A 121,896-nucleotide genomic window follows, 5' to 3' on the forward strand; every position below is an offset into this window, starting at 1 on the left:
CTATATAGCAAGACTTTGTCTCAAAAAAAAAAGTACTACCTTGGATTTTTGTTTTGTTTTGTTTTGTTTTGCGGACTAGGGATTGGACTTGCAAGCTCATACTTACCAGGCAAGCACTTGAGCCACTGAACTAAATCCCTGGCTCCACTGGATGAATTTTTTTTTTTTTGTCTTTTTCCTTTTTATTGGTACCAGGGATCAAACTCATGACTGCCTGCTTGCAAGGCAGGCACTTATGCCGCTGAGCTAAATCCCCAGCCCCAACTGGATGAATTTTTTAATTTTGGGTTTTAATTTACTTAGGTATTGTGTGGCAGTAATGAAGCCTGAATCAAAAGGATATTGGGACAAACAAAAGAGACAATATGTTGAGAGCATTTTATAAAGTATTTTATAAAAGTTAGGCATTATTAATTTTTAAAAAATGGCAACAGAATGTATAAATGAAAGGGTATGTTAAAATTCCATGTTAGGATTTATACTGAAGTGTTATACCATGAAATTATTAGCACTGTCAGAACCAAAACTAAGATTTATGTAAAAAGTGTTAATTATGTATTTTTTTCTTCTCTTCCTCTTTCTTTTTTTTTGGTGCCAGGAATCAAACTCACAACCTCACACTTGCTAGGCAGGTGCTGTGCCTGCTAAGCTATATCCCCAGCCCTAATTATATTTCTTACACATAGGAACAAATTCACTAAAAATCAAAATGAAGTATAATGAATTTGCAAGTCATTCATGTGGAACTGAATGCTTGAGATCTGTTTTGGTTCTGATATTGACTATAATTTTATAACACTTGAACTTTTGATAATCTAAGGCTGTTTCTATCTCTTAACATCTGATACATAAGCCAAGTCCAAGTCTTTTTTTTTTTTTTTTTTGTGAGACAGGGTCTTGAAATAAGTTTAGGCTGGTCTGGAACTTGCTTTGTAGCTCAAGTTGTTGTCAAACTGTCGCAGTGATCCTCCTGCCTCAGCCCACTGAGTGCTGGGATTACAAGAATATACCAATCACATTTGGCAAGTCCATGTCTTTGGATATCAGGGTTTTTTGTTGCTGTTATTGTTACATTTTCAGTGTTTTTGAGACAGACACCAAGCCTGGCTTCTTGTTGTTTTTTAGACTGGGTCTTGCTATGTAATCTAACTAGTTTTGAGCTCACTATGTAACCTAGTGTGACTTCCTGCCTCAATCTTCCAAATGCTAGAAATAGAAGCATGTACCACGTCACTTGGGTTGGTTTTCAGCTTTGTTGTCTGTAAAATGGTAACTGCTAATCTAATCAAACTGCTTAATTACTGACTGGATGTTTAAAAAAATTTAATCTTACAAAAAAAGAAAAAGCCTGGGTGGGAGGCTTCCCTGGCGTTGTACACTGTTTAGCCTGTTCCCTTGGATGTGAACAAAGCACAGTATATTACCATTTTAAGAAAGAAGAAAAATCAAGAAACCAGTTTAACTTGATTTTAATCAATGTTTCCCAAATTTACTGGACTTGTAATAGTTTTCTCAGAAAATATCTGTTTAACATGCAATGAAACAAAATAGGTCTCCTTGAGACAGTGTCTCATTATTGTAATTCAGGCTGGCCTCCAACTCACAGGGACCCTCCCTACCTGCTTCCCAAGTGCTGGGACTATAGGCATGCACCACCATGCCTGGCTACAAGTAATTTTCTGAGACACAGTTTGAATTGACAAAGTGAATAGTCTTGGATATTGGATAATATAAGCAAAAGGAGAAATAGAATCCTATAGGTAAAATAGTCCTTGCTCTTGGGACCTGGTAATGTATACCTGTGACCTTCCTACACAGGTATATGCTACCAGGATATACATACAGGGTGGCTGGGGTAGGAGACTGAATGTTCAGGCCCAGCCTGAGTAATTTATTTTTATTTTTAAACAGGGAAAGGTTTATTTAGCTCACTGTTTTTAGAGGTTTCAGTCCATAATCAGGTGGCTTCAAGGCAGGATGGCACATGGCAGGGGACAACAGTTCATGGTGGCTGAAGGTAGCAAAAGCAACAAGAGAGGCAGCCTGGGCAATTTAGCAGTTTTAGTGAAACCCTGTTTCAAAAATTTAAAAAGGATTGGGGCTATAGTCAGTGGCCCCAGATTTAATCTCCAGTACTACCCAAAACCCCCACAAAATAAACAAGCCAAAAAGCAACACAAAACCTGGTAATCATTTAAAACATAAAATATTAAAAAAAATATATATCGAAACAAAAGAACAGAGAATGGTGATACACACCTGTAACCCTAGCTATTTAGGAGGCTGACACAGGAAAATTACAAGTCTGAGGCCAGCCTATGTAATTTAGTGATTTAGTGAGAATCTGTCTCAAAATTTAAAACAAACAAGCAAATAAAAGGAGAAAGGGCTGGGATAAGCCAGTGGCACACACACCTTTAAACCCAGCACTCTGGGAGACTGAGGCAGAAGGGTTTCAAATTGGAGCCGTTTGTGCAATTTAGCAAGTGATATCCTGTCTCAAAATAATAATAAAAATAAATAAAAGGCTGAGGATATGGCTCCATTTGGAGGCCCTGGTTCAATCCTGAAACAGCCAACAACCAACCAATCAACCGACTGAAAAAGCATTCAAGGATCTATCTGAAAACATCAAATTAGGTTAAAACCTGCAGATTTTATCTTTCAAAGTAAAAATTGTATCATAATTTTTTTTTGAGACAGGGTCTTGCTATGCAGTGTAGGCTGGCCTTGAATTTATAGTGATCTTCTTGTCTCAGCCTCCTAAATACTGAGATTACAGTCATGCATTACCATGCCCAACATGGTTTCTTTTTAGTTCTAGTTCTGATACTTGGTTAGTAGAAAAATTAATTCCCTAAAAGCTGAACTGCGATAAAGGGATGCTATTTTTTACTATTTATGTTTTGTGGTGCTTGGGGTCAAACACACTAGGCAAGCACTCTCCCAATGAGCTACACACCCAGATATTTTAAAATGACTTTTTTTTTTTCAAAACCAAAAAAGACCTTTGTTACATTGACTATAAGATTCTTAAGGTTACAATAATCAAAATGGTATGGCATTGGTAGTTACAAATAATGTAGCACGACAGCCCAGAACACCTACTCATATATGGTCAGTTAATTTTTTGCCAACATTGAAAAGCAATTCAGTGGAGAAAAGTCTTTTTAATAAATGATTCTATAACAATTGGACATCCATGTATGAAAAAAATGAACCTCCCACCTTATACAGTAAAAAAGTATAAAACTTGTAGAAGAAAACACTAGGAAGGATCTTTGGGTCCTTTATAAGACAAAATTATTTTCCTTTTTAAATATGTAATAGGCACTCTAGTAACTTTACAAATTTGGTTAATTTTGTGTTTTTTTTTTTTTTTAAATTTTGTGTTCTCTTCAGAGTACATCACAAATATATGTTGTACTTTCTTCCAATATAATTTATAGGTAGACTTTCAACAATTCATAATTATCTTTTTTTTTTTTTTTGTCTTTTTCGTTTTTACCGGTACTGGGGATTGAACTCACGACTGCCTGCTTGCAAGGCAGGCACTTATGCCGCTGAACTAAATCCCCAGCCTAATTCATAATTATTTCAACACAGGCAATGATCAATTCATTTTATTATGAAGTAAAATATACACAATAGGAAATGTACATGTAATATAAAGAACAATAGCAAGCTGGATATGGGGCACAAGACTGTGATCTTAGTGTTCTGGGAGGCTGGGGATAAGAAGTTTCAGTCTAGCTTAGTGATTTAGTATGAACTTTTCTCAAAACAAAAAATTCAAAAAGGGATATGGCTTAGTGCAAAGCCTAGAGTTCAACCCCCAGTATCAAGCTCCTCTAAAAAAAGAAAAAACAATGACAAAGGCAGAAAGAAAAAATTTTTTAATCAGACAGGGTCTCACTCTGTAGTTTAGGCTGGCCTCAAATTTGTGGCAATCCTGAGTCTCAGATTCTGGAGTGCTGGAGTTACACGTGTGCCACCAGACCCACCAAAAAAAGTATTTCTGAAACATTTGTTTAATGTCCTTTCAGAAAGGTTGAGCAGTACATGGAAAAACAGCGAAAATGAACCATGAATTACAGTATCCCTCTAGCCAACTCTGCTGGGCGAGACATCCTTTATGTGACCTTCCTCTTTGAAGAACAGATATCTTTGAGAAGGCTCCCCCTACTGCCACTTCAAGTCAAGGATTTAGCAAAATGTTCCTCCCATTTACACTTAGAATTCTCTTTTGGAGGAAATACATTAAATACAATTTTTCCAATCTCATTAATTTCCAGTTATTTGTTTATCTGCTAAGCTTTCCTACTGGAACACATCAGCTGTCCAGAGTGTGTTGTGTGAAAGGCTTTCCTTTACTGGCTTTAAAATATAATCATAAAGCACATATTCATTTTAAATACTGTAATACTTTAGATATTTAGCCATATTTTACTAGTGATCATAGATTAATCTACTTTCTTCCTCTTTTACTTTTTTTTTTGAGACAGGGTTTTGCTATATAGTTCAGACTGACCTTGAACTCCTAGGGATCCTCCTACCTCCACCTTCTGAGCACTGAGATTGTAGGCATGCACCACCAAGCATGGCTTCTTTTATTTGACTTCTCTTTGAATCAGAATATTTCTCCTGTTAGACCAACATCTCAGGAGAGGCATTGAGAGTTCCCTAACACACTGGAGTTGTCAAGAATGGGAACTTTACTTGGCATCCAAAGAACTTGTATTGGTTTTGCAGTAGGTTCCATAATGAACGCATTTCCTGAGTGACTTTACGTGTGAGAAAACTGTCATGAAACAGAATTTCTATTAAGAAGGTCATATTATTCTGCTCATATTCTGCATTGCCAGAAAAGGGAATTGTGGAAAAATTAGTCACTCATTCCTTTGTACTTTTTTTTGGTACCACAGATCAAACTTACAACCTCACTTGCCAAGTAGGTGCTTCTGCCATTGTGCTAAATCCCCAGCCCTCCTTTCAACTCTTGTATTCCATCGCTTTGTATTTTTTTTTGCATAAGAACTTGTCACATTATTGTAACTGATTGCTTATAATTACTTAGTAGCTAGTTATCTTATTAAGTGACCTAATGCCTACAGCAATACCTATCATTAGGTACTTACATCAATTTAGTGAATAAAAACATAGCAGGTATTTCAGTTGATGGCTTTTGAGTTTTTGAAAGAAAAGCCACTTGTGAGCAGACCTCTGGTCAACTGCTTTCACTAGCTGGCTGGCTAATGACCACCTCTTTTGTTTTTGCTTCCGTTTTTCTCTTTCCCTTATCCCCTCCTTTCCTTTACAAGTACTGAGAATTGAACTCAGGGACACTTTATCACTGAGATGTATCTCAAGTCCCCCCCCCCCTTTTTTTTGTCTTTTTCCTTTTTATGGGTACCAGGGATCGAACTCAGGACTGCCTGCTTGCAAGGCAGGCGCTTATGCCGCTGAGCTAAATCCCCAGCCCTCTCTCAAGTCCTTTTTGAGACGTCACCAAATCCAAGCTAGTATTGAATTTATGGTCCTCCTACTTCAGCCGCCTAAGTATTGAGATTACAGGTATAAGCCATCATGTGCTGCCCTTATTTTTTCAGATCTTTAAATGGCATTATTGGAGCTAGCTGTGCTGACACTTGCTGAGGCACGTGGCTCGCTGTGAATTCAAGGCCAGCCTGAACTAACTGTAGTTTTGGCTTAAAAAAATTGTTGGCACAGGACCAGGTCAGTGGGCTTCAGTTTTGATCTCCTTCCTTTTCCATGTAAAGAGCCACAAAGATGAACCTGGTTGGTGGGTACCTACTGTACTACTCTATTGCATGCACTGTGAGTGAAATAACAAAACGTGTGAAAACTAAAACACTGTTTGTCGTGTCCACCCTTTTCTACACACTCCCAGGCTTCTTGTTGGTGTCTGTTCAGGGTCCCGTGGCTTGGCCTCAAGAGGTCAGGTAGTGTCAGTTTCTAATAAATTTTTCAATGCAGACACTTTGAATCCCAGCCGTCAGCGCCTCTCAAGGAACCCCCTACTAGCAGGCTGTGAGGCGAGTGCCTCCTACGTGCACAGTTGAGATGATTCCGATTCTGGGGGGATGGTGGAGGCTGGAATCTACGGAGACTGAGGGATCAGCAGCATAGTGGGAAGACGACAGCTGGGGAATAAGAAGTCCTTCACTGAGTCGCTGGCTTTGGGCAGTGCGTCTGGCGAACCCGGAAGGGGCAGAGAACCCTCGGCTTGTCCACGAGGCAAGCTTATTCTGGGTCTGGCGGGCGCACCCTCTTCGTCGGCCACCCGCCCGCCTCATGCACTACCCGGAGGTCCCGCGTTTCCCGCAGCCGGCGACTTTGAAAAGTCTTTTGGAGCAAAACTTGGGTCTGGATGGTAACGAGGGAGAAAGGGGCATAAAGTCTTCGGGGCGACGTTCTGGGCAGTTCAACGGAGGGCTGCTCGAGTGAGCCCTGAACGGGGATTTGGCTCTGAAGCGGCGTGCTAGTTCCCTACGGCGCTCACCTTCGGCCGCCTCCGGCAGAGTTTCGTCTCTTTCCGTCAGTTGCAGCTCGGCCCTCGGCTCCCGGCAGGCGTTATTCCCCCAGCCCGCCCAACCCTGGCCTTGGGCGGCTCGGTACTTCGACCAGAGAGCGTGTCCTCCCAGTACCCGCCTTCCATCTAGTGTGTCCCATTTTTCGAGACCCTAGGTAATTTTCAATTCTCGCCTACTCCAGGGCTTCCACAACGCAGGAGCACGAGCCGAGCGCCAGAGAAGAGCGGTAACTGGACCGGCTGCAACCAGCCTCCAGCCTCCCGCCTGGCGCCTTCCACGCGAAAGTGCCTGACGCGCGGGCAGCCTCAGGATTGATCCTCGCTCGCGCGCCGGTTGGCTGCAACCGCCTCGAGCTCGGCGCGCCAGGTTCGCGCCGGCGCGAGCACGCGCCCTGCGCTCTGGCTGGCTGGCGCGCACGCGCCCGGGAGGGCTCGGGGGCGGAGCGAGCAGTTCAAGCCGGGCGAGGGTCGGTGTGGGTCGGCTGGCTCTCTGGCCCTCAGCCGCGGCTGATTCCTAGTCCCCGGCCCTACAGACTAGGAAAGAGGGGGAAGAGGCTGTGGGGGCGGGGCGACGTGCGGCTCTGAGAGAGGTGGGGGAGGAGCGCGGCGGCGGCGGCGGCGGCGGCGGCGGCGGCGGCGGCTCCTGAAGCTGAGGAGAAGGAGGCGGAAGGTTTCCCTTTCCTCTTAGAGCCGGGAGCGTCTGGGAGTCAGAGCCCGGAACTGAGAGGACGCGGCGATTGCGGCCCCGGGCTAGGTGAGGCTGGGGGTGCTGGGCGAAAGGGTTGGCGGCGTCGAGAGGGGCATGGAGGTGAAGGCGGGCTCGAGCGGGGAAAATGGGGAGGGAGCTGTTGTTGGGGGTTGGGGAACAGAAGGAGTCTTTTGGGACGGGAGCGCCTTGAGGGTCGAGGGTTTCTGGGGTTAGTGAGGCGGTCGCGCACTCGGTCCCGAGTTGGGGAGTTTCCAGAAGGAATAGGCCAGGGAAACAATGGAGTAAGTGGGGACTCTGGTGTGAGCTTGTGTGGGGTATTGTATTTTAGGAAAGGAGCAGGATCGAAAGATTGAGTTCATTTGCGGTGTGAAGTACAATGAAATGGGGATGCGTGAGGTCATCTGTGTGGGTGTCCCAGGTCCCTAGGATTTGAGAAGGGCATTCTTATTGATAGAGAGAAGTGGGGTAGAAAACAACGCTGAGAGGCAGAGAAATAAAATAGATAGGGTTTGGGCTTGAATTAAAGCAGATGATAGAGCCAGAGTGTGTAGGTTAGGTACACACTCTAATTCATCCAAGATTGGGTTTTTTTCAGAAAGTGGGTCTTAGGATGGACGTATAATTATTTCCTCCCTGTTTAGCAAGTTAACTGTATTTAATTTTTCTCTATAAATGAAACGAGAGGACAATTCACCAAAGTATCTTGCTTTGAGTTAAATCAGTGATGATACAGAGATTGGGGTGTTTGGGGAAGAACCCAGAGCTTATTTTCTGCTGGATCTAAAAGTGATGAATAGCTTTGATAAAATCTGAGTTATCTATACTTTGTTCGAGTTGCATTTTCTCCCTAGAAATGTCTAGGTACATTTTTACTAGTTTTATGTTTGAGGGAGAGTTGGAATTCTGTCTTAAGAAATTGATTGTTGATGACTGTTCTAAATTATCAGGGTGCCCCGTGCCTGCCAGTTTGTCCTAGGTGATTTGGGAATATTGTGGTAAAGTACTTCTATAGGTTCTGATCTTTGCATATTTTAATACCTGCATATTCGGTCTAAATTTGGGATAGTACTAAATAGAATACTGCTGATTTTGAAACTGCAGTTACCATTATGTGGTTATAAATAGTCTATGTTAAGCTTTTTATATATTGGGCATAAGTTTTGCTGACTCATCTTAAGATTTGTGTACATTCATCAGTATGTGTTTCAGTTATGTCTCTGGTGGTAGCTTTAGGCTACTTTATAAAGGTTCAAAAATAATGATCTAGATATTACTTATAAGAACTGAACAAAGAATGAATGCAATGTCCTTATTTAGTGATGTATTTATTTATTGAGGCAGAGTCTCTCCCTGTATCTCCCACTGTCCTTGAACTCACTGTGTACACCTAGCTGGCCTGGATGACTTGGGGGCTCTCCTCCTGCCTCAGCCTGTGGAGTGCTGGGATTACAGGGAGTGGGCCACCAGGACTGGATGTGACGTGGTTCTTTATTGACTCTTTTCAGTGGGTTAGGCAAGGTGCTAAGATTTTTTTTGTGTGGATTACCTCATTTAATTTAATCCTCACAATTGTTCCCTTGTCATAAACAATGAAGGGCACAGAACTAGTGAATAACAGCTGTACGCAGACTGAGCTCTGCTGAAAGCCCTAGGTCTTCACTATCTGATTTTCTATTCCATTCCCACCTTAGTTGTAGTAAATCAGCATGAACTATTTGAACCTTGGATCTGATATATCAGTGATTGTGATAAAGATTGGATTAGTAGGCTATACTTGTAGAGTTTATAGAAAGTTATTGTTCTGGTAATTTAGCAAAGCTTTTGGGACCTGATTAAAAAAAGGCTTAAAAACATCTTGTTCACGGTGATCACACTTGATTTTCTATTTTGTGTACTGTTGAAGCACTATGCATATGTGGCACTTTTACTTGTAGATGTCAAGACAGCTGATTGAGAAGCCAAAACCAGTTAATTAACTGGAAAACAATTGAAAACTGCTCAGTGTTCAAGTGCTCTCCAAGCACCTGTTGAGTCCACAGTTGATACTGGTGTTACCTCTAAACATAGACCTGATCCTCTTAGAAACCCTTAATGAAATAACTAGAAGGAGGAGAAACAGCTGGGCCCTGAGGAGCCAAAACATCAGCCTCTGGGAATTGCTTAGGCTGCAGATACTAGTGAATGGTGGACAGGAAGGAAATTTTGTTTTGAGATTTTCTATATCTAGGGACTGAATTCTGTGTGAGATATATATATACATATATATATATATATATGTATATATATATATATATATATATATATATATATTATGTTAGCAGATAGCTATATTATCCCTATTTCTCAGATGAGACTCAGGCTAGATAACTTGGACAAAGCCACTTAATAACAATGGAGAAAGACTGAATGTACAGCTATTTTAAAAATTGTTCAAAAGTTTCCCACTATAGAGCCTCTATATTAAAGCTGGAAATTAAATGTCACTCTTTTGGATCCACTTTGCTTTTCTTTTAGAAGTAAAACATATTAGTCCAGCAGTCTGGTTGTCTTTTTTTTTTTTTTTTTTTTGTGGTACCAGGGATCGAACTCACAACCTCGAGCTTGCCAGGCAGGCCCTTAAGCCACTGAGCTAAATCCCCAGCCCTGAGTGCCTTTTTTTTATGCAGCTGAGCTAAATCACAGGACCCCTTTTTTTAAAAAAAAACTTTTTTTTTTTTTTTTGGTACCAGGAATTAAACTCATGACCTCATGTTTTTTTTTAAATTTAATGTAAGGTATCACTCTTTTGCCCAGGCTGGGTTCAAACTGTTAAGATCAAATGATCCTCCTGCTTCAGGCTACATGTACACTCAACTGGGCCAGGCTTTACATTTTGTTTATCTATATGTTCTCAGTGTACAGTTAGGTTGCTTTCCACCTTTTGACTACTGTGAATAATGCTGCTTTGAACTTTGGTGTACAAAATCTGTTGGAGTTCTTGCTTTCAGTTTTTAGAGTATATACATGGAATTTTATGGTAATTCTGTGTTTAATTTTTTGAGGCAGCACAGTTACTTTTAAAATGGTCATTTCATCACATGTTCACCTGAAGGTAGCACTTGATCTTATAGGAGACAGTCTACTGACTTCCTTTACTGACTTTTTGTATTATTAGCATGACACTGGTAGTGGAAAGGGTTCAAAAGGGATTGTTGGGCTGAGGATTTTGCTCAGTGGTATAGCGCCAGCGACAAGACTGAGATCCTGAGTTGATTCCTGGTACCAAAAATACAGGAAATGTTTTATTCACTTTTCATGTATCCTGTGTGGAAGGTACCATTTGTAATATAGATCTTTCCATTCAGGTGCAAAATGTAGATTATTGTTTTCAAAGTGTGTCTATAAAAATGTCAGTTGTGTAACTCTTTGCTGCCTTTTGTTGGAATTCAGGTGTTAATTGTTTTTTGTCTTTTTGAAACAGGGTCTTGTTATGCAATTCAGGCTGGTCTTGAGCTCGCTTTGTGACCCAGGCTGGTCTCAAATTTGCCACAATCCTCCTGCCTCAGCGTCCCGATTGCTGGGATTACAGGCATGCACCACCAGGAATTCAGGGTTTTTAATTTTTTGGGTCTTTTGCTATGCTTGAAAATCAAACTGAGGGCCTTATCCATGCTAGGCAAGCACTTTAGAACTGAGCTATTTCCCCAGTCCTGCTTTTTTGTTTGTTTCGAGACAGGGTCTCACTATGTGATGCTGGCTGACCTTGAACTGGCTAATGTGGCCCAGGCTGACTTTTAACTCATGGACATCCTCCTGTCTCTGTTTTCCCAGTGCTGGGATTACAGGTATGTGCTATCGCAGTTGCCAGTCCTGCTTTTTCAATTGAAAATATTTTGTGTATTGGTTACTGCTTTTTCTCCATTTACTTAAAGTTTTAAGTGCCTTTTGTGTGCTTTTTTTTTTTTCCCTTTCAGTGTTTTGACACAGAGTAGTGCTGTAGTTTAGGCCTTAAACTCACAATGTAAGTCAGGCTGGACTTGAGCTTGCAGCAATCTTCTTGCCTCAGCAATCCTCCTGTCTCAGCCTCTGAGTGCTGGGATTATAGCCCTGCCATCACATCTGGCCTTGTAGTCTATAAATATTTATAACAGGTACCTGCAATACATACACAGATTGAGCAAACTGATCAAAGTCATTTCTTTTTTTCTTTTTTTTTTTTTGAGCAGGGTCTCTCTATGCAGTTCAGGCTGACCTTGAGCTCACTTGGTAGTTCATGCTGGTCTTGAACTCAACAATCCTCCTGCCTTAGCCTCCCAAATGCTGAGATTACTTACAGGTGTGAGCCACCTTCCCCGGCTGAAGTCATTTCTTTGTTTTTTGTTTTGTCTTTTTCCTTTTTATCGGTACCGGGAATTGAACTCACGACTGCCTGCTTGCAAGGCAGGCACTTATGCCGCTGAGCTAAATCCCCAGCCCCTGAAGTCATTTCTTTGAATCTATTTTTTTTCTTCCATATATAAGTTGTCACATAATGTCAAATATAGTAGGTTAATGTAGGTATAATGAACTGTCCCTTAGAATGGGTTTCATTTCCCATTTTATTTTTCCGAAATATCACATAGAGGTTAGTTATCCCAGCACTTTGCCTTATAAAATTAATGGTCTTCATTGTGATTTCAGGCTATTACGCCATTTTTTGTGGGCCTTATAGAAGACTTAATGAGCCCATACTTACCTTGGAAATTGTTTCTCTGAAACTCAGGCCAACTGGTAGACAATTGAATTGGCTCTGAATTTTTTGTTCATTTTTTGAGATAGAGTCTTGTTGTATATAACTCACAGCAATCCTCCTGGCTCAGCTTCCTGATTGTTGGGATTACAGGTATATGCCACCTTGTCTAGCTCTGGTTTTGTTTCGTTTTTTGGGATAGGGTATTACTGTGTAGTTCGGGCTGGTCTTGAATTCATGGCATAGCCCAGGCTGGCCATGAACTGAGTGACTTTTTGTCTCAGTCTCCTGATTGCTGGGTTTACAGGTATGTGCTGCCTCAGTCACTATATCTAAAATGTTTTTTAAAAATTTGAAAATACTTTTATCTTTAGGTGCTAGATGGTAAGGATAGGGCAGATGCCACCATTTACTCTCCTTGTTCACATCCACGATGGCAGCCTTCTGTGTGGGTTCCTGAAAATACGCATCATCTTTTCCATACTGCAAGGGCTTTAGGCCCTTAAAACATTTTGCTGGTCTGATGATAATAGTCAGCAAACAGCTGTTAGCTTAGCGGCAGCTTCTACAGCCATTATCCTATGACCAATTTGTGGTTAGGCACAAGTTGTTGGGAGGTTTGGGGGACTTCCAGATGTAATATGAAGTTTTTTACTTAACTAAACTCTAAAGAACAACCCTAGCTTGCTAGTAAGGAGAATTGTTACTTAATTAGCAGGACCACATGATAACTAATTGTGGAGTATAAGTTCCTGTTTGAAATAGGCTAAACAGTATTGAAATAGAGGAAGAGGATTTTGAGTTTTTGAGAAAGAGTCTTGCTACGTAGCTTAGTCTGTTCTCCAACTCAGTGATCCTCTTGCCTGAGCCTCTTGAATGATGGGATTACAGGTTTATAGTCAATTCCAACCATGTATGACCCTTCAGGAAGATTGCCATGAATTTGGGCCCAGCCTAGGCTACATAGTGAGTTGAAGACTAACTTGAACTATATAGCAAGACCCTGTCTCCAAAAAAACAAAAAACCCAAATTTCTCAGGCTGGCTTCAAACTTGAGATTCTCCTGCCTCAGTTTCCCAGAGTGTTAGAATTACAGTGTGCTATCTCGCTGGGCTACAGCTGCACTATTTTATATTGGCTTTTTTTTTTTTTTTTTGGTGGTACTAGGGATAAGAGCAGTCTATCACTGAATTATATTTCAAGCTCTTTTGAAATTTTTAAATTTTGAGATAGGGTCTTGCTAAATTACCCAGGCTGACCTTGACCTTATAGTCCTGCCTCAGCCTTCTGGGTGGCTGAGATTACAGATGTGTATCACTGCTCAATTATTGTTAGTGTTTAATTCAGTTCTAAGAATTAGTTGTACTATCTAGTTATAGCTGAGATTTGCATTATCTTTCTTCATTCAAAAGTCAAAAGAAGACTTTTGTTTCTAAGTGCCGTAATATGCATTTAAAAAAAATGTCTGTGGCCATACCACTGTGAAATGTGCCTGATCTTATCTGAAAACTGAATTAGGAAAGTCTGCTTTTTGTTATTTATGATATGTAGTTGATGTATTGTTTTTATGTTTATTGCAAGTTGGATTTATGGTGTGGTCAAAGGAAGACAGATGAGGACAGGAGAATATGTAATTATTAATTTAGAATTTTACCTTGAACTGATGAATATATTGTCAGGTTTTACATAGGTACACATGCTTATTTCATCATGTCATGATTTGGAGTGGGATACTAGTTTTAAAAAGAACATTCAGAAAGTTGTATGCAAATCTAAATTTGGTTATTTTCATGGAATTAGTAATGAGAAGTACATTCATGTGTATTTTGGAACTGATGATATTCAAATCCCTCTTGAAGGCCCTTTGCTCTGTACACTAGCATTCTCTGGAACTCTGCTGCCTTTTAGGGCACCCCTTCCCCTGTGCCTGTCCCTAATCCATGAACCCTGCCCTGCAGTACCTTCTAAGCTGGTGGGAGTCTCTTCCTGATGCAAATCCTGCTTGTTTTGGTTTATGCATTTGTTACACACTTTCATAATGGTACTTACCTAAGAGTACTTTTAAAAGAGTACAAATTTGAACTAGGTTGAAGTAAACAATGAAGTGTCCCTAGTTCTTTCTCAAAGGTGGTCACTGATAGCACTTTGTTATGTTTCAGATATATTCTCTGCTGAAACTAGAATCAAATTACTCATTTTTTCTGTGCAGCTCTGGGGATTAAGTGACTGCGTGCTGGACAAGCACTCTACCATTAATCTATAGCCCCAGACTCCAGAGTTTCTATACTGTGTAAAATGTAAATCCAGGTAGTCCCAGCACTTGGGAGGCTAAGGCTGGAAGGTTGGTGGAGGCCAGCCTGAATTGCAAAGTAAGACTCTGTCTCAAAAAAAGAAACAAAAAGACTCTAAAGAACAAAATAAAAGAAAAAAAATGCAATGTTTGTCTCCCTAGGTTTTTAATAAACTAACTTAAGAATATTGAAAAAAGTTAAAGCATTGCAGAAATACATAAAATGAAAAGCAGAAGTTTCCTTTAACTTGATCTCTTTCTAGTCCTTCTCAAATAAGACCTTCTTCCCCAGTAACAGTCCTCTCTTCCTTTGGTTGAGTTGGTACGTCTCCACTCAAGAGGCTGAGACAGGAGGATCAGAATTCCAAGGCCAATCTCAGCAATTTTAGTGAGACCTTGTATCAAATAAAAAGTAGTAGGGATGTAATTCAGTGGTTGAGTGCCCCTGAGTTCAGTTTTCTGTACGGTGAACAGAACAAAATAGTCCTCTTTCCAGAGGTCACCTTGTATAAACCTAGTGTATACATTTTCATTTTGTTCCACTTACATATATATGCCTATGTAGATGTTGCATATATATATGTATATATATATATTTATATATCACACTTAATATGCTTATGCTGTTTTATTTTTTTATTTCTTTTGGTGCCAGCAATTGAACTCATGACCTTGCATTTGTCAGACAGGCATGCCACTGAGCTATATCTTCAGCCATTTTATTTATTATTGTTTTTGAGACGGGTCTCACTTTGTAATTCAGGCCAACCTTGAACTATGTAGCCCAGGCTGGTCTTGAATTTGTGGCAGTGCTCTTGCCTCAGCCTCCCGAGTGCTGGGATTACAAGTGTGGTACCTGGCTATTTATTCAACCATTATCCAAGTAATGGATGTTGTGTGTGTATGTGCACATGCATGTTTTTTGTGTGGTTTGTTTCTAACTATGTTACATTGAACACATTTTTATATACTTTCTCTTGGATATGTATGAATATTTCCCTAGGTTGGTGGATATGAAGGTATGTTCTAAAAATTTTCTTGAGTACTGCTCACATGATTTTTTTTCAAATGATTTTTTAAAAAATCCTTTTGAAATAATTTTAGAGTTACAGAAGGATTAACATAGCACAGAGATCTTTCACATACTCTTCCCCAAGTTTTTCCTAATATTAATGTCTTTCATAATTATAAAGCACTTAGTAAAATTAAGAAATTACAACTGGCATAACACTGTTAAAGATTTTATTTGGATTTCCCATTTTCCCACAAATATTCTAAAAAGTTCCTAGACACAATCCAGGATTCTGTCCTTCAGGGATCGGGTCTCTTTAATCTTTTGTAGTCTGTGATAGTTTCTGAGTCTTATCCTTTTTACTACTTGAAAATTTTTTGACAGTACAGTACTGGGACTGAATCTAGGGCCTGTGCATTGAGCTATGTCCCTAGACCTTTATTTTTTATTTTTGGTGCCAGGGATCAAACTCACAACCTCATGCTAGTCAGGTAGGCGCTTATGCAGCTGAGCCAAATATCCGACCCTTTAGTTTTTATGGAAATTTTTTCTTTTTTTCTCATGTAACCCTTTTTATTCAAATATAAAAAGCCTGCCTACTCTGCTCCCTCTCTCCCTCCCTCCCTTTCTCTCTCTGTTCTTTTTTTCTTCCTTGGTTTTTTTGAGACAAGATTTTACTCTGTAGCTTAATCTGTCTCAAATTGTTCCTCCTGCCTCAGCCTTCTAAGTGCTGGCATCACAGGTATGTGTCACCATGCCCAGCTCTAGCTCCTTCCCATTGGTTTAGAAAATGATTTCAGGGGGCTGGGGATTTAGCTCGGCTGCATAAGCACCTGCCTTGCAAGTGTGCAGTCATGAGTTCCATCCCTGGTACCGATAAAAACGAAAAAGACAAAAAAAAAAAAAAAAAGATTTCAGACAGGTAGTACATTTTAGTAAGGATATGTTCATTTTGAATGGAGATGGACATTATGTAACTCAGCTAAAAACAAAACAAAACAAAACAAACCTCCCCCCCCCTTTTTTTTGAGACAGGGTCTTACTGTGAAGTTCAGGCTGGCCTTGAACTCGCTATGTATCCCAGACTGGCCTTAAATTTGCAGAGATCTTTCTACATCAGTCTCTTAAGTACTGGGATTACAGGCATGTGCCACCACTCTCAGCCCATGAAAGACAACCTGACAATTCAGACTTTTTCCTCTTAGGCTGTTTTAAATTGCTCTGTCTTTAGTTCTCTAAGGTTGTCCTACAGTTTTCTTCTCTCTTTTTTTTTTTGTGCTTTTTATTTTGCCTCTACATAGTCAATGACTTTGACCTTTGTATTTTCCCCAAGTCCACATGCATATTTCTTTTCTTTTCTTTCTTTCTTTTGTTTTTTTTTTTTAAAGCCTGCAGTATCCAGTATTCCCAGGTGGTCTCCCATCCAAGTACTAACCAGGCCCTACCCTGCTAGCTTCCGAGATCAGACGAGATCGGGCGCGTTCAGGGTGGTATGGCTGTAGACTTATTTCTTTTGTTTTAGTACTGGGGATTGAATTCACGACCTCTCACTTACTGGACAGGTGCTTATGCCACTGAGCTAAATCTACAGCCCCATGTGCATATTTCTCTGCTGTTCTCTTGTCTTTTCTCAAGAGATATCTTGAATGAATGATCCCTGTGTAAGTCAAATTGATTGTCACTGCTTTGCTCAGAAGCTTCCAGTGTTTGTACCCTTTTAGTGGTACTAGGGAGCCAGTCGAGGGCCTGCATGTGCTAGGTATGCACTCTTATCACTGAGCTATACCCCAGCCTACACCTTCTCCCCTCTTTCTTTTCCTCTTCCTCCCCCTCCTCCTGAGAAATGGGGTCTTGCTAGGATGCAGGTGACCCTAAACTGCTGAGCTTGAGGGTCCCTTTTGTGATAGCTTTCCAAGAGGCTTGAACTGTAGGCATGCATCATCTCAAAGGGATCACTAGTTTTTTAGGCTGCCAGGTTGTCCCTTCTTCAGAGCTGTTGTGCTTGCTGTTGCCTCTCCTTGAAATACTTTTCCTGTACAAGTAACATGGCTTTTGCTCTTCCTTATGTTAGCAGCTGGGATCAAATGTCACCATGGCAGTGCCGTGTTGGCTCTCCTTATCCACTTTACACCTGCTTTATTTTTCTCCATAGCACTCCATAGCATTTGATAGGGCACATGCATATTTTATTAGTTTATATATTTTATTTTTTATTTTTTGAAGCAGGGTCTTGTGTAGTCCAGGCTGGCCTAGAACTCACAGTGATCATCCTGCCATAGCAGTAGTGCTGGGATTACAGTCGTGTGCCCACCTTTGTATATTTTAATTTTAATATAGAAATTTGTTTCACTGTTGTCTACTCGTATTCTAGAACAGTAGTTGGCAAGCCAAAAACAGCCCGCTGCTCTTTGTAAATAAAGTTTAATTTTAAACAGCTGTGCAACAGCAGAGCTGAGTATTGTGACAGATTGTATAGCCAGAAAGTCCTAAAATATTTGCCATGTGACCTTTAACAGAAAAATTTATGGCCCCTTGGATTAGCAGTGTTTGGCCTATGGCTGATCACTGAGTGAATATAAAATGAGTACAGAATATAAAGTGCTGGTGTACATACAAGTGGGTTGTTTTTGTTTTTGTTTTTGTTTTTGGTACTGGGAATTGAAATAAGGACATTGCACTTGCCAGGCAGATGGTTATGCCGTAGAGCTATATCCCAGACAGCCTCATATAGGTTGAGATGGGTTAAAATTTCAAAAATTACTGGTTGTTACACCTCTTTTGTTTTGTCTGTGTGTTTGTGAGACAAGATCTTGCTATGTAGCTGAGTTGCCCTCAGACATGCCACCCTCCTTCCTCAGCCTCCTGAGCCCTGGCATTACAGGTGTGTGCCACTACACCCAGATTAATGTTAGTTTTTCAAAAGCCATACCTAATTGGGAGATGATAATATTCCAGAGTTCCATTATCCTTTTAAATATTAGTTGTATGTATGTGTGTATATTATATCACTGGAGGATTGAACACAGCACATGTGACATGTTAGTTTTAACTGTAGCACCACAGGTTTCTGAACAATAAACAGTGATAGATGGGTGTAGTGACATACACCTGTGATTCTAGCACTTGGGAGGCTGAGGCAGGAGGAACACTGTGAATTCAGGCTAATCTGGACTACATAGTAAGTTCAGGGCTATCCTGAACAACATAGAGAATAAATAAATAAATGGTAGTAGCGTAGTTACTAGTTACATCGTATGAAATACATGAACCTAAGTATATGTATGCAGCTTTTAATTAATTATGCTAATTGAAATGTGGAATGATTACTATATTTATTATTTAAAATATAAATAGTAATTTGACTTTGCAATACATTTTGCAAATGCATTAACCCAGTATTCTAGCTACATTTAATAGTGTTTTAAGCAGGTTAGAAACAAACTGCAAAAATACAGCTCAGAAGAATCTGGAAAATGGCACTACTTCTGGGATTCTTTTTTTCTTTTTTTTATTTAGAGAAAAAAGCAAAACAAAAAAGGGTAGAAATAATACAGAATTTCAAAAAATAGCAGTAAGAAACCACTAGTTGATAAATTACATATTGTTATCTTAGAAGTAGTTGTTCAAATTAAAAATCAAAGCATAAAAGGTGGATAGTCAAATAATGACAGTACAAACTATTCTATTTGATAAATTAACAGAAAGTTAATAGTATGGTTATTTATCCTGCACACTTATACATACAGTTATATTCTTTTTTTTCTTTTAATTTAAGGAGAAAAAGAAAAAAACAAAAAGGGTACAAGTAATACCAAATTTAAAAAATAAACAGTAAGAAATCACTAGTTAATAGATTACATATTCTCATCTTAGAAATAGTTGTTCAAGTTACAAAATTGAAGCATATAAAGCGGACTTTCAAACAGTGAGACTGCAAACAGTTTTGTTCAATGATCAAAAAAACTCAGTAATATGGTTGTCTGTCTTATACACTTAAACATATATGCAGTTATAACCTTTAGAGCACTTCCTTTTCTTTTCTTTTGTACAATGACAATTAAACATTTTGGGTTTTATTACTCCCACAGTTCTTACTACGTTTTTTGAAGAGAGTAAAACCAAATGCGACATACCAGAACAGAGTCAGTCAAATCAAAAGGATGGACATAATAGATAATGTAAAAACAAAATACAAGGTAATCAACAATGGTTACCATACTGCCTCTTGCTATTTTAAGAATTGCCAGTTACAATAAAATTGAACAAAACACTAAAGAATAAAACCAGAGCACTGGAGACATTACAGAACTTTAAAAGAAGATAATAGTCAACCGGGATGGGTGTCATAATGAATCTTATTGTCTTCACAGTTTTGCCTATACTTTCGAACTTGGTACTATCAAGCAAAGCAGAATAGAGGAAAATCAGTCAAAACAAGATGGTGAGGGCTATACAGGGTTTCAAATCAAGTTAATAGGGAATCAAAGTAGGTTACTATAATGTATCCTGCTATTTTTTATTTATTTTTCCTTTAATTAAAAAGATAAAAAGAAAAAAGTAAATAATTAAAAAAAAGGGGGGGTGTTGAGATAAAAGAGGGCATAACAACAGAACAGCGCAGGTCAAAACATACCCATTTAAGCAAAATAGTGTTTCACCACAAGATATCCTGACATAAAAATATTTACCATAGTGTCTCTTTCCTTGAAATCTTTGAGCATAATTTCGTACACCAAACATATTAAGACACTATAAAACCATTCAAGAGAATGACATTATTACAGGGTATTTAGAACCAATTGACAGAAAATGAACAATGGTTTCTGTATAATCTCCTTGTCTATAAAAGTTTTTACTTATATTATCATATATAATAAAATCCAATAAGATACAACCTTTTAAGACCGATGGAGACAGAAGGATACAAGTTTGATGGGACTTCAAAACAAGATACTAAATCACCACTAGCTATTATGATGTCTTGTTTTCTCCAAAATAGCTGCTCTTACCATCCGATCTTCTCTGCCATTTCTGTTGAGCTCTTTTTCTGTCGTTTGTTATCAGTTTGTCTTCTTCATTTCATTTTCTGCTCCATTCATTGTGGCCTCTTTGCCACTATTTCTGGAATCTTGGTATTTTCCTTTTTTAGAATATCCTGCAGTATTCTCTGTAGAGTTGAATTGGTGGTTGCAAATTCTCCTAGTTCCTCTTTATCCTGGAAGCACCTTGTTTTTCCATCAATTTCTAGGGACAGTTGTGCAGGATAGATCAGTCTTGGCTGGAGGTTTTTATCTTTCAAAGCTTGAATTATTTCCCCCCCATGCTCTTCGTGATTTGAGGGTTTGTGCCGAGAAGTCTGCTGTAATTCTGATAGGTGTTCCCTTGTAAGTGATCTGTTTCTTGTCTCTGATGGCTTTTAATATTCTGTTCTTATATTGGATTTCTGGAATTTTGATTATTATATGCCTGGGTGTAGCTCTGTTTGGGTTGTAGGTGGATGGGGGACCTGTATGCCTCATACATCTGAGTATCTTTACCATTTGCTAAATTAGGGAAATTCTCTTGGATTATTTCTGTGAATAGCTTTTGTAGTCCATTTGTTTGTGTCCCTACTTCTTTTATGTTCTTAATTCTTAAGTTATAGATCCTCTTATCATCTTCTAGCCTTTGTATTGTTGCTGTTTGTTTTTTTGTTATTTTTAAGAAGTTTTTCATTTCATGCTCCCATATTACAAATCTGCCCTCCAGTTCAGATAATCTATCTTTAGTTTCTTTTAAGCTGTTATGCCAGTTTTCGATAGAGTTTTTAGTTTCCTGATAATCTCTTTGAACCTGCTTCACGTATTCTGTTTTCTCTATTTTCTCCATCAAACAATCTCCCTTTTTTTCCTGTTCTTCCGTTCCACCATCTGTTTTTTCTTGGGCAGTGCTTAGCATTTCTCTAACTATTCTACTTTATCTTGCTTCAGGTCATTAAATAACTTCATTCCTGAACTCGCCTATGAGGCTTTGGAGATAGCGTTTTATGTCTATTGGTGCCGTGTCTGCTATTGCATGTTTCTCAGGATTGGGGGCCGAGGACCCTTTCTTGTTGCTCCCTCTTCCCTTATTTTTTGTTCCTTTAATACAAGCATATATAGGAGGCCCAGTTTCTTTTTTTGTCTGTTACAGTTTGTTTGAATTGGGCCGGCTAGGTGTTCCCGCCCACTGCACTGTACTGGGGAGACACAGACCTGGGCAGCGTATGCTGGGCCCGCTCCTCCAGCTACCTCTTCCAACCTACTGAAGGCGTCACTGCTAGGGTGCACCTCCAGGCACTGGGACCTGATTTGGGCTAGCCTACTGGGCCTTAGCGGCATCACGCAAGCCAGGCACTCCCCACCAATCCTGCTTGAGAGGGGAATATGTGACTGAAGTCACTGCAGCATCCTGCTTCGGCCAGTCTGCCCGGTCCCAGTATGTCCTTTGCTGAAGCCTCCTACTCTATGGAAGGGTCCCCGATCCGCTCACTCACTGCAGCTCAATGCAGGGCTCCTGGCCAGTCCCGCTCTCAACTCCATTCACCGCTCCCCCCTCTCAGAGCTTTTGTGCCTCTCTTCTTGCCGTGCCGATTGGGACGCAGCAGTGGCTGCAGGAAATTCAAATCGCAGCTTCCAGTGGCAGCTTCCGCGCTGAGACCTTATCTGTTCCTGTTATATCACTGGGATTGCATTTCCAGTTGGTTTCTCTTAGTTTAGTTAGTTCCTGTGTCGGCAAAGTATATCTCCCCTTGCTTAGGTTTTTTTGCCAGGCACCATTTCTGGATTTTAGGTGTGGTTTCTCAGAGAGCCTCGGAAGCTGCTGCTATTTATCTACCATGTTCTCCTGGAAGTCCTACAGTTACATTCTTTAGAGCACTTTCTTTCCCTTTCATTATTATAGTATCTATACTTTTTTTTTTTGGTACTGGAGATTGAAATCATGCTTGCCAGGCAGGTGCTTGTTCCACTGAGCTAAATTGCCAGCCCCCCCTTTTTTGTATGTTTTTGTTACAGGGTTTCACTATGCAGTTCACGCTGGCCTTGAACACACTATGTAGTCTGGTCATCTTCGAACTCACAGCAGTCTGCTTGCCTCAGCTTCCTGAGTGCTGGGATTACAGGTGTGTGTCACCATGCCTGACTGGGATCCTTTCTTTTTTCTTTCTTTTTATCGGTACCGGGGATCGAACTCACGACCACCTGCTTGCAAGGCAAGTGCTTATGCCACTGAGCTAAATCCCCAGCCCCAACTGGGATCCTTTCTGTGTCTAAATTTTACCTTAAAAAAAAAAATTTGAGGCCAGATGTGTCGGCATGTGACTGTAATCCCAGTACTTGGGAGGCTGAAGCAGGAGAATTGCTATAGTTTTGAGGCCAGCCTGAGCTACATAATGAGTCTCTGTCTCAAAGAAACAAAGGCAACAAAAACTTTAGGTGAGAATGGTGGTATACATTTGTAATTCTAGTACTTTGAGAGGTTGAGGTTGGAAGACGGGATGTTCAAGCCTAGCCTGGGCAGTGTAATGATTTGGCAACACTGTGTCAAGAGCAAAAAACCCAGGCAGGTGTAGTGGTGCTTGCTTATAATCCCAGCACTCAGAAGGCTGAGGCAGGAGAATTTGCGAGTTCAAGACCAACCTGGGCTGAGTAGTGCCCTCAAGGCCAACTCAAAACTGCATAGTGAGACTCTGTCTCAAAAACAAAACAAATCCTCTACTAAAACTCAACAACAACAATAAAAAACAGTATTCCAGGCAAGTAGCTCAACCTGCAGACCCTGGATTCAATCTTTACTATTGGAGAAAAAACACCTATATTTAGAGGTATATATTTAGGGAACTACGTACATGAAAAGCAGTGTGCAAAGGTGGAGATGATTTTAGAAGTATTTTAATTTGAAAAGCTCTTTATTAGCAGATCAGTATAGAGGACTCTTTAATCTTCTGTCTGCTTAGAAAACAAGTAATTTAAGCAGATGGTGAAGAATTATAGAATCAGGGCTGACATGAGCTTTGTTCAGTAGATACCTGAGTGTACCATAACCACTGTTCAACCTTGTGCTACAGGGGTGAGTAAAACAAGGTGCTTTGTGTTCATGAGCCTTACTAGCAAATCTTGCAATCCCCACCTGTTCTCACTTTATGTTGTATCATAGCAATTAAAGCTTAAGTGATCAGTAACTGCCCAAGGCTAAGTAGCTAGTTTTTTTTCTCTCCTTCTTTGTTTGGTACTGGGGATCAAACTCATAACCTCACGCTTGCCAGGCAGGCGCTTGTGCTTCTGAGCTAAACTGTGGCCTTAAGTAGCGTTTCTGATGAAATAGAACTAGAATACAAGTTGCTGACACAGGAGATAAAGGCAAATCTTTATGGAAAATTTTGAGTGTTCATTAAGGTGCATATCTCTCTATCAGGTGCTGGTGAATACTAGCTGTAAGTAAAATACCTGTATTTCTTTAGTGTAGAACTCAAAAAGATTTTTGTGAATCCAACATTTCTTTCTACTATACTGTTTTATAGTTAGTTTATAATCTTTTTTTCTCGTGGGAGGGTTTAGCCCTATCAAATTTTTTTTGGTCAATGTGGGTGTCTTTGACACCAATTCAGACTGGAGAGGTTCACTTGAGATTCAGGCAAGATGCAAGACTGAATTAAGCATCTTTATTCTTAGGTGCCCAGCCACATGCCACGTGTAGTGGTGTGGCAGTCTTCAGAGCCCTAGCCCCACACTTCTAACAGCAGTCCTTGGCTCCTTAGTCTCCCTCTAGCCTACATGGCAGTCTACATTTTGGTTCAGAATACATAATAGTGACCACGTGCCAGTAACGATTGTGGTTTTATAAGTTATTTACACTAACTAGAATTGACCTTGGCAATATGTTCTTTATATTTTGGGGAAATGAGAGATAGTCTTGTACTGGAACTCTCTCAACACAGAACCTGTTTCTCCACAGATCCTTTTCTTTTGCAGCCTGAACCAAAACACTACCATCTTGTGCTTTCGAATTTCTCTACAGTGGGGTTCTGGGGGTATAATCAATAATCTTTGTAGGTCCTTGTACCTACAAAACATGTGCTCGCTCTATCATTGAGATACATTTAATGTGTATATGGCACTTGAATGTGTATCTGCACTTGAAGTTAGCTTTATTGAAAGACTAAGGAATAATTAGGTGGTTGGGGGTTTTGATATTGACTTACTTTAGAATTTGTGTATGGCCTAACCTTTTGTTTCATGAATAAAGAGAACCCTCCTTCTTGGATTGGAAGATTTTCTGTTATCAAGATCTAGAGCTTAAATTGTCATTTAAAATCAGCTAGATGATGGGTTAAACAGTCGTTTGCACACTGACCTTCTATTTATTTTTAGTTATGAACCTAAATTTTTTTTTGTCTTTTTCGTTTTTATCGGTACCAGGGATCGAACTTTCGACTGCCTGCTTGCAAGGCAGACGCTTGTTTTGTTTTGTTTGAGACATGGTCTTGCTTTGTAGTGTAGACTGACCTTGAACTCACTATGTATTCTGGGCTGGCCTTTGAATTTGGGGAGATCTTCTTGCCTCAACCTCATAAATGGTAGGATTACAGGTGATTGCCAACATCCCTGACGATAATATAAAATCTTTTAAAAAATTTTCTTTAAAGATAGACTTGGCTATCTGTATTCTTAATATTTTTTTTTTTTTGTGTGTGTGTCTTTTTCAGTTTTTATCGGTACCGGGGATCGAACTCATGACCGCCTGCTTGCAAGGCAGGCGCTTATGCCACTGAGCTAAATCCCCAGCCCTGTATTCTTAATATTTAAAGAATCATACATAAGACAATATATATTTTATTTAAAGTGTCCTTGAACTAATTATTATTGTATTTGATTTTTTCCTCTTGGTACTTGCTAAAATAATCGAACATTTGATAGTCTAGGAAAAAGTGAAAAAAAGTTAATTAAACCACTGCTAACTAATGTAGGCTATTTTATTCACTTGGTGGCTTAGAGGATTAAGGCCTTTTCCCTTAAAAAATTTCTAGTTAAAAGTGCTTACACTCTGGAGAAAGTAATTACTCTTCCAGAAGTAAGTTATCTCAACCTTAGGCCTTCTTACTATTTTTCTTCCAGAGGACCTTCTGCTACTCTGTTTGGGCCAATTAATTTTTGGTTCAGCTGTTTTACTCCTGAGAATTTTTTTTTTATTGGTACCAGGGATTGAACTCATGACCATGTGCTTGCAAGGCAGGTACTTATGCCGCTGAGCTAAATTCCCAGCCTCTGTTTTAATTTCTCTACTGAAGTTGGGCTTAACTATGTTTGTAATTTGTGAAAATCAAATTGCTTATTTTTCTTTAAAGCAAGCTAGAACATTAAATCTCCTGCCAATGATCTAACTTAAAAATAATAGTTACTGTATATTAACTATGATTATTTTAGTTCTACCACATTTTAAAACACTGTATATTCACATAGGGTTGGTAGCATGACTGGTGGAGGTAGCGGGACTGCCAGCCTCAAGTTATTACATAATTTGTATGTACGTATGTACTTTTTTTCAAATATTTTTTATTTCAAGGATAAAAAGAAAAAAAAACTACCACAAGATTTTAAAACATGTCATTCAGGGAGCAACAGTGGTACTGTATGGATGTGGTTTTAGACAATATTTCCTTTTGGTAATGCAGGCTGGCCTTCAACTCATGGCGATCCTCCTGCCTCAGCCTTTCAAATGCTGGGATTGCAGCATATGCTACTACGCCTGGTGTTATTTCATAATTTAAAAAAATTGAAAGTAAATGGAAAGATAGGCTAGTAAGCATGTAATCGAGACTGTGTGTAAATAATGGAGGTAACTTCAAACAGATTGGCATAAATTTTGAAACTGATAGTTTTCACAGTGTAAGTGAATAAATGTTAAATCATAAAAGTATTTTTTACTGTGGTCAAGACATTCAGCTGGAGGAAAAGAAGGTAGGTAAGCATGGAGCTATTGTTTGATGTTGGTTGGAGATACAGAAAGGTAGGTTATGTTTAATCTCCATATCCCAGCATGAGATCTTCCAGACATGTTGTTGGCAGTTTTCTGTTACTAAGTGTGTGACTGTTTGTTATTGTGATAAAATACCTGAGAAAAGCAACTTAAAGGAAGAAAGATTAGTTTTGGCTCATGGTTTTAGAAGTTTCAGTCCATTGTAAATTGCTCCATTGTAGGCTTTTTTGTTTTGTTTTTGAGATAGGGTTTTCCTAGGCAGTTCAGGTAGGTCTTAAGCCTTGAAATTATGGTGATCCCTTTTGCCTCAGCCTCCCAAGTGCTGGGATTATAGGCATGTCCTACCATGCTCAGCTTAGCTCAATTGCTTTTATGTTTGTGATGAGATAGAAACATGGTGAAGAGGTTAGGTAGATTACATTTTTTTTTTTAGTGCCAGGGATCAAACTCACGACCTCAAGTTTGCCAAGCAGGCACTTACACCACTGAGGTAAACCCCCAGCCGGAAGGGGTTAGGTAGAAATAGTCTCAGTTTGTTTTTATATTAATCACTTTCTCATCACCAGGAAGAAATATTCAGCATCCATAACTTGAAAGAGAAGAGATTTATTTTGGCTTACAGTTTCAATGAATTCCTTCCATGGTTGTCAGGCTCTAAGGCAGAAACAGCATGGTGAATGGGCATGGTGGGGAACAGCTGCTTACTTCATGGCAGCTAGGAATCAGAGAGAGGAAGGGATGGGAGAGAGACAGGAAGCAGGGGAGACAGAAAGAAAGGAAAAAAAAAGAGAGACACAGACAGACAACTGAGGACGAGAATGCACGCTTCCAGAACACATGCAGCTGCCTGGAGAGAGGGATATGGTGTCTTATGTTAGAGCCACTGCCACCCAGGACTAGGCCCTTAGGGAGGAGGAAGCGAGAAGATAGTGGACGACCCTAGTGCTGCGGAGACAGGAATGTGGAGATTTGGAAGATCAAGAAGCTCATTGGGGCTGGGGATTTAGCTCAGCAGCATAAGCGCCTGCCTTGCAAGCAGGCAGTCGTGAGTTTGATTCCTGGTACCGATAAAAAGGAAAAAGACCAAAAAAAAGAAGCTCATTAAGAGCTTGGAGGCCGCCCGCGAGCCCCTCCTCCGCCGTGCCCTCTTGGATCCAGGACCCTTCAGGGTGGCTGTCCCCACGCCACATTGTCAGATGAGAACCAGGCACTAGCCAACTCCCCCCTTCTGGACGTCTGGGTAGTGGCCCTTACCTTGGTGTGAAGATTGGTGCAGTTGGTCGGAGAATCAGCTTGGGACTGTGGCACCAGCATGATATCATTGATTATTCCTCCCAAAGACCAGATTTCACAAGTGGCAAAAATGTTAGCAGATGAGTACTTTTAGAACTTCCTTTATTAAGTAGCCTTTGTCCCCAGCAAATTTGTGAAATGTAAACATGGTTTCTATGGCTTGTTCCATTTGGGAGGGCACGCTGGTGAGGTCTGTAGAAACCTTGGCACTGAGGCACTGTACACTAGGGATGTGTGGACACTGAGGAGTGTACCCTGTTCTGTTTTGTTTTTTTAAGATACTGGAATTTGAATCTGGTGCCTTTCCAGTAAGCAGCATCCCTAGCACATTTTTCAATGCAGCCTTGGTAAGTTGCTGAGTTGCCCAGCTAGGTTCAAACTTTGTGATTCTCCATAGAATTGGGCCATCATGCCCGACTTCCTGTTAACTTATTTTAAATGACTCAGATATTCTTTTAAGAATTTTAAATTTGGAAGATGGTTTGGAATTTGAAAAATACTTTTATTAAATTTTGATGTAATTCTTTTGAACACATGCTAATTGGTGGTGGTATAAAGACCATGACAAGAGTCAGAACTTTTTGTTGTTGTTATTGTTGGTGACATTAATGGAAATTGAATCCAAGGAGTGCTGAGCTACATTCTCATCCCTTTTTATTTTGTTTTGAGACATGGTCTCAAGTTGCCCAAGCTAGTTTGAAATCTACTATCCTGCCTCAGAATCAAGTGGTTGTCTGTAGGTATATGTCATTGATATTCCAGAAAAGAGAGTTTTGCAATAAATTATATCCTCAGAAAGAAATACTATAGATATCTTTCTTTAATTGTTTTTGTGGTTTTTGAGATGAAGTTTCTCTAGTTCAGGCTGGCCTTGAACTTGGCTATGTAGTCTAGGCTGACCTCAGAATAATCCTCCTGCCACAGCCTCCCGAGTGCTGGGATTATAGGCAAATGCCACCACACCTGGTTTAGATACCTTTCTTGAATTAGTAAACATGAGTGAAGACCTTTTGTTAATTATTAACTTCAGTTAAATTTGGAGGATGTTTTGGAAGTAGCATGCTATGTATTTCAATCTTATCTGCAATCTTCTTTCTTTCTAACTGACAAAGCTTACCACCAGAAAGGTTCTTGAGTGGTTTGAGTGGTATAGAGATAGGGAGGATAAAGAGGCAACTTTTCATGTTTTTAAATGTGCTAGTATTATTTAAATAATTTCAGTTAAGTGAAAACTTATCTTCTAGGATACGCATGATACGCGGCTTGCATTATGCATTTTAAGAATTAGAGTAGCATGGATTTATGAATGATATGGGCAACAAATTACTTCCCATCTAAAATTCTCTGTCCATTTTTAGACAAAATAATTACTGGAAGAATATTTTTCTGACATTTTCTGAGAAGGATCTCAATGAATGTTGAGTGTAAAGATTTTTGGTACAACTTGATTTTTCATCCTTTCTTCCTGAGAGTGTCTGGGGATTAGTTTGATCCTGCATGAAGAAAAAAGCTGCCTTCTGAAAGTAGTAATTCCAAAAAAAAAAGAGAAAATAGAATTCTATAGAGACCAGTGGTAATAGAGATACTTTTTTTTTGTACTATGAATTGAACTCACGACCTTGTGCTTGCCAGGCAGGTGCTTATGCCACTGAGCTAAATTCCTGGCCCCTAGAGATACTTTTAATTTGGACCTTAGAAAGCCCAAAGGTCCTAGCATTGATTTGCCCTTTCCTTTCTATATAATGAATTTAAAGTATGTTGTTGATTTAATGTTTAGTTCATGTATAGATTTCTGGTTTGGGCTTCTTTAACCTGTGTATACATGTTTTAATTAAGTTTGCTTAAAAGTATTTTTTTTTTTTTTTTGTCTTTTTTTTTGTTTTTACTGGTACCAGGGATCGAACTCACGACTGCCTGCTTGAAGGCAGGCACTTATGCCGCTGAGCTAAATCCCCAGCCCCAAGTTTGCTTAAAAGTATTTATTCATTCTGACCTTTCATCTGATGTATACAACTATTATTTGAAAAAGTATATTTAATATTTTTGTAATTGTACAGATGTGGAATGGCAAAAATCTTTTGAAATAGAGCATGTATTTGTTGAATGTGGATTTTTAGTCTAATATGAAAATGTACCATCTATTTTATTGATGATTCAGACAAAAGATTCAGAGCATTTCTTTTTTTTTTTTCTTTCCTCTTTTTTGAGACAGGGTCTTGCTATGCAGTTTAGGCTGGCCTTGAGCTCAGCTTTGTAGCCTAGGTGGTGTGGAATTTGCAAAGATCCTTATTAGATCCTCAGCCTCCGGAGTGCAGGGATTACAGGCAAGCACCACCACCCGGCCTTTTTTTTTTTTTTTTTTTGGTCAAAGCATTTCTGAAATTATGGTTTGTGTTCAGCAGTGTTTTATATATACTATACATCAAGGAAAAAAGCAACTAGATATACAAACCCATTTCAAAAAATGGTTTTGTAAGTTATAGTTGGTCTTTCATGAGTGACCAGCTTTAACAACTACTATCAGGGACCTGGCCAAGATCCCCAACTACCTGTATGAGGGGCATGGCAAAGAATAAAGTAAGAAACCAGACACAAATTTAGTAATGCATGATGAGGGGCTTGGAGGTCAATGCCTCAGGATGGCCAAAGACCCTAATACTCTAAACCAGTCGCTATTGTGTACAATGCAATGGGTGTTATATAGTGATAGGAGGGGGCTAGTGGAATATCGGTCCTGTCCTAGATCCCTGATCTCCCAAACGAGTATATGGTGGGGGTTTAAATAAATTGAGACAAGTTATATGATTTTAGGGCCCCAGGAGGGTCAAAACCCTTTAGCTGAGCTTGAGACTCCCAGGGCTATGACTTCTCTGAACCAGCCCACTTTTATTAGGATCAACAACATAAGTTGGGGAAACTGAGGGAAGCGTGGGAAATGAGCAGAACCTTGGGAGTTCAAAGATGTCTCCAAGTAGTATGCCAATTTAGGAGAACCATCTTATCTCCAAAATGACATTTATGGATTGAGACTGCAGGAGTGAAATTTCTTCAGATGTAATCTTTATTTATTTTAATTGATGTTTAAGCCAAGTGTCTGCAGCTGTGGCCTTATCGTGCCCTTTGAGGTATCTCTGGCCTCACAGGCCCCTACAGGCCTCAGCCAAGACCAGGGTTTCGTAGAAGCTCACTTACAATGAATTAGCACCTGTCACTAGGCAAGGGGCCTAGGCCTAGGACAGACTCAAAACAGATAAACATAGAAAGCCAATTAGTGAAATTTAAATACTGCTCAGAGCCACTTTGTAGTGATCTCCAACAGTGGAAGACTCAGAAGTGTATGACACTGCAGGCAATGGATAGTTCTGAGATGACTCAAGAGGGTGGAAATGATTTTATGCTAAGAAGGATCTTACTCTGGAGTGTTCTTTCTCATTTTAATAGTCTTAGTTGTCTTAGTGAATAGGAGAGGATGGCCCATCCCAAGAGTTAATGGGAAGTCTCAAAAGGGTGATACCATAATCCCAAGTTTCCATTTGTCCCTTAGGGAAGGGAAGTATACAAAATTAGCCATTGTGAATTTGTGGTCCCCAATACTTTGTTTCCTAATGTCCTTACATTTTGGAACTGGGTGGGAAGAGACAAGGTGTAAATTTTGGTTTTCCTTAAATAGATGGAAAAGAACATTTCTTTCTCTTGAGCTTTTGCATTAAAGTTTTTCACTTTTATGATATCTACCTCATATTACACAATATTATTTATTAAAGGGTAGAAAATAGGCAAAAACCATGATATTTTTTTTTTTTTTTTGTACTGAGGATCAAACTCATGATCTTGTACACACCATGCAGGCGCTTATAGTGCTGAGCTAAATCCCTGGCCCCTTTCTTTTTTTTTTTTTTTTTTTTTTTAGCCGGGAATCAAATTCAGGACCTTGCACTTGCCAGGCAAGCACCATGCCACTGAGCTATATCCCTGGCTCTTTGTTTTTTTCTTTTTTCTTTTGAGACAGGGTCTTGCTGTGCTGAGACCCTAAGGACAGTTCAGGCTGTCCTTGAACCCACTATGTAGCTCAAGCAATCTTCCTGTCTCAGCCTCCCCAAGTGCTGGGAGTACAGGCATACACCATTGTGCCCACCTCCAAAACTTTATTTATTTATATTTTTTGTGGTGCTAGGGATTAAGCCCAGGGGCTTGTGCATGGAAGGCAAGCACTCTACCATATCCTTAGCCCCAAAATCATGATTTTCATATAAATATGAACACATAAAAGCTGTTATTTCACTCGTTAGTGAGAGAATAGTAAGATGTTAAAGGAGAATTCAAAGTACCACACATTAGAATGATACTTGAAGTTAATTTACTAATTGATGTAATACTAGCTGCTTGACAGGGAAAATCATTGCTTTCTTCATGCTTTTCCTTGTACAGCATTTATTTGCTTGAATATGAATAAAAATTCTTGCTACTAATTTTACCTACAGTATACAGTTAGAAAATAGCTCACTCAATTACCTGATTCTGTAGAATACAAATTCCATAGAACCAGATAACTAGGAGTGGTACCTTAGCACACAGTGCCTATATTTCTATTGAAGATGGCGATAATCTTTCTGGTCCATTTAAAAGTCTTTCACACTTTCCCTATGTCATAAAAGGGCAGAATATAAATGGATCTCTTCTGATTTTTTACAGTAATCTGACATGTGTTTGTTTCAGGTCCTATTAGTCCTTATAAATAAAACCAGTTTTGAAAATCCAGAGTGGAGCATGACTGTAATTCCAGTACTTGAGAGACTGAGGTAGCAGGATTGCAAATTCAAGGCTAGTCTGAGCTACTTTGCAAGGTGTTGTCCAAAATGGGGGTGGTGGTGGTGGTGGTAAAAATAATAAAGTGGATATTTTCTGATACTTTAATCAACAATAGACTATTCCTCAGGCTAGTGTTGAAGTTTGATTTTTTTTTTTTTTCTTTTGAGACGGGTCTTGCTTGGAACTCATTTACTCACTTAGGATGACTTGGAACTCACTATGTAGCCCACACTGGCCCCAAACTCTTGGCAATCCTCTTGCCTCAACTTCCTGAGTACTGTGATTACAAGCATGTGCCAACACACCTGGCCAGAAAGTTTTGCAGTTGCCTAAACTAGCTTTAAATGGTAAAGAACAATAAAAATTTGAAGGGAGGTAAATTCTCATCCTTGTTGAGCTACATTTCAGTACTCCTACCATTTCTTACTCCTTAAATGTGCTTATTAATTTGCTGTAACTGCTAGGTGTGGTGGCACATGCCTAAATCACAGTGCTTGGGAGGTGGAGGCAGGAGGATTGCTGCAAGTTTGAGGCCATCTAAGAATACATATAATGAGTTCAAGACTAGCCTGAACTACATGGCAAGACCTCGTCTCAAAAACAAAAACAAAAACCCAACAAAAACAAAAATATGTTGGAACTTTAGTTAACTTGACAGCATTAAAATGCTTTTTCTCTGAATGGTTGAATGCAGAGACGGCAGAGTTGCCATTACCTATTCCAGTTCCATTGTTACTTTAACTGGGTCTTTGCTGCTTCATAATCTTGTTATTGCTGATGTTGAAGCAGTGTGTTACAGTCGGAAGGAAAGGAATAGAATTTGTAGTCTCATAGATCTAGGTGTGAATCATTACTAAGAGTTGTTTGATCTTGAAAACTTCCACAATCTCAAGTTTTTCCATTAAGTTAACAGTAAATGCTTCACAGAATCATGGAACTTCATGTAGAGAATATTGTTGGCAGCCAGTAAACACTTGTTTCTTGCTGATTTCTCTCAAGCCCTTAAGCCCTCCTGCTTTTCCAGGATTGAAGCATTTGGAGTCATTTAGTATGGCTTCTATTTCTTTTTTTGTTTGTTTCAAAACTGTAAGGTTGTGAGGAACAGATAATTGACTCAGAAAGTGAGAGTAATTTTTATTTATTGTTCTGTTTTCTTCCTTATTTTCTGCTTCCAGAAGTATTAGTTATTCTTCTCAGCTGCACATACCTGTAAGTGCAGCACTGTGGGAGACAGAGGAAAGAAGATCACAAGTCTGAGTACTGCTTGTGCAGTTTAGCCATTTAGACCCTGTCTGAAAATTGAAAGACAACCAGACAGCCAAAAAAGCAGGCAGGTAGGTTGAAAGGTAGCTCATTCCCTTGGGTTCAAACCCTAGTACCAGTGTCTTCTCCCCTACAAAAAAAATAAAACAAAAAAGTCTTCTCTGTAGTATGGATACTCTTTCTTCCCTTTCTTCAATGAATCTTCTGTATTTAATAGGGAAGACCTTTTAAAATATTCAACTTTGCCAGCATTCTGGCTAATTCTGTATTTCTTTGATTCTTTTATTGTCAAACTTCCCACTTTAATAGTTGAGAGGCCTGGTGTCTTACCACCTGCTTTCATGTTTAACCTGACCTGTTTTCTGATAATATTGTCATTCTCCCCTGAAACTGAAAGAGGTGTAGAATGTTACATGCATTCAGTGGATATCAGTTGAAAAGTGAATGAAATGAGAGGCTTGGAAGTACTTTACAGTACTGTCACTGAGAACCTTCTCATGTTTTCTATCAGTGGATTTTTAAATTTAATTTTTTTTTACTATAGTAAAGTTTTATTAAAGATAGGAAAAGAAACAGATCAGCAGAAAGATTTTGGGTCAAGTAAAAAGTATGAAAAGAAGTACATTCTGCAGTGTGAGGATGGGCCACCGAGCAAGAGAAAAGACAGTGGCCTCTATCAGGTCATTTTAAGAAACCTTTTGAGAAACTGTCATACTTCAACTTACATGGATGCGTTAGTATAGCATGCATTTTGTTGTGCTTTTGAGAAACTCAGATTTGTATCAGATTCTCTGAAGAAATATTAAATAGTATATTTTAGAGAAAGCATTTTCTCTATATTCAGATCTGTGTTCTTGAGCCTCATGTAGTTCAGCAACTGTTGTCTTTAAGGCTTCTGTTACACTAGCTAGACCCTCTTGGGGTGCCACCTTGTCCTTTGGATTAATGAGAAAAGCCTATATAGCCCTGGAGACATAGCTGGTGAACTCTAGGGCTTAACTGATCCTCTTGCCTCAGCTTCCCTGGTACTGTTTCTTTTTATTGGAGACAAGATCTCATTTTGTAGTTTAGGCTGTTTTTGAACTATGTAGCCTCGGCTGGCCTTGAACTCCTGGTGTACCTTCTGCCTCAGCCTCCCAAGTTTTGTTATTATAGATAAGTGCCACCACACCTGGTTCTAAAATGTTTATCTTGATAGTAACTCTGTGTCTGCCTCTCTAATGTCCTCTTGTTTTTTAAGGCAAACACTACTCCAAGTTTTTTTTTTACTCTAAAAACATTTTTATTAGATATATGTGTGTGTGTTTCTAAATAACATTGTCTATCACTAGTTGTATTTGAATTATATAAAAAGGGTATTATGCTGTATATAATCCTGAATTTTATTTTTGAAAACTAATTTTTTTGGGGGGGAGGTACTGGGGATTGAACCCAGAGCTTTTTATTTTGAGGCAGGTTCTTGCTAAATTGCCAAGGCTGGGCACAGTTTTATAATCTTTCTGCCTCAGCCTCCCAGACTGCTGGAATTACAGGTATGTACCATCATACCCGGCTGTTTTTTCAAATACTTAACATTTTATTGCTAAGACTCATTCATATTGTTTGGTTTTTGCCTTTTTGAGACAAGATTTCACTGTGTAGGTCAGGCTGACCTCGAATTTGCAGTGATTCTGCTGCCTCAGCCTCCTAGTGCTGGTATAAAAAGTTGTGCCTACTCATCCATATGATTGTATATGGTCATAATTATTTTTTCTCCAGTATAATACTTTTTTAGAGACTACATCATATTAATTTACTGTCCTATCAATGACATTTTTCGTGTTTTTATTTACTTTTGTGACTACTACATGTTTTGTGATGTACCATGAACAAAAAATTTCTCTTGGTACTTAGGAATACATATAATTTCTTGGTCATAGTATGGGTGAATGTTCTGCTTTGTAAGGTAGTGCTGTATTCCAAAGCATTTGTACCAGTTTATATTCCTACCAGCAATAGCTCAGATGATTTTTTTTTTTAAATTGATACCAGGGATCTAACTCACGACCATGAGCTTGCAAGGCAAGTGCTTATGCCACTGAGCTAAATACCCAGCCCCAGAGATGAGATCTTTTTAATTATAAGATTAATTTTAAATTATTCTTACAGAGTTAGAGGACTATTTAGATTTTCTATTTCTTATTTCTAGGTGTTTCTTCCTGGGTGAAGTAATCAACTATTCCTCCATGAAGTTTTTGTTTTAATTTTTTTTTAAAGGAAGTAATGATTTATTTTATTTCACAATTTCAGCAGTTGCGGTTCACAGTTGGCTGGCTATAAGGTAGCAACATCATGGTGGAAGGGCCTGGTAGAGCAAAGCTGCTCAACTCATGTTTCCAGGAAGCAGAGAGAAGGGGAACAGCACAGAAAGTAAGGGGGCAGAGACCTAATGTCCCCAAAGTTGTGCCCTCATGACCCATAAGGACATATGCAGAAGCTTCACTAATCTCCTTGGTATCTTTCAAGCTTATCAAGTTGACAAATAAGATTAACTATCACATCGTCCTTTTCATCATCCCTTGAGATTTAGTTTGCTGATATTTCTTGAGGTCTTTTACCCCTATACTCTTAAGGAATATTGATCTGTAGTTTTCTTATAATTTCTTCGTCTGGTTTTGATTCAGAGTAACTCATGATTTGAATCAGGATGTGTTTCCTTGTCTGTATTATTGGAAGAGTTAGAAGGTAGATTTCATATTTTAAGTATTTGGTAGATTCACTAGTGAAGTGGTTTGGTCTTGTGTTTTCTTTCTTCTTGTTGTACCTGTATGTGATATAACTTGTTCCCGCCCTCCCGCCCATTTCCATTACCCTCGCTTCAACCCCTTCTCCTCTCCCCATTTACAAAGCTTTGATTCCATGTTTTCTTTTCTCATTCTCCCCCACCCCCCCATTCCTCTCCCCATTTGAACATTTTCTTCCTATTTCACAATACCTGTTATACATTTTGGTACTTACGCTTTTTGGTTTCTCCTAACACAGAAACAATGGTATTTACATATGTGTCCAATTTATTTCACTTAAAAGTGTGGTCTCAAGTTGCATCTAGAAATGTTGCAAACTTAATTCTTTATATCTGAGTAGTACTCCATTGTATAAAAAACACATCTTTATTCCTGAATGAATTTTTATTGCCAACTGTTAAAAATTATAGTAGAAACCAGATGTGATGGCACACTTCTGTAATCCCAATACTCAGGAGGCTGAGGCAAAAGGATCACCATGAGTTCAAGGCCAGCCTGGGCTACAAAGTGAGTTCAAGGCCAGTCTGAACTGCCTGGTGAAACACTGTCTCAAAAAAGAAAAAAAAATTATAGTAGAATATATACAACATGAAATTTACTCCTCCCCTCTCTTGGTGTTATTCTGGGAATTTAACTTAGAGCCTTATGGTTGTTAGATAAATGCTCAACTGCTGAGTTGTATCACCAATCCTATCAATTATTGATTGATTGATTGATTTGTCTTTGGTGAAGAGATTGGTCTTGTTCGTTAGTTTGTTTTAATTTTTTCGTTAGTTCCTTCCTTCCTTCATTAGTTCTTTCTTGTACCTGTACATGAGCTAACTTGTTTCTTTTTCTCCCATTTCCCATCCTCCCTTCAACACCATCTCTCCCCATTTACAAAAGCTTTGTTTCTATTTTTTGGGGGAAAGCTCTGCCTAAGTTCACACTCTGGTTTCTCTTCAGGGTGTATAAATTTGTTGCCTTTTTAAAAAGTGTACAATGCTTTAAGTATGTTCATACTGTTAGGCAGTGAACACCACTTTGGATCTCCATACCTTTTCTCATCTCCAAAACTAAACTCGTGAAAATAATCCCCATTCTGTCTTCCTCTCAGCAACTGGCAGGTACCATTGTGTTGTCTGGCTAGGTGCCTCACATAACAAGAATCATACTTATTTATGTGACTGGCTTGTTTCATTGAATAGAGTGTCTTCAGGATTCATCTCTGTTCTAGCGTGCATCAGAATTTCTTTTCTTTTTAAACCTGAATAATGTGTTTTATAAATTTTTCCTGCGTCAGCTCATATTCATGTTCAATATTTAGTATTTGATCAGTTAATTTTTTAAATTAAGGTGGATGACAAGTTACTTTTTCTGTGGGAAACCTCCCTGTATGGATTAGAATCAGTGAATAAAATTACTCTTGTTTACTGCCTTGTTTGTAGGTAGTAGGCACTTCCATTCCCTTGAGCAGCTTGATCATCTGCCCTTCAGAAGATACAAGGAATGATACACACACACACACACACACACACAAATATATACGTACATACTGTGTGATGAGGATGAAGTGATCAGCATTGTTAAACTCCATTACTAAAGAATAATACAGTTAAAAAAAAAGAGTAATACAGTTGACATAATTTGACTTGTTGGGTTTGGGTTACAGCTGCCTGCATGAGAAGGCTACAAACAATCTACATCTGAGCAAGCTGTGAAACAGGAGACAAACGGAATTATATTCCTGTTCTGCTTTGTTTAAGCTCCCCTTATTCCCACACTTAGAACTGCTGCTGCTGACTAATGCTAAGTTGAGGAACCTTCAATCTATTAATGGGTCTAAAGAGGAATTATGGCATCATATGGCTTGTTTTTTTTTTTTTTTTTTTTTCTGTCCGGTATTGGACTCATGACCTTGTGCATGCCATGCAGGAGCTTGTGCCTCTGAGCTAAATCCCCAAGCCTATCATATGGCTTCTCATTTTCTTCTTATTATGTATTGTTTGTTTGTTTGAGATAGGGTCTCACTATGTAGTTCAGGCTGACCTCGAACTCACAGTGATTCTCTTCAGCCTTGTGTGTTTTGGGGTTATAAATGTGTGTGCACTGCCACGTCTGACAGAATATACATATATTTAAAAATTTTTTGCAAGTGTGAGGTATTTTTGTCAATATGAGTTGATAAAAATATGATGTGCTTAAATAAAAACATTTATAACAGCAAAAGACATATTGCCATTAATCTCATTCAGAATACTTTCCTTAGCTCTGAGCACACTTATTTCATTGATCTTACCACTTTTTGAAGCAGTTCTGGAAGTATGCTTTTGTATTGTTATAAAGTGTGATAAAAATTACACAAGACTGCTGCCATGTGTTGTCCAACAAAAAGTCAGACTTATAAAAACATTGTAGTATATTTTTTTCCACTTTAATTCACCAGATCTAATACCACTGACTTTTGGCTGTTCCCAAAAGTTAAGACCATGAAAGATAAATGTTTTGAACTGATTCAGAACATTGAGGCAGACAGGACAGTGCAACTAAAGAAGACTTCCAGAACTGATTCAGAAAGTGGCAAGAATGTGTGTTTGAAGCAAGGGAGATTCATAGCAATGTGTCTTTTGCTGATTTTTAAAAAAGAATCACTGTGTTTTCTGGTCACACTGTGTATCTGAGAAACTGTTACTTAATCCAAGATTACAAAGATTTATGCCATTGCTTTCTTCCAAGAGGTGTACGTAATGTTAGCCATTTCACTTTTAGGTTTTTGATTAATTTTAAATGAATTAAGATTTTATTTTTTAGAGACAAGATCTCACTGTGCATGTGGGTCCAGCCTTGAACTCCTTACATACCCAGAGCTGGCCCGGAACTTGGGGCAGTCCTCCTACCCCAGCTTTCTGAGTAGTGAGATTACAGGTGTTAGATGTCATGCCCTGCTGACATTTTAAAATAGTGTTCTAATATTTACCACAAAATTTGCCATTTTACTGTTAGTTACTTTTCTCTTACTGCTGAGACAAAATATCCAATACCCAAAGTTAAAAGGGAAAAGGTTTATTTAGCTCAGTTTGAAGAGATTTCAGTTCATAATCTGCTGGCTCCAAAGCAGGACAGCACATGGTGGAGGGGTAATAGTTCATGGCGTTGGAAAACAACAAAAGCAACAAGGAAGAAGGGAGGCAAGCCTCTTTTTGCCCCTTATATTGTGTGTAGTCTACCAGGATAAGAGTGGTGCCAGTCCAATCACCCACTGCTAATCCCAACACCCTTAATCCCCGCATTGCACTAGGAATCAGCCATATATTCTAGATTCAGCCATTTCCAAAAAGCTTTGGTGGAGCATCTAGGCAGAAACCATAACATTCCACCCCTGGAATGTATATCCCATTATGCAAGAGGCATTTAGTCCATCTCTAAGAGTTAACCAAAGTTCTATCAGTTTTAGCATTGCTGAAAAGTCCAAGTCCCAAGTCTCCTCTGAGATTTAGGGCAAACTCTTAGCTGTGAGCCTCTGTACAAATGAAAAGAAAGTTGAATAGCACAAAAAAGTGCTATAGCACAATGAAGTTAATAGCAGAAAATAGACACTTCTATTTCAAAAGTTACAATGGGAATACAAAAGAATAGACTAAAGCAAGTCCAAAATCAGCAGGGCCAACATTAAGCCCTGTAGTTCCATAGGCAGCACCAAAGGCAATCTGTGGCAAGACAGGAACTCTAAAGGGCTTGAGTGGCTCCACTTCTATGGCACTTCCAGTGATTGTAGCTCCCATAACTTTTCTTTTGGGCCTGCTCTGCTCCCTTCTCTATTTCTGGAGTCTCACTGCACCTTTGCATATGTATACCTTCACACACTGCCCTTTCAGGAGGACATTGCTTGACCTCCCAAGCTTTCTGAAATCTAGGTGGAAGCCTTCCTGCCCCCACATCTCTTGTATTCTGCATGTGTCTAAAACCAGCACCACATGGATGATGCCAAGATCTGCTGTCAGCTATAGTTGTAGCCAGGCTTCTCTCTCTGTTGGTTGTGGGAATTTAAGTGCCTGAATCTGCTGGTACTCTTGAGTTCAATTCTGAGGGACAAGTTTTCTAGGCTGCTGCCTTCTGGAGCATGGTGCTCTGTGGCTTTCTTTTCAAAGCAAAGTCTTTCATTTTTGCAATTTTGAGGCTACAAAGGGTGGAGGACCAGCTGCTTTTTTGTGATACCCTCAGGCTATCTTTTTTATTCTCCTCTTCTCTGCTATCAAGATCTCCTCTGCTGTATCTGTAGCTTTATTAGGGCTTCCTTTCTGGCCATACTTATGATGTTTTAAATTGTTCTGCTGGGCTCTTTGCTGACATTTTGTTTGTTTGTTTGTTTTTGAGACAGGGTCTTGTTGTAGGTCAGGCTGGCCTTGAACACTGTATGTATCCCAGGCTGACCTCGAATTCATCACAGTCCTTCTGTCCCAGCCTCCTGAGTGCTGAGATTGCAGGTGTCAGTTACCATGGCTGGCTTCTTTGCTCTTGATTCTCAACATAAATCTGGCTAACGCTCCCAATAGTAACCATGTCACTACCTCAACCTTGAAGTTTCTGCCAGATTAATTAGTCCATCACGCTTAACTTAGTCTTAGGCAGAGTCTCTGGACATGAGCAAAATGCAAACAAACTTTTGTCAAGTCTGAAGTCCAACAGCCAGTGCAGAAACCTCCAAAGCCTGGTCTTTTCTGGCAGAATTTTTATCAGTCTTCTGAGCTCTGACCAGACTCCAGTATAGAGCAGCGTAAGGCATTCCAACTCTAATTTTTTTAGCCAGCATTTCCAAACTTTTCTAACTCTTCCCACAAGCCGTTTCCAAAGGCTTCTGAACCATGTGATAAGGTTCAGTCACAGCAGCATATAGTCACAGCAGCTACTCTACTTCTGGCACTAACTTCTTTTACTTTTGTTACCACGTAAGACAAAATACCCAGTACCCAAAGTTAAAAGGGGAAAGATTTATCTCACAGTTTGTAAATTTTTAGTCAATAATCTAAAACAGAGTGGCACATGGCAGAGGGGTCAACAGTTCATTGTGGTAGAAGACAGCAAAAGCAACAACAGAGGAGGGAGGCAAGCCTCTTTCTGTCCCATATATTTTATCCAGTCTATGAGGATGAAGGTGGTACCAAACCAATAAGTGGACTGATCCAGCAATCACCCATCCCTTATCCCAGCACCCTTAATCCCCACACTGCACTAGAAATCAGTCATATACTCCAGACCCGGCTAACTCCAAAAACAAAACAAAAAACACCTATGACCACATGAGGCATTGGGTGGACATCTAGACACTAATCATAACACTATGCATCTCAGTAAGTAGCTGAGACTACAGGCATACATGTTGCTGGACTGTCATTGATCAAAATGCCTGTCCTTTCACCATAGTACATACTACACTAACTAAATGATTATGGCTTTATAGTAAGTTTTGACATAGTATACTGTGGTATCGTTTTGGCTATTCTAGTTTCTTTGCCTTTCCATTTAAAGGCACAGGATAGAGTCAGTTTCTCCAAAAATGCTTGCTGGAATTTTAGTAGAGTTTGCATGAGTAGTTTATAGATTAGATTGGAAAGAACATGAATCTTTAATTTCTCAGCAGTGTTTTATAGTTTTTAGTGTATGAGACTTTCATGTCTGTTATATATATTCCTCAGGTTTTTTTTTAGACAAAGTCTCACTGTGTAGTGCAGCCTGGCATGTAGCCCAGGCTGATCTTAAGCTTTTAAAGAGCCTCTTATCTGTTACTGACATTGGGTTTACAGGTATGTTCTACTATTCCCATCCTATTCCTAGGTACTGTGAATGCTTTTTGTTGATTTTATTTTTTGATTGTTTATTGCTAATGAATGGAAATACAATTGAACATTGATTTTTATAAACTGGTCTTATTCTTTGACTTTGCTGAACTAGTTTTTTCATCCTAATAGGTTTTTTTTTTTTAGAGAAAGAGACAGAAAGAGAGAGAGAAAGTGAGTATGTCTTTGGATTTACTAGCATTTGCTGTACATGGATCCTGACATCTTTGAATAAGGACATTTTTTTCTTTTATAATATAGGTGTTTTTTTTTTTTTTTTTTTTTTTTTTTTTTTTTTTTTTTTTGCTACTAGCAAACTCAGGATCGCTGTGCCACTGATTTATATCCCCAGCCCTTTCCATTTGGGTCTTTTTTTTGGTACTGGGGATTGAACTCATGACCTTGTGCTGAGCTAAATCCCCAGCCTTCTTTTCAGTCTTAATGACTTAAGTTTTTCCTTACTGCATTGCCAAGATCATACAGTATATTGTTGAAAACAAGTAGTGAAGGTGGGCATTCTGGCTTTTTCCTGATACATGGAAGAGACTATTTAGTTTTTCATTATTAAGTATGGTATCTAATGTAGGTTTGTCATTCATGGTGGCCTTTATAAAAATCTAAGACCATTTTCCTCCTATTATTAGTTTGAGAGTTGTTATCATGAATGGTGATAGAGGTTTGTCATTTTATTTTATGGATATGGTATGTTACAGTAAGTGCTTTTTGGATGTTAAGCCAAGCTTGTATTTCTGGGATAAGTTACACTATGTCAGAATATAATATTTTCTGTGTTGCTGAATTTGACTCACTAGTGTTTTATTAGTGAATTTTGCATTTATGTTTTTATGAGGAATATTGTCATTTTCTTGTGATGCTTTTGTTTTCAGAATCAGGATAATGGGGCTGTATTAATTTTTTGTTGCTGCTGTAACAAATTATTACAGACTTAATGACTTAAGGGAACACCATTTATTATTTCACAGTTTTGGTAGATCAGATTTGATATGACTTGGTTCAGCTGATTATTTCTCTGGTTGATCTCACAAGACTGAAATCAAGTTGTTAGTAGCATTGTGTTCCTTTTAGGAGGCTCTGAAGGAAAATTCACTTTCAGGCTTAGTCAAGCTGTTGGCTAAATTCACTTCCATGCAGTTGTGGGACTGAGGTTCCTATTTCATTACTGGCTACTGGCCTGGGGTTATTTGCAACTTCTACAGCTGTTTCCATTTGTTGGCCTTGTGGCTCCCTTGAAAGCAAATAGCAGATTAGATTTTTCTCCAGTTACAACTTTCCCTGGCTTTCTCTTCTTCCATATTTCTGATACATCTTTTTAAATTCCAGACTCACGTAATTAGATTGAGCCCACCTGGATACTCTATGCTAATCTCATTAAGGAATGTGACCTGAATTAATTGCATCTGTTAAATCCCTGAACAGTAGTACATAGATTATGTTTGAATGAATAACTTAAGGGACAGGAACCTTAAAGAGATAACTTTAGAATTCTGACTACTACACAATCCCACAGTTCTCATGGAATTAATCAGTGTTTCTTCTGTTTTCTGTGAGTTTAGGAAAGTTAATATTATATATTGTCTTTAAATATTGAATACATGCTACCTGAATTTGTGCTTGTCTTTGTGTAAAAGGAATTTATTATTATTATTTTACTTTATTTTTTGGTCTTTTTGAGACAAGGTCTTGCTATGCAGTTCAAGTGGCCTTGAGCACACTTTATAGCATGGACTGATCTCGAACTGGCAACAGTCCTCTTGTCTCAGCCTCCCTTACAAGCGTATGCCATCATGCCTTTTTTGGGGGGGGTACAGGAGATTGAACCTAGGTCTTAGACACATGCTAGGTTAGTATTCTTACCACTTAGCTACAGACTCAGCCCTTTTTGTTTTATTTCGAGACAGGGTCTGTCTAATATGTCCAGGCTGATGTGGAGCTTCTTGATCCTTTTACCGCAGCTTCTTGAGTAACTGGGATTACAGTGTGTGCCACCATACCCAACTCCTTAAACTAGTTCAGACTACAGATTTAAAATCTTCCTTCTTTTCTGCTAAAGTATTTAAAACGCTACTTTAACTTCATCTCATACATTTTAATGTGTTGTATTTTCTTTCATTTCAAGCTATTTTCTTTGCTCTGTGAGGTTTTTATTTTTATTTTTATTTTTATTTATTTATTTATTTATTTATTTATTTATTTATTTATTTATTTTTGGTACCAGGGATTGAATTCACAACTTTGCACTTGCCAGGCAGCTAAATCCTCAGCCCTTTGTGAGTTGTTTTGAAGCAAGTTTTTAATTTTGAGATATACTTGAAGGTTTTCATACTTCTTCCCTGCTTTGGAGTTTACTACTTTGTCATCGGAGAGCCTACTTTCTATGATTTTAATCATTTTAAATTATTGATGGTTTTGGAGGCTGGGGATTTAGCTCAGCAGCATAAGCACCTGCCTTGCAAGCAGGCAGTCGTGAGTTCGATCCCCGGTACCGATAAAAAGGAAAAAGACAAAAAAACCAAATTTATTGATGGTTTCTTATTACATATCACACAGTTTGATGAACTTTTTCTGGAAAGGGCCATATAGAAAATACTTTAGGTTTTCTGGTTCATGTGGTCTTTGTTGCAGTTGCTTATTTTTACTGTCATAGGTGCAAAAACAGCCATAAACCATACCACACACAATCTTTGTTAGAATAAAACTTTGTTAGGATAAAACAAAGCATGACTGGATTTCAACCCTGGCCATAATTTACTGACTTTTAACTTATTTTCCATTGGGCCGACTCATATTTTTTCTGTCTCTGTATACAAGCTATGGTCAGCCAGGTATGTCTGTCTTTAGTGTCTCCATCCTGGTATGTAGAACATTTACCAAGATCCCCTGGAGTCTTGTTTCCAGATTTGCCCTTTAGATTTTTGTCTCATCTCCTGGTCCATTGCTTACACTAGGATAGCAACCTCAGACAGGTGGAACCTTGATCTTGTTACCAAAAAATGCAAACTCTTACTGACACTGCAGTGAATGTGGGAGTTTTCTGTGCTTTGCTTCATGTCAAGTCAGTTCCCTCTGTGACGGAAGCTGCTGGTTTTCATAGTTTTCCCACCTCAGTGGAACTACCTTTTCCACTAACTTAGAGTATGTGAGGGAAACAGCTCCAGGTAATAATGCCATATACTCCCACTGTTCTAACCCCCAAGTTCAATAGATTCTAGTGAATAGTGACAGAGATGGTAACATTTGAAAAAAATCTGAAGGAGATGAGGAAATTCCATGTCAGTATCTACAAGAAGAACATTCCTGGCAGAGGGGGCACTTTGAGGATATTTTATACATATCAACAATAGAAAAGGGATAATAAAGAGGCTGACATGTATCCAGTGGAGTATCCGAGGGAAGAGTGATAGGACATGAGGTGAGTGAGGTAAAACGAGAAACGAACACTTGAATAGTAAGATCAGGAAGGCTACTAATAAGAACTTTGGCTTTTCTTTTTAGTGAAATGGACTTGAAGCAGTAGTGTTGGACATAACCAGTCTTACAATTTTTAAAAATTGCCATCGTGAAATAGAAGCCACAGGTAGCAGATAGAAGACTGGTGATGCCAGTTAAAGGCTATTATCATCCTGATTACATGTGAGAGATTTTTGTGACTTAGACAGGGGTGGTAGCAGTGGAGATGAGAAGTGTTCTCATTCTCAGTGTTGTTGGGGTTTGTTGTTGTTTAGTCTTTTGAGACAGGGAATTGCAATGCGGTGCAGGCTGGCTTTGAGCTCACTTTGTAGCCCAGGCTGGTCTCAAATTTACAACTATTCTCCTGCCTCAGCCTCCCAAGTGTTGGGATTACAGGCATGTACCACCATGCCTGGCTTCTGGGTATATTTTATTTTATTTTTTATTTATTTATTTTTTTTATTTAATAGGAAAAAGAGAAAAACACAAAACAAAACAAAGCGGTGTAAGGGTACACGTAATACAGAACTACAAAAAAAAAAAATAACAGTAAGAAATCACCTGTTAGTAGATTACATATTATCATCTTGAAAATAGTTGCTCAAATCACAGTATCAAAGAATACAAGGTGGACATTCAAACAGGGAGACTGCAAACAGCTGTGTTCAATGATCCAAAAACATTGATATAGTCAGCTATTCAACACCCCTAAACACACTTGCTGTTATATCTGTTAGAGCTCTTTTTCTTTTTTTTTTTCTTTTTTTTCCCTCTCTTTTTTACAACAAAATTTACACATTTTGGATTTTATTACTCCTTAGTGCTTATTACTTTTTTGGGGGGGGGGAGAATACAGTCAAATATGGCAAAACAAAGCTGTCAGTCAAAACCAAGGATAGACATAGCAAATGGTGTAGAACAGAGTACAAGGTTATCAACAATGGTTATCAACGTTGTCTCTTGTTTCCTTAAAAAGAATTGTCTATCTCATTAGATATTATAAAGTTGGACAAAACAGTAGAGAACAAGACCAATAAAACTTAGGCATTGTAAACATTACAGGACTTCCAAAGAAGACAATAGTCAAACCAGAATGGGTATCTTAGTGAATCTTATTGCCTTCAAAGTAGTTGCCTATGCCTTCAAACTTGATACTATCATATAGAATGGAACAGAGTCTAATCGATCAAAACAAGATCGTGGGAGTATTACAGGACTTCAAAACAAGTTAATAGGAAATCAAAAAGAGTTACTATTTATATATCCTAATTTTTTAAATTTTTTCTTTAATTAAGACAAACATAAGAAATGACTAAATAATTTTTTTTAAAAGAATAAGGGGGAGATTGAGATAAAACAGGACATAACAATATAACAATAGAGGTCAAAGCATGACTGTTTCAGCAACCTAGTACTTCACCACCACATAACCCGACTTAATAGTAGTTACCATAGTGTCTGTCTTTTTCCTTGAAATATTTGGATAAAACTTCATATACTCTAGCTTCAAATATTTCCATATCAAGAAGCCCAGAATAAAGCCTTTCTAATTAATGAGTGAAAACCTTATAAGGCTTCAAGGCCACCTAATGGGGAATCATGATTACCACATATTTTTATATATTTGAATCATTACTTACATTAGGGAAACTATTCGGTATTCACACATGCGAGATTGATTTATTTCACTTATGAGTATGGTCTCAAGCTGCGCCCATTTATTGATAAATATCTCAATGTGATCCTTCTTTATAGCTGAATAATACTCCATTGTATAGAAATACCACAACTTTTTTATCCATTCCTCAGTTGATGGACACTTGGGTTGTTTCCAAGATCTGGCGATTACAAATTGTGCTGCTATAAACATAGGTGCACATATATCACTGTGGTATGATGCTTTCAGTTCTTCTGGGAATATGCCTAGAAGTGGAATAGCTGGAATAAATGGGATTTCCAGTCATAGGTATATTTTAAACATAAAACAGTTTTTCTGGTAGGTTGGAGTTGGTAGGGAGTGATAGAAGTTTCAAGGGAATTTTCATCTGTGTGTATGTGTGAATCCTTTTTATCTTTTTTATTCAGTTTTTTTATATCTGAGTCCCAATATTAATTTGAGCTATTCACCACTTTTTTGTGTTCCAGTATTATCTCCTTTAATCTCTTTTTTTTTCCTCCTGAAGGCTTTTCTTCATTCATTCTATTTTCATCAATGTTTATCCATTTCTTGCTATTTCTGACTTTTTACTGGCTGATGTTTTCAGCTTTTCTTTAATTTTACAGTCTGCTATAATTTTTTATTATGTTTATTGGTACAACTTAAATATATCTAATGATCACATTCATCAAAGAGAATTTGTGTCTGTACCTTTTATATCTTAATTCCTCCTTTTTCCCCATTGCTCTTCAGTCTCTTCAACCCTTCTTTCCCTCCTTATTTACAAAGCTTTGTTTCCATTTTATCTTTTTCTCTTTTCTTCGCTTCCTCTCCTCTCGGGTTCTCCTTTCCTTTTGAACAATTTCTTTGTATTTCACACTATCTATTATACATTTTGGTTTTTATTTATACTTTTTAGTTTTTCACATCAGAGAGACTGTGATATTTACATATGTGTCAGATTTATTTCACTTAAGAGTGTGGTCTTAAGGTCCATCTGTTTAGTTATAAATGTTCAAGTTTATCCTATTTTATGTTTGAATAGTACTTTATTGTATTAAAAAAGCACATGATTTTTATACATTCATTGGTTAATGGGCATTTGGATTGTTTCCAAGGTTAAACTGTACCTCTATAAACATGGATGTGCATGTATGAAACTTTAAATTTTGAGGGGAAGTACCAGGAAGGGAACTATCTCTAATATTTATAGTTCTAGTTTTTTGAGGACTTGCCATATTGATATCCACAGTGTACAGTCTGTTTTATATTTATTTCCTAACTTCTGAAAGTTATAATCATATCAGGCCTTTTCTACCCAGAATCCCTGGGCATGTAGCTTTAGAATGTTTAATGATACGGAGAAAACTAGGGCAAGAATGGGGATATCTTTCTGTAATCCCAGCTACTTTAGATGGTAAGGCAAGATGACTACAAATTCAAGACCATCTTGGTCCTTACCTTAAAAAAAAGAATGAGTGCCTGGCAAGTGTGAGGTTGTGAATTTGATCCTCGGTACCCGGGGATGTAGCTCAATAATAGAGCTCTTACCTAGCTTGTGTAAGGCACTGGCTTCAGTACTTAGTACCACAAAGAAAAAACCCAGCATTTGTATCTTTAGAATTTAAGAAAGCCGCCTTGAGCCAGGAATGATCTGTAATACCAGCAGTTTGGAGGCTGAGGCAGGGGGACTGTGAGCTCAAGGCCAGACATATAGTGAGTTCCAGGCCAGACTGAACTGCAAAGCAAGGCCCTGTCTTGAAAGAAAAAAACAAAAAACCTCCCCAGCAAACAAGCAGCCAGCAGTATCACATATTGATGTTTTGATTTTCCACATTAAATTTCCTTTGTACTCCCTCCACTTGGACTTCCCAAATTTTGAGAAGCCTGAGAGGCTAAATTCTAGAAGAAGAGAAAGACTCTTGATTTGGATAGAAAGATCAGATGGTAAGAAAGATGTTAGGGATAAAAATAGTATTTGTGAAGCAGAAATGGGGATGAAATATTTGAAATAGGTACAAAACAATTTGACTAAGAAAACATGCTTTCAGGGCTGGGGATTTAGCTCAATGGCATAAGCACCTGCCTTGCAAGCAGGCGGTCGTGAGTTCGATCCCCGGTACCAATAAAAAAGAAAAAGACAAAAAAAATTAAAAAAAAAAGAAAGAAAAAACATGCTTTCTAAACTGAAGGGATTAACTTTAAATTTCCTTAAGAATATAACTCTTGTCAGATATGCTGGTGCATGTCTGTATGAAATCCCAGCATTTGGGAGCCTGAGGCAGAATGATTGCCATGAGTTCCAGGCTAACCTGGGCTACATAGTGAGTTCAAGGCCAGCCTGAACGATATAGCAAGAACCTGTCTCAAACAAACAAATATAGCTCTTTTCAGCAGCTTTATTCTTTCCACAATATTTTTAAAACTAGTTTTGTATAGAAAAATTCAAAGTGAATCATGGATGTTAGAAATTTCATACATATAGTAATAGTACATGCAAAAGTGAATGTGTGTATTTGTGTTTTTCCCTCCAGGTTCTCCCAGGAAAAAGAGACATGTCTGTCTGCAATGATACTTCCTGATAAGAAGTTGACAAAAGCAAAGGAACAGAGATTAACAGCTAGTGAGCAGAATTTCAAACCACCAGGATACTACATTTGTTGCTTCCAGCTACAGATTTCTGTTACCAGCTTTTAAATCAGATATACTCTCAGAACCCAGAAAAAACAAAAGATACTTTTCTCCTATCTTTGTTTTTAGGTCAGAGAAACAGCAATGTCTAGGAAACAAAGCCAGAAGGGTAAGATTATATATGTAGGCATAAATTGATAAAAGAATAGTTGTAATGTGCCTGGAATGTAAATCTTTGCTATATATTTATTAGTATTCTATGTGTGTATGTGTGCGCGCGTGTACGCATGTGTGTGAGACAGAGTCTCACTGTGTAGTCCAGACTGACCCCAAACTCAAAGTGATTCTACTGCCTTGTCTGCTGGGATTATAGGCATGAACCACTAATCCATTTTGCTTTTCTCTTAGTACAAACTTAATGAATTGTAGTAACTTATGGAAAAGCCAAATGCAATCTGATGCTGCATTTTTGGAGAGTGAACACATGTTGGGGAGGTGTGGTTGAAAATGACTTCAGGATGTTCTGTACCCCTAGAAAAAGGAAATGAAGTATGAGTAAATGTTTCTAGTTGTGTTTTCTTCTTTAGTTTTCCTTCCAAGATTGTTACTCTTACTTCTTGTCTGAAGTATAATATGAGATACAAGGAGTCTGGAAATATCAAGAGTAGTTACAATGAGGGGAAGTTCAACAGGCTCTGTAAAATCTTTTTCAAGTTTCCTAGAACAGCTGCAAAAATTTAAAAGGACATATTTAACAATAACACCAGAACTGTTGCACATAGTAGAATATATTAAAGAATGACTAAGTATCCCGGTTTTGTCACCTTAAAATCAGTGTCCTTATAATCAAAATAAACACGTTCAGTCCAGATGTTGGATATTATATATGAGGAAATGTTTTCAATTTTGATTTGGCAATTCAAAAATTTCACTCTGCTGGGGCATGGTGGCACACCCCAGTAATCCCAGAACTTAGAGGCTAAGGCAGGGGAGTACAATGAGTTTGATGCTGGTGTGTGCTACATAGTGGTTCAAGGCCAGTCTGAACTACACAGCTAGACTCTGTTTCCAAAAGACTAAAAAACAGTCATAACAACAACAACAAAAAAAAACAAAAAATTAAGGGGAAAAAACCCCAAAACAATTTATTATAAGAAAATAATATATTGGAGATGTTTATGGTTTTGAAAACTGTAGCTTCATTGTGTACTAAATCTTCCTAAAAAAAATATGAGCTCTGAGGAATGATTTGATTGCTAAAGAAACTGAATTATTCAGTGGAATAAGATAAGCTGAAAAAAAAAATTTAAAACCAAATTTGCTTTCAGTCAGTATGGTTCAGTTTTTTTCACCCAATTATGCTTGAAACATACACTGTCTGTTTTCCTTCTTCAAGTGGGAAATACTGTGATAAAAATAAGATTCTGGACTTGAAAATCAAATAGTTTTTTTTTTTTTGAACAAAAGTATATATAGTTTTTTTCAGTAATTTTTGTTTTAAGAGAATAAAACCAAGCAATAAAAAAAAGAATAAAGCCAATCAAAACAAAATGGTATAAGTGACATAGGACTTCAAAATAAAATAATAGGAAATCAGCAGTGGCTACAATAATGCCTGTTGTCTTCAGAATAGCTGCCCAAACCTTCATTGTAAAAATTCAACAAAACAGAGCAGAATAGAACAGTAAAAACAAAACAATAAATGTAGAAAAGGACTTCAAAACAACATAACAGTAAATCCAAAATGGCTGCATGATATATTTTGTTATCTTTGACATAGCTGCCTATGCCATCAGATATAATAAAATTCAAACCAGACAAAACAGAATAAAACCCAATCAAACAAAACAATGAAAATGATACAGGACTTCAAAACAAGATAATAGGGATTAATGGTGGCTACTACGTTCAGGAGGTCCCTCATAAATGCTACATTACATATTGTTATCCTCTGAGTAGATAGAAAATAAAAGTTTAGTACTGAATTTTTCCTGAAAAAATGAACCCCAGAAGCTTCTAAAAACTAGTAATTTATTTCATGTGTATGTTTTGCCAGAATTAGGAGAAAGTATCATTGCTTTTTGTAATTGGTACCTGCTATGAATTTAAACTTCAGACCACATTTTAGGCATTAAGTGCTTACCAATTCATTGTCAAGTGTATCCTGGATTTATATGTATTTAAAAACAATGTAACAGCTTGTATATGATAGGGCTTTCTCTAAAACAAATCTGTACATATAACTGATTTGGGTATCTGATATTTGAACTAAGAAAGTAAAAAATAATAATTTTCCCACTTATTCATTTATGCATTTACATTTTCATTGCTTTGGAGTTATTTTTAGTCTGAATAATACAAAATTATACTTACATTATTACCTTAGATGCATAATACTACATTTAAGAGAGGTGCACTGGCATGGTTGTACATGCCTGTAATCTCAGCAATTGGGAGGTTGAAACAGGAGAGGAGAATTGCTGCTAGTGGAGGCCAGCCTGAGGAACATAGTGAGTTCAATGCCAGCCTGAATATGTAACAAGATCCTGACTCAAGAAAGCCAGAAAAAAAAAGAGACAGAAATAAAAGCAAATGAAGAGAGAAGTGCCGTAGACATACTAGTGCAGGCCTATGGTCTCATTACTCTTAGAGGCTTCGGTAGGAGCCCAGCCTGGACAGCTTAGTAATTAATTGAACTCGGTCTTAAAGTAAAAATATGAAGGCATAAGCTAAATTAAAATTTTCCTTTAAATGAGATTATATTCTGGATGACAGGATTGGCTGGAAGACTGTGATCCGGGTTTCTACATGCATTTCCAGAGGACAGGCCAGCTGAAAGAGTGTAAGACCAACAGGAACCCCAAAACCCAGGACAGCCACCCAGCATACAGATGCACACACATCTCTGGAGGGTAACAGTCACGCAAGGCCAGTGATGTGGATATGTCTGAGGAATCAGCAGTGAGGAGACAGCAGTTACACCTTGGAGAACTCAGTCCTAGTCCCCACATCCAGAGGCCAAGATTGTCTCCATAACCCACACATCCCTGGTATACAACACGAACATTATCACAGAACTACAAACACCAGAAGAAAGTAAGCTCTGGGAATAGCTATAAAGAACCAACTATACCTAGAAGGTATCCCTGAGGAAAGAACATCTTTCCTCCTTGAGAGAGGCCTCAGTACTAGGGGTAGAGTATATCATGGGAGATTGGTAGGCATTAAAATAGATGACAAAATAAAAGAAAAAAGAAGGTAGAGAATGGTAAGACGCAGAGGCGAAGTGTAGACCCCCACCCCACATGACAGGCGTAGAACTCAATGAGATGGATGAAGTTGGAAGTCAAACATGGGAACTCTCTCAAATGATAACAGAAGTAAAAAAACAAATGGAAAAGGCCATAAAAGGGAAAATGATCTCTCAGGTAAAAAAAGAAATGACACTTAAAGATACTAGAGAAGACAAAAAATAGATGAGCTTAGAAAAAGATGGAAACAAAAAAATGCCCAACATAGGAGAGAAGTAGAATCCATGAAACAGATAAAAAAAGAGCTCCAGGAGATTAAAACCTCCAAGGAAAGTATTTGCAACAGATTGAACAAAGGAAAGGATAGAATTTCAGATCTTGACAAGAGTTGTATCTTGTGATCATGAAAAGAAAGATATCTTAAAAATAGCAAGAGACCATGGGAAATCAATTGAACAAGACGAAGTAAAGAACAACACAAGATTGGGGTCAGTGAGAAAGCTGGAGACAGCACAAATGCCATAGCAATCATATATATATATGTACCTAGTATAGGAACATCCAGCTATATAAGACAGTTTTTGGTAGACATGGGAAAATCAGGTAAGCAGCAATATAGTTGTAATAGTAGACCTCAATAACCCATGTCAGCGAGACAGTCAACTAGACTAAAAATCAGCAAAGAAATTAAGAGCTGAACCAAACCTGTGAACAAATGGACTTGATGGAAGTCATGCCTCAAGGCCCCGTACCAGGGGCCTGGAGGAATCTAGTGGACCGGTCCCAACATGGCTGAGAGAACCCGTACCCTATTGTGCTTGAGGGAGCAGGAATTAGGGAATGGGAGCAGCCTTACTATACATAAAAAAGACAGAATTTACTCTTTTTACCTAGGGCTCTAACAACTTCCAAATTTGTTGTGTTTCTTTTAATTGATTTCCAGAATTCTGTAATTTTCAGAAATTAATCATATTCTAGCCTGTTATTATACCTTGCTTTTATTAGTAATTTTAGCACTCAGGAGGCTGAGGCGGGAGGATGACTGTGAGCTCAAGGCCACCCTGGGCTACCTGGTGAGAGCATGACCAATGTGAATTACACATCAAAACCCTGTCTGTGTGTGTGTCCCCTGCAAAAAAAAAAAGAAAATTAACCATACTCTGGAGTATAAAGCAATAGAAAACACTGGAAATCACTAAGTAGTTTTTGTTTTATTTTTTCAGTACTAGGGATTGAATCTAGGGACTTTGCACTGTGAGCTCTATCCCCAGCCCTGTTGCCATATTTTATTTTGAGATAGAATCTCACAAAGTATTTTTTTTTATAGTTTTGAAAGTTCATTTTTATTACTATATAACATTTACTTTCCTTGTATGGAGTCAATGCCTGTACATAGTGTTCCCCCACCATCTCTTGATTCCATTCCCATTTGAGAAAGATGTTTCCCTACTTGTTATTTTTATAGCTACACAATTTTTGAAAGTGAAATGTATGCCAGAGACGATGTTAAGTACTGAAGTACAATGTAGAACATATCCTTCAGAAAACTTTAGGCCATAAGGAGATACAACCAAAAAGAAAAGGAAAAAAAAAAAAAAAGAAGATGAATTCATTGTTACTTAGTGTTCTACTGCTCTGTTATATAGTGCCCCAGTTGAGTGGCCAAAGCTATAAATGTTTCTCATCTGTTAATATCTGTGAGCAAGAATTTAGGAGTAGTTTAGCTATGTAGTTGTGGCTCTGGATCACCCATCTTTTGAAATTTTTTTTTATAAATAGCCTTTTCTTTTTGGAGACAGTCTTGCTATTAATTCAGTCTGCCACTCAATTCACTGTTGTGAATTCCAGGCTGACTTCACACTTGCAGCAGTCAGTCATCGCATCAGCCTCGAGAGTGCTGGTATTACAGGCATGTGTCACCTTGCCCAGCTTTATAATTGTTTTTTTGAGACAATGACTCACTGTAGTAGAGCCTGGCCTTGAACCCACTATGTAGCCCAGGCTAGGTTGCTAGCAATCCTCCTGCTTTAGCCTCCTGAGTGCTGGGCTTGTTATAGGTGTGTGGCATCACACCTTGATCCTGGAATTTCCCATCTTGTAAGTAAGATACTGGCCAAGGCTGCAGTTGCCTGAAAGTTTGACTAGAGTTTAACATTGCTTCAGACGCAGTGTACTCATGCAGTTCTTGTTGGGGAACTCTTGTAGTAAAGGCATTTGAGTTTCCTCATGACCCAGCAGCTAGCTAATTGAGAGAGAACAAGCTGAGTATGAGAGAAACCCATTGTCCTGACCTGAAAAGTATGGAGTCAGATATGTGAAGAAACAAAACTTGAATAGCAGAAACAGGCACATCTGGTTCACATAGGCAGTGGCTTTTATGCCCCTAGCTTTCACGTTCCCTTCCCCCTTCTCCTCATTATGTGCCATTCTCAATTGCCATCTTAGTTTTTGGTAAACTCACCTTTTCTGTGCATTCCTTTGTGGAGTGTTGCTTACTTAGCAGTTATTAAGTTCTAACATCTTATTCTCGGACTTTCTGGGTGGGGATTATTCTTTGTGGTTAAGCCCAGAATAACCGCTTTACTGGTCAGTAAATTTACATCCAAAGCCAAATGAAAGTGGACCATCTATTTCTTACAAGAGATAGCAAAGAAATCACAATGTCATTTTATGATCTAATCTTGAAACTGATACACAGTGACTTCTACCACATTCTGTTCCATAAGAGTGAGTCACTAAGTAGATCCCACTCTGAAGGGAAGGAGATTTAGGCTTCACATGAGAGAAAGAGAAAAGAAAACAAGAAGGTTGTGGGCATTTTAAAAAATTAGTACTGGTTCATAGTACATAGTGCTTATATTCCTTGTGAGGAATCTGTCCATGTACAGAATACATTTTAATTCCTTTCATCTCCTTTTCTTGCCTTCCCTCCATCTCCTTAAGTATCTACCTAAAGAAGTTAGGAAAAGAACAAATTAAATTTCAATAATTTTTAGTATTTTTCATTCTCAAAAAGTAGCATAAAGGGAAGAAAATAATGTGTGAATGATTAGATGATTATTTATGATTTGTTTTCCTTTCCTTTTACTGTAGTGGCTAAGAATTCTGGTTGAATAAAAGTAATAAACATTTTTTTCTTGTTTCCTGATCTCAAAGAAAAGCTCTCAGCATTTTATTATTGTTTTTGTTTGTTGCAGAATCCTTTGTAGATTCTCTACATAAAAAATCCAAAAGAACCTAGAAAGAAACAATCAGAATTAGTAATTTTAACAGCATTGTATTGTTGGATTAATTAGATCATTCTACAAATATCAGTCACACCTATTTATACCAGCAACCCATAATTAGGAAATGAAATTTATTTTTATTTTTTATTTTTTAGAGGGCTAGGGATTGAACTCAGGACCTTGTGCTTGGCAAGCAGATGCTTATGCTGCTGAGCTAAATCCCCAGCCCAGGCACTGAAATTTAAAAACAAGTACCATTTATAGTTATAATGAAATAGAATATATTCAATAGAAATAGAATGAAATAGAATAAACTCAATAGAACATGCATAAGAATATCATTAGAAATTGATAAAACATTGAAAGAAATGAAAAGAGCACTTAAAACACTTAAATATAAGAAGGATATACCATATTCACAGATTAGAGGACTTGCTATTTTTTTTTTTGTCTTGTTGAGACAGGTCTCACTCTGTGGTTCAGACTGTCCTATGGTTCACATTGTAGCCCAGGATGGTCTTAATTTTGCAATGATCCTCTTGCCTCAGCCTCCCAAGTGCTGGGATTACAGGTGTGTGCCACCACACTTGGCTAGGATTTGCTATTTTGAAGATAACTGTTCTCTCAAATTGAGTTACAGATTAGTACACTTACTATGAAACCTTCTTTCTTGCAGGTGCAACTTGACAAAATAATTGAGATAGATATCATAATGTCAAATAACCACAGAAATCTTGACAATAGCAAGATCACAGCATTTGGTGTATCAGCTATCAATATTTTTCATAAACTGGAAATACAAACAAATGAAGCAGAGATCCTAGGATAAGATCCATTCATATATGGAGATTTTACTTGCTTCAGAAGTTGTAGAGCAAGAAACAAAAGTTGCAAAAGCTCACTGTGTAACCCAGATTGGCTTTGAATTCACAGTGATCCTCCTGCTTCAGTCTCTCAAGTGCTGAGGTTACAAGTGTGTGCCACTATCCCCAGCTAGTGTTTCTTATTTTTTTGAGATAGGTTCTCACTGTGTAGTTCAAGTTTGCTTTGAATTCACTGTGTAGCCTAGGCTGGTATCAAACTTGTAGTGATCCTTCTACCTCAGCCTTTAATGAAATATTCAAGTTATGCATTTTTTCATATTTATTTACCATTTGTATTTCTTCATCAGAAGTGTATTCATCTCAGCTAGCCATTTTTGGATTGGTTCTTTAAATCTGGGAGGACTGATATATATATATTTTTTTAAAGTTCTTCATATGTTCTCCATAGTAATTCTTTGAGGAACAGCTGGCAAACTTTTTTTCCTATGTGTGGGTTGTCTCTTCACTCTGTTGGTGGTTTCTCTTGCTGTGCAAAAGCTTTTCAGTAGGGTGAGATCCCACTTTGTTATACTTCCTATGAAATCAGGGTTTTGTTCATGAAGTCTTTGCCTACACCAGTGTCTTCAAGAATTTTACTTACGCTATTTCCGGAAGATTTAAGGTTCTGTTTTAATATTAGAATCTTTGATCCATTCTGATTTTAGCTTAGTACCTGGTGAAAGATATGGGTCCAATTTTAATCTTTGGCATATGTAAAGCAAGTTTTTCTAGTAGCATTTATTAAAGAGGCTCTTTCTTCCAGTGAATGTGTTTAGCACCTTTGTCAAAGATAAGGTAGCTTAGTGTGTTGGAGTTGTTTCTGCATCTTCTAATCTTTGCATTGATCTTTGGGTCTGTTTTTGTTTTTGTTTTTGCCAGTACCACACTGTTTTTATCACAGTAGCTTTAAAGTATAATTTCAAGTCAGGGATTGCAGTGCCTCCTATCTTGCCTTTGTTGCCCAGGATTGCCTTTGCTATTCTAGGTCTCTGCTGGTTCCAGATGAATTTTAGGATTGTTTTCTCTCATTCTGTGAGATATGCTGTTGGAATTTTGATTGAGATTGCACTGAATCTGTGTGACAGTTTTGGAAGTATGGCCATTTTACTATATTGGTTCTTGCTACCCAAGAGCATGGGATATCTCTCCACTTTATAATATCCTTTTTGATCTCCTGTTTCAGAGTACTTTAGTTTTTAGTGTAGAGGTATTTACATCCTTTGTTAGATTGATTCCTAGGTATTTCTTTTTTGGGATGCTATTGTAGAAGGTATGGTTTCCCTATTTCTGTCTCAGTGTGTTTATTATTTTATACAGGAAGGCCATTGATTTTTGAGTGGTAACTTTGTAACCAGCTGTGTTACTAAATTTGCTTCTTAGATCTAAAAGTCTTTTGGTGGAGTTTTTGGGGGTCTTTTTTTTTTTTTTTTTTTTTGGTCTTTCTGAGACAATTTCAGTATGCAATTGAGGCTGGCCTTGGGCTTACTTTGTTGCCCAGGGTGGTTTCAAATTTGTGACAATCCTCCTGCCTCAGCCTCCTGAGTGCTAGGATTACAGGAGTGCGCCACCACACCCAGCCCAATATTAGTGTTTATTAAACCATTTTTTAGGGTAGAGGTCTAGCTATGCAGTTCAGGCTGCACTTGAGCTCACTTTGTAGCCCAGACTCACAATAATCTTCCTGCCTCAGCCTCCTGAGTACTGGAATTACAGGCGTGCACCACTACACCTAACTTTTTTTTGTTTGTTTTTGGGGTTTTTTTGGAACTAGGAATGGAACTCAGGACCTTGCACCTGCCAGGCATGTGCTGTGCCAGTGAGGTAAATCCTCAACTGGGGTATTCTAAGTAGATTATCAAGCCATCTGCAAATAACAGTAATTTAACTCCTTCCTTTCCTTTCTTTATTCTTTTTATTTCTTTCTCTTGTCTAATTGTTCTGGTTAAAGTTTTCAGGACTAGGTTGAATAAGAGTAGAGAGAGTGGACATCCTTAGTCTTATTCCTGATTTTAGAGTGAAAGCTTTCAGTTTGTGCCCATCTAGTATGATGTTGGCTGTTTGTTTGACATAGATTGCTTGTATCAGATTGAGATAAAGACCATCGATTTCAGTTTTCTGTAGAGTTTTTATCATGAATGGATGCTGGACTTTTTCAAAAGCTTTTTCTGCATCTATTGAGATGATCATGATGTTTTTCCTTGGCTCTTAATATGGTGCATTACATTTATGGATTTACATATGTTGAACCATCCCTGTATCCATGGGATAAATCCCACTCGATCATGGTGTACAATCTTTCTGATGACTTGCTGAAGTCTGTTTGCCAGTATATTATTGAGAATTGTTTCATGAATGTTGATTAGGGAGATTGATACATAATTCTCTTCCTTAGTTAGATCCTTCTCTGGTTTTGGAATCAGAGTAATGCTTGGCTTCCAGGAATAAATTTGGGAGTGTTGCTTCCCTTTTAATTTCATTAAAGAGTTTGAGAAGTAATGGTGTTAGGTCTTCACTAAATTTCTTGTTGAATTCAGCAGTGAATCTATAAAGGCCTGGACTTTCTTTGTTGATAGGGTTTTTTTGTTTTGTTTTGTTTTTTATTTTATTTAAAAGAAAAAGAGAAAAAACAAAACAAAACAAAGCAGTGTAAGGGTACAATTAATACAGAACTATAAAAACAAAACAGCAAGAAATCACCAGTTAATAGATTACAATTATCATATGTTGATAGGTTTTTAACTATATCTTCAATTTCATTTCTTAATACTGGCTTATTTAGGGTTTTAAAAAAATTTTTAATTTATTTATTTTTTGGTACCAGCGATCGTACTCATGACCTCACACTCATCAGGCAGGCACTTGTGCCACTGAGCTAAATTCTTGGATAATTTAGGATTTTTATATTGTCTTGATTCAGCTTTGGTAATTCATATGTATTTAGGAATCTGTCTATTCTGTATTTTCCATATTATTACAATATAAGTTTTCAAAGTAGCTATAGATGATTTTCTGGATTTCTTCAGTGTCTGTTGTGATTTTGCCCTTTTCATTCCTAATTGCATGTGTTTGAGTTTTCCTTTTTTTGATAAGGTCAGCTAAGGGTTTGTCAGTTTTATTTAATCTTTCAAAGAACCAACTCTTCGATTTGTTGCTTCTTTGTATTATTTTTTTAGTCTCCAATGTATTATTTTTTTAGTCTCCAATTTCTGCTCTGATCTTTGTAATTTCCTCCCTTGTACAAGCTTTGGCTTACCCTGCTCTTCCTTTTTTAGAAGTTTGAGGGTCAACATTAAGTTGTTTGTATATACTTGCTCTGTTTTTCTTTTGTGGTATTTACTGCTGTAAATTTCCCTCTTTATATATATATATATATTTTTTTTTTGGTCTTTTTTTTCGTTTTTTCGTTTTTATCGGTACCAGGGATCGAACTCATGACTGCCTGCTTGCAAGGCAGGTGCTTATGCCGCTGAGTCCCAGCCCCGTAAATTTCCCTCTTAAGACTGCTTTCATTGTGACCCACAGGTCCTAGTACCTTATTGTCATTATTGTTCAACTGTAGAAACTGTCTAATTTCTTCTGTGATCTATTGGTAATTCAATAAGATGCTGTTTAATTTCCATGTGTTCATGAAGTTCTTATGGTTTCCTTTGGCATGGATTTCCAATTTTGTTGCACTGTAGTCTGATAGTATGTATGAGATAATTTGAATTCCTTTGCATTTACTTAAGCATGTTCTATGAGCCAGTATTGGTCTATTTTGGAGAATGTCCCACGTGCAGCTGTGAAGAATGTGCATTCTGATGTTGTGGAGTGGAACGTTATAGACATTTACTAGGTCCGTTTGTTCAAAAGTTTGATTTAGAGCCAGGGGTTTGATTTAGGCTCAGCGACACAAGCACCTGCCTGGCAAATGCAAGGTCATGAGTTTGATCCCTGGCATATTGCCCCTCCCCAGTTTGATTTAGTTCTAATATTCGATTATTGATTTTTTTGTCTAGTTGATAAGTCTTTAATTTCTTATTTTTTTTTATTATGGAGAAAAAGAAAAAAATAGAAATCGGGTATAAGTTATACAGAATTTCAGAAAAAACAATAGGAAATCACTAGTTAATAGATTACATATTGTTATCTTAGAAATAGTTGTTCAAGTCACAAAATTAAAGCATATAAAGTGGACTTTCAAACAGTGAGACTAGAAAGAGTTTTGTTCAATGATCCAACAAAACTCAGTAAATTATCTATCTTAGACACTTAAATATGTATGTGGTTATATTCTTTAGAGCACTTTCTTTTCCTTTCTTTTGTACAATGACAATTACACATTTTGGGTTTTATTACTCCCACAGTTCTTACTACTTTTTTTTGAAGAGAGTAAAACCAAATTTGACATAACAGAACAGAGTCAGTCAAATCAGAAGGACGAACATAAAAGATAATGTAAAAACAAAATGTAAAAACAAAATCAACAATGGGTACCATACTACCTCTTGCTATCTTAAAAAGAATTTCCTAGATCATCAGTTATAATAAAATTAAACAAAACAGTAAGGAATAAAACCAAAACATTGGAAACATTACAGGGCTTTAAAAGAAGATAATAGTCAACCGGGATGGGTGTCATAATGAATCTTATTGTCTTTACAGTTGTTGCCTATACTTTCGAACTTGGTACTAGCAAGCAAAGCAGAATAGAGGAAAATCAGTCAAAGCAAGATGGTGAGGGCTATACAGGGTTTCAAATCAAATTAATAGGAAATCAAAGTGGGTTACTATAATGTATCCTGCTATTTTTTTATTTTTCCCTTAATTAAAAAGAATAGTTGATATGTCTTTATGTGACAGTGGGTTATTGAAGTCTCCCAATACAGTTATATGAAGGCTTATGTGATTTTTCATGTCCGTTAGTAATTGTTTTATATAGTTGAGTACACTGGTATTAGTTGCATATGTTTATGACTGTCATCTCTTCCTTTTGCATTGTTCCTTTTATAAGGATGTAATGACTTTCTTTGTCTCTCTTAATTAGTCTTGACTTGAGATTCACTTTATTTGCAAATAGAATAGCTACCCCTGCTTTTTCTGGGTTCCTGTCACATGAAATACTGGTTTTTTCCAGATCTGTGAATTTATTTTTGAATTAAATGTGTTTCTTATATGCAACATATTGTTGGATCTTGCTGCTGCTCTGCTTCCTCCTCTTCCTCTTCTTTCTTCTTCTTTTGTCTTTTTCTTTTTTATTGGTACCAGGGATCGAACTCCTTCTTTTGTCTTTTTGAGACAAGTCTTGCTATGTGGTTCAGGCTGGCCTTGGGCTCACTTTGTAGCCTAGGCTGGTCTTGAACTTGCAGCAATCCTCCCGCATCAGCCTCCTGAGTGCTAGGATTATAGGAGTGTGCCACCATGCCTAGTTTGGATCTATCTTCTTATCCATTCTGTGAGTCTGTGTCTTTTCACTGGTAAGTTGAGGCTTTATAACCAACATTGATGGTTAAAACTGATATGTATTGACTTATCCTTAACATGTTACTTTCCTGTTCCTGGCTGTTCTCTTTTTTTCCCTCCCTCTAATTATTTGTCTTCTCTGATAGATTCCTTCTGTTGGGGTTCTTGGAGCCATAGTCCTTATTATCTCTTTCTAGAATGACCTTCAGAACATTTTGGAGTGCTGGTTTGATATTCATAAATTTCCTCAGATATTCCTTGTCATGAAAGTACCTTTTTTCCCATCAATTTTGAAAGACAAGTTTTGTGGGGTACATCAATCTGGGTTGAAAGTTGTTTTTCTTTAGAATTTGGCAGTACTTCACTCCAAACTCTCCTTGACTTGAGAGTTTGTGCTGAGAAGTCAGCTGTAATTCTAATGGGCTTTCCTTTATAGGTGATTTGTTTCTTTTCTCTAACAGCTTTTAGGATTCTGTTCTTGTGTTGAATTCTGGAATCTTGACTATGATATGCCTGGCTGTATATTTGATATGCCTTGTTTACTTGCATGTCAAATTCTTTGTACCATGAAAATTTTCTGTCATGATGTCTGTGACATTTTAATGTCATTTGTGGTATTTCCTGCTTCTGCATTGACTCCAATTAATCTTAAGTTTCTCTTCTTTGTCTCATATAGTAGGTGTTGGATTGATTTCTCATGGTCCCTCACTATTTTTGAGAAATCTTTCTTTTCCTGGTCACTTTCTGCAAGCCTGTCTTCAGTATCTGAGATCCTGCCCTCACATTGGCCTAATCTGCTTTGAATGTTTTCAGTGGAGTTTTTATTCTCCAGGATAGCTGGTTGAATCTGCTTTATGGATTCCATTTTTTTCCTATGTTGAGCTTCCGTAGTTTTCTGAGGCTTGTCTATTTTTTGTCTATATCTGCTCCAATGTCACTGATCATGGTGTGTATTTTGGACAACATCTCTGTAGTTATCTGAGAGATTATTTCTGATTTCATTTTTTCCAGAGCCTTATTCAATTGCTTTGTTGTTTCCACTTGAGAGACCTGGTGGGGGGCTTTTAGATTGTCCCACCTCATTGACCCCTGAATTTGCCTTTGATGTACAGGATGTCTGAGTTGCATTTTTGCTTAAGTGTCTTCTCATTTTATTTTGTCTTTTTTTTTTTAGTTTAATTCCTGGTGTGATGCCTATAAGTTGCTCATGGTAGGTTGCCTTATTGGTAGTATTTAGGACCTTTAGGTGATGATTACTTTTCTGAGGTATCTTCCAGGTGTAGCTGTTTTTGGGTTCTGAGTCTATTGGAAGATCTTACCTCTTCAGTTTGTTAGAGATGAGAAGTTGTTGCTTATTTGGGCTAGTCCCTGGTTCTTTGGCACTCTGCCACTGTATTCTCTGTGACCCTTAGTTAATCTGAGTCATGGATTATCAGAATCAACATCTGTTTAGAACAGTTAGGTCAGTTTTGGCTGTAGTGGTACCTATAGCATCAAACAGCATAGAAAACAACTGAGTTACCCCTTAATTTGCAACTTTTAACCATTTGTGATTATATAACAAGCCAGGTAATTACACACAGTGTGTAAGTCTGTAATGTGTCAATTTTGCTCTTGGAGTTAAAATTTAAAATGGATTAAGTAGAAAATAGAGAAATAGAAGAAGAGAAAGAGATTAGAAGTAAGGTTGTAAGACAAAGCTGGATCATGCCAACTTGCAGAGACTGGTGCAGAAAACTGAAGGAAAAGAGATAAAAGGAACAGAGGAAGAGATAAAAGGAACAACAGAAACACTCACAAAGAGGTTAGGAACCACTTTCACACTCATATTTTATAGCAATGAAGGAGAAAGAGAAAAGAAAAACAGTCCACTTCCATGATTCTCTGATGTCACTACTAGACAATACGTGGAGTCCCAAATTGGGCCATTCTGTCCCAGTAAGCTACAGTTGCTTTATGGCAGAGTAGTGGATGACCTCAGCAGGCCTCCTGAGATCAGACTCACTTGGCTTGTCTCAGTCCAAGCACTTTCCACAGGTCTGCACCCAGTTAGGGGCTGCTAGAGGAAACCGGCAGCAGTTCTGGTTCTGGGCTTAGTCTCCGAAATAGCTCCCAGCTAATTATTCTCTCCCCATAGAAGGACCGAGTCCTCTGCACTCACCACCAGCCAGTGCAGTCCTCCTTGTCCATTGCTCCCCTCCACTGCCACATCTTTCTGCAAAGGCCTCTGGGGTTGCCAGCTATCACCATCACCTTGACTGTGTATCTCCAGGTTCAAATAGCTCCTCTCATGCAGTGAGTCCTATCTCAGGGAGAAGGCATCACCAGCTACTGCCTTCTTCATTGAAATTTTTCTTTTTGCCCTCTCTGTAGGCTTCAGTTCACACTTTAGATTCTTCTTGGGTCCAAAGGACCCACTTCCTTCCTTCCTTTCTGTCTTACTATGCTATATTCCAGCGTTTGGAGGGTGTCTCTCCGAGAGGCTATGTTCCCTGCTACCTACTGCTCTGCCGTCTTCAGGATTTTAGTTCTTAACCTGGGGGTAATACCTGGATGTTTGCTTAGCAGAAAATTATCAAGTTGTATTATTGTATGTGACTGTACTGTAAATGCTTTGTATTTTGTTATTTTATTTTTTAAAATGACTTTTCATCAGGCCAGAATGGGCTTCTGTAAGTGTATAATTAAGAAGTCTCCTCACAAGCCACAGCACTTAGAGCTCCCTTGTCAGAACTGTAACAACTGTTTGGAGGCAGAAATACTTAGAAATAAAGTAGATTATCCATAAGTTGGTTTAAAAAGAAGCTGGCGATTTCATTATTTATATAAAGGTTAATGAGTGAAGAACAACAGATTTTTCAGTGCTGTAGTTTTATGATAAAGATTGTTACAAAAAAGTTTGAAGACAGAACATTTGATTAGCATTGACCTATTTGTTTCTATGCTTTGATGCAAGGTGGGGGGCAAGGGTGGATGGAGAGAAGAAGCATTCACTGTTTTACAGTGGCTAAGAGAATATCCATCTGAAAATTTTTTATACATCTGAACTGGAATTAGTGTTACCACATATGAAATAAGACAGTTTTTTTTTTTTTACATTATTATTTTGAGCCAGGATCCTGCTATATAGTTTAGGCTGATTTTGAACTCATGGCAGTCCTCTTGCCTCAACCTCCTGAATATTAGGATTATCGGCATGTAACACCACACTCAGACCCAGAGTTTTAAAATTTATATATTTCTTACTCCCCACTGTCCAGATGCTCAAGAATTTAGTCTGTATTGATTTTAGTGTAATTCAAGACTTAACTTGAGTTTTAACAGCATAGTCTCCAAAAGTTTTTGACTGCTTTTCTGCCTTGTACAGTGTTGGAGCTAGAACTCCAGAGCTTCACACACTCTAGGTAAGCACTCTACCACTGAGCTTAGGCCTTTTTGAGACTGTCTTGCTAGAACTCCAGAGCTTCACACATGCTAGGTAAGCAGTCTACCACTGAGCTTAGGCCTTTTTGAGACTGTCTTGCTGAGTTGCTCAGCCTACACTCAAATTTGAGATCTTGTTTCCTCATTCTCCCAAAGAGCTAGTATTGCATGCATGGATCATCACACTTGTCTTAAAAGTTTTAATTTTTGGACCTACTGAATTGAATTGCTTTCCTGGTGTGTAGAATTTTTTGAGACTCTGAAGGGCAGTGAGTAGTAAAGAATTTTTAAAAAACTGTTTAGTTTGTCTCAGATGTTTGAGAACTATTTCCGAGCTAATGAGAGATGGCATTGGAACAGAAAGATGGGCCTTGAAATCAGTATCATACTGAGAAGATTTGTGAAAGGTAGGCTGACTGTCCCATCCAGACAACTTTGGAAGAACTGACAGAATTATAATTGGGAAAAGCAAACCTTTTTAACAGTTAAGACCCTCAATATTTCTTGGAACTCAAAATTAAAGCTTCGGGGGTAGGGATTTAGCTTAGCGGAGGAAGCGCTTGCCTGGCAAGTGTGAGGTAAAGAGTTCAATCCCCAGTACCAAAAAAAGTAAAGAAAACCTTATTCTGTTATGTCTGCTGGAAACTTGTGGAAATCAATTGTAGAGAACAAGATAGGATTTTTAATTGCTTAGCTGTGTCCTTAGTAAAAACTTTGATTCCATCAAGCTGTACCTGAAAAAACTCATTGTAGAAGTTGGGAAATCTCCTATGTTTAAGTGTTTTGTCTTACAAGGTGAGGAGCAGCATCCTTCAGAATACAGATGATGAAGCAAAGGAGAAAAGTAAGGAAAAAATAAAACAGCACTTAAGACTACACACAGAAGACCACACAGCTGGTCTTAGGGGTGTATGCCTGTAATCCCAGCACTTGGGAGGCTGAGACAAGAGGATTGCTAAGAGTGTGAGGCCAGCCTGCAATACGTAGTGAGTTCAAGACCAGTTTGAACTACCTAGTGAGACCCTGTCTCAAAAAAAAAAAAAAAAAAAAAAAAAAAATCCTAAAACGTCTGTAGGCAAAACAGAAATAATAAGCAGTTAAAAGACTCTTTTTTTGTTTAAAGACTATCTTAGGTTTTTTTTTTTTTTTTTTTTTTTTTTTTTGGTTGCTGAGACAAAATACCTGACACCCCAATTTTTTTTTCCCAAATCCATTTTATTTCAAGGAGAAAAATAAAAATAAATAAAAATTTCAAAACAAGTCAATTGGGAGCAACAGTGATCCATACATTGTGCATTGTCATCCCACTGAAAATTAAAGGAGGAAAGGTTTATGTAGCTCACAGTTTGAAGCAGGTTCACTTAATAGTTGGCTGGTTCCAAGGCAGGGTGCATGGCCGAGGAACATTAAAGAGGAGAAAACAGTTCATGGTAGACAGAAGTAGTAAGTCTAAGTGACTTTAACAGATTCTCTCTGCCACTTATATATTCCATCTAGGCTACTGGGATTCAGGTGGGTGCCAAACCCATCAGTGGACTGATGTAGTACTCACCCTTAATCCCAGCATCACACACTAAATCCAGCCACCTCTGAAAAAGCACTGCTTGAGGCTTCAGGGAACGTCTAGACATAAGCCATAACAAAGACCCACTTACAGATTTATCACTGAAGTGCAGACATTTTTTGAACATATAAATCACCATGGTCATTAAGATGGGTCAGAAGGCTAGTTGATGAGAGACTATATGCTTACAACCTACTGAGAGTGCTTGTGTTTTACAATTGGTAACAGAAAGTGGAAGTTATAATAGTGGTAGTAGTAATTAGAGCAAAATGGAAGGCTTTTAAAAAATAGCATTTTGACATTGTGTCATTTTAAATTTCCCATTTCTTATTTGCTCCGCTCTGAGCTTTAATCTCCATTATTTGTACATTCTTTTTGGTCTTAATAGATTTTGTAACCCACACTGTCATTTCCTTCATGTTTTAGAGGTAAATTGGCAGGAGAGAATGACCACCTAAGAAATAAAATTAGTGACATCTTTAGTTTTGAAGTTCTGCATGCAGTGTAGGCATTTCCTACTAAGTTTGGGTTTGTTTGGTTTTGTGTTTTGTTTTGTTTTGTTTGAGACAGAGTCTTGCTATGCAATTCAAGCTGACCTTGAACTCACTTTTTAGCCCAGGCTGGCGTCAAACTCACAGCAGTCCTCCTGCCTCAACCTCCCAAGTGCTGGGATTAGAGTCGTGTGCCACCAGACCCAGCTCCCACACCCAGCTCCTAGTAGTTCTTTAAACAGTAATTTTCTTTTCTTTATGATCTTATTTGTATAGTACGATTGTGGTTCCTACATTTCCCACTATTGTACATGAAGAAATAACTGTACTTGTAATTTTATTGATGATTTTACTATGGATTATTCTCCAAGTTGGTTTGAGAAGAAAAATTCCAGGAAATTGGTCACTTTCTTTTTATTGTCAAGTTTTGGATGTGTTCAGTTTAAAGGAGAATTTCAGATTGTTCAGTTACTTCCAGGTGTCACTTCTGCAACAGTTGCACTTGATGAGGCTCTACTCTTCAGTTTAGTTTTTAATATTTAAGAGCAAGATGAGACAAAATATAACCAGTGATAATCACATTTGTCAAGATATAGAGACCTCGGGCTGGGGATTTAGCTCAGCGGCATAAGTACCTGCCTTGCACTGATAAAAACAAACAAACAGAAAAAGATATAGAAACTTCTAGATTTCCTCATAGTGGGATGTTAGCTATATTTAATTGAGTATTACTCCTTTTGTCCCTTATTTGCATCTGGTAAAATGTGAATTATATTGTTACCCAACTTTATGTAGGAGTGGGGAATATCAGTAAGTTCGAGCAAGAATCTGAGATCCTCAGAAGCAAGGTGATATACCAAGGTACTGCTTAAAAATGGCGATTTGAGAATGTAGTTGATGAGTATTAATGTTGTATAACATCAAACTCAAACTCTGTTCTTGATTCTGCTGTAGAACTTAGAGTGGAGAAGAAATAGTACCACAGCTAATTTTCTCATCAACACAAAAGAGGTGTTTTTAGAGAGATTATAATTCATATTTTTCCTCATTTGTCAAAGGGATAATTTGCCATCTACATCTGTGAAAAGGAGTATAAGTTTAAAGCCACTCACAGTGTTTTGGTTTTATTTTGTTTTTAATTTTAATTTTATTTTATTTATCTGTACCATGAATGAAACTCACAACCTTGCGCTTAACTAGATTAAGTGCTTGAATCGCTGAGCTAAATCCCTGGTTCTGAGAGCCATAGAGTTTTAATTGCTGAATTCAAAGATACAAATCTACTAGCCTCGTGAAGCTGCTTAGACTGATTGCATGTATGGATTGAGTCCTCTCTCACTTTTTAAAATTTTGTTTCATTTGGCCATACTGGAACCTATGGCTTTCACAGTGAGGCTCCCCTCCCCACTCCCACCCTTGTCTTTTTTTTTTTTTTTTAAACTTATAGAGTCTTGTTATATTATTAACTTGCTCAGGCTGGGCTCAAATCTGGCAGTCTTCCTGTCTCAGCCTCCCACAGTGCCTAGATTACAGGTTTGTTCTGCCATGCCTGGCTCTCTCTATACTTCTGTCCAATGTAAGTAGGCTAGAACTAGGTACAGACCTTTCCATGAAGAAAAATCTAATGGGTAATCATCTGAAATAACTCTATTTCAGAGAGCCTTATGGTATGTTCACAAGATTAGCTCTGCTAAATATTATTATTATTTTGGAGGGGGTGGTACTAAGGATTGAACCAGGGCCTGGTATATTACTAAACTTCTTTAGATAGAATCTGAGATGGTTGATTTTTTAATAATCTCCAAACCCTAACAGTGTTATTATGAGAGTGTATCATGTGTATTTATTACAGTGCAGCTTGATAAACTAATATATAGTTGTTGTCATATTGGGATGGCCAATATATATCTTTTACTGGCGTCTTGCAATGGACTGTAAAACTGTAAGAGCAGGAACCATAGATGTGTTGTTGTTCATTATTGTGTCCTGCATGTTTAGTACCATACATGAGTGGGTGAGTATGCCTTTGAGACTCTGCTTTCGATTCTTTTGTGTATATAATCCCAGAAGTAGAATTCCAGGATCAAGTGATATTTCTATTTTTATTTATTTTACAAAACACAACCAAAATGTGTTTATTTAATATGCATTGCAGTGGCTTAGCCAAAGACTTCATTTCAAAAGCAAAACAAAAACACCACAGCTCGGGGGCTGGGGATTTAGCTCAGCAGCATAAGCGCCTGCCTTGCAAGCAGCAGTCGTGAGTTCGATCCCCGGTACCGATAAAAAGGAAAAAGACAAAAAACAAACAAACAAAAAACACCACAGCTCAAGATAGTGTTCTACACAGTAATCAAGAAAAGGACAGACTGGGGAAAAAATAAAAAGATACCACTGGATACTTGCTGATAGAACTGGGGGGGACCAGCGGCGACTGAAAAGATAAGTATGAAATATAAATGACCTTTATTTTGAGAATGTGGGGAGAGACACCCCCGACCCCCTGGGGCGTGGCATCTTCACCCCAGGGTTGGCGATCTCTCGGTGGAACACGTGAAGTGAGGCGCATAAGTAGCTTCGGCTTGGGGTGGAACCTAAGGGGGGTATTAGGGATGCACAGGTAGCCCATTGGTCTTTGTTTGGTGCCAGAGGTAGATTCCTAAGGGTGGGGGGAGATAGAGCTCTTTGGTTCTGGCTACCCTATCCGGCCTGGGCCAAAACCCTTTCACTTGCTTTGAGTAGCCTTCCTACAGGGACTTCTTAACTGTGGGATTTTTCCCTAGAGCTAGGCAACCTATGTATTCAAAGGCTGTCAGCGCAGCCTCTGGGTGGATGGCAAGAAGGTCCTGATGCCATACAGGGCAGGCTACTTGTCCTTGAGGATGTCCAGGCAGCTGTTGACCTGGGTGTCTATGTCAGGGTGGTATCAGGGAGTGAGAAACTTCACTGTGGACACCTTGTAAGTGTAGCCACTGGAAGCTGTAGGGAGTGCTTTTACCTCAGGTCTTGTGTAATCAAGAAAAGGACAGACTGGGGAAAAAATAAAAAGATACCACTGGATACTTGCTGATAGAACTGTGGGGGACCAGTGGGGGAACTGTGGCTGCCCTGTGGATGGCTCCTACCCATTTGAAAAGATCATTTGTCTCATTCAGGAAAGACAGAAATTCCTTTCTCAGCAAGGTATCATGAAGGTCATCAACTGCTATAGCTTCTGCCAGGGGGCCCAGGCAGTTCCCCGCTAGGCTATGGTCTTTTACAGTTAGAAGTGACACAGGCCTCAGGGTTCCAGTTCTGGGAGGCCATCCCTCTTGCACTAGCGGCGGGGTGGGGGGGTGGGGAGTTAAACTACAGTTGTTTTTTTGTTTTTTCTTTCATTTGGTTTTGTTTAGCAACTGTTTTTGTTTGTTTGTTTGTTTGTTTTTTTAAAGACTGGGTCTTGCTTTGTAGTGTAGGCTGGCTTTGAACTAACTATTTCAGGCTGGCCTCCAATTGGAGGCATTCTTCCTGCCTCTGCCTCCCAAGAGGTAATATAGGCATGCACTACTGTGCCTGGCCTATGTTAAATCATCTTTCTATACCAGGTCTCCTTTCAGTTGATAAAGACAAATGGGAGTTAATATATAGCTATCTGGGAGATTCAGGCCTAATACTGGGTTTGTGTAATAGTTGGTGTAACAGTAATGAAAATACTGGGCTTTTCATTTGAAAAAAGTCTAGAAATATGTAGTATTAAATGAGGTTAAATCTAAATTAAGGTTCATTGGTAATTAGCAAGCATAATTTCTCTTAAAATGGCTTAAGCTCTATTCCATAAGGAATGGCTTGAGGCAGAGACCAGTCAGACCACTGGGTTTATGTAAAGGCAGCATGGCGTGGGATTTATTGTGCAGGTAAGCAGGGCAAAAAGGCTGACTGGGGAGCAAAGAGAAGCAGGCCTTTCTTTACAAGGCTTGAAAAAAGGCAAGGGTCATTAGGTGAGAAGTCCTTAATAAACATCAGTGGTCAAAGTTCTTTGGATATCTTATGCCTCTGGGCAAAGTTCTTGAGATGTTCAGGGTAAATGTTTGGGTGTCTTCAGATGTCTGTGTGTTTGGGAGATTTTGTGCGCCATCTTATCTCTTCTGACATCCTGTGTTTGTCAAGAGCACCAGTGTTGAGCTGAGGACAATGCTTTTTCTGGCAGACAGCTTGATATTGGGAGGGGTCATGTTTGAATTGAGTGAGCCTTGCATATGCATGTCCTTCTTATAGTGCCAGAATGTTATCATTCTAACTTGTAAATGATCAGGCTTCCATAGCAACTTGAAGATATTTGGAAATATGATAAAAATGAAACTGTAAAAGAAGCTTCAGTAGAGAAAGGTTTGCCCTGTTCAGACAGTTGAATGCAGATGTCTTGCGCTCTGGGTGACTGATGTGGGGACAGCAATGTGCAGTGTATACCATTGTTGACCTCTGGTTATTGTGTTGAAATTTTTTTCTGTTTGAAATAAAATGGATTTGAAAAAAAAAGCATCAGTTAAAACATCTGTAATTGTAGCAAAATAATTTGGAAAATCTGCATTATATTTGTTTATTTATTGTTGTGTTATGTTACATTATTTTGGTACTGGGGATCAGACTCATGACCTTGCCAGGTAGGCGCTTATACCACTGAGCTAAATCCCTAGCCCTTATTTTTATTTTAAAGAGAATAAAACAACAAAGCCAGTCAGAACAGAAAATGAAAGCAATACAGAACTTCAAAACAAGACAGTAGGGAATCAACAATGGCTACCATAATGCCTCTTGCCTTCTTCAAAATATATTACTGTTTTTTAATACCCCTTTTCTCAAAATTTTCCCTTTTACTTGCTCTGTAGCAATTTTAATTCACAGTGTATTCCTAAGTAAGGTTCTTAGATTTTTTGGGTTTTTTTTTTTTTTTTTTGAGACAGGATCTCATTGTGTAGTTCAGGCTGGCATCAAACTTAAAGCAATCCTCTTGCCTCAGCCTCCTGAAAGCAAGGATTATAGGCATTCTCTACCACACCTAAGAGGTTCTTAAAATTTTATTTTATTTTTTGTCTTTTTGAGACCGAGTTTTACCATGCAGTTGAGGTTTTTAATGTTTATATCATCTAGGTGTAAAAATCTCAAGCTATAGGCTAGACTGTTACATCACAGCTTACATTTTACTTAAGATACCCCGATGATAAGTGTGCACATAAGAAATTGAAAAGCACTCTAACTGTTCTCTGAGATTGTACCTCATTTGATTAAAGGAAAGTTAGGGAGTATTAAGTTTAAGGTAATTTACTAATCAAACATTAATATGTGGAAACTGCTTAAATTACAGGTAATTTTTTTCTGTATAAGTATAGAGAAGAAAAGTACAGAGAAACAATCTTTTTGTAGTGTTTAACCAAATTTTCCCATAATATAAACCCACCTGAGGTATAATTTTATTTTGTCTATATTGCTTCTTGAGTGGTTTATTTGCTTAATATAAACTGAGATTATATCAGACACAAATGAAGGTCTTCATGGAGCTTATCATCTAAGAATATGTGTGGGTAGGGGCTGGGGATTTAGCTCAGCGGCATAAGCACCTGCCTTGCAAGCAGGCAGTCATGAGTTCAATCCCTGGTACCGATAAAAACGAAAAAGACCAAAAAAAAAAAAAAAAAAGAGTATGTGTGGGTGCAGCCTAGAAGATGAAATTACTTCCATATTATTTTATGATTAATATTACCATAAATTTCCATCCCTACTCAATATTTTCAGATTCTTTAGTGTTAAAATTTATCATGGAGAACTATTTGCAACATTTTTAGAGGGCCTTTTAAAATAAAGTAGGATAATTAAAAATAGTAATTGATTACAGTTGGGGCTGGGGATTTAGCTCAGTGGCATAAGCGCCTGCCTTGCAAGCAGGCAGTCGTGAGTTCGACCCCTGGTACCAATAAAAACGAAAAAGACAAAAAAAATTTTAAAAAAATAGTGATTGGGGCTGGAGGTTTAGCTCAGCGGCATAAGCGCCTACCTTGCAAGCAGGCAGTTGTGAGTTCAATCCCTGGTATCGATAAAAAGGAAAAAGACAAAATAAAATAAAATAAAATAAAATAAAATAAAAATAGTGATTACAGGACAGGTCTAATATAAGTAATGCATTTAGTGTTTTCCTCAGAAAGTACACTTTGCATTAAAATCAAATTTTATTTTAAAATTTTAACTCAATGTAGTTGCAAATTATCTAAACAATAGAACTAAATTTGTTGCTAGATGTGGTGGTGCATGCCTGTAATTCCCAGTGTTTAGGAGGCTGAAGAGGAAGATCACTGTGAGTTTAAGCCAGCCTGAACTGCGTTGTGAAATCCTGTCTCCAAAAAACCCTAAATCATTGTTAGTTGTTACATAGGAGAAAAGCGGTCATGCTTTTATTTTTGTATCGTGTTGAATATTCTTGTCCCTTCTCATTCTTTCAGATTCATCAGGATTCATTTTTGATTTGCAGTCCAATACTGTATTGGCCCAAGGAGGAGTTTTTGAGAACATGAAAGAGAAGGTAAGACTAAATTGTGGTAGACAACAAACTTGAATGTCATAGGAAAATTTAGGAACTAATCACTAGTTACTACAAACACCTTATGAACCAGGGTACAGTAGTGCATACCTATAATCCCAGATTGAGGCAGGAAGATTACTGCAAGTTGAAGCCCCTCTGGACTATATAACAAGACCCTGTTTCAGAAAACACAAAATAAAATGAAATAACAAGACAAAGCTTCATTATGAAAGTGAAATTTTTAGGAACTAGAACAAAATACCACTGTGTATCAGTGGGTGAGATTACTGTAATAGTGCTAAGGAATGTTGTAAACATAATTTTCTTTGCATATCTTTATCTGTATTCTAAATTTTGTTGAAGACATACATTAATGTCATAACAAATACGTATAATAGTTACCAATCTCATTTGGCAGCGTCCTTAAGGAGTAGCCTGTCTCATAGGATCCTCCTAATCATTTGTAGAACATTGGTTTTGCTTGTTGTGTTTTGTGTGCGTGTGTGTGTGTGTGTGTGTGTGTGTGTGTGTGTGTGTGTATTTTTGTTTTGTTTCGTTTTTGAGACAGAATCTTGCTATGTAGTCCAGGCTGGCCTCAAACTTGCAGCAGTCCGCCTGCTCACTCTTTCCAATGCTGAGATACAGATGTGTGACACTGTACCCATTTGTTTTGTTTTGCTTTGCTTTTTGTTTTTTTTTTTCTGTCTTTTTGAGACAGGGTTTCAGTATGCAATTCAGGCTGGCCTTGAACTCACTTTGTAGCCCAGGCTGGCCTTGAACTTTCAGCGATCCTCCTATCTCAGCCTCCTGAGTGCTGGGATTACAGGCATGCACCACCATGCCCAGTCACTACACTCATCTTGAAGAGTATTCTTAAGTCCAGGAAACTTCATACCAAGAAGAGCAAATTTTCTCAGTAGCATTCCTTTGGAAGAAAACAGATATTTTTTAGTATTAATGTAACCCATAGTGAGCTAAAACCTTCTTTAAGCTCTTATTTTAGAAAAATGTGCTGTGTTGATCCAGAATAAGGCAGGCCACTGTGCAAGAGGAAAACCAGAAATCTTTAACAATAACAAATAAAGACAATCCTTTTAGCTATGTATGGTGGTATTGTCTGTAATCTCAGTATTCTGGAGGCTGAGGCAGCAGGATTGCCATGTATTAGAGGCCAGCATCAGCTACATAGTAAGACCTGGCTAAAAAAACAAAACAAGGAAAGAAAAATAACATGTATTATTTTAAATGTATTACTAAACAAAAAAAGTAAAGGAAATCCATGGAGCCAAAACTACAGATGAGAATCAAAGACTAGAACAGCAACTGAAACTGGGTGACTGTGCCAATAGCAAATGAGTTTTACCACAGAGGACCAGAAGGCCTCTGTAATGTAGAAAGGATTGGATAGGTTTTATGCCAAGCATAGTAATCTCAGTACTTAGGAGGCTGACATAAGAGTATCACAGATTGTTCAAGATCAGCTTGGGTTACATAGTGAATTCAAGGCTAGCCTGAACTAAACAGGTGGGACCCATATCTAAAAAGAAAAAAAAAAAAAAAAAAAAAAAGGAGCAAGTCTTTTGTAAGGTCAGGATTTTAAAAATATTTCACCTTCAGAGAAATAATGAAAAAGAAAATCATCCCATTGATTTCCCTCTTTCATTTTCCCAACTTTATTCAGTTGTAGGTTCACAGCAGGGTTGGAGGTAGACACAAGGTGAGGCCTGATCTGTCTTGGAACCCCAGGGACTCTACACTCCATGCTCTATGAATGGGAAGGGGTACAAGGGGCTTAGAAGCCCTGGCAGAAGCCTGCATACAGAGGAGAAGGCAATGAGTGCCAGGGTCCTAGCCCATGCCCACATGAGAAGGGCTGATACTGGCCGAGATTGAGGCGTAGAGGGCACAAAGTGTCTGCTTCTTAGGAACCAAATGACCAAGGCTTTGCCCAGGACACAAGTCCATAGGGCAGCTAGGGAACACTCTGGGTACAGGGCTGTGCCACTCTCTGTTTTTCGCCTTTCGTGAGGAAAAGTCAGAGTCTGGCTTGGGCCAACCAGCTACCCTGTCCTGCCCCATCCCATCCTCGGTCATCAGAATAGCTTTGATGTCTGCTTGAAGATAAATGCGAGTCATCTTGATGTTGGCATTGTTCTTACAGGCATCAATGTTATTATGGGGCTGGCCTATAATGACTAAAAGTATACTCTTTAGGCCATAGCCCATGGTGAAGCTGAAAGCCTTTTCCATATTAATCCACTGCTTTAAGTAATCCTATGTACTGGTAAGCCCACACACTGGCATTGGCCTGGTAGCATGACTTAAACTTGCTTGATCTAAGAGACCTTCCTTTGCTATCCACACATTGGCAAGCATGACTGACTATCCACTAGGGCCTGAATAATCTTGCTGAGCTCTGTATAGAAGAGGGTAAGCTATGGATGGACTATAGGCTGGACATACATGTAACAGATAGACTTAGTCTCTGTGGTCCAGATGTTTAGCTTGAGGATGGGGAACTCAGTGATTTCCCCATGCACTCTAATCCCAACTGACCTGGCCTTTACTGGCTTTAAAAGTATATTCTTACTATTTATGGTTTTTGCTGTTGTTATTGTTGGGTTTTTGAGACAGGGTTTTGCTGTGTAACCCAGGCTGTCCTTGAAATCTCAGCAGTCCTCCTGCCTCAGCCTCCTACATGTTGGAATTACAATCATGTGCCTCCACACTTTGCTCCTATTATGTACCGTACACGCTGAGAATAAACAGAATTGTGGGCTGGGATGCACCTCAGAGTTACCTTGTTTATCTACTATGCACAGGGCTCTGGGTTTGAACCCAGTGGAGCAATTTTATTCAAAATTTTTTTTTTTTTTTGGTCTTTTTGAGACAAGGTCTCACTATGTAGTTCAGGCTGACCTTGGGCTCACTTTGTAGGCTAGGCTGGTCTTGAACTTGCAAACAGTTCTCCTGCCTCAGCCTCTCTAGTGCTGGGATTACAGGAATGCATCACTATACCCGATTTATTCAATGGTTTTATCATTAGCAATAATATTATATTATTCTTAGTAGTAACCCTATGTGGTAAAAGAAATCAGTACATAATTTAATGTTCTAGAACCTAAAACTTTATGCTTGAAAGAGATCTGTGTGTAAAATCAGATAAGCCCTTCCCTTTCTCCCTCCAAAAATCAGATGAACCAGGCATGGTGGCACGCACTTATAATCCTAGCACACAGGATGCTGAAGCAGAAGGGTTGCAGTAAGTTCAAAGCCAGCCTGGCTGCACAGTGAGATGCTGCCTCAAAAAAAACAAAAAACCACAAAAACAAAAACAACCCATGAAATAAGGCCTTATAATATATTGAATTTATCAGTATGAATTCATGATTTAACAACAAAAAAAGGCTCCTAATTGTATCCACCAAATCGCTGTAGAAACAATGTCACCCTAGTAGCAGTAAGCATATTTGACATGTACATCTTGGTTTCTAATAACCATTATCCACCAAAAGGAACTGAGGCTTTTTAAAGAATAAACAATTACACATTATGCAGTAAGACAAGGATAAAAATTATGAGTTGGAAAAGAAAAAAACTATTATTTGTAGAAAAGAAAAAAATCCTTTTTTGGAAAGTATAATTATCTACATAGAAAAATCCATGAAAGCAGCAAATTAATAGGACTAATAAGAATTCAGGGTTACTAGTTATGAGATACATAAAAATGAAAATGATATACAGTTATAAAGTTTACCTTTTTTTGGTAGATACTATTTTTTTCCTGGTGCTGGGGATCAAATGCAAGGGATTTCCACTGAGCCACACCCTCAGCCTTTTTTTTTATTTTTTATTTTGAGGTATAGTCTTGCAAAATTGCCCATGATGAGCTCAAGCTTACAGTCCTGCTGCCTTAGCCTCCCAAAGTGCTGAAATTATAGAGATGTATCAGTACCTCCCTATTATAAAGGTTATATTTTTAATTTAAAGAAATATAAAATATTTTAGAAATAAATCTGACAGAATTGGTATATCTATTTTAGAGAGCATGATGGCATTACCTAATGAAGTAGTAGTGCCCTACTAGTGGTTGTATAGAAAATGCAATTTTTTTTAATTGCTTAAAGTGTTCTAAGTACTGTTTTGGGCACAAATAATTCAGCAGCAAAGAAATACAACATTTAGTACAGCATTGTTCCCAAAAGCCACACATTAGAAACAATCTTAATTGCCCATCAACAGAAGAAACAACGTGTATGTCATACAATGGAAATACCATGCCACTTAAAATAAATGAGTAAGAGATGTGTTTATCAACATGGAAAAGTCCAGGCATAGTGGCACATGCCTCTAATCCCAGTACTCAGGAGGCTGACGTAGGAAGATCACTTCAAGAACTATATAGTGAGACCTTGTCTCCAAAAAAAAATAAAAATCAACATGGAAAATATTCTAAAAATGCTATGTGAAAAAAAGCAAATTAAGAATAAACATGTATGATAAAATAGTACTTATGAAATAATAACATAGATTATAGATATGTAGTCATCCTAAAAAGGCAATGATGTATTGAAATTATTACCAAATTTAGAGTGGAAATCTCTAGAGAGGAAGGAATGTTTTATTAAAGTGGATGTCACTGAGTATATATTCATTTTTTTTTTTTTTTAATATTGGCAAAGTTTCACATTTATTAAAGGTAGAGAAAAGGGGTCGGGAATTTAGCTTAGTGGTGTAAGCACGCCTGTCTGGCAAGCACGAGGTCATGAGTTTGATATCAGGTACCAAAAAAAAAGAAAGAAAGGAAAAAGGAGAAAAATTAAAAACAGCATACTCTACAGTTCAGGGAGGGCTACTGTGAAGAGACAAGATAGTCTTGTTTGCCTAAAGTAGTTTATAGTAATTCAGATTATCACTAAATTTTCTTTGTACAGTTATAAAGTGATACAAAGTAAAAGTGTTTTTAGAAGAGCTATATAAAAATCTAAGCTGTGCCAAGGATATAGCTCAGTATACATTAGCACCTGCCGGCAAGCACGAGGTTATGAGTTCGATTTCTCTAAACCCTAAATCTAAGTTGTTTTATTTGATGTTTCATTCATTAAACATTGCATCCTTTCCTCTAGCATGCTTGAAGTGAGGAAATATTGATGCTAAATTAATACCTGATACCTAAATTTAACCAGCCTTTCTTGATATGAAATCTAGTACATGTCTTCTATTTCTAAAAATGTTCTGCCTGTTTTGAAATTAATTTTTCATGTGCAGGTGTCACTTACCTATTTTTATTTCCAGTGAGAGAGTTGTATGTACTCTCACTAACACTGAAGAAATATATTAAAAATGAAAATGTCATTTTTCCTGTTATTCTCCATAATACACCTCAATCAGTGACCTACTGATGTTTGAATTAAATGAACAGGCTGGGGCTATAGCTCAGTGGCACTGCACTTGCCTGGCAAGTGCGAGGTCATGAGTTTGACTTCTGGTACCAAAAAAAAAAAAGAAGAAGAAAAGAAAAAGAATTAAATGATCCTGTCATCTTTTCCAGATAAATGCAGTGCGTGCAATAGTTCCCAATAAAAGCAACAATGAAATCATCCTGGTTTTGCAGCACTTTGATAATTGTGTGGACAAAACAGTACAAGCATTTATGGAAGGTAATTTTAGCTCGTTTTTTAAATAAGTTTGTGTTTGTTCAGTAGAAGTTATTTTGGTCTTTCAGAACAGTCAGTAATGCAGCATTTCACAGATGATACAGCAGGACCCTATGATAAATAACATAAACGTAACATATCTTGACATTTTATTAATGTAAGATGCCTGTTTCAGCCTAGAAGCAATTTATTCATAAGCTTTGTGATATTAGGAATAAGAAACTAAAAAAACTTCATTATTTAACACAAAATATTCTCAACTGGTATTTAAGAAGAAATCAAGTGTCCAGTGTAACTGGAGTTGAGTTTAAAAAAAAGTTTACGTGATTCTTCATAACAAAGGAGTGATCTGGTACCCCATCAACAAATTGAAGAACTCAGCATTTTCTTCCATGCTCTATTGTCATTTAGTTTGGCACTGGCAAGTGACTCAGATGTTTTTCTTCTCTGTTCCTATAGAGGAATGGTAGGCTTAGTCAAGCTTTCAGATTCATAGAGCCAAGGAGTATCACATGACCTCTTTCCATATAATTTATTTGAGAAAAACTTACTTAAAGTTGTTTTATCATTGAATAGTAATGCCAAATAAGGTCTCCATTTTTAATTTCCTGGATTTGCAAATACAGGATAAACAGATCTAAGTACTGTAAGGTTTTTTCTTCACCTTCGTTCATTTTCTTTATAATGTTATGGATCTGCTGGAGTGTGCAGCTATTTCCAAATCAGTGTAGCCAAGGTGGTGTAGAATCTAAAGGGAAGTGGGTGGCACACTTGAGCAAAAACCAGTCATCTTTGTATTTGGACTATAGTGTAAAGGATCTTCAAAATGGCCAGGCTACATTATTCTCTTCTTGGAAGATCTTACGAGGGAAATTACATGAGAAAGGAATTTAAATAGGCAAGTATTCCAAAAGAAAAGCATATGTCACACTACTTTAGAGACTTGATCCTTAAATTTTCTTATTAAGAACTTTGGAAATTCTCAGACTGTTATAAAAATCAAGAACATTAATTGGTGTCTGACTGGGATAGGGGAGAAAATCTGTGATTGGTTTCTTTTACAGGGAGTGCCAGTGAAGTACTCAAAGAATGGACAGTAACAGGCAAAAAAAAGGTAAAAATTAATTAAATTTAAGAGCGTGGTATTGATGTTCATACTGATTTTTAAAATGTTGGCTCTACAAAAAATATTTGAAAGAAAAAGTTTCCATGAATGTCTTCAGTTCAGCTTTGCGCAGTGGCAGTATCATAGGCAATGAGGTTCATTCAAGATGTGATTATTACTAGTAAATACCTTCAGTTCATCTGGCTAAAATGTCCCCATTGACACTAAATGCAGCTATTTCAGCATTCTCTTCCATGCTCTATTGTTGTTTAGTACTGATTACCACCTAGTCTCTTCCCTGTAATTAAAGGAAGGAAACAGTAACTCTTTGCTAAGATCTTAGGAGTTGAAATAAGACAATATGTGGAGAGGAATGCAGAGCTGCTCCAGAACGGTGATTAAGGTTTTAACAATACTCACATCATAGATTAGGTAAAACACTCAGATTTTTTTTTTAACAAAGTATATTTATTGAAAGAAAGAAAGCTTCTATCTGAGGGAGGGACAGAGGGGTCCTGAGTGGGTTGCTGAGTGGGTCCCCACATTTCCCAGGGATTTTTATAGAGCAGTCACAATGTGAGGTGGGTTCAAGGTGGGGAAAAATGCAAACTCCTAAGACAGGGCATGAGGTGGGACAGAACTATGGTCAATCAGTAAGACTGAGTATAATTGCTTAGGTAAAATTTAATTAAATTGGGATTCAATAAGTGAGTGAGTCACATAGCAAGTGGGAACAGGGCCTTTGTCTGCAGGAGGTTGGATTAGTTGCGTCTTCTGGCTTCTAACTCAGATTTTTAAGTTAAACAACTGTGTTATCTCTAATATTAGTGAACTTTGACTTAAAGCCTAAAGAGGGCTTTTGCTACTAGAGCTATTAAGTGTCTTTGCAGAGGAGTCTGTACTTGAGGAAAGTAGAAGGTGCTTGAGTTAGAGAGGGTCAGACCTGGATTTCTATCTTGTTCCACTGTATAATGGCTTTGCGACCTGGAGTATTGTTTAACCTTGGTGTGCCTCATTTTGGTCATCTCTAAAACAGAAAAATAATAATACATACAAGTACCTATTATAATGCCTGACATGTAGTTCTTGATCCTTTCTCCTTTATCCACTTAAAACCAACATGTGGGCCAGGTGTGATGGTGCACTCCTGTAGTCACAGCACTTGGGAGACTGGCAGAGGAATAGCTATGACTTAGAGGCCAGCCTGAATTACATAGCAAGAACCTGTCTCAAACAAACAAAACACCTCCAAGATGTTTTCCAAATGAATACTAACTCGTCATAGTATTCTGCCCACAGCTCTGTACCCTAAATGTAGGCTCATTAGGAAATTAACTATGGATTTTAATCAAGTATCTCTATGAAACCTGTTAGGGTATTATTTTCCTGCATTAGGTTAGTACTGGGCCTCTGAAATGCTTCTTGGTGACTAACTCACTTTATTAGGCGGGGCCTGGTGATGCATACCTGTAATCCCAATGCTCAGCAGACTGAGGCAGGAGGATTGTTGCAAGTTCAGGGCCAGCCCAAACTGCATAGTGAAACCTAGTCTCAAAAAGACACACCCTCTAAAAAATCACTTCATTAGCAGTTCTGTCAGGGATTCATCATGCCAGACTTGGCCTTAGTGACCCTGAGTATTATCCAGGAGGTACCTAATGCCCTAAGCTTGTCCTGAAGCTGTCTATACCTGTAGCTTCACATATCTCTTAAACTTACCACTGCTTTCAATAAAGTTAGCTGTGAGTGTTCTGGAAAATAGGAGTGTCTTAATTTATTGTCCCAGGATGATAAGTGATTAGTGCCAGTTCACATGGATGAAAGTATTTAAGAGCAAGGTAAGAACTTGGGAGAGGAAATTGTATTTCAAGTTCAGTACTCTTGCTAGACATAGCCCACTGAAAACCCTTGAGGAGGGGAAACTGATTGAGTTATACTTACCTAACTCTAGGAGTAGAATTAAATATCACCAGTAGAGCTGTGAGATAACAAAAGAAAAGATAAAGATCTTGTTTGTTTATTTTAATTTTATTTTATTATTTTTGCTGGGTATGTGAGGCTAGCCTAGGCTATATAGTTCATAGTGACACCCTGTCTCAAAACAAACACTGTACTATTTTCATAGGTAATATATTCATGTGGCTCTGAATTCAAAGGTACAAACATTAGTACACTGAAACATCTTTATCCTATTCCTGTTTCATACCCAAAGTCAAACAGTGTTACAGTTTCTTAAATATGCTCTCCCAGGTATTTTATGCATATAAGCATATTCTATTCTTATATTGAGCTTATATCATATTTCAATATACAGTATAAGGAACTTTTTTTGTTATTGTAGACTTACAGTCATCTTCTTGTCTGTATGTACCATAACTTACTTAACCAATTCCCTATTAGTCAAGCCTTTGCTTTTAGTAACAATACTGCAATAAGCAACCTGATATAATACATAATTTTGAACTTGTTAGCCTCACCTAGGATAAGTCCTTAGAAGCAAAATTGTGGGCAAAAAGGTCTGTGCATTTATAATTTTGGTAACTATTACTAGATGGCCACTGGTAGGGATACATGAAAGTTCTCTGTACTCTCAACTCTACAGTGTTATTATACTTTTTTACTTTGCTAATCAACAGATAAAAAATGATATTGCAGTATAGTTTTAATAGATACGTCCTTTATATGGGCTTATACTTCATTCCATATGTTTATAGTTTATATATTTTCTATTCTGTTACTTGGGGTTTTTTTAAGAACTCTGTAAAATTAGCTCTTTTGTTTATATATAAGCTACATTTTTTTTTTGTAGTTTATCTTTTCATTTTGCTGAAGGTAGGTTTTGCCATGAGCAAACGTTGTATATTTATTTATATTATGATACATAGTAAAATTTTGTTTTAGACAATCTTTCAAAATATACAAAAATATGTTCAATCTCTGGAAAGAACATGAGAAAGTGGTAGCATTTATTGATTGTTTTGGGTAGCTAGAGATGTTGTATTGTTGGAGGGTCTGCTTTTTCTTTCTTTTTTTCAAATCTTCAATAACTTTAGAACAAAAAGAAGAAAAGCAAACCAAAACCTGCAGCAGAAACAAGAAACAGTATCCCAGATTCCAGTAAATTGGTTTCCACTCAAGAAGAGCAGTCTGCACCTTCCTCAGAGAAAGGTGGCATTAATGGTTACCATGTTAATGGTGCCATCAATGATGCTGAGTCTGTGGATTCGCTCAGTGAAGGTTTGGAGACACTTTCAGTGGAGGCCAGAGAATCAGAAGACCCTGAACCGCCCATGCCAGTTAGAACAGGTAAGTTTATTAGCAGGTTCTTCAAAAGTTACATTCAGTTGAAAAATATAAGGACTTCCCTGGTTGAGAAAACTATCAATAAATTAAATGTAATTGGTCTTTGATTAGTTTTTGTTTCTTTTGTGTAGAAGAATGGCAGTTTATACTTGTCAGAGGCCTAGAAAACTACATCTTGTTCCCTGTCTCATATTTCAACTTCAGTCATATGAAATATTTTCTATCCTAATAGCAGAATACTTAATATTTAGAAAAAGCAGACACTTTATCTTTCCTATTCATTTAAGAAAATGATAAAGATGAGATAATCTTGTTTTCTAGTCAAGAGTTAACATCCACAATAGTTGTAAATTCATGTATCTAGTATGTTTTTTTGCCAGCCATTTTGTTGTGTTGGGAAGATACTAGAAATAGATTTTTTGAAAATTACTGATTTGTTAATCCAACTTTCCTTGCTTTGCACTTCCTACCTCTATAAATGTAGCGTCACTTTAACAATTATGCTATGTTTTTTAGAATTTCTTTTATTGATCCATACACACTACACACCCTAGAGAAAAAATTTGTACCTACACAGACTCCAAACAAGGATAGCCAATTGCTTTCATGTTTTTTTTTTTTTTCTTGGCTAACCTTTCTCACATTTTTGAACTCTATTCCTCTGTACTCTCCAAAGCTTTTTGTTCTTTCCCAGAGTCAATGTAAAATTCTCTTTCCTCAATGTAAATTTATGGAAACTAGCTGAAGTTGGTAATGTTGCCTCTCCACCTGTGGAACTGTAGGGTATTACTTCCTATCTAACTTGGTTGGCTATAGCTGCTTTTTTCCATGCCTGGTGCCTCATAGGAGTAAGCCAGAAGCTGCCAATAGTCACACCCAGCTGATTCTGATCTTTGTTTTATTTTGTCACTTGATTTTGCTCACAAATTTTGAAGAGCCATGGATTTGCCTAAAAGGCTTTGGCATACTTACTTTGTGCACTTAGAACTGCTTGACTGATTTAATCCCACGATATGCTCTAAAGCTCTGGATCTTTATTGGACAGGATCTGTGCTGGAGAATGGTGTCTCTGACTTGGAGCCCAAGTCTTTGACTACCTCCTCTGTTCAGAATGTTCAGCACTCCAGGAATGCTGCCAAATCTCTGTCAAGATCCACCACAGGACCTCACTTTTCAAATCTTGGGACGGAGGATGTTCCACTCTCCTCTACCAACAAAAAGCTAGGTAATGCAAGGTCCCACCTAAGAGGGAATGAAAAATCCACTTCTGGCTATCCCAAAGATAAGGTTTCAGAAGGACATCACATAATACTTTTCCTATTTTGCAGACTTCAATTCTGTAAAACATATTCTACCTCTGTGTACACAGCTGGAGTCTAAAAAAGTGTGGTTCAGATGTGTCATCTTATTAGAGGACAGAGGTCTTCTGTGTGACTTATAGGCAAACTTAACTGCCAGGATGACATAGCTAATATTAACCTGTTTCCTTTGTTTTCTTTGCTGCAACATATCTGTGTTATTTCTTCTATTTTTATCTCCTGATTTACTCAACAAGTCAAGGACCTTCATTTCTTCCATGATACTCCAAAGAAGTATTTTCACTGTTCTTTACCTCTTCATGTTCTTATTGATGGCTGACTGACTCTAACTTTTAACAAGATCATTTTTTAAGTAGTTAGCATCACTAGTGGTAGTTCTCTGCTTTTTCCAACTAGTATAATCATTTAAATAACAGCCAATAATTAGAGGTAATAGCTTCTCTGAGTTTTATACATTTAAGCATGGTGGTCACTAAAGTAAACAGATGAAACAGAAATGTAAAGGTCAGTTGTAATCTGTAGTTCCTTAATGAATTATTTATGCCACGTGAGCTAAATTATAATTAGTGCAGTTCTTCTTTTTTATCTTTATGAGAATCCTTAGCTTGATGCAGAACAAGTCTGAGACTATCCATGCAAGCAAAAATAAAAGATGTAGGCATGAGACTTTGATGTTGCAAGCATTACTCCCAAGCTACTTGGAACACTGAAGCAGGAGCATTGCTTAAGTCCTGGAGTTTAGGGGCAGCCTGGGAAATACAGTAAGACCCCCATTTCTAAAAGTTCAAGAAGTTAAAAATGTGTGTCTTAGCACATTCATAAACTTCTTAAATCCATGATTCTAACAATTAGCTTAATGTATGATTTTGGCATTGGTGAATAGAAAAGTTAGTAGAACGTTGGAAGCTGATTAAAATAAGTATGGTGAGTGTGTGCTCTTTTTTCTACAAAGCTGGCTTCCCCACATACAGTGTTTCAAGCTGCACTATAAAAAGATAACTGTATAACTTTGCAATGTGCACATAGTAAATTACTTTGTTAAATCCTGTCCTTCGGTATCTAAATAGGTTTTTTTCTTTTTCTCTGTTTCATTTTGAATAGTTTCTAAAATTGCTGTGTTCAGATTCGTTAATATTTTTTTAACAATTTCTGGTCTGCTGTTAATTCCAGTTTATTTTTCATTGCAGAGGTTGTTTTTTAATCTCTCCATACTCAGTTGAGATTTTTAAAATGCCTCTTACATTTCTACCTAACATGCTTCTGTTTTGGTCTACCTTGAATATATGATATCTGATTGTAATAACTATTTAATGTCTTTTTCTATCGGTCATTTTTGCATCTATTTCTATTGATTTTTCTCTTCATTATGGGCAATGTTTTCTGCGTACTTGTTTTTCATTTTGAGACACGGTCTTGCTATATAGTTTAGGCTGGCCTTGAACTGGCAGTGACCTTCCTGCTTTAGCCTCTCAAGTGCTGGGTTATAGGCATGAGCTATCATGACTGGCTTTTGTTTCTGTTTTTTCAGGGGGAAAATAGTACACTGTCTTCATTGTCTGAAAACCAGTGTTCCATATATCTTACTGGTGTGCATATGTTAATCGTTTACTATAAGAGGATAAGTCCTGCTCTTTGTTACTTCATTTTGACCAGATTAGGTTTTTTGTTTTTGATATGTTTTTTCTATGATACTGGGGGTTAAACATAAGGTTTTCACATTGAGCTACATCTCTAGCCCTTTCTTTGTTTTAATTTTGAGAAAGGATCTCACTAAGTTATGTTTCCCAGGCTAGACAGTCTTGTGATCCTTCTGCTGAGCCTTCCAGAGTGCTGTGATTGTGGCATATACACTGCACATCACACCTGGCTTAGGATACTTTTTTTTGTAAATCTATTAAAAATAATTTTTGTGTTTGGGAGGTGATCATTTAGGACACATTCTTAGACTACATGTTATTTATCTTAGGTGTTCAGATTCAACTTTTAATTACATAATTTTCCTTTGTTTAGTAATCTTAGTGTTTTCCTTCCCAGGTTCCAATATTGAAAAATCTGTAAAAGATCTTCAGCGCTGCACAGTGTCTCTTGCACGGTATCGAGTTGTAGTTAAAGAAGAGATGGATGCTTCTATTAAGAAAATGAAGCAAGCTTTTGCTGAATTGCAAAGTTGGTAAGTTAAGTTGCTTTTGGTATCACTAGTATAAAATCACTGTTTATGAAAATGGTTAGTTATTCACCAGACCCTTCGATTTCCAACTCCTAATTACTGTCCATAATGGGGAAGAGAATTTAAAACCCTGTGATACATGTATTACTCTGCTTAATTCTTAAGTCACAGTGTGGTAATGAGTGGTACAGAGGAACTCACACCACTCTAGAAATGGGCATGAGATTAATACTGTTTGGAATGGTACAATAGAGCACATTGCATATATTTATCTCAGGATTGTAAACCAAGAGTATAATAAATGACATGATGTTTGAACAAAAATTAGAGAGAGACCTGTTTTTGTTTCCTTTTGTACTTGTTATTGAACTTCACCCAAGTGACCTCGCCTTATTAATCATTGAATTGTTTTAATTTTTGTGTTTTTCAAACTGTTTCTTAAAGTACTCATTTCTCTAAATATATTAATATGTCTCCTATAAGGGAAACCAGTTTAGTAGTTAAAGAGGTAGTTTGAAAAAAATTTCTTTTTTAAAAAAATATTATTACTAGGGCCAGGTATGTAACTCAGTGGTGTAAGCACCTGCCTGGCAAGCGCATGATCATCAGTTCAATCTGCAGTACCAAAATATATATATATATATATATATATATATATATATATATATATATATTACTACTGGATTTCTCAATGGCGTGTGTGTGTGTGACTTTTGAATGCTAGCGTGCATTATGATTACAAGAGGAATGTGTATACCATGCTACTTTTGAGGGAGAAATTCATACTGATGTTTTCTAGGACACAAAAGTGTGTTTAACTATTTAATATTAAGATGTTACACATGGGGGCTAGGGATTTAGCTCAGTGTCATAAGTGCCTGCCAGGCAAGTGCGAGGTTGTGAGTTTAATCCCCAGTACCACCAAAAACAAAACAAAACAAGATGTTATACATGGAAAATACAGTTCTGTTCTGGGGATTATTTGTGTCTTATAAGGGCTTTGTTTTTGAAAATAAAGACTTTAGGACCAAAATTAATCAAAATGACAGGAAGACAAACAGCTGGGCTGATTTAAGTATTTTAGGAATGTCCATTCTGCTTATTTGTGAGTACAGCCCATATCTGAAATATGAGAAGAGGTGATTATGTCTGTTAAGAGCGTGACCTGCTCGTCCTCCCAACTATCCAGCCATTTTCTTGCTGCTTGTCTGTGGACTTGCTTAGATTATGCCAAGCCATGTTTTTGTTTACAAACTTAGTCTAGGCATTGTGTGCAAAACAAGAAAGCCAGAAAGAAGAAGCGTTTGGGTCCCCTCTGTTATCCTAGCCTCTGAAATTGGAGGAGTGAAGTCATGAAGGTGAAATAACACCTCCAGAAAGTTAAATCATCATAACCAAACAGTACATTTTAGGAGAGTTAATACATTTAGTAGTTTACACATCTTGAACCTTGCATGTAACCTTTCCAATTTTAAAGCTATGTGCTTAATGCCATGTCTTCTGTATTGAGGGTGGGGAAATGTTAAGATAGGGACTTGCATTGTAGTTCACGCTGGCCTGGAACTCACTGTGTAGCCCATGCTAGCCTGGAACTCACAGTAGTCCTCCTGTATCAGCCTCCTGAGTGCTGGGCTTACAGGAATATGTCATCATACCTTGCCAAGTTACTTATTATAATGTTCATATTTCCTGTCTTGGGGACTAGTTGATGCCACTTATCCAATTTGACATGCCATTTTATACTTCTGTATTTATCTAAATTTGTCCAGTTCTCCAAAACTAAATGAAGCTCAGGCATCTGAAAATTTTAGGTACTGTTTTATCTTCCTTCTTAACTTCTGGGGGGAAGTTCCTAGCTCTTTGGACTGGATTCTTGTTGTATCAGACAGATACTGTTGGCATATTTGGAAAAATAAAGAGCTAAGTATAGGTCATCACAATTTTGCTTTGATAGGCTTCTGAGCTTGCATTTGTTCAGTTTAATGATTTCTTAGCCACAGGATGCAGTTCCATTTAGAATAAGCCTGAACCAGGAAACACAGTTCCGGGAGTTATTTGAGATTTCTTTCTGACTTGGAACCCAGCCAGGAGGAACCTCCTTCAATAAATGACAAATGAAACGGTTTCCTGCCTGGGAACTGTGTATTTAGTATTGATTAGCAGGCATAACAACAGGGTCAATTTAACTTGAGGAGACACCTACTCTTTCCTACTTGTGTAAAGGGCTTTTCTCTGGCTGATCGGGTTTTTTTTAACTACCTTATTTCAACATTCCTTCTACTAGCTACTTCAAGACATAATTGATAGGTGAACTAACTCTGTTTGGCACTAAACCAGACCTTGGAGCTAATGTCATGTAGAAAACCATTTTTTGTTGTGGTTACAGTAATAAAGAAAAGCAGATACTTCTGAGATTTTTTTTTTTTTTTTTTTTAATCGGTACTGGGGATCGAACTCACAACTGCCTGCTTGCAAGGCAGGTGCTTATGCCGCTGAGCTAAATCCCCAGCCCCTTTTTTTTTGAGATTTTTTTTTTTTTTTATTATTTGAAAAGCAGTTTCTTCTAACAGATTGGCAGCAATAAGATTACATTACTTCTGACAAGGAACTAGGTAAATTATATAGGTGACTCCTTTTACTTTGATGCCAAATCTAAGCTACCTATGCCTGGTGGAAGGTAAATTTAGCAGCTTTCCAAAGTATAAAACTAAAAACCTGTTCTTACTGATGACTTAATAATAATCATCTCTAGACCTAAGTTTACCCTTTTTTGTTAATTAATAATAGTTATGTGCTTTACATTCTTGAGGCTTTTAGTTGACCTAAGTTTAAGATTGTGAAGGAGATGGGATATGGAGTAGAATATGATTCTAGAGTATATAAACTTCTTTGGAAGGTTGTCATATAATGTATTTGTAAAAAAAAAAAGTTAACAATGCTTACTCAGTTTCCATTTTAAATAAAAAGTTTCAATTTTGTGAAAATCAAAGGTTTATTTTTAAAGAGGAGAGTTTCCACTTGATTCAAGAGAAATGGGTAAAAAGGATGGATATAGTGGCACACTGTATAATCCCCACCACTCAGGAAGCTGAAACAGCAGAATTGCCTGGAATTCGATGCCAGCCTAAACTATATAGTGAGATCATTTAACAAAAGGAGGGGGAAGAAATGCATAATAAGGTCAAGAGATTGTTAAGAAATTTGAGATTAGGGTCTAGGAATGGTGGCGTAACATTTACCTAGCTTGTGCCCAGCACTTCATTCAAAGCTCTAGCCCCCTACCTAAACCACTCCCCGCAAATTAAAGTTATACAACACATAAAGTCATATTAGGTGTGCAGTTAAGATTGAAATTTTTCATAGGTGATTCTTTATTGGGCTGATTGTGTATTGGTTTGTTTTTCCTTGCAGTGCCAGGGATTGAACCTGTACCTTTATACTGAGTTACATCCTCAGCCATTTTTTATTTTGAGTCAGGATCTTGCTAAAGTGCCCAGCCAGGGCTTGAATTTGTGATTCTCCTGTTGACACATTCTCCCGGAGTTCTGGGATGACAGGCATGCATTACTGAGCCCAACTTCTAAATTTGTGTTCTGTTCTTTAAAAATACTAAATTAAGAGAAAGTAATTTTACCAAAAGCTTTCAGTTTCTTAAATTTAAAGGATATATGGAGATGTTAAGAACTAAAAAATAATTTTATCAACCAGTATGCCTCAAAAAAAATCTAAAAAGTACAGAAAAGAAGGAATATAATAATGTACTGTCAAAAATGTGCATACTGTTATAGTTCCAATTTATCATTCAATTTTTGAATGGCTAGTATCTTGATAATCTTATTTCTATTAACTTGCCTGTATAATTCTTGAGGGTCTTTATTCTCTCACATTAACAAGGGATTTGAGTCTTAAGTAGTTTATGTAACATGATGTGCTATGTTGCAGATCCAATATTTGAACCTATGTGATCTTAGTTTTGGTTTTGTTTTGAGATAGGGTCTTACTGTGTATTCTGACTGGTCTTGAACTCACAGTGATCCTCCTACCTCAGCTTCCTGATTTCTGGGATTACAGGTGGCACTAACGCACCTACCTGGCTCTTGAATCTCTGTGATCTGACCCAGTAATTTATAGTCTTGTCCCATAATTTCTTGAAGGCTCACCCTCCCTGCCTAAGGTTGAGAAGGCATGAGACTGGTTGGTAAATGTCACACATTATTTATTCCTCAGCTGAAAGGCAATGTAACAGAGAAACCCCACCGTGAGAAGATTTTTGTGACTTAAGAAATTTAGTTATTAGGAAACTGAACTAGATTTGGGGTAAGCCTATGAAAGTAGTTTGTAAATTCAGTAAACTATAAGAAAGAATACTCTTAAAACTATAAGAAAGAATACTCTATCCAACATCCTCCACCTCCATTCTGGGGCTAGCACTCAGGGCCTCATGCATGTTAAACAAGTATTCTGTTGAGCTGCATTTCCAGCCCATTTTAGTTTTGTTGGTTTATTTGTGTATTTTTGAGACAGGGTCTTGTTATATAGCTTAGCCTGGCCTTAAACTTGCTACGTAACCCAACCCGGCCTCAGACTCACAGTAATCTGCCTGCCTCAGTCTCCCAAATACTAGGATTATAGGCATGCAGCAGCACTATACCAGTGTCCAACCTATTTTAAATTTTATTTTAGGACAGGATCTCACTAAATTAGCCAGGCTGCTTTCAAATTTTTGATCTCTTGCCTCACTTGCCTGAGTAACTGGGATTAGGTATGTATTACTCACTTGGCTAAAATGTACTTTTTTTTATATTCAGTTTTTAAAATTCAATAGCTGGGTATGGTGGCACACACTCAGGAGACTGAGGCAAGAGGATCACCACAAGTTTGAGGCCAGCCCAAACTACATAGTAAGACTCTGCATCAAAAAAATTCCTGGTATTACGTGACATTATCCCACTATTCTTCCATTTCCTGTGCCTCAGCAGGCATCCTTGTTGGCTTTGTTCTGCAGTCTTTACTTTCCTACTCTACAAATATCTTCCCTATATCTGGAACTTTAGATATTCCATTCTTCCAGAGAGAAGATTCAAACAAATCATGATTTCAAATCTCTGGTCAGTCACATACTATGTAGGCTTAACCATTTTCTCTTACTGATTAGATACCTGAACAGTGATACAGATTGATTGCTACTGATTGTTTTTCCTCAGCAGATCATAGAATACCATTGAAGTCATACCTTAGAATTACTTTAGAATTGAAATACTCTTGGCCATTGAAAAAAAACACAAAGAAAAAGTCTCCCTTTAAGGACATATGTCATAAGAACCATGGATTATATTTTGACTATGCTTGATGGTGTACACTTCTAAACTAAACACTGGGAGACGGAGATAAGAGGGTTGCAAATTTGAACTCATTTTAAGGAATTTAGTGAGATCCTACATCAAAATAATTTTGTCTGTTTTTTGTTTTGCTTTGTTTTTTGTTAGAGTCTCAATTTTTAGGGCAGACTGACTTTGAACTCATTATGTAGACCAGTTTGTCCTCAAACTTGATCCTCCTGCCATCACCCTTCTGAATTCTGGGATTATAGATATGTACCACCACACCCAGCCTCAAAATAAATATTTTTTTAAAAGAGGATATAATTTAGTGCAAAGACTCTGGACTAACTACTTAACAGTGCAGTAATTTAAATAGGATGACAACTGCATTTTCCATTAATTTTAATAAGGTAATATATAGAAAATACAAATATGACAATTTAATCAAATTTATTCATTTTTTTGTATGGTGTATCTTAAAATTTTCAGTGCTGCTCGGTATAGTTACGCAAACAGACTTGGGGTACACTATTTCTTGTTTTGTTTTGTTTTTGGTACAGGGAATCCAATCAGGAATTTTTTTTTTAGACTAAAATGAAATAAAATAAAATAAAGCCAATCAAAATAAAACAATAAAAATGATGCTAAACTTCAAAATAATAGAAAATCAACAATGGCTACTATAATGTATCTTGTTATATTCGCAATAGTTGCACTTGCCAGGCAGGTACTGTGCCACTGAGCCATGTCCTTCTTTGGTCCATTTTTGTCTTTTTGAGACAAGGTCTCGCTATGCAGTTACTGGCATTGAGCTTACTTTGTACCTTCGACTGGTCTCAAACTTGCAACAATCCTTCTGCCTCAGTCTCCTAGTGCTGGGATTACAGGTGTACACTACCATACCTGGCCGGGGTAAACTGTTAAGTGGTTAAATTCTCAGTATCCCCTTCCATTCACCCATACATACTAGTTTATGTTCTAACTTCTTAAGTTAGTCAGACCAGGCACCTGCCTGGCAAGCGCATTATCGTGAGTCCAGTGCTTAGTACTGGGGGGAAAAAAATAAGTTAGACCAGACATGGTGGTCCACACTTAATACTTGGCAGACTGAAAGAAAAAGTTCTCAAAGTGGGCTACATCGCAAGATTTACGTTTCAAAAAAAAACTAATGAAAAACTATTTCAGATTCTTAAAGAATCACTTATCCACTTCGTTTTTTTGTCTTTTTTTTTTTTTCACTATATAGTTCAGGCTGGCCTTGAACTCAGTTTGTAGCACAGGCTGGCCTCAAACTCACAGCAACCCTTCAGCCTCAGCCTCCCCAATACTAAGATTTCAGACATGTGCTACCATGCCTATCAGTGCCTGCCTACTTTGTAAAGAACTCTGCAAAGAAAGACTCATCAGAATTTTCATCATGATCAAATTTGATGTAATAAGTTATTTCTTTCATTTCAGTTGTAGTTGATCAACTCATCTAGCTACCTACATGATGGGTTTTTGTTTTGTTATTGTGGTGGTAATGCACTGAGCTACCATCCCACCCCCTCTTTTATGAGAGGAAGACTTCAGAGGCAAAACGTGTTTGCATTGGCTTTGCTTGAATTTTTGTTTTGGCTAATGAAACTAGAATAAGTACGTTTTAGATTTTGAGCAAATAAAAGCAAGTACAAATATTTTCTAAGAACATTTTTTAGTGTTTTAGAATATTGTCCTTTAAAATAATTGACTGTAGAATTGCTACATTTAGGTTTCCACTATAATACTATTTTTCTAATGAATAACCGTAAACAAATGATAATTTTAAAATTTTGGCAGTAAGGAATTACTGAAGCAGAAACCAAAATCAAAGTTAGTAGCTATGTGTTAGATATATTAATTAAAGAACTTGCTTCAAATGATAAGCACACAATATATCTTTGAGATGTGGATAATGCAAGAATGGCTAATCTAAGCAACTAAATTACACAGAAGCATTAGAATAAATTTGGCAAATTTAAAGATAATACAAAAATTCTTTTTTTTTTTTTTTTTTTTTTTTGGTCTTTTTGACAGGGTCTCTCTATTCAGTTCAGGTTGGCCTTGAGCTCACTTTGTAGCCCAGGCTGGTCTCGAACTCGCAGTGATCCTTTTGCCTCAGCCTCCGGAGTTGGGATTATAGGGATCCCTCCTGAGCTGGGATTACAGGTGTGAGCCACCATGTCCAGCTAATAAAAAAATTCTTATAGGGAGGAAAAGAAATAAAGACCATTCAAATAGGATCACAGCAATATTGAGTAAGTTTTATTAGCAGTTTCACAAGCCAGTTTATCAGACACTTAGAGAAGCTTAGTCACCTGCAATATTGGAGTGTACAAAGTTACAGGAAATCTGACAATCTGAATGAGTCTTTCATTGCTCACTGAGAGGGCTCATTGCTTGCAGTTATCACATTTTAAAACTATTACTTTGGAGCTGGGGATTTAGCTCAGTGGCATAAGTGCCTGCCTTGCAAGCAGGCAGTCGTGAGTTCGATCCCTGGTACCGATAAAAACGAAAAAGACAAAAAAAAAAACAAAAAACTATTACTTTAAACCATAGGTATTTTTTAAGCTGTAGGCTACAGTTACACCCTGGAACCACTGTGTAGCTCAGGAAAAGTTGTGAAGTCTTAGCTAAATTACTTTATTAGAAAGTTAATCGTAAGGCCAGGCGTGGTGACACACACCTGTAGTCCATGTACACAGGAGGCTGAGGCAGGAGGATCATCATAGGTTTAAGAGTAGCCTGGCTACATAGTATATTCAAGGCCAGTCTGAACTACATAAGAGAGCCTGTCTCAAAAAACCAAAAAATGAAAAACAGAACCCCTTAATAATGGGTCACACTTCTATACAACCACAAAAATATTAATACAGTCTACCTTTTTTCTTCTTGTAGTACTACAGATTGAACCTAGAGACCTCTGAACTATATTCCTACCTCTTATTTTTTTCAACTTAGAGGTAGGTTTTTTGCTAAGTTGCCCAGGTTGGCTTCAAACTTGTGATTTTTCTGCCTTGACCTGTTTAATATATGGGATTACAGGTGTGCACTAACATATACAATATACATACACATATATACTTTTGTTTGCGACAGCATCTAGCAATATGTAAATTAAGGCTAACCTTGAACTCACTGTGTAGCCCAGGCTGACTCTGACCCTCATTGATCCTTCCACCTCATTAAGAGTTATTTTTACATTTGGCCAGCCATAGTGACATATCCTAGCAGTCTGGGAGGCTGAAGCTGGAACATCACAAGTTCAAATGCAGCCTGCAACACTTTGTAAGACCATGTCTTAAAAAAAAAGACCATGTTTTAAAGTAAAAAAGGCTGGATATACAGCTCTTTGTAAAGGCCAGGATATAATCATCAGAACTACAAAACAAAACAAACAAAATGTTACACATTTGAACACTTACTCATTTTTGTATTTTAAAGACCTGTGAAAATTTTAGTGGAAAATTATAAATGTCAACCAAACTTTTCACAGAGAAAATATCCCAACATATCTCCTAGTTAACCAGGAGATCCTCTTTTTAATGCTAGGCCAGCATCACAGTAGATGGGAACGCGGCAAACAGAAATAGAATAGCTACTGCTTTTATTCACCGTTAGTGTAGAGATGAAAACAGTTTTTAATGGAAGATTCACATGTTGTTCATGCATTGCCCTATGAATTTCTTGTGATCACCAATAAGCCAGTAAAGAAACACAAGTTTGAGTTGGGGATTTAGCTCAGCGGCATAAGAGCCTGCCTTGCAAGTGTGTGGTCGTGAGTTTGATCCCTGGTACTGGTAAGAAAAAAACAAAAAGAAACACAAGTTTTAATAGACGCAACTCATTTATTCTCACAGGGAAAAAAAGTCACAACATATTAGCTCATATTGTCACAAAAATATCTGATTGTGTCGACTCAGAACTTACTTTCTTTGTGAAACATCTCGTGATAGCCCACTTTTTACGATAAAGTTTGTAAGCTGCGAAAAGCTTACAAGTTTGTTCAAGTCTTTTAATATTTTACAAGCTTTGTCAGAGACAAAGAAATTATCAGATAGTAGACACATCTTCAGGTAACCTGGCAATAGAAAAGAAGTAATGTAAAACTTTAGGCCTGGCACCTCCTGTCTCAGTTGTGCTTTTGTTTTGCCTTTTAGGTATTCCAAATGCTGCTAGAGTTCTTGGAGCAAAATATTGCCAAGGTTTGGGAATACTTTCTTAGCAAAGTATGGCTACCCCACAATACTTGTATTGTCTCTCCAGTCTGGTGCTTTTGAATTAACATGCCAATGAATTTATTTATTACAAGTCTTTTTATTAACACTGTGCATAATAATTATCAACACTGTGTTCTCTGGCACTTCATTATAAAGGATTTTGCTCCTTAAGGAAATGACCTTGCCTTACACATTTTTGTATATCTCACACTGTAACGTCTATATTAACTACTTTTTGCTAACATAGCTACATATTGAGCTAAATTGAATTGGTGTTAATGGGCGTGTGTGTATGATTGCTTTTACAAGTAGAGGCAAAAGCGGGTTTTTATTGACACTGTGATAGTACTCCCATTGAAAAGGAGAAATCAGAATGAGCTCCTGGGCTGGGGATTTAGCCCAGCGGCATAAGAATCTGCCTTGCAAGCAGGTGGTCTTGAGTTTGATCCCCTGTACTGATTAAAAAAAAAAAAAAAAAAAAGAATGAACTCCCAATCTCTATTCATAGAAGGTTTTGGGCTCTTCTATAAGGACATGTAAAAAGCTTTACCTGTAAACCATTTGCATTTGCACTGGAAAAAGTTCTGATTTCCCATTTAATTTTTTTTCTGTGAAAGTATACCAAGAACTTCTGATTCCATACTTTCCAGATTACTATGAAATGCTTATCAGAAATGGGTTTTGGCTTTTCTCCAAGTGCCAGTTAACTTGATGCAACTGTGATCAGCTTTGAAGATACACAAATCCTAATTATGAATAAATATGCCCTAGCACAGTGATGGTGCCAATCTATGACACGTGTACTGCGGCAGGATGTTTGTTATCATTGAAAGCCTTTAAAAGGTTCACCATCACTGTGCTAGCAGGATATTTCCTAGTAAAATTTATTGGAAGTAAAGTTGCCAAATCTTATAAACCAAAATGTAGTAAATATATCAATGTGTATTTGAAAATAAATCATTTTCACAGATTTGCTTTAGCACAACTGAGAAACATTTTGTAGCTTGCTACTGCCATCTACTGGTTCTCAATTCTTAGACTTCTAGCAGCTGGTTTATAGTAAATACATACTGGTGAAGAGGAATTGTGTCTATTTATTTTATTGGAAACCCTAAAATATTCTATGTTAAAAGTAAGACATCAAAATTTTCATGTGATCCATAGAATGACTGGGTAGTATGCTTTTAGTGAACAAAAGTCATCTTTCACAGTTAGTAATGTGCTATTTTTGTGTTGGAGTTTCTGATTAAACATTTTTCTTTTGTCGTCTTTTTCCAGTTTAATGGATCGAGAAGTGGCACTGCTTGCTGAAATGGACAAAGTGAAAGCTGAAGCAAGTAAGATGTTCGATCTTTAATTAATGCTGTTGTCTGTTACATAAATAGTAGGTTCTGGCTCCCAATCCTTTTAAACAGAAGCTCAATATGAATGTGCCAGTAAGAGCTCATATATGGAGCTGGGGATATAGCTCAGTGGCATAAGTGCCTACCTAGCAAGTGTGAGGTACTGAATTTGGTTCCCTGTACCCAGTACCAGGAGAGAAAGAAGAAGAAGAAGAAAAAGAAGGAAAAAATATATACGTGTTTGTGTGTGTGTGTGTGTTTCTTTTTTTGGCATACAGGAGATTGAACCCAGGGCCTTTGCACTGAATTACATCCCCAGCCCTTTGGTTTGTTTTGTTTTTATTTGTACATATTTGTAATATATAATGATTATATTCATCATAGGGAATTATTTGTATATAAAATGTCTTAATTCTTTTTTATTCCATTCCCCTTCCTTTCCTCCATATTTTTGGCCCCTTTCCTATTTGCAAAAGATCTACCTTCAGGGGCTGGGGATTTGGCTCAGCGGCATAAGCGCCTTCCTTGCAAGCAGAGTCGTGAGTTCGATCCCCGGTACTGATAAAAAAGAAAAAAGACAAAAAAAAAAAAAAAGGTCTACCTTCCTGTTTTCTGTTGTCCATCTTTTATTTTGTTCTTTATTTGTATTTGGGTTTCTTTATAAAAGGGAAACTATTCAGTTTTTAAGCTTTTAGCCAGGCCTGGTGGTACGCACCGATAATCCCAGTATTCAGGAGGTTGAAGCAGAAGGATTGCTATGATTTTGAGGCCAGTGTGTACTACATAGTGAGTTTAAGGCCAGCCTGAACTATATAGCAAGATCCTGTTGCAAAAAAAAAATTTTTTTTCAGCTTTTGTATCTGATTTATTTTCACTGGACATTTATGTTCTCAAGGTGCATCCATTTTCCTCCAGATAACTCAGATACAGTCTTTGTAACAGAGTAGTACTCCCTGATGTATAAATACCACATTTCTCCCTTCATTCATGTCTGTTGATGGATATACAGGCCACTTATAAGCTTTAATTACTATGAATTATACTGTAAATATGGATGTGCATGTGTCATTGTAATATATCTTTAACTCTTGAGAAATCTAGAAGGGGAATAGCTGGGTTAAATGGAATTTCTATTTTGTTTTTTTGGGTTTTATTTGTTTGTTTGTTTTTGACACAAGGTCTCACTATGTTACTCAGGCTGGCCTTGAACTCGTTATGTGGCCCAGGAACTCAGAGCAATCCTCCTGTTTCAGTCTCCCAAATGAGATTATAGGCATGGCCAGAACTAGTATTGTCAAAGCAGCCATTCTTCCAAAACTGATATCTGAAATCTCAGTCTAAATACTAACAGCTTTCTTCACAGAAGTAGAGAAATAGTACTCAGATTCATAGGGAACCAGGAAAGACACAGAATAGCAAAAACAATTCTGGGCAACAAGAGCAAAGCAAGAGACATCACAATCCTGGACTTCACATCATATTACAAAGCCAGTTTTATTACATGGCCAGTTCATTTTTTCTTATTTGATTTCTTGATGATAGCCATTTTTTCTGAAGTAGGATAGAATCTCAGTGTTGTGTTAGTTTGCATTTCTACAGAGATGTTGAACACTTTTTCATGTATTTACTGGCCATGTCTGTTCATTTCACTTGCCCATTTTTTGACTGGGCATTTTGTTTTGAGAGCTTTAAATTTTTTTTAGCTTTTAATGTATTCTAGATGTTAATTTTCTGTCCAAGGGGTAGCTTGCAAAATTTTTTTCCCAGTCCATAGGATATCTCTTCACTCTGTTGGCGTTTCCTTTGCAAAGCAAAAGCTTTTTAATTTGGTGTGATTCCATTTGTTAATCCTTGATGTTATTTCTTGTGCAATTGGTGTTCTGTTCAAAATGTCCTTGCCCATGTCTTGAAGAGTTTTACTTACTTTTCTTTCTTTCTTTCTTGTATTGTTTTTGTTTGGTTTTGGGTTTTTGGTATCGGAAATTAAACTTACGACCTCATGCTTGCCAGGCAGGCACTGTGCTGCTGAACTGTATCCTCAGACCCAAGTTTTACCTATTTTATCTTCCAGCAGATTGTTTCTATTTTAATATTTAGATCTTTGACCCATTATTTTAGTTTAGTACATTTTCTGCATGTGAATAGCCAGTTTCCCCAGCACCATTTGTTAAAGATACTATCTTTCCTCCAGTGTGTATTTTTGGCCTCTTTGTGGAAGATCACATAACTGAATGCTTAGGCTTGTTTCTGCATCCTGTATACTGTTCTACTGACCCACATAGTTCTTTTTGTGCCAGTAGTACCATGCTGTTTCTGTCACCATAGCTTTGTAATACGATGTGAAGTCCAGGATTGTGATGTCTCTCGCTTTGCTCTTGTTGCCCAGAATCATTTTTGGTATTCTGTGTCTTTCCTGGTTCCCTATGAATCTGAATTGTTTTCTCTAGTTCTGTGAAGAAAAATGTTAGAATTTGGATTGAGATTTCATTAAATCTGTGCATTAGTTTTGGAAGTATGGCTGCTTTGACAATACTAGTTCTGACTATCCAGGAATAGGAAATACCTTCCATCTTCTGATACCCACCACTTCTATTGCTTTTGAACTCGTGTTCTAGAGTACTATAGTTTTCATTATAGAGCTCTTGGACTTCCTTTTTAGACTAACTCCTAAATTGGTTTCTTTGTTTTGTTTTATTCTATTTTTTTTTAACTTCTTAAAAATTTATTTTATTTTATTCTTTTGAGGCAGAGTCTTGCTTTGTGAGTCAGACCAGTCTTGAACTCACTATGTAGTCCAGGCTGGCCTTGAACTCACAGCAGTCATCCTGCCTCAGCCTCCTGAGTGCTGGAATTACAAGCATGTGCCACCACACCTGACAGTGTTTACTTTCTCTTGAAACTATTATGAATAGTATTGTTTTCCTAATTTTTTTCAGTGGATTTATTATTGGTATACAGAAACACTACTGATTTTTGTATCCTGCTACATTGTTGCATTTGTTTATTATATTTAGGAATCCTGATGGAATTTTTTGGGCCTTCAGTGAAAAGGACTGTGTCATCTGCACATAAGGATAGCTTGACTTCTTCCTTTTCTGTGCATATCCTGTTTATTTCTTTCTCTTGCTCACTGTTCTGGCTAAAGTTTCAAGTATAGTATTAAACAGGAGTGATGATAATGGATTTATCTGTTTTGTTCCTGATTTTAGAGGAAAAACTTACATATATGATATGAAACTTTCATATATCATATATATGGACTTTTTCTCCATGTATATGATGTTGATAGTGGTTATTCTGGTGTTGGCAGTAGGTTTGTCATAAATAACTTTTATCAGATTGAGAAAAAGTCCTTCTATACCTATGTTTTTCAGGGTTTTTTTTCATAATGAAGGGATGTTAGATTATTTTGTATTTTAAGACAGTATTTCAGTAAGTTACTAATTGCCCAAGCTGGGCTCAAATTTACAGCCTCCTTGCCTCTACTTCCAGATACTGGAATTACAGGTACACGACCATACCAGGTTAGTTCATCAATTTTGAGCAGCTGTACTGTGCTGGCATGTGAGTCATTACAGGAGAAAGTTTTTTGAAAGTCTCTTTTTAAAATAGGTTCAAGTTTGAATATTTCAGAAATATTTTTAATTTAAAGTTCAGTGATTAAGAGATTGCATCATGTCATCTGACACCAAAATATCAACCTTAGGAAAATAAAATATCCTACAGGTGCTTGGGTTCTGTTGATTTTGTTGGTTTGGTTTGATTTTTGTTTTATATTGCTGGGAATTTAGCCCATGGCCTCAAACATACTAGTAAACAGTCTACCACTAAGTGCTATTAGTAAAAAGTTTTTATATCCTAGCCCTTTTAATTTTATTTGAGAAGTCTCACTAAGTTAAATCAGGCTAACCTCGAATTTGTAATCCTCCTGCCTCAATCTCCCAAATAACGGGATTACAGGCTGTGCACAGCCAAGCCTGGCAGGATCTCATTTTATTCTGTTTTTCCCTCCATTGATTAAACACTTCTGCTGGGACTTTTTATCTATCTGGATAACAAAAACAAAATAACAACAATTAAAAAAAAAAAAAGCTTTAGCACAATCAGATTTCACTAGGTTGCCTACAATTGAATATATCCATTCTTGTCATTGGTTAACTCAGAATTTTCTTTTTCTGTTTGTACTCAGTCTTCACTCATTGTCTCTGTCAGTAAGTAAGAAGAAAAGGCAATGAATTGAGAATTCAGAGTATTGTGACTAAAAGGCTTTTAAAAGCTGATTAAAATAGATTCTAGAAGCCTAGAATCTAACCTGGGTGAAAAGAAAAGAGTAATGTGGCCCATTTTAAGTTTCATGTTGAGAATGTTGCAGAGATACTATATACTGTTTCTCAGAGGTGAGATCGGATTTACATTGAATAGTGTATCTTGAAATTTCTAAATGATAGTTTCAGCTATATTTTGAAAATGAAATGTCAAGCTAAAACTAGTAAGGTGGGGCTGGGGATTTAGCTCAGCAGCATAAGCGCCTGCCTTGCAAGCGCACAATTGAGTTTAATCCCTGGTACCAATTAAAAAAATAAAAATAAAACTACTAAGGTATCATCCTTATTATTGAGGTGCTTTTTAAAATTTACCTTTTATAGAAAATTCCAAGCATATTTCAAGTACTGTGAGCCTCTGTTGGCTTCAACCAGTTACCAACACGTGGCCAGTCTTATTTTACCAAATTGAAAGCTACAGAATTTTACTTCATTTCACCAATTTATATCTTTATGTCCTTTCTGTCCTGAAAGTACTGATCTTTAGTGATGTGATGTAAACTCCTTTGCTAGTACTATGAAGGTTGCTTCTTCTTTACAAATTAGTGTTTTGTTAAATAATTTTCATGTTCATAGTACTTCATGGTCCAATTTTTTCCCAGACATTCATATGTAATCTTCATATCAATCCTTTGAGGTAGATGGGTTTTTTTTTTAACCTACCTTTAAATTGGTAAGAATAGAAATAATAGCCCAGAAGCTGGGCATGATGGTGCATACCTGTAATCCCAGCGCTTAGGATCTGAGACAAGAAAATTGCTGCAGAGTTCAAGGCTAGCCTAGGCTACAAAGCGAGGCCCTGTCTCAAAAAAAAAAAAAGAAGGCCAGGTTGAGCTAATCATTTGTGTCCCAGCTCACTGCCTTTTTCCTTTCTCACTGATTACAAACTAAAAACAAAATTCTGAGTTAGGTAATGACAGGGATGTATTAGAAAGGTAATGACAGGAATTTTAAGTAATGACAGGAAAATATTCAATTGTAGGCAAATCTAGTGAAATCTAATCTGAAAGAAGAAACTTTAGATGTCATAAATGAAGATAATTTGTTTTCTTCCTTCTCCCTCTCCCTCTTCTAGCTTCTTCCCGCTTTCCCCTCTTCTTCTACTTCCTCTTCCTCCTTTTTCCTCTTCTTCCTCGTTTTCTCCTCTTGCCCTTCTTCCCCTTTGTTGTTCTTCCTCTTCCTCGTTGAGACAGGGTCTCACTCTGTAGTACAGGCTGTTCTTGAACTTACTTTGTATCCCAGTCTGGCCATAAACTTACAGTGATCCTCCTGCCTCAGCCTCCCAAGAGTTAGGGTTACAGGCATGAATTGCCACACCTGGCTTCAGAGATACTTACTCTTTAGTAAAAGTTTGACTTTTCCAGTATCATATAATTAAGCTCTCTGAATTATCTGGTAATTTGCAGAAATCTATTAAACACATTTTCTTAATTTTGTCATAAAATATCTGAGTTCTGGAGCTGATAAAAACTAAAGTTGATCCAAATAGCAAATAAGTTTTATCTTGGAAACTAGACCAAAATCTGGTAACTGTACATATTTAGTGTTGGTGGTAGCCATGTCCTTAAGTTACTGGCAAACTATGCTCTGGTTACTATTTGCAATCTCACTGTTTGAATTCCCACTTACATGTTCAACTTTTGTTATCTTGAACAATTATTTGTAAGAGGACAATAGTAAACATCAATTGGTAATTTATTACTGTTTATTTTTTTCTTTGAAAGTATGTATTATTTCTACCTATTTTCTGTTTTGTTTAGTCTTTCTTTAAATTATTTTTTTAAAAATTTAAAAAATAAAATAAAAAAAAGAAAGTGAAAGGGTAGCAATTGTCTAAAAAGGGAAGGCAGTGGCCATTGCTTATCTTTTATCATGGTTTGAAACCCATATTGTTTTTGTCGTTCTGTTTAGTTTGGTTTTATTCTGTTCCAGTTTGTCTTCTTGTATTAGAAATGATGGTATGGACAGCTATTCCAAAGATAGCAGGATATATTATGGTAACCATTTTTTATTTCTTATTAACTTGATTTTGAAGCCCTGTATTGCTTTCACTGTCTTGTTTTGACTGATTTTACTCTATTCTATTCTGTTTTGTTTGCTAATATCAAGTCTGAGAATATAGACAACTACTTTGAAGACAATAAGATTCACTCTGATACCCATTCTGCTCTAACTACTAACTTCTTCTGAAGTCCTGTAATGTCTCCAGTGTTTCATCTTTATTGATTTTGTTCTGTACTGTTTTGTTCAATTTTATGATACCTGATGATATGGGCAGTTCTTTTGAAGATAGCAAGAGGCATTATGGTAACCATTGTTGATCACATTGTATTTTATTTTTACATCATGTACTATGACCATCCTTTCATTTTGACTATCTCTATTTTGTTTTGTCACATTTGGTTTTATTCTCTTCAAAAAAAATAATAAAAACTGAAGGAGTAATAAAACCCAAAATGTGTAATTGTTATTATAAAAAAAAGAGGAAAAGAAAGTGCTCTAAAGGCTATAACTGCATGTATGTTTAAGTGTGTAAGACAGATAACCATATTACTAAGTTTTTGTTGGATTGTTGAACAGAACTGTTTGCAGTTTCACTATTTAAATGTCTACTTTGTATGCTTTAATTTTGTAACTTGAACAACTATTTCTAAGATGATAATATGTAATCTTATCAACTAGTGATTTCTTACTGTTTATTTTTTTGAAATTATGTATTATTTCTACCCTTTTTTCTGTTTTCATTTTTTTCTCTTTAAATAAAAATTTAAAAAATTAAACAACTATGCTCTGATTGGTTAACCTGGCATAGTTATGGGCAACCCATAGGTGGCATATTTGTAGCTGTCAGAGTAAACTTGCTGAAGACACTCAGCTTTTTAATGCCTGATTGAGCTCTGAAAATTCTGGGAGTTTTTTTCAACATAAATTTGTCTAATTTCTCAATAGTGTATAGCTTCTGTCTGTATCAGTTTGAGGATGAGTTTGAGTGCATGCAATTGAGGGGCCTAAATCAGTGTATTTCTTTTTTTCTCATGAAGTGAAAAGTCCAGAGATGAAGAGTGAAAAGGTGCAGGGCTTGGTAAGACATCTCCAAGATGACATTAGGGAACCAGGTTGTGTTGTACTCAGCCATCCTTAATGTGCTTCTGGTGAAAAACTAACTCTGAAGGCTTCAGTCAAAGATCAAAATGTTACATGCTTGCTAAGTAATAGTCCTTGAAAGAGCTTTTCTATAACTCCCTGCCCTGTGAATTTTGTTTATATCCCAGTGGTTAAACACATGCCTATCTATAGGAACTACAGGTTTTTACAAAGCACATTGGTATTCAGCAACATTGAACTTCTTTTTTTTTTTTTTTTTTTTTTTTTGTCTTTTTCGTTTTTATCGGTACCAGGGATCGAACTCACAACTGCTGCTTGTAAGGCAGGCGCTTATGCCACTGAGCTAAATCCCCAGCCCAACATTGAACTTCTGATGGGAAGAAAAGGAGAATGAATATTCAGTCCTCCCCTTCATTATTTAGTATCTCTCTTCTTTCTAAAAATGAGAGCATACCTACTTCCTTCTAAATGGCAGCATCTAGAAATTCTCTTCTGGTTAGTACATTTAGCTAAAAGGCTATGTGTTCTGAGTAATTTCAGATATTTCATGGGTTTAGACATGGATGTCATAAGTAAATGTTGTGACTAAATGCCCCTACCTCCAAGTAGAGAAAGAAGAAAATAATTATAAGTAGAAACTCTCACTTGGAAAAGAAGTAATTAAGTCTTACTGAACAAGAATATCTGAGTCTCTGACCTGATGATGAAGTTTCATCTGACAGCCCTGGTTCTGCTTCCTAGGAATATTTCTTTTGCTGATTACCTACAGGAGATCTTTTTCTTTTCTGTTGTCTACCATAGCTATAGCTGAGTTCCACATTAGGGAACATGTTAGAAAGCCCTTTTTTAAAGGGTATAACATGCCAGGAGTGGTACTACATTCATGTAGTTCCAACACTAGACAGGCTGAGATGGAAAAATCACTTGAGACTAGGAGTTGGAGGCCAGCCTGGATGTAAAGTAGAACATACACACCAGCAATGGTGGAGTATAATCCACCATTAGGAAATGTGGTAAATGACTGTACTATGTTATGTCCACATAGTAATTCACTGAATCAAGATGATCCAGATGTATGAATAAGGAATAAACATTAAGATTGAAGTAAAAATATCTAAAATAAAGGAAGACCAGGTATAGTGGTGCATGCCTATATTACCAGCACTCAGTAGGCTGAGGCAGGAGGATTGCTGTGAATTCAAGGCCAGCCTGGCCTACATAGTGAGAATCTGTCACCAAAAAGAAACTGGCTCTTTGGTCTTGGCAGCACAAACGAGATGACAAAGGAAATGTCATCCTTTGGAAAGTGTCGTGGTGTACACATTGTGCCACCACTGTAGCTTTAAAACCTAACACCTTCAGAAGTCGACCTGTGGCAAATGTGGCTACTCTGCCAAGCATAAGAGAAAGTGTAACTGGAGTGCAAAGGCTAAAAGATGAAATACCACTGAAACTGGGCAAATGAGGCACTTAAATACTGTTTATCGCAGATTTAGGCAAAGATTTGGTGAAGAAACAACAGCTAAGCCCAAGAGAGCAGCTGTTACAGCATCTATTTCATCTTGAGAATTTCAACGATTACCCAAAATAAATGCATTGGTTTTAAGAGAGAGACAGAGACTGAAGGAAGAATGCTATATTTCATATACTTGTGAGGAAGAAAAGGGATTTACAGAATATTGAATATACATAGATAGTGTGATAATTAATCTTGATTGTCAGCATGATTGCCTTGAGAGACACCTAGGAGATTAGTAAAACATACTTCTGTGTAGGTGGAATTGTGACCTTAGGGACTATATCTGAATCCTGGCCCCTTCCTTTAAGGTTCACAGCTTCCCTTTACCACCATGATGTTCTATTTGGAGCTAGCCTGCTATGGATTGAAAACTCTGAAATTGAACCAAAATATGCCCTTCCTCCTGTGTACGTCAGGCATTTTATCCTAGCAACCTAAGACTGACCAATCAATATAGAAAGTATTTGGAAGTATGCATAAAAATTTGTTAACAACAGTTCACTCTTGGATGTGGTCGCAGTATCAGAAGTAGGGACACTTATACCCATTTATTTTAGATTAATTTTTATTATGTGCTGTGCATAGTTTGGTCTTAATTTATATGCTTTCTGATAAAATGTTTTTGACTGGGGAGAAAGAAAAATGACATGATTTATACGTCTTTGTGATTCGTAAAAATACTTACCTCTTTATTGCTTTCAGAGACCCTCCAGAAGTTGGACCCCTGGGCCTTTGGTATTTTCATTTTCTGGATGGGTGAACAGCTAAAGCCCTTGGCTGTCCAAACACAGACTGTAACGCTTAGACTTCTACTTTTTCTTTACCCTATTTAGCAGAAATGTAAGATGCATATTCTCTTTTCCTCTACAGTGGAAATTTTACTCAGCCGACAAAAGAAAGCCGAGCTTCTAAAGAAGATGACTGACGTGGCTGTGCGAATGTCAGAGGAGCAATTGGTTGAGCTGAGAGCTGATATCAAGGTAGAACTTCCTTCTGTCTGCCTTTTCTTCTTACCCTAAAGTTGCAAATCTCCATAACTTATGGCCATATGTAATATATTGAACTCATGATCTTTCCCTTCTAAACCTGGCCCTTTCCCAGGTTCCCTTCCTTTATATAAATGGTACTGTCATCTATCTGCCCAGTTATCCAAGCTGAAAACCTTAGGAAGCTTCTCCATTTCCCACATTAAATCTATCAGCAGACCCTGTCCATTTGACCTGTTACTACATTTCAGTTCTGACCTTTTCTCTTCATCTCCACTAACACCTTCACAATCGAGCTACCACCATCTGCTGCTTGGATTTTACCTCATTCTCTCCATCTACTTTACCACTGCTCCACCCTACCTGTCTGTCTGTTCCTCACCTTATAGTAACCTGCTTCAAACTTCTCAGTGTTTTAAGGATAATTGCAGTGTTTTACTGTAATTCTTTTATTACTGGGGGTGAGGGTTGAGTTTAGCATGCCACTGTGTAGTTAAAGCTGGCTTTGAACTCACTGTGTACCCAGCCTGGCCTTGAACTTGCAGTGATCCTCTTGCCTCAGCCTCCCAAGTGTTGGAGTAACAAGGACAAGCATGCACTAAATTCTTAACATAGACTGCAGGGCTCTTCCTGGGCTGGTTCTGCCATCATCCTTGTTTCATACCAGACTCCCTTTCCCTTCTGGGTTCCAGCTGCACCAGCTGGGCCTTGCCACAAAGATTTCCTGTTCTCCCCTGTTACCAGTCCGTGGTAGCCACTTTCTGTCCCAAACATTCCTTTCTCCCTCTGAGCACTCTTGACCTACTCACTGTTTTTGGCTTCCTTGTGCTGGACTTTCACAGCAATTGGCGTCTGACATGCATTGATTAACCTGTGTTCTCTGCTACACTAAATTTCACAGGGGCAGGAGGCACTGATTCCCCAGTTCCTAGCAAAGTGCTTGACACATAGCAGGCATTCAATACATGATAGTTGTTGGTCAATTCTGATTTTTTCTTTTTTTTTTTTTCTGGATGTTAGGGAATGAACCGAAGGTCTTACATAGGCTAGGCAAGCATACTACTCCTGAGCTACATCCCCAACCTATAAATTTGATTTTATAGGGAAAATTAACAATTTGAGTTACTGTTTATGTTATAATCTATAAAGATTACTGGGATTTAGGATTCATACCATAATTTATTTATTTATTTAAAATTTTCATTGTAATACTAGAAATTGAACCCAGAGTTTTCACACTGTCTACATCTCCATCCTTTTACTCACAGCCTCGTGCTTACAAGGCAGGCACTTGTGCCACTGAGCTAAATCCTTGGCTCTGTCCCTTTTTATAAATGTTTTTGTTTTGAGACATCATCTCAAAATCATTAGGTGTCTAGGCTTCACTGAAATTTGTGATCCTCCTGCCTCAGCCTTTCAGAAGAGATTACAGAGTACACAACATACCCAGCTTACTTCTATAGCTTTGACATTCTTATGTGAGCAACAGTGCCTCAGAAACTAAGCATATAAATCCAATAGATGTTGGGGTGTTATAGATAGTTACAGACACTGAAGGTGTAATTGTTCATGGGCAGTGAGCTGTATTAAGGGAAATTGCCCTTTTGTACTCCTGAATCCTTAGCCTCTGATCTTTCTGAACACATATGCTTTATTGCCAGATTTGATAGGAACATTGCTGCAAAGACTTAAAACAGCTTTTATAAAATAAACATAGGTGGAAAATCATCTAGGACATTTCAGCGGTTCTTGTCACTCTGAGCCAATGTTCAGCACAAATCTGTAGAGTGTTACTATCCTCTCTTTTTACTTAGAATCTTTCAGGGTGAAATTCTCCTTTTTTTTTTTTTTTTTTTGGTGCCAGGGATAAAACTCATAACCTTGTGCTTGCCAGGCAGGCATTTAGGCCACTGAGCTAAATCCCTGGCCTTCGGGGTGAAATTCTTATATGCGCACACACATACTTTTTAAAAACTTATTTATTTATTTATTTTGAGCTAGCTTAAGGTTGACCTCAAACTCACAGCAGTCCTCCTACACGGCCTCCTGAGTGCTTGGGATTACAGATATATGCCACCACACCCAGCCCTATATAACATCACAATATTTTATAGAATGTCTTCCTCTTATTGATGCCAGTCAATCTCACTTGGTTATCTGGGAGAAACCAGAAACCCCTTTGGAACTAGATGAGAATTCTGGCTCTCATAGGCTTCATCCGTTCCTCTTCCCACGTGGCTGAAAAGCTGCTAGAAATATTCTGCAGGCTGACTAAGGCTCTGTTTTTCTGCATGTTTTCAGTGTACTAAAGTGGGTGCTATGCAATTTAAATGTCTTATTTCCAGATCATTTTATTTCCGTCACTCGTATTATGTCTTTGGCTCAGCAAACCCTAGAATTTGTTTCAGAATTAATCTCAGACTGATATTACGTGTCTGAAGGCTCTGTTATAAGAGGTACACATGCGTTCCTAGCCATAGGACACTCAGAAGTTTAAGAACTTCAAGGCCCAGAGATAATTTTTCTCTCTCCTTTCTCTGTCAGCACTTCTGGATGCATCCCAAGGGTTCTGATGCATTCAGTGTGGGAGTACATCACCCCCAGTTAAGAGGACTGTGCTTAGGATTTCAGTTCTTCCAAATTATATCTAGGCTCTTAACTATTTTATGTTTCATCTGAAAAAAAAAAAATGATTCTAAGCTACCTTAGGCATTTTTTATTGAAATAGAACTCTAGAAGTCCTTTATTTCTGATAGTGTTTCTAGTTCCACAATTTATTTATTCTTTCTCTCTCTTATATTCTCTCTTTCTCTCTCTCTCTCTCTCTCTCTCTCTCTCTCTCTGTTTTTTCTTTTTTCTTGGTTAGTATTTTTGAGACAGAATCTCACTGTGCAGTTCAGGCTCACTTTGTAGTCCAGGCTGGCCTCATATTTGCAGTGATCCACCTACCTCACCCTCCCAAGTGCTGAGATTACAGGTGTGCACCACCACACCTGGCTGGTTCCACTATTTCTGTAGTATAGTTTGATTACTTCTCAGCTCAGTCTGCTCAAAAGGATTAGATCACTTGCAGCACAAATGCTCCTTGTTTGCAAGTTGACTTTTTACATGAATGATTTTCCATCTAAATAAATTGTTTCTATTTCAAAGACTATAAAATTCTACTTTATAAAGAGATGAAATGGATTTCCTAAAGAAGTTCCTTTGAAGAATACCAAACAAGTTATCTAAATAGGACCATTGTCGTAGCTTATGAACATCTTTGCCACCTCTGCTTCTGCATTTATAAATGCAACAATATGGAGAATAGCCAATAGTGGGAGGCTAGCTTGCTACTATAAATTTTTTCCCCTCTTTCCTTTTGTACAGTTTCTAATTATGCCTACTGGGCTTTGACCATCATATAGCATTCCATAATATTTTCAAACTTATCTTTGGGCCCTTGAGAAAATGAGTGAATTTGTTTGATCACCCAACATTGGTAATGTGACAATCACTTAGTAAACTTTGAAGCAGTTGAAAGAAGAAAATGGAAAATAATGCTGTTTCTAGGCCAAGCATAGTAGTGTATGCTCCCAGCACTCAGGAAGCTGAGGCAGGAGGACCGCCATGAGTTCATGGCCAGCCTGGACTACATAGTGAGTTCAAAGTTGCTCACAAAAAAAAAAAAAAAAAAAAAAAAACAAAACACTATTTCACCAGTGTATAGTAAGTTGAATTTCACTATACAGTGTTTTTCTAACCTGCAAGCATTATTTACCCTTTCTCCAGCACTTTGTTAGTGAACGTAAATATGATGAGGATCTGGGACGAGTAGCCCGGTTCACTTGTGATGTGGAGACTCTAAAGAAGAGCATTGATTCATTTGGACAAGGTGAGATGATGAGACAATCTGGGCCACACAGCTGTCCACTGTTAATGAGCGACTGATGTGCTGGCCTCACCACTGAGCTCCTCAGTGACTCTTGTCTTGTTTTTATGGAAAGTAACTTTGAATGTACTTTGAACTCCAGGATACTTATCAGCTCCCTGTGTTACAAAATTCTCTTTTTCTATTATTTTCTTCTGAGTTAAAAGGTCTGTAACCATAAAGAACATGGGACTCTGGAATTAGACCAAGTTTGAATCCTTTCCTGGACACTGATACCTTGGAACTTCATTTTACTCTTTAAATGGAGATTATAAGAGATAACAATACTTGCCCTACCTGGCACATAATAGTCCTTTTGTGTGCATCCATGTACATTTGTGTATCGGTATCTTTGCCCATGTGTGTGTCTATTTGTGGTACTGAGGATTGAAGCTGTATCATCATCTCTTTATTAATTTTTTTTTTATTTTGAGAAAGAGTCTTGCTAAGTTGCTCAGGCTGGGTTTAAATTTGGAATCTTCCAGCTTCAGCCTACTAGAGTGCTAGGATTATAGGCGTGCACCACCATACCTGGCTAGTGGGTCCTTAAATAACGTTAAAGATGGGGAAGGGTAAAGTGCCTCAGAGTGAGAATTTGTGGCAGCCAGGCTTTGAACTTGGCTGCAAAGTGAGACATTGGGACAGGGGCTATGTAGTTCAGAGCATAAGCCTGTATGTGTCAAGCCCTAAGTTAGAAAACTACACTGAAGAGCCTGACATGGTGGCGCATGGCTGTAATCTCAGCATTCTGGGAAGCTGAGGCACAAGGATCATTGCAAGCTCAGGGCCAGCCTGAACTGCATAGTGAGACTCTGTCTTAAAAAGGCAGAAAGTTCAAAACAAAACTGTAAGTGAGGGCCGGAGGTTTAGCTCAGCGATGTAAGAGCCTGCTCGGCAAACAAGAGGTTATAAGTTCGATCCCCAGCAGCAAAACACACACACACACACACACACACACACACACACACACACACGCCAAAAAAAAAAAAAAAATTCTGGGGAGTAGTTTTAAACCATTAAATTCTAACAGCATTTTGAATTGAAAATACTACTATTTTTCATTTAGATTGTATCTTAGTTACTTTCCTTGTTGCTGAGACAAAATACCTGATGCTCAAAATAAAAAGGGGAAGGGTTGTTTAGCTCACAGTTTGTAGAGGTTTCAGTCTGTATTGGCTGGCTCCAAGGCAGAGGGGCAATAGCTCATGGTGGTGAAAAACAGCAAAACAACAAAAGCAAAAAAAGGAGACAAGCCTCTTTCCACACCTTTTATATTATCCAGACTGCTGGTGCCGGTCCAATCAGTGGACTGATCCAGCAATCACCATCCTTAATCCTAGTATCCTTAATCCTAGTACCCTTAATCCCAGCATTGTACTCCAAATTAGTCAGAAACTGTAGATTCAGCTACCTCAGAAAAAGCCTCATCTAAAAGTGCATGAGGCTTTGGGGAGACATCTAGACACAAAACATTGATATTTTGGTTTGGGGGTTATTTTTGCAGAAAGAAATTTGGCAAGATACACATTTGTTATAAAGACTAGTTTATATGGGCTGGGGATTTAGCTCAGCGGCATAAGCGCCTGCCTTTGCAAGCGCATGATCATGAGTTCAATCTCCAGTACCGGTAAAAAAAAAAAAAAAAAAAAAAAAGGCTAGTTTATTCATATTAAACTGATCTTGATTATTTTTACCTTGTATTGTTCAAACTTTTAAAAAAGGATTTAGCAAAGATTTGATTTGTTTACCTTTTTCTTCTCAAAGTCTGTACTTTAGAATGTTCTTTGCATAGGAAACTGAACATATGGCTTGTACTATTGTTCCCGGTCTTACTTAGCTGCTGAAGCTATAGCCGGAGTTTAGGTACTGTAGTAGGAAATGCCAAGAAGTCATTAGTCAGTGGTGGTGGAAGTAGGGCGGTGATGAGTAACTTTATTTTAAATTGTTCTCCTGTCTCTAAGAATTTCTTTATAAAGAAATGGGAGTTTGGAGACAGCAGAGGAAGAAGGCAGAAGGATGATTTTCCTACCCTCATTTTATAGGTTTTTCATTATAACTATTCAAGTAAACAGTTATTTATCTTAAATTGCTCATTGTAAAATGGAGAAATAGGAAAAACTTTATCCACTGTTTTTCCATCACATGACCATATATTCTTTATATTTCTGTTTCAGTGTCTCACCCAAAAAACAGCTATTCGACCAGATCTCATTGTAGCTCAGTTGTATCTGTGTCCTTGAGTGGCCCAAGCGATGCCTCTGCTGCTTCCTCTTCCACCTGTGCCTCTACTCCCAGCCTTACAGGTGCTAACAAGAGAAATTCTGCATCAGAAGAAGCTCCTCCAGCAACAGCAAACTCCAGCAGCCAACCCTGCCAGCCTCATCGGGAGGTAATTTAGCTTCCACACTGAATGTGTGAGAGAAGGGACACCTGATTATCAAAGTTTAAGTACTAACATATATATATATATGTATATATATGTTAGTATATATATATATATATACACACACACACACAGTTGTAAATGTAACTAAATGTAAAATACATATTTATTTAGTACATATACATTTACAGCGAGTTTTGAATAACATGTATGTTTTAAGTGACTCGTGTTTTGTGGAAAATGATACTCCTTTAAGAAGATAGGGTATTTGGAAAATTAATGAACAGGAAAAATATTTTTCATATTAGAAGTCTAGCAACCTCTGCATACTAAAACTCTGATATTGTTGTTGGTTTTTATTTTTTAATCGGTACTGGGGATCGAACTTACGACCACCTGCTTACAAGGCAGGTGCTTATGCCACTGAGCTAAATCCCCAGACCCCTGCTATTGTTTTATATATGGTCTTTTGTTGTGTAATCATTACTGTTCATAACAGAACAGTAATGTGCCTAAAATAATCAAAAGCACCCAGATAGTCCTGGGATCTGATACCAAATCAGGCAGTAGGAAGCACTATAATAGCTTAGTATTACCTTCCCCTCTCTCTCTTTTTTATTTTTTAATTTTTTAAATTTTATTTATTTATTTATTTATTTTTTGGTGCCAAGATTTAACTCACAACCTCACGTTTGCCAAGCAGGCACTTACTCTGCTGAGCTAAACCCCCGGCCTAATTTTAATTTTTTAAATTTTTGTTGTTTGGGCTGGGGATTTAGCTCAGCGGCATAAGCACCTGCCTTGCAAGTGTGCGTTCTTGAGTTCAATCCCTGGTACCGATAAAAATGAAAAAGACAAAAAAAAATTTTTTTTGGTGTTTGAGACAGGGGTTTTATGTAGTTCAGGCTAGTCTGGAACTCAATATGTAACCCAGGCTGGCCTCAAACTCATGGCAGTTCTCCTGCCTCAGCCTCCTGAATGCTGGTATTACAGGTGTGTACCACCACGCTGGTCTTACCTTCCTCTATTCCTATTCCATACCTATTTTACAATCTCCGGCCCCAAATAGTTTCTGAGAAAGCTTCTGATACAGTTTTCCAAAGCACTAGACAATTTAGACTTCTTATAGCCAAGAATTGCTGATTTTTTTTTTATTGGCACTAATCCTCACTTTTGTAAATAATACTGCTTGGTAATTAGTCACACTGGGAATCGTGAACCCATCTCAAGGTACACAAACACTGGGAGTGGTCAGTTTACTAGCATGCATCTGAAAGTGTAATTCCCTAGAAGCTCAATGTGAATATGTTGGTAGAAGAAGTGAACCTTGAGGGAGAGAACAAACTAGAAAGAGAATAATCTATAATTTCTTCTCCTTGTTTTGAAAAATAATAGCACCAAGTCAGTGCTGTTAGTAATTCTTCAGGACAGGTTTGGCATTGGAATTGGAGAACAAAAAAGAAATTCCAAAAGCCATATATTTTTTGGATTGTAATATGCAAGTGTACTAAATGTCCCAGAAGCATGGTTTAACCTCTGGTTCATGCTATATACCAAAGCAGACCATAATGATGCTTATTTTGTTATTTCAAATATTCAATTATCTTTACAAATGCCTTATGATCTACAAAATTCAAACATTCAAGAAGTATGTCCAATTAAGAGCTTGTAACAACCCAAATAATTTTTATCTTCCATATTAGCTTTCATCTAAAAAGAAGTAAACTTCTTACTGGAGAAGAACCTAGGAGTGAAGGCAGGGAAAGATAAGTGAAAAATTCATTAAGTGTGATACAGTGGCTAGGTCATATTGGCTGACAAAATTCTGAATTCCAGATGTGAGATACTGGGATTATGCTTTCAGAATACTTCATAAACTAAACTAAGACCAGAATGCCAAAGTATCTTGAACACTGTATTATTTTATCCATAGGTATTACCGGGGAGCAGACGAGGACAAGGCTACAGGCCACAAGGGCAGAAGTCCAGTGACCCTACGAATCAAGGACGACATGATAGTGTGGGTCGTTATAGAAATAGCTCGTGGTACTCATCTGGTTCCAGGTATCAGAGTGCTCCATCCCAGACACCAGGAAACACTAGTGAACAGGGCCAGGCCCATTCTGCAGGGACCAATGGAACTGGAGCCACTGTGGAGCCTAGCCCATCTAAACCCTCATTCAGAAAGGGGCTCCCGCAGCGCAAACCCCGGACCTCTCAGCCCAAATCTGTGAACTCTTGAGAGAAATTCCAGATACTTCTCCACCCCACACAGTTCAACATGATAACTGGACTTTAGGAAATACGTAGTTAGGTTTAATAACAAAAAAGTTTATGCATATCATTTTTTGTGCCATTCTAAATATTTTTGGTTTCTTCTCTCCTTATTTCTTCTTTATCATTTTTGGAGGGGAAGGTGTTTTTTCCCTTGACTTTTCCCAATGATATGCTGATTCAGATTGGTTTTTCTTACCAGGAATCACCAGAGGGTGAGCACCATTGCACCAGGTCTTCCATCTGCCCAAAGAGGCCTTACACAACAAACCCCCACTATCAGGGCTGTCTCAGGAGGAATGGGTCAGAGATAAACCTGTTACTTTTGCAGTGTGGATGCCTGCCAGGTCCCCTTTGAACAAGAGTTTGACCAACAGGGAATTGTATATTGTACTGGGTTAGCCAGAAAAGAGGAATGTTAATTGGTGAAAAAGAGAACATAAGGAAACACTGGACAATCTGCCTCTGTCCCAGAATGTGCCTGAGATTTGACACTTGGAATCAGGGTTTCAGTTCCCTGCTTGGCATAATAACTTAACCTGTAGTTTCTTCAAAATGCCCAAAGCCTTGTTTCTTGTTACCTTAGGCCAACCTTAGGCTGCAAACCTTTCTAAGGAAGTCTATAGAAAGTTAATATACAATTAAAGTTTTTTAAAAGTTGTAAAAACATATTTCTTTGTTTCAGTGTTTGGAGATTTTTTGTTGTTGTTCGCCCCCTTTCCTGAATCTTGTCCTCATTCTGAACGAAATTTTTAGCAGTATAATTAGTGTTAATCTGTTACCCATCAAATATTGCTGCAGTCAATCTTTAAAGATGAATAAATAAAAGTAACTGTATAAATGTTCCCACATTTGCTTCACAGCAGCAAGTGAGTTTGTTTCATTATCTGTTCTTCTTTGGGCCTCATGGGGTAGAAGTCACTCGGACAGTTTGTTCTGTGCAAATGAGGGTGTCTGATTCCCAAGTCATTTGTCCACTGCTGCTTAGCTTCAGGACCAAATTAAAATTTGAAAACCAGCAGAAGCAAATGCAGCTGTTCATGGTGGGAAGGGATAGAGAATGGTGGCTTTGCAAAGTAGAACTTACCAGTTTAGAAAAACCATGGCTGCCAACAGTTACCCCAGGCAACCAAAGGTTATATTGGCACTCTTGTCCCCTGTCCCTTGACAGTAGTAGTGAATGTAATGGTATAATTGAGCTCCAGAATGTAGCAGGTGGCACTGGCACCAGACCCTTCCATCCCAATCCGCCCCCAGCCTCTATGACTTAATAGCAGCAGCGCTTTCCTTCCTTCAGCATGTGTTCCCCCAGCCCAGACTGTAAGTGGCAGTGGTACAGAACTTAGCTGCCTCAGGGCTTCCCCTGGCTGTTTGGCTGAAGCTTAGCTGCCAGGGATCTGCTTCATTGAACACAAAGAGAGAGACAGTCTGTTTATCCTGTTTTTTGTAAAGAAACCAGTAATCAAGGAATATTGGGAAAGCCATCTTCTGAGGAGCCATTTGCCTCATTTTGGGGAATTTGTCCAACACCATCAGCCTGCATAGGTACCATGAAAAAACTTTGCTTTCCTTGTACTTGCTTACCTGTACTTTATAGGAAATCCAGAGATTGAAGTGACCTTGGAGGATTGAGAGGTCTATCCCCATATCGAGGCAAGACTGTATTTAACCACCCAGCCAAATGAGAAGTCACATATTTGTCAAAACTGCCTTAGACATTGAAATTAAAATCTTGTAGAATAATATCTCAAGTTTTTTATAACCATAAAAACTGAAAATTATGTGGCTTTTTTTTACTGTTTTGTTTTGAATTACAAAATTAGTGTTTAAAATACCAAGTAATAAAAAAATGTAAAAGGAAATTTTCCATCTTCCTATTCCATTCCTCAGGGGTAATGACTCAGTAATTTAGCATGCAACCCTTCTAGACCTTTTTTCAAAGCATAAATGTCATCTACATAAATATATAGGTTTTAAATTTTTTTTCTTTTGATAGTCTTCAACAGCAAATTTCTTGGTGTGGTGTGGTTAGGTTTGGTTAGGTTTGGTTTGGTTTGGTTTGGTTTGGTTTGGGATAGAGTCTTACTGTGTAGTCCAGGCTGGGCTTGAATTCACTATGGAACCCTATCTGGCCTCAAATCTAATGATCTTCCTCCATGTTGGAACTACACATGTATGTTGGAACTACTCATGTCCTACTCAAGGCTTATTTTTTTTTTAAATTGTGTCCAAATGAATACATTTAGGTTCTCGTGTCATTTGATTTTTTTTTTTTCCTTATACCCTACAGGACTGAATGTCAAGCAGGTACTTTGCTACTGAGCTACCTCTGCAACTATTGGGGGTGATACGCTCACTCTTGCGCGCTCATATTCCCCCCACACACACACCATGCACACTCGCTCTCTCTGTCTTGTTCTCCCCCCACACACACACACTTTGAGAAAGGGTCTTGCTAAACTCCTTAGGCTAAGCTCAAATGTGACCCTCCTGCCTCAGCCTTCTAAGTACAGTACCTGAGACAGGTAAGGACTACTATGCCTGTCTTCACACTTGACTTTTCTTCAATGAAGAGAAGACAGGTTTGTTTTAAGTTTGATTTGTGCAGCCCCCAATAATCTCTGAGCTTCTCAAGAGAGGGAAAGTTCTATGTCCTGGGGAAGCTAGCTCTGACTCTCAAAGACTCATTTTTCTTTAACTTTTCTATTCCACTTTATAGATGTCTTGGCTAGAGATAGGAGCGGAACGTAAAAGTTGTTTAGCCCTGTCATTTATATGCACCCTGATAGGTAAAATTTAAATTAGCATAGTGGGATAAGGTTTATAGCTCAGTGGTAGAGTGCTTGTCTAGCATGTATAAGGCTCTAGGTTCAATCCCCAGAGCTAGGAGGGAAATGGCAGACTTTATTGTGAACAAGTGTTTTCTGGATCCCTAAATTATAGCCATTTTAAAACTAATACAGAGTATATTTTTTTAAATACAGACTAGGGGTATGGCTTAGTGATAGACTTTAGGTTCAATACCCAGTATCCAAAAAAAAAACATGGAAGCAAGTTAAAAAGTTCCTTCCAACCTTTTCCTGCTCCCTAAAAGAAATCACTGTTAAGTCCCCTAGGTTCAGAAATTCTTAAAACCTAAACATAAAAATACATGGTTTTTTCTCCTTATGTAGATCATCTTATGCATATAACTTGCTTTTTAAAATTGTCCTTGTTTACCTTTTTGTTTTTTAAAAAAAGTATTAAGTGCAAATCATTTTTAAGAAAGTGTAAATAGTTTTACACTGAAAAGTAAACCCATGTAACACTCTGAACTGTTTGTCCCCCGCCATAGAGCAGCCGCTATTAGGTTTCTTGTAGGACCCTCTGGAGATTCCTTACGCTAGTACAAGTATATATAAGTATGTGTACAACTGAGACCTCCTTCCATGTTGATATCTATTTTCTCAGTGGATACATAGTATTGCCCTGTATTAATTTGTTCTATTCAGTTTAACTAGTCCCTAATGATGATTTTTCAGGTTTTTGCTATTATATGGCTGCAGTGAACAGTACAAATATCATTCCTCATTTGTGAGAGAACATCTATAAGTCAAATTCCTAGGAGTGGAATTGCTGGGTTATACGGTTATTGATATGTGTACTCCTTATCATGATGAAGTTGCATAGATTTACATTCTTAGCACCAGTGTGTGGGCGTAGTGGGTGCAGTATACAGTTACTGAGCTGAAAGCTAAGGAGAGACAGATAACTAAAGCAGTTCCAAACTTTGGGTAGCTAATAAACTGGCATAGGAGTTGCAGGCATAGCTCAGCAGTAGAGTGCCTGCATGAAGCCCTGAGTTCACTCCCAGGCATTCCCAAATATATGGGCCACTGAGACACACAGATCAGTAACACAGTGGGATGTTGTTGTATAAACTGTCTTGCGTATGGTGGAGGAAGTACTGCCAAATGGCTGAGTCCTGGGCCTAAACTAATGCCATATCAGAGGGTGTTCCCAGGCCAGGGTACAGTTTTGTGAGTATAAAGTATGTACAGGAGGAAGAGAATAAATTGTTTGAGATTAGGAATGACCTAGTAAATCTGGCATACATGATCATCAATCTGAGAACAACCTATACACTCCTGGAGAAGTTCTGGAGAG

At 37.7% G+C, this 121,896-nt stretch overlaps 1 protein-coding gene and 2 pseudogenes across 6 annotated transcripts; 2 read left to right on the top strand and 1 right to left on the bottom strand.

Moving 5' to 3' along the window:
• Positions 1 to 6,691: 6,691 nt before the first annotated feature.
• Spats2 (spermatogenesis associated serine rich 2) lies at positions 6,692 to 118,599 on the top strand. 6 transcript variants are annotated; one of them, XM_063254702.1, is made up of 15 exons: positions 6,989 to 7,307; positions 10,978 to 11,086; positions 49,888 to 49,976; positions 50,114 to 50,153; positions 74,716 to 74,795; positions 80,347 to 80,455; positions 81,517 to 81,566; positions 84,611 to 84,863; positions 85,906 to 86,085; positions 88,214 to 88,349; positions 99,187 to 99,245; positions 109,068 to 109,177; positions 112,955 to 113,057; positions 115,268 to 115,482; positions 117,410 to 118,599. In XM_063254702.1, exons 4-15 carry the CDS (start codon positions 50,129 to 50,131, stop codon positions 117,716 to 117,718), a joined length of 1,629 nt encoding a protein of 542 aa, XP_063110772.1. In that variant the 5' UTR covers positions 6,989 to 7,307; positions 10,978 to 11,086; positions 49,888 to 49,976; positions 50,114 to 50,128; the 3' UTR covers positions 117,719 to 118,599. The 6 variants fall into 6 exon arrangements, with proteins under 6 accessions (XP_063110773.1, XP_063110774.1, XP_063110772.1 ...); XM_063254703.1 differs by lacking the exons at positions 6,989 to 7,307; positions 10,978 to 11,086 and adding an exon at positions 6,692 to 6,708; XM_063254701.1 differs by having other exon boundaries at positions 49,888 to 50,153.
• Positions 16,659 to 16,776, bottom strand: LOC111753365 (5S ribosomal RNA; annotated as a pseudogene).
• Positions 99,252 to 109,061, top strand: LOC134477300 (large ribosomal subunit protein eL37-like; annotated as a pseudogene).
• Positions 118,600 to 121,896: the final 3,297 nt, after the last annotated feature.

The sequence above is a fragment of the Cavia porcellus genome, unplaced genomic scaffold (genome assembly GCF_034190915.1).
Source record: "Cavia porcellus strain 051 isolate PalLab524CR breed Dunkin Hartley unplaced genomic scaffold, mCavPor4.1 scaffold_8, whole genome shotgun sequence".
NCBI classification, from domain to species: domain Eukaryota; kingdom Metazoa; phylum Chordata; class Mammalia; order Rodentia; family Caviidae; genus Cavia; species Cavia porcellus.

Coding starts and splice junctions, on each gene's coding strand:
- Spats2 (XM_063254703.1), top strand. CDS start 50,129: ATGTCTAGGAAACAAAGCCAGAAGG. Junction 74,796..80,346: donor TTGAGAACATGAAAGAGAAG/GTAAGACTAAAT, acceptor CATCTTTTCCAG/ATAAATGCAGTGCGTGCAAT. Junction 88,350..99,186: donor TTTGCTGAATTGCAAAGTTG/GTAAGTTAAGTT, acceptor GTCTTTTTCCAG/TTTAATGGATCGAGAAGTGG.